At 45.3% G+C, this 144,179-nt stretch overlaps 2 protein-coding genes and 1 long non-coding RNA gene across 4 annotated transcripts; 2 read left to right on the forward strand and 1 right to left on the reverse strand.

The window, feature by feature from the left end:
- Positions 1-385: 385 nt before the first annotated feature.
- Positions 386-1,914, forward strand: LOC140133953 (uncharacterized). Its single transcript, XR_011855988.1, has 4 exons — positions 386-425; positions 552-670; positions 847-1,307; positions 1,718-1,914. It is a non-coding gene; the product is annotated as an uncharacterized lncRNA (long non-coding RNA).
- A 6,106-nt stretch (positions 1,915-8,020) lies between these two features.
- Positions 8,021-8,503, forward strand: LOC140134100 (large ribosomal subunit protein uL11-like). Its single transcript, XM_072154733.1, has one exon. The coding sequence runs from the start codon at positions 8,135-8,137 to the stop codon at positions 8,501-8,503; it is 369 nt and encodes a 122-aa protein (XP_072010834.1). The 5' UTR covers positions 8,021-8,134.
- Positions 8,504-38,696: 30,193 nt separating this feature from the next.
- On the reverse strand, positions 38,697-90,856 carry EMC2 (ER membrane protein complex subunit 2). Of its 2 annotated transcripts, none has more exons than XM_072151325.1 (12): positions 90,718-90,856; positions 86,630-86,672; positions 80,836-80,949; positions 75,109-75,173; positions 68,078-68,163; positions 65,716-65,773; positions 53,999-54,084; positions 53,759-53,818; positions 52,295-52,376; positions 51,708-51,818; positions 50,831-50,935; positions 38,697-39,157 (listed from the first exon to the last, which is right to left on the reverse strand). In XM_072151325.1, the coding sequence occupies exons 2-12, from the start codon at positions 86,667-86,669 to the stop codon at positions 39,071-39,073; spliced, it is 894 nt and encodes a 297-aa protein (XP_072007426.1). In that variant the 5' UTR covers positions 86,670-86,672; positions 90,718-90,856; the 3' UTR covers positions 38,697-39,070. The 2 variants fall into 2 exon arrangements, with proteins under 2 accessions (XP_072007426.1, XP_072007427.1); XM_072151326.1 differs by lacking the exon at positions 90,718-90,856 and adding an exon at positions 90,349-90,427.
- Between the last annotated feature and the right edge of the window lie 53,323 nt (positions 90,857-144,179).

Consider the following 144,179-nt stretch of genomic DNA (forward strand, 5'->3'; position numbering starts at 1 on the left):
GGATTCAAAACGCCATGTGTGGCATCACCCTAAAGTGGAGCCTCCTGTCTCTTACCTCATCAGTCAGAGATTCCTGTCCATAAAATGGCCGCAGTTGGAGGGTCATGTGATCTCTAACTTACGATTGTTCATGGACAGTTAGAGATCACATGACCCACCATCTGCGGCCATTTTATGGTCAGGAATCTCTGGCTGATGAGGTAACAGACAGAAGGCTTCACTTTACATATCAGGAAAGCGGAGCTGAATTATGAATAGATGTGTATTGGTAAATAACCTGATATCCTCCCCTCCCCCACACTTACACACACATTACACAAAATATGTGGTAAAGTGGCCAACCCCTTTAATTTATTACAGTTTATGACAATGTTATTTCTCTTCAGCAGTGGCGGCGATGATGTTCAGCCCAGCTTCTTATCCAGGTAAATACAAGTTATTGTCTATAACATACATCCCTGAGCAGTGGTGATTTTTCTCCATTACTGCCCTGTCACCAGATCATGTGTCTGATGTGTTGGAAGTCATGTTGGTTTTTCTTTTTTCTATAGATTGAGATACCTGTTCTGCTGCTGATAGGGCACCGGAGAGGAAAAATGCATCAAGAGACACTCAGGATGCAGCTGCCCCTCTCCCTGGGACTCGCCACACACTGCTGGCAGGGAGCCAGGTAATGTGAAATAAAATTATATAAAGTACTGAAATGATTCAGAATGATGACGATAGAAATTTTAAAGTCAGCCTCGCACAGGCTACTGTAAATCTGTCACAAGCTAAATATGACATTGCTGGTAACAGGTTCGCTTTCAGAATTAGTTGTTAATCTGTTTCTTGATTTCTCCCCAGTCTAAGTCATCATCCATGAGTGGAGGACCAGACACTGAAAATCTGGAGTCTGGGGGTGGTGGAGGCGCCTGAAACATCATGAGACAAACGAGGCGCCATACAATCAGGGGATGTAGTTTGTCTCACAGGAGGAGGAGGAGGAGACTCCTAACATTTGGTGCAGGAAGCGCCATTTCCATCAGGTGGAGTCATTTGTCTCACTGGGAGGAGGCCCACTTACTACATACAGATGCTGCACCCTCTGGAGGTATCCATCTTACCATATACGAGGAAAGAGTTACCTTTTATGGATAGTACCATGAACCCTGATCTTGAGGAGGAAGCATTTGTACTGCAGGAGCGGTGAGCCCTTAGATCTAGAAGAGGTTCCCCAAGATCATGGAATGTAGACGTCCATCTCATCTTGAAAGACAACATAGTAGCCCCCCTTACAATAGGGCATCTGGGGAGAAGCAATACAGGTACATGTACCAGATTATCTACCACCATCTACTATATTATTATTACAGGTGACTGTCCTAGTCCCTGGAGTCCTGTGGTGACTTCTCTGCAGTCACAGCTTCAGTACAATGCAGAAGTCTCTGTATCTCCTCTGCGAGCATCAGATCCTCTGTTGGTAGGACTTTAGCCTTGAGTCGGTGTAGGACCTTATTTACCATCTGGAAGACCGGGATACGGGGCTGATGGGGTCTTCATTTGAAGACTGACCCTTTAGCCGAGCCTTGTTTGCTGTATTATGGACTATCCCAATGTCCTCCTATTAGCAGAGAGATACAATAGTCACACGTTATAATAGATGTATAGATTATTTGATACAAGAAATGAAAATGTAAAATTATCTCTTAATAATTGTCTAATTTTTACTCATCAGATCAAGACTTTGGAGAGAGAGGATATGAAGAATGGATACGGATGTGATGATCGTGTCCTTTAATGATTTCCTGCTGCCATTTTTGGAGGAAGCGTCTCCACTACTGAACAATCTTATTATTAAAGGGGTTTGCCCATGAACGAACATTCTCAAATTCCAATCCCCTAGTGGTGATTACACAATAAAGATAATTTTTAACCCCTTACTTTGCAATTTTACTAGGTTTTATTGCTATTTAAGCTCCTATCACTCAGTGATGGTTAGTGTAATATTGAGTGTGAGCGGGGACTCTCTAAGCAGACACTTCATGATCCCTCTGTGCTGTGAGATGCTGTGTGCTGACAATGTGCTCAGATTTTTAGGGTCCAGGTTTACCTACACTTTCATTTAGCTTCTAAACATTCACTAGTATCTGACACGTAGAAAAAGAGATGGGACAGATCAGAGATGGGAGATGATGAGATCCATATAACACACAATGACACTCTCCAGCACTGCTAACTCACCTATAACACACACAGAGTAATTTCTGCTATGTACAGCCCCCCCCCCTCCCCTTCCTCGCCTGGATAAAGATCTTATCTGTCTGTAGATTTACAAGCCATGTGTTGTTTGCTGGCAGGAAGTCAGTGTGTGTGTGAGCTCGTCCTGAAATGCAGGGCTGGAGGCTGAGAGGAGCTCAGCTCCTCAGCATCAGACAGGAGAACAATATGTTTGCCGACCCTAAACTCAGAAGATACAGGGTCGGGTCAAGAGGAAACCAAGATTGTAACCACCAGGACAAATAGGGACAGGTTGAAATGCTGTATTTTTGTTAACAACAGAGAATTAGGATAACAAAATAACACATTCTCTATGTGCATTTAAAAAAAAACTTGCCTACGTGGGAATATCCCTTTAACAATAATAATTTTACAACAATTAAATAATTTCTGGTATTTACCATCTTCATGTCTTCTTTCAGGGGTAACAGATACTTGTCAGTAAGGTCCCAGGTATGTCCAAGGGCCCTCAACATTGTAGTTTTCAATAATGGAATGATTTGGGAGACTCAGAGGTGGGATCTGCCCCGGCTCGGCCAGCTGTTAAAATCATGTCTGATTCAGTAAAGCAGTGCAGAGGTTAGCCACAGGGCTTACACCCTTTCCTGTGAGGTAGACAGGTTGTATTTAAAATTTTCTATTATCTGCAGCAGAACAAGGGAACTTTTAGCTCCTGTGCTCCGCTGTTCTCTGTCCATCACACATCACTACTAACAACCCCCCCACCCCCGCCTGTGTGATGGTGAATGCAGCGCAGGCGACGTGCGATGATGCATCAGTCACTGCCGGGTCATGTCACTGAGGTCAACAGGGAGAGCAACAAGGTATTGGGGGTCATTTACTAAGGGCCCGATTCGCGTTTTCCCGACATGTTAACCGAATATTTCCGATTTGCGCCGATTTTCCCTGAATCGCCCCGGGATTTTGGCGCACGTGATCGGTTTGTGGCGCATCGGCGCTGGCATGCACGCGACGGAAATCGGGGGGCGTGGCCGAACGGTAACCCGACGAATTCTGAGAAACCGGCGCATTTAAAAAAAAAAAAATGGTCGCACGGGCCATACTCACATGCACCGCGATGAAGACGATGAACTCCGGGGCACCTCGGCGGACTTCGGCGCAGCAGCGGTACCTGGTGGACATCGGGCGCAGGACCTTCATGAATCACCGGAAGACCCGAACGCTCGTCAGAGAAGCCGCCGCTGGAACGCGAATGGACCGGGTAAGTAAATGTGCCCCATTAACTCCATTGTTTATTGTGGCAGGTTGGGTGCTGGCCTCCCTGACACTGCGGGCCCCATAGCTTGGTTCTGGTACTTTTTATGTATAGGACTTGGTTGTGAGGTTACATTTATGGTATGATCTGGAGTCTGGTAAAAGGGTCTTTATTAGAGATGAGCGAGCACTAAAATGCTTGAGTGCTCGTTACTCGGGTCAAACTTTTCCCGGTGCTCGAGTGCTCGTATCGAATAATGAACCCCATTGAAGTCAATGGGAGACTCGAGCATTTTTCACTGGAAGAACACATTGCAGATGTTTCCATATATCTGCAATGTGTTCTTCACACATATTGCTCTTCATATAATATTGTGAAGAACACCGTTCGGCGCTCGTGTCTTCGGATAAGTTAGCAGATGTTCGGAACATCTGCAATGTGTACTTCACTGTGTTCTTTCTGATGCCCGCTCCAATCCTCCATGCCCGCTCCAGCCCCTGCTCCACTCCTCCATGCCCGCTCCGCTCCTCCATGCACGCTCCAGCCCCCGCTCCGCGATGCCCGCTCCGTGTTGCCCGCTCCGCTCCTTCATGCCCACTCCAGTCCACGCTCCGCTCAACTGCATGCCTGATCCAGCGTCGGCGCGCGAGTCTTCGGCTAAGTTAGCAGATGTTCGGAACATCTGCAATGTGTTCTTCACTTAAATGATCCTGTGTTCACTGTTTTCTTTGTATTCTTCACTGTTCTTCACTGTCTTTTCTTAATTAAATGCTCGATCTCCAGCAGGGGAAATACTCAACCGAGCAACGAGCCGTTCCGAGTACTCTAATACTCGGACGAGTATACTCGCTCATATCTAGTCTTTATATGTCTATATATCAGTTATTATGCTAATTCACATAACACTATGCACAATCTGCTCTGCTCCTTCTGCTCTACAACAATCGGCCTGCAGATAGGACACTACATACAATCTGCTCAGCTCCTCCTGCTCTATAACATGCTGCCTGCAGATAGGACACTATGTACAATCTGCTCTGTTCCTCCTGCTCTATAACATGCTGCCTGTAGATAAGACACTATGTACAATCTGCTCAGCTCCTCCTGCTCTATAACATGCTGCCTGCATATAGGACACTATGTACAATCTGCTCTGTTCCTCCTGCTCTATAACATGCTGCCTGCAGATAGGACACTATGTACAATCTGCTCAGCTCCTCCTGCTCAATAACATGCTGCCCAAAAATAAATAGTCTTACATGGCCATTAATAGCTGACAACTGAACATCTGTAAGAAAACACAACAACACAACAATACATGGAGGTGCAAACTAAATTTAATCAAATTTGTGAAAGGTAATTAAATAAACGGATATTTTTAATTTCCTATGTTTGTTTTAAAATCCTAATTTGATGCTTTCCCCCTCTTCACAGTATCGCTGGGCACAAGGCTCTGTATTTCGCAGTCACTTGGAAAATATACATCATGTCCATCATCTTCAGTAAAACCAAGCAAAATAAATTATTAACATTTTTTCTAGATTATTTCCAAGTCAGGACAACGTCATTGGCTCCTGGTGTGTGGATGAGTTGTAGCGCCCTGCGTCCCATGTGGGTCCGGTCTGCTCTGTGTGTGGAGGGGGTAATGGACCAATCAGTTCATGGAAACACATCCGGGGTCGGAGAACTGGGATTTTAGGACGGAGTTATCTGCAGTGTTTCCAGCATGTTCTCTACGGCCTTCAGAGACATCTGCGAGTCTGTCATGGTGCGGCCTGCAAGCTGGGAACCGGGAAGAGACCAAAATACACAATTACATTACATAGAAACATGGACATTGCGGGGCGTCACCTGACTTCCGGTATGAGCAGACGCATCTGAGAGGAGCTCCGGTGCCGAGCACACTTTACTGCTGCAATCCTGCCGAAATTTAGACCGCAATCATACCCTGGTCACGCTTAAAGGTTTTGCAAGAGTGGAGACCCAAAATGGCGCCGCGGCCTCGTGTGCGCGGCAAGAGCGGGCCGCATCAGAACCTGAGGACTCCTCAGCTACGGAAGATGAGCCAGAACTCTCGCTTAAAGATGTGTCAGCCAAGCTTTTAACAGCTATACAGCAATCCACGGTATCCTTAACTACGAAAATTGAGGAGATTCGGGTGGATGTTGGACTAATCCGACAGGATATGCAAAAGCTGAGAGACCGGGTTAAAGACGCGGAGGAGCATATATCTCAGATGGAAGACGACAACGCTCCGATACCGGCGCAACTGGCCACGCTAGAAAAAGCAGCTGAAATGTGGGCCCAAAAGTCAGACGACTTGAAAAACCGCCTAAGGCGAAATAATATCAGAATACTGGGTCTTCCCGAAAAATCTGAGGGTGCCGACCCCATTGGTTTTATGGAATCGTGGTTCAAAGAAATGGTCCCGAATCTATCTGTTTCACCGTTATACGCTGTGGAAAGGGCACATCGGGTTCCCGCAAAGCCCCCACCGCCAGGAGCTACACCACGACCAATGTTGGTGCGCATACTGTGCAGTAAGGACAGAGATGCTATTCTGGGAGCGGCTAGACGCGCAGCTCGCCTGAGAGTCATCTACGATGATTGAGTGATGTTCTTCAACTCACCTGCAGAAGCTGATGACTGGCTGAATACCAGAAGACGTCCGCCTAGGCCTTGACATTGCCATTTTGATCCTCATCGCCATGAGTCTACGTGCATGGCTTTACCAGGGACGCTTGACTCTTGATGTGCTAAGTATACCTTATGCTACTCACAAGGCTTAATGACTTTCTGTTTAAGTTATTTACCCAGATATTAATCTTTCAATGTGGTTACCTCAAGGATATGAGATATGTCCAATGTTTTTTCTTATAGGTTACTCATGTTACTTATACATATGTGGTTACCTTTCGGCCCGAATAAGGGTTAATTATGTGAATACAGTAATAACCAGCCCAATCCCCTTCGGTTGGTGAGAAAATGCTGATTATTTTTCTATTATTATATGGTCTACATATTTACATTGAGACGAGGTGATGCTCTACCTGGGAGTGATAGCTTATGTTTCCTGAGGCCACCTGTAACACAGGTTACCCCGTACTATTTAGAAGCGGTTAGTTGGAATATAAATCCAGCCGCTTTTAGTTGCTCCATAGGAGCTTTAGTTTCCGTGCTCCTGTTGAGCAGTATTTTTCTATTGTGAACATTTAGGATTTGTATTTTATCTGTGTCTAGCGCAACCATCACTCATAGTATCCCTACACTATGTCACTTAAACTACTCTCCTGGAATGTGAGAGGATTGGGAGATGATAGGAAATGCAATATAGTACTATCATGCATGCACATTCACCGTCCATTATATGCCTACAGGAAACTCACTTAACTCAAGCAACAGTCACGTCACTTCACAGACCCTGAATACAATGGTCCCAACACTCGACACATACCTCACACTCCAGAGGGGTCTCAGTAATGGTTCACTGCGATGGGACCCAGAGGGTAGATTCCTGTTTGTCCAGGCATGGATTAACTGTCGCCAGTTTGTGATCCTTGGCATATATAACCCACCTACTGCCCCCTTGACTGTATTGCATGAAGCTGCCTGTTTCGCTGCACAATTTCCACAAGCTGCCCTGCTCTGTATGGGTGACTTTAATGCCACCTACGATTCCACCCTAGACAGGTTCAGAAGTGACCCCAGGTCAGACCCTGTAGATGTCCATAGCCCGCTCGCCCGTCTGATGATGGAACTTGGGTGGGTTGACTTTTGGAGGTTACTGCACCCACAGCTGAAAGAGTTCACATGCCATACCCCTGGGAGGGATACTCTTTCAAGGATTGACTATGTATGTGGAAATAGTAGCTCTGTTGCATTGCTACATAGTGCTGATCATTTGCCAAGAGGAGTTTCGGACCATACCCCTATTCTAGTTGAGCTTAGGTTCCCAGTAACTCACACTTATACTACCACGTAAAATACATCCATTTTGGTTCTCCCTCCTGCCTGCCACTGATCGAACCCTTGCTTTAATTGAGGAATACTTAGCGAGTAATGATATGGCAGAATCGCACTCCGTATACTGGGATGCACTGAAAATCTATATCAGAGGATGTTTACAATCTGCAATTACCCACATTAAAAGAGCTGCCCGTAGGGAGGAAGAAGAATTAGGGGCGTGTTGCGCCCATTTGGAGGCGATATACACCGGAAATCCCACTGAGGTTAATAAGGAGAATTGGTTATCCACTGGTAGACCATATCTGCATAAATATTCAAACGAGAACTTTGAAGGCCGAAGTGGAGAAGGGTTCCATGTGAACAGCAGTTGAACATGGGTCAGTCGGTCCTGAGAGATAGGCGAGCGCCGTTCCGAAGGGACGGGCGATGGCCTCCGTCGCCCTCGGCCTATCGAAAGGGAGTCGGGTTCAGATCCCCGAACCCGGAGCGGCGGAGACGGGCGCCCGTCACAGGGCGTCCAGTGCGGCGACGCAACCGATCCCGGAGATGCCGGCGGGAGCCCCGAGGAGAGTTCTCTTTCTCTTTACGCTTCCCGCTGGTGAAGGTGCAACTGCCCTCGGTCGTCCCGAATCCGGGTTCATCCGACACCGATACCGGCACTTGTGAAGCGGAGCCCCCTAGTCTGGCACAGACATGCCTCCTAAGTTCGATCCCAACGAAATTAAAGTCGTCTTCCTGAGATGCACTGGTGGGGAGGTGGGAGCCACTTCTGCTCTGGCCCCAAAGATCGGACCTCTGGGTTTGTCTCCCAAGAAAGTTGGTGATGACATTGCCAAGGCGACCGGTGACTGGAAGGGGCTGAGGATCACTGTCAAGCTGACAATCCAGAACAGACAGGCTCAGATTGAGGTTGTGCCATCTGCCTCTGCTCTGATCATCAAGGCCCTCAAGGAGCCTCCCCGTGACAGGAAGAAGCAGAAGAACATTAAACACAAGAGGGACAAGAGAAGATCCTTTTTTGGCCCTGAAATTAATGGCTACAGGAAAGGGCTCTGGACCTGATAGCCTCCCATTGGAAATGTGGGCCCAATATAAGGACGCCCTATTACCATCAATGCTACAGATGCTACAGACCTCCTGGGAGAAGGGGTCCCTCTCAGACTCCTTTTATATGGCTAACATAGTAGTCATACTTAAACCTGATAAAAACCCGCAAGAATGTGGTTCATATAGGCCCATCTCTTTGTTAAATATTGACTATAAACTTTTAACTAAAATACTAGCCTGCCGATTAAATAAAGTCATTACCACATTGATACATACAGATCAAACGGGCTTCATTCCGGGCAGATCCACATCAGATAACTTGCGTAGATCACAAATAATCCTACAGGAAGGGTCAGAGGTGAAAGAAGACTGGGCCCTGGCCTCATTAGATGCGGCCAAGGCCTTTGATTCTGTAGAATGGAACTACTTACAGATGGTACTACAGTCATTTGGGTTCGGACCTAGATTTCGGAAATGGGTCTCTATAATTTATCAAAAACCACAAGCATCAGTGTCAGTTAACGGACTGCTCTCCACCCCATTTACCCTTGAGAGGGGAACCAGGCAGGGCTGCCCACTTTCCCCACTCCTTTTCGCTTTGGCGATAGAACCACTAGACATTAAAATACGAACAGACTCTGTCTATTCTGGAGTGCCACATGGAGCGGGACAGGATCGCCTAGTGCTATATACCGACGATCTACTCCTGTTCATGTCGCACCCGGACGGCTCACTCCCTAGAGCTATAGTCCTAATAAACGAAATGGGTCTTACTCCGGTCTCCAAATTAATTGGAGCAAATCATGCTTAATGTATCTATCTCCGGATAGGGCCAATACTCCTCCAGCAGAGGCTACAGATTTGTTAGCTATGGACAAATTCAAATATCTCGGGATAATATTAACTAAATTTTCCCTAGAGGTCAATGTTTTTCCGCTATTGGGATACTTTAGGGACAAATTTAAAACTTGGTCTTCCCTTCCTTTGTCAGTGGCAGGTAGGATAAATCTTGTTAAGATGGTAGTACTCCCTAAATGCTTATACGTACTCCAACATAATATTTACCCAATTCCCAAACACTTCTTTAAATCCTTAGATTCTATGATAATTACATTTATTTGGAGCTCCTCCAGGTCAAAATTACAACTGGCAAAACTGCAAAGGCCCAGAGACCAGGCCGGTATGGCTCTACCTGATCTTTTCTTATATTACCTGGCAGGCCAACTGAAGTTTCTAAGCCAATTGCTAACACACATACCTCTCTCATATCCTGAGAAGTGGCTTGCTGATCACTTAGGGTTGGTGAGTCCTTGGTCCCTTTTAGCAAGAAGCAACCCAGAGATGAAATTGTTGCCCATACATAAAGTAGCTAAATTCGTTTGGAAAGAAGCCTCCCTAATATCCCCCCATGATAATATTCCCTCTGAAACTCCTCTTTGGCATAACGATAGTCTACCTCAGCTTTCACAACTACAGGAGGGGGATTGGTGGAGCTCTAAAGGTATCTACACCCTAGGGGAGATTTATAAAGATGATGTTTTCTTGTCTTTTGACCAAATGAAAGAACAATTTCAACTTCAGAGGTCACACTTCTATGGATACTTACAATTGAGACATGCGTTACAAGCACAGTTCCCCAATCCCCGTCTTGCTATTTCCTCATACCCTCTCATTGGTGTCATTAGATCACAGGGTCCGGGTGGTATCATCTCCACTATATACTCTTATCTCATAGACAGGAAGGTTAATAGGGTACCTCTCCCAATTATTTCCAAATGGTGGAGTCTAATCCCGGAACTCGATGACGAATTGGTGCAGGAGATCCTAGAGTCTCATTTATATGTTTCACCTGCTATTAATAATAAACTTACGCAATTGTATATTATTCACCAAAACTATTTAACCCCACTACGTCTATTTAAAATGGGACGGTTGACATCTCCCCAGTGCTTAAGATGCTTGCATCTTCCAGCAGATTTCTGGCATATGTATTGGGAATGCCCATGTATAGAGACTTTTTGGATCTCTGTGATTAATTTGTTATCTCAAGTTATAAACAAACCAATTTCTAGGACTCCCCCGATTTGCCTTTTTGGTATTGTTGATGAAGAAGCCTGGACGCACCACGAAATTATCTTTCTACGGGAGACACTGGTTTTAGCCAGGAAGGCTATTGCTTTGAAATGGATGAGTGACTCTACCCCATCTCTTTCTCAATGGATTCAATTAGTGAATCAAATAGTCCCATATGAGAAGGAAATATATAAAAAGCGTGGCTGCCCAACGAAATTTGATAAAGTGTGGCGAAACTGGTGTAAATCCACACTTACATTATACACCCCGGATAATTTGGTCTCTAGTATAAATAGATAGTGTATCTTAACTTTGAGTGGACGTTTAATAATAAAGTGTTTGCTTATTGCGGACAAGTCACTAGAAGCACAGATGGAAATCAACCTGTTAGTTATGTTTATTATGGTACTGTCTGCTGGAACTCATGTTAGAGTTCCTGATTGTTTATTTCTAGAGATGAGCGAACATACTCGTCCGAGCATTAGGGTACTCGAAACTGCTCGTTGCTCGGACGAATACTTCGCCCGCTCGAGAAAATGGCAGCTCCCGCCGTTTTGCTTTTTGGCGGCCAGAAACAGAGCCAATCACAAGCCAGGAGACTCTGCACTCCACCCAGCATGACGTGGTACCCTTACACGTCGATAGCAGTGGTTGGCTGGCCAGATTAGGAGACCCTGGGATAGACTAGCCCCTGCCCGCGCTGCTCGGATCATTCTGTGTCTGGATGCCGCTAGGGAGAGAGCTGCTGCTGGTCAGGGAAAGCGTTAGGGTGTTCTATTAGAATAGTGTTAGGCAGGAGTGATTCTACAAGAACCCAACAGCCCTTCTTAGGGCTACAATAACGTTTTATTTTACTTTTTTTTGGTTTGCTTGTGGCTGGGCTTGCTGCTATTAGTAGTGCAGCTAGTACCATATTGTGAGGAATTTGCAGGGAGACTTGTGTTTAGCTCTTAGTGACACACATATCCACCTCAAACACCGAAGTGGGACAATTTATTAGGGGTTTGATTTGAATTAGGCAGAGTCTGCTGATTTATTTATTTTTACGTTTATTTCTTTTTAGAACTCACAATAATCTGGCAAAGCAGTGTGCTTTCAGTGTAGGCTAGAAAATAGCCATAGGAGAACCCCAACGGCTTACTTAGGCCTACAATAGCGTTATATTTTCCTTTTTTTTTGGTTTGCTTGTGGCTGGGCTTGCTGGCATTAGTAGTGCAGCTAGTACCATATTGTGAGGAATTTGCTGGGAGACTTGTGTTTAGCTCTTAGTGACACACATATCCACCTCAAACACCGAAGTGGGACAATTTATTAGGGGTTTGATTAGAATTAGGCAGAGTCTGCTGATTTATTTATTTTTTACGTTTATTTATCTTATAACTCAAAGTCATCTGGCACAGCACAAAATCCAGTTGTGTGCTGTCAGTGTAGGTTAGAAACTAGCCATAGCAATAGGATAGCATTGTTTTGTTAAAAAAAAAAACACAAAAAACACCAAAAAATTTGAAGTTTACACTTTAATTTTGAAAATGTTTAACCCGAGGGCTAGGGGTAGAGGACGAGGGCGTGGACGTGGGCGTCCAACTAGAGGCCGTGGTCCTGGGCGGGGTGAGACACCACCTGCTGATGAGGGAGCAGGGGAACGCAGCAGAGCTACACTCCCTAGGTTCATCATGTCTAAAGTTACTGGGACTCGTGGTAGAGCACTGTTGAGGCCAGAACAGTGCGAAGAGGTGATGTCGTGTATTGCGGACAATGCTTCTAGCCATTTGTCCACCAGTCAGTCTTCCACGCAGTCCACCCATGTGTCCACCAGTCAGCACTCCTCCAGCTCCTCCACCTCAGCCTCCTTCCCCCCAGTCTGCCCCCTCCCAGCAAAATTTGGCATTTGAACCGGCATACTCTGAGGAACTGTTTTCTGGACCCTTGCCACAGTCACAAACCACTTGTCCGGTTGCTGCTGAGCAATTTTCCGATGCCCAGGTTTTCCACCGGTCGCAGTCTGTGGGTGATGATGACATTATTGACGTAGTGGAAGAAGTGTGTAAAGAGGTGTCGGACGATGAGGAGACACAGTTGTCAGACAGTGGTGAAGTTGTTGTCAGGGCAGGAAGTCCGAGGGGGGAGCAGACTGAGGGATCGGAGGATGATGAGGTGACAGACCCAAGCTGGGATGATAGGCCGGGTGAACACAGTGCTTCTGAGACGGAGGCGAGTCCTATAGCAGAACAGGTTGGAAGAGGCAGTGGTGGGGCCAGACGGAGAGGCAGGGCCAGAGCTGGTGCATCAGCGCCAAATGTTGCCCGTAGTCAAGCTCCCGTGGTGAGGGCTAGATTTTCAGAAGTCTGGAGGTTCTTTAAAGAAACACCGGATGACCGACGGACTGTGGTGTGCAACCTTTGCCAAACCAGGATCAGCAGGGGTTCCACCACTACTAGCTTAACTACCACCAGTATGCGCAGGCATATGAATGCTAAACACCCCACTCAATGGCACCAAGCCCGTTCACCTCCGGCCGGGCACACCACTGCTCCTTCCCCTGTGTCATCTGCTAGTCAGCCCCCTGCCCAGGACCACGGCCCAAACACCTCCCGTGCGAAAACCCCATCTTCGCCTCCACGATCCTCCACAGCATCCACCAGCGTTCAGCTCTCCATACCCCAGACGCTGGAGCGCAAAAGGAAGTATAGCGCAACCCACCCACCCACATGCCCAAGCCCTCAACGTCCACATCTCCAAGTTGCTTAGCCTGGAGATGCTGCCCTATAGGCTGGTAGAGACCGAGCCTTTCGAAACCTCATGGCGGCGGCCGCCCCTCGGTATTCGGTCCCCAGCCGCCACTACTTTTCCCGATGTGCTGTCCCAGCCCTGCACAAGCACGTGTCAGAGAACATCATCCGTGCCCTGACCAACGCCGTTTCTGACAAGGTCCACCTGACCACGGACACGTGGACGAGTGATGCCGGGCAGGGCCACTATATATCGCTGACGGCACATTGAGTTAACTTGGTGGAGACTGGGACCGAGTCTGACCCTGGGGCTGGTCATATACTGCCGACGCCGAGGATTGCGGGGCCTACCTCAGTCCAGGTCTCAAAGGCCTACTATGCCTCCTCCCACCCCTCCTCCACCTCCTCCTCCAAATTACCATCCGTGGGTATGGCGCCATCCGTCGGTAGCTCTAGGCACAGCAGCAGTGCCGTCGCTAAGCGACAGCAGGCGGTGGTCAAACTGCTGAGCCTAGGCGATAAAAGGCACACCGCCCAAGAGCTATTACAGGGCATCACGGCGCAGACTGATCTGTGGCTGGCACCGCTGAACCTGAAGCCAGGCATGGTTGTGTGTGACAACGGCCGTAACCTGGTGGCGGCTCTGCAACTCGGCAGACTGACACATGTGCCATGCCTGGCCCATGTGTTAAATCTCATAGTTCAGCGTTTTCTCAAGACATACCCCAATCTGTCTGATTTGCTCACGAAGGTGCGCCGCATCTGTGCGCATTTCAGGAAGTCCAGCACAGATGCTGCCACTCTCAGGGCAGCGCAGCGCCGCCTCCAACTGCCTGCTCACCGACTGTTGTGCGACGTGCCCACGAGGTGGAATTCAACATTAACCATGTTATCCAGAGTTTACCAGAAGCGCAGAGTGATTGTAGACTACCAGATGTCAACTTCCACCAGAACTGGTAGTCAGGTCAGTCAGCTTCCTCAAGTCTACAATGAGGAGTGGACATGGATGTCTGATATCTGTCAGGTGCTGAGTAACTTTGAGGAGTCAACACAGATGGTCAGTGGCGATGCCGCCATCATCAGCCTCACCATCCCGCTGCTTGGTCTGTTGAAAAACTCTCTGGTCAGCATGAAGTCAGAAGCTTTGCGCTCGTCACAAGATACCGGAGGAGGTGGAGGAGGATGAGGAAGAAGAGGAGGAGAATGTTGGCGAGACAGAAGAGGGGACCATTGTTCAGTCCTTCACTGTTCAGCGTGTATGGGCAGAAGAAGGGGAGTTGGAGGAGTTGGAGGAGGAGGAAATGGACAGTCAGGCCAGTGAGGGGAGTGAATTCTTGCACGTTGGAACTCTGGCGCATATGGCAGATTTCATGCTAGGCTGCCTATCCCGTGACCCTCACGTTCAAAGAATTTATTCCAGCACCGATTACTGGGTATTCACTCTCCTGGACCCACGGTACAAGCAAAATCTTTCCACTCTCATCCCTGGAGAGGAAAGGAGTGTGAGAATGCATGAATACCAGCAGGCCCTGGTGCACAAGCTGAAACAGTATTTCCCTTCTGACAGCGCTAGCGGCAGAGGGCGTACTTCTGCGGGACAAGTAGCGAGGGAGAGTAGGCGAGCAGGCAGCTTGTCCAGCACTGGCAGGGGTACGCTTTACAAGGCCTTTGCCAGTTTTATGTCACCCCAGCAAGACACTGTCACCTGTCCCCAGTCTCGGCAGAGTAGGGCTGATCTTTACAGAAAGATGGTGAGGGAGTACGTAGCTGACCATACCATCGTCCTAAATGATCACACAGCTCCCTACAACTACTGGGTTTCAAAGCTGGACATGTGGCACGAACTGGCGCTGTACGCCTTGGAGGTTCTTGCCTGCCCTGCCGCTAGCGTGTTGTTCGAGCGGGTTTTCAGTGCAGCTGGTGGCATCATCACCGATAAGCGTACACACCTGTCGACTGACAGCGCTGACAGGCTGACGCTTATCAAGATGAATAAAGCCTGGATTTCTGCGGATTTTCATTCTCCACCAGGTGAAAGAAGCTCAACCTGAATAATGTATGCACTCCTCCTCCTCATTGTCCTCCTTCTCCTCCTCTTTGTACACTAAAGCAGAGGAAACTGGCTATTTTTTGCCAGGGCCAACTGGCTCTAGCTATAGCACTCTATGTATTTAATCTTTCTGGAGGGCCACCTACCCGGTCCTCTGTTTTAAGCAATTTTTGGGAGTGCCACATACAGGCACTCAATCTATTTAATTTTTCTGGAGGACCACCTACCTGCTCCTCTGGTTTGAAAACTTTTTTGGACTGCCACATACAGGCACTCAATCTATTTAATTTTTCTGGAGGACCACCTACCTGCTCCTCTGGTTTGAAAACTTTTTTGGACTGCCACATACAGGCACTATCCAAATTAAATTGTCTCCATAGCAGCCTCCACATGTCGTCTTTTTAGCTGGCTCCACACGTTGTCTCCATTGCTACCTTCACACGTCATCGCCATAGCTGCCTCCATACATGGTCTCCTTATCAAACGAACTGTGTCAGGCAGAATTTTGGGTTGTTTTCATGGCTTCCACATCAAACTTGTTAACTTTGTCGCCACCCTGCTGTGTAATCCACAAAATATACTGGCAAACTTTTATCATTTACCGATATTATTTCAGCGCTTCTTGCGCATCTGTTTACATTCCCCTCACCCGCCATAACCCAAACTTATAAGAACGCTACTACACTTGATCTTATACAAAAGGTTCTTAGAAGTGCTGTTTGGGGAGTAGCCGATAGACAGGGGCTTGGATTGGCGAAAGCTCGCCTGGCAGCGGAGCGCCAGCTCCATCCCAAGATCCAACTAACATAGTTTTAACTGCAGCACCTTTAATCTACTACTAGTTCACTGCCTCCATACATGGTCCCCTTATCAAACGAGCTGTGTCAGGCAGAATTTTCAGGTGTTTCACCAGATACATAGTGGATGCCCCATACTGTCGCTCTTAATCATGGAACCATTTCCGAAAAACAATTAAAAATAGAACCACTATGCTATTCCATTATTCCTAGGTGAAATATTCAAATGACCCCGCCTGCTTTGAAAATTATAATTTTTTCAAAGTAAACGCTTCTGGCCCCCAGGCCCATTTTGGGTGGGGAGGAGCCGAGAGACAGGGGCTTGGACAGGCGAAAGCTCGCCTGGCAGCGGACCGCCAGCTCCATCCCACGATTAGGCAGCCTCAGAGGCATCCATGCATGCTGCCCCTGCTGTTTCCTGTCCATTTCGCCTCCACGATCCTCCACAGCGTCCACCAATGTCTCCATGTGCAACTTTCAACTGTCTATACCCCAGATGCTGGAGCACGAGAGGATATGCAGCACATCATCCCCTTATCAAACGAGCTGTGTCAGGCAGAATTTTCAGGTGTTTCACCAGATACATAGAGGAACTCGTCCCATCTGTCACCATGCTGGAGACCTGAAGTTTCAATCATAGAAACAATATGGATGCCCCAGTAGTCACTCTTAATCATGGAAGTCGTCTCCATGGCTGCCTCCCCATGTCGTCCCTTTATCAAACGAGCTGTGTCAGGCTCACTTTACGGGTGTTTCACCAGATACGTTATGGAACTTGATCACTATGTCGCCACCATGCTGTGTTATCGACTAAATATACCGTCAACCTTTTGTTCACATAGGAAATCATTTCACCTCCTTTGGTGAAACCTGAGTCCATTTAGGGTATGTCGCCATGACACTCTCTAGCCTGCCGCTGCTGCCGCTGCCTCTGCATGCCGTCCCCTATAGTGTCAGGGTCAATTATTGGATGTTTTAGATGCTATCTAGCTTCATTCTGTCACTCTGTCATGGCCATGCTGTTGCCCATAATTTTGGCATAATGGTGCGATTAGGCAGCCTCAGAGGCATCCATGCATGCTGCCCCTGCTGTTTCCTGTCCATTTCCGTGGTGTTTCCATCCTTTTCTGAGGTTCCCAGGTGTTTGGCCAAGCTTCCCTGTGCAGAGCCTTGGTCCCCTTGAAAAATGCTCGAGTCTCCCATTGACTTCAATGGGGTTCGTTATTCGAGACGAGCACTTGAGCATCGGGAAAAGTTCGTCTCGAATAACGAGTACCCGAGCATTTTAGTGCTCGCTCATCTCTATTTATTTCCTAATGATAGCACTTGATATATGTATAAAAGTATTTCTTTACCAAGACATAAAGGGGCAGATATACTTACCCGGCCCATTCACGATCCAGCGGCGCGTTCTCTGAACAGGATTCGGGTCCGGACGGGATTTATGATGGTAGTTCCTCCGCCGTCCACCAGGTGGCGCTGCTGCGCTGAAATGCATCTGATCGCGACGCAATACACCGAGCCAGACCAGGTGAAGGTAAGCGCTTCCCAAGCAACACATTTTCGGTTATTAAATGCGGCGGTTTTTCCGAATACGTCGGGTTTTCGTTCGGCCACGCCCCCCGATTTCCGTCGCGTGCATGCCAGCGCCGATGCGCCACAATCCAATCGCGTGCGCCAAAATCCCGAGGCAATTCAGGTACAATCGGCGCAAATCAGAAATATTCGGGTAACACGTCGGGAAACCGCGAATCGGGCCCTTAGTAAATTACCCCCATATTGTTTACCTCGCTTGCATGCGAGATATGTGACATCTGGTTTTATGCATATTTTGCAATAAAACTGTTTAAAAAAAAGAAACATGGACATTGCAGAGAAATTTATAAAAAAAACAATTTTTATAGGTTTTTTAAAATAATGAAAAATATCAAAATTAAGAAATTAAAACTGTTTCATCGTTATGTCTCTAACATATTGGGAAAGGCCCCGGATATGTCTGTTAACTATTTTAATTCCATAAAGTAGCAATTCCAGGACAGCGTTTCCTCAGAACTCTGCTGTGTTACCCCTCCGTTATTCCTCCTGGAAATAGAGTCATGCAGGCAAAAGTGACTGTACCTACTATAAATAGATGGACTGATTTGGCAATTTCTCTGTCCCCAATGGGGCACACAATCTAATCAACCTACCAGTATGTTTTAGGAGTGTGGGAGGAAACTGGAGGACCCGGAGGAGACCCACACAAACACGGAGAGAACATACAAACTCTTTGCAGATGTGGACTCTGGGACTTAAACCCAGGTCCCCAGCGCTGCAAGGCTGTAATGCTAACCACTAAGCCACCGTGCCGTCCTATATATAAAGAGACACATATGATGTTGTCTCACCAGCTTGAAATCAGAATAAAAGTTTCCCATTTACTTACAATAAGGATTATGAAAATTATTTATATTTCCCAAATGGCAGAACAATGACAGAGAGAGACACATTTCATTCGTATTTGCTAACAATTGAACTGTTATGGTTTTGATCTCCTTCCTTAAATAGTTGTTAGGAATCTGGTCCCATTCTTCATGGGTTCTGTAAATTGCATCCAAGAATGAACCAGACTTGCGCAAGCACGCAATTCTCTTGGCCGATTTCTCTATAGCTTCCCATTATAATACACATAGAAACAGTGGGGGATATTTATCATAAACCGGAGTATGATAGCCCCGCAGCTGCGTTGTTGCAGTGAGATACATCAGGAGGCTTCAGCCTTTTGATGTATCGGGCAGGGTGCCGCACAACGTTTATTCCACGCCAGCCGGAGGATAAAAAGATGTAGCTTGCTAGGTATTTTCATTCTGAATTTTTTGACGGACAGGGAGTAAAGTGGCCAGAGGTAGGCAACAACTATACCTCTGTCTGCCACTATTTGTCAATGTATACGCTAAGCGTATACGTCAGGTGCTGCCCTGACATATACGCTCAGCGTATACAAAATAAACGTGGTGTGAACCCAGCCCAAGAAACCCATCAGGTTTTTTTCGTGCATGTTAAAAAAAAAACAGATGACATACGGACATGAAAAAAATGCATGCAGATACAGTAGGGTCTAAACTCATTGGGGCAAGTGTCCTTAGGGGCAGAGGTAGACTAGACTTATTCTGCACCAGATCCATATTAGAGTCTAGTGCTGGGTGATAAATCTGTCCTAGTATAAGACTGTCTGGTCGTACTCTGCACCTCCTATTACTTGGCTTACTTTATGCCAGAAAACTAGGACAAAATTCTGTCGGGTCAGCAGTATTTTTGGCGCACGGACCTTTTTGTCAGAGGCCATGTCCCTTTTGTCAAGCTTGTCGTAGAAGAGCCAGAAAACTGGCTTTATAAATGTGGTGCAGACAGTTTTTTTGTGAAAACTACGACAGAATTCTGTAGTAGACATATTAGATAATCCCCCATTGTTTGTGGACACGCCTATTTGAACGAGCCTTTACCGTACAAGGCTACATTCACACACATGTATGGGGGACGTATATACGGCTGATATACGTCCCCCATACACCTCTATGAGTTCACAACACCGTGCAGGAGCGGTATGGTGCAGCACACGTACGGCACCGTACCGCTCCGTTGCCCGGGAAAAGATAAGACATGTCCTATCTTTTCCCCTGTTACGGCGCCGTGCGCCATGTATCCCTATGGAGAGGGGCGGGGGTGAGCTGCGATCACCTCCTCCTCCTCTCCCCGCGTGAGGGGGTTATGTACAGTAGTATGTGAGGAGGTTATGTACATTAGTATGTGAGGGGGTTATGTACAGTAGTATGTGAGGAGGTTATGTACAGTAGTATGTGAGGGGGTTATGTACAGTAGTATGTGAGGAGGTTATGTACAGTAGTATGTGAGGGGGTTATGTACAGTAGTATGTGAGGGGGTTATGTACAGTAGTATGTGAGGAGGTTATGTACAGTTGTATGTGAGGAGGTTATGTACAGTAGTATGTGAGGGGGTATGTACAGTTGTATGTGAGGGGGTTATGTACAGTAGTATGTGAGGGGGTTATGTACAGTAGTATGTGAGGAGGTTATGTACAGTAGTATGTGAGGGGTTATGTATAGTAGTATGTGAGGGGTTATGTATAGTAGTATGTGAGGAGGTTATGTACAGTAGTATGTGAGGGGGCTATGTACAGTAATATATATGAGAGGGTTATGTACAGTAGTATGTGAGGAAGTTATGTACAGTAGTATGTGAGGGGGCTATGTACAGTAATATATATGAGAGGGTTATGTACATTAGTATGTGAGGGGGTTATGTACAGTAGTATGTGAGGATGTTATGTACAGTAGTATGTGAGGGGGTTATGTACAGTAGTATGTGAGGGGGTTTTGTACAGTAGTATGTGGGGGGGTATGTACAGTAGTATGTGAAGAGGTTATGTACAGTAGTATGTGAGGGGGTTATGTACAGTAGTATGTGAGGAGGTTATGTACAGTAGTATGTGAGGGGCTATGTACAGTAGTATGTGAGGAGGTTATGTACAGTAGTATGTGAGGGGGGTATGTACAGTAGTATGTGAGGGGGTTATGTACAGTAGTATGTGAGGAGGTTATGTACAGTAATATGTGAGGGGTTATGTACAGTAGTATGTGAGGGGTTATGTACAGTAGTATGTGAGGAGGTTATGTACAGTAGTATGTGAGGAAGTTATGTACAGTAGTATGTGAGGGGGGTATGTACAGTAGTATGTGAGGCGGTTATGTACAGTAGTATGTGAGGGGGTTATGTACAGTAGTATGTGAGGGGCTATGTACAGTAGTATGTGAGGAGGTTATGTACAGTAGTATGTGAGGGGGGTATATACAGTAGTATGTGAGGAGGTTATGTACAGTAGTATGTGAGAGGGTTATGTACAGTAGTATGTAAGGGGCTATGTACAGTAGTATGTGAGGAGGTTATGTACAGTAGTATGTGAGGAGGTTATGTACAGGACTGCAGGGATTAACAAACCCAAACCTTAAATTTGGTACTTGCCCCTGTACCTTGATCAACCATCCAACCGTTTGGTACTTGACCTTGTACCTTGATCAACCATCCAACCGTTTGGTACTTGACCTTGTACCTTGATAAACCATCCAACCGTCTGGTACTTGACCTTGTACCTTGATCAACCATCCAACCGTTTGGTACTTGACCTTGTACCTTGATCAACCATCCAACCGTCTGGTACCTGACCTTGTACCTTGATAAACCATCCAACCGTCTGGTACTTGACCTTGTACTTTGATAAACCTTCCATCCGTCTGGTACTTGACCGTGTACCTAGACTAACCACCCAACCGTCTGGTACTTGACCGTGTACCTACACTAACCACCCAACCGTCTGGTACTTGACCGTGTACCTAGACTAACCACCCAACCGTCTGGTACTTGACCGTGTACCTAGACTAACCACCCATCAACAGACCGGGAAACTAAATGTTTGGGTAATGTGGGAAGGCCACAGCGTTTATTAACAACTAAGATAAATAATTAAATAACGTTATAAATTAAAACATTTCCCAACTTGCTAGGCCCGCTTGGCATCTTCAAAATCTTGAGAACCAACTTCGCCCGAAATGGCGGCTGCGTCCCTGCAGCCGGCATGTGGGCATCTTCCAGCGCCTTAGGGCCTGTGTAACTTCCGCCTTCGCTGTGACAACTGTAGGAAAACAGAAGGAAACAGCCAGAACCAAGGAAAGAAGAGCTGAAAAGAAATAATTCTGAGGGCAGGGTGGGAGGGTGACTTCTCGCCTCTTCGGTCCAGGGGGCAGAAGGAAAGAGGCCCCCCCCACGTGCTCTCGGACTTTATAAAACCACCGGGCGGGACCTTACCCGCCCCCAAACACCACCTCCTGTGACCTCACATGGGAGGGGTAAAGGGGCAAGCCCCACCAGCCTACCAGAAGGCTAGAAACCACCCCCTACAGTCCTCAGCCCCTTCGCTAGTTGCTTTGGGGCTTGTTAGACTGCAGGGATTAACAAACCCAAACCTTAAATTTGGTACTTGCCCCTGTACCTTGATCAACCATCCAACCGTTTGGTACTTGACCTTGTACCTTGATCAACCATCCAACCGTTTGGTACTTGACCTTGTACCTTGATAAACCATCCAACCGTCTGGTACTTGACCTTGTACCTTGATCAACCATCCAACCGTTTGGTACTTGACCTTGTACCTTGATCAACCATCCAACCGTCTGGTACCTGACCTTGTACCTTGATAAACCATCCAACCGTCTGGTACTTGACCTTGTACTTTGATAAACCTTCCATCCGTCTGGTACTTGACCGTGTACCTAGACTAACCACCCAACCGTCTGGTACTTGACCGTGTACCTACACTAACCACCCAACCGTCTGGTACTTGACCGTGTACCTAGACTAACCACCCAACCGTCTGGTACTTGACCGTGTACCTAGACTAACCACCCATCAACAGACCGGGAAACTAAATGTTTGGGTAATGTGGGAAGGCCACAGCGTTTATTAACAACTAAGATAAATAATTAAATAACGTTATAAATTAAAACATTTCCCAACTTGCTAGGCCCGCTTGGCATCTTCAAAATCTTGAGAACCAACTTCGCCCGAAATGGCGGCTGCGTCCCTGCAGCCGGCATGTGGGCATCTTCCAGCGCCTTAGGGCCTGTGTAACTTCCGCCACGGAGCAGCCTCCTCCCTCCTACCACCGGCTGCGACCCCCCACACAGACCAAGGCCATGGACATCTCAGCCTGCTCCCGCAGGCCGAGAAGGAAAATATTCTAAAATATTCACCTCAATGGAATTGAGATGGACCCCGTCGCATAATAAGAGATGGTGGTTATCCCCTGCAGATTCTCATGCCTAAACGTCACTCCTCCCAGGGACATCATGTATTGTGATAACCAGGACTTTCCTTGCTCTCTTTATAGCAGCTGTGAATAGGATGCCTGACCTATTAACTACTCGAAGACATACCTGCAAAACCCACAAGACTTCCTGCAAGGGACTAGTTATCCGGGGTGAGATGTGCCTTTTTACGCAACCCAGGATTATCCTTTACCGACTTTAAGTTACTACATTTACCCAAAACCAGGGACCGAGACCGCAAAAGCTCGTAACTAGTTATGGAGAGTTTTGGACACTTCCATCTTTCTCTGCAAGTCCACCGCCCTATTAAAGGAGACGAACGTAACCGCCACCACCTCGTATATAGCGTCATAGACCGAGGGACCTTTGGGAAAAGACAGGTGGTAGATTAATCTGAACTTTCCGGGCTCCTTTTGGGAAGTAAGCCTGGCGGTTCTATAAGGGACCGGCCGTCCTACCCGGGGAAACCTCTTCCCGACCTTCTCCAGTGCTAATACTGGATTGAAAGAAATTAAACTACCACATTAACCAACATAGCGGTGGGCTGGTGGCTATCCTGATGCAGTGGATGGGGTGAGAAGTGCCTTAAGTGCTGCCCAGGATTATCCTACTGACATTAACCCCTTAACGCTGAAGCCACTTTTTACCTTCCTGACACGGGCCATTTTTCCAAATCTGCCCTGTGCCCCTATAAGTGGACATAACTATGAAACGCTTTAAAATATCCAAGTGATTTAAAATTGTTTACTTGTGACCCCTTGTACTTCATGTTAGTTGGTGGAATGTTTGGCATTTATTTTAGAGAAAATCAGATACTTGGTGAAAATTTGGAAAAAATTCTCGATTTTCGGACTTCAAAATGTTCTACTTTGACCACACATCGACATAACCGCAAAACAAACTTAGTAACAAACACTCACCGAATGTTTACTTTATGTCTCCGTGGTTTTTTATACATACTCTGATTTTATAAGATGTTCTGGGGCTTTGAACGTTAGGTGCGATTTTTTACATTTTCATAAAAAACCGCAAAATCCTGAGGGACCTGCTCTGGTTTCAAATCACTAAATAAAGGAAAACCCCATAAATTATCCCATTATAGAAACTACACCCCTCAGTGTATGTGAAACAACTTTTATGAAGTTTGTTAACCCTTTAATTGTTTTACGGGGGTTAAAACAAAATCGGATACAATTATGAAAGTACATATTTTTGGCTAAATTAATGTGTCTTTCAAAAAATGAAGAAATTCTCAGTGGATAAAATACCAAAACGCTCCACAAAATTTGATACCCAAACCCCCCCGCGTATAGCAATCCCCCATATGTGGTGGTGACTGCTGTACGGGCACACGCCAGGGCATCGAAGGGAAGTTGCGCCATTCAGCGCAGATTATGCATTGTCACTTTTTATTGGCTATACAATCTTTATTTTCATTTTTTTTTTTTTTTTTTTTTTTTAGTTTTTAGGCAATTTGGACATATAAGGGCTTATTTATTGCGACAAGCGATGCACTTTACAAATAAAAAATTATTCTGACTGGGATTTGAACCTAGAAACCGCAGTGTCCATAAACAATAATGATGCAGCGACTAAACCAACTGAGCTATAACTTCCGTGCTACATTTTAGTGGGTCATTGGCTTCTTGATGGGATTTTATTAACTCTTGAATGTATGGAGGGCTTATTTTTTACATGTTGAGTTGTCTTTCCAATTGATTCCATTTTGGCGCTCATTTTTTTTTTTTTTTTTTGATCATGTATTAGAACATTTTTGTGAAGAGATTATATGAAAAATTTACATTTTTATCGAGTTTTTCGGGTTTGTTTTTACGGCGTTCAGCAACTGGGTCCAATAATGTTTCTAAGTATTGCCTGTTCAAGTTATTCTACACCTTACACAGTGTAATACAGATGTATTCACTGTGTAAAGCTCAGTGTGTTACGCATGCTCAGTGTTACAGCCGCCTCTTCGGTCCAGGGGGCAGAAGGAAAGAGGCCCCCCCCACGTGCTCTCGGACTTTATAAAACCACCGGGCGGGACCTTACCCGCCCCCAAACACCACCTCCTGTGACCTCACATGGGAGGGGTAAAGGGGCAAGCCCCACCAGCCTACCAGAAGGCTAGAAACCACCCCCTACAGTCCTCAGCCCCTTCGCTAGTTGCTTTGGGGCTTGTTATAATATGTGAGGAGTTTATGTACAGTAGTATGTGAGGAGGTTATGTACAGTAGTATGTGAGGGGGGGTTATGTACAGTAGTATGTGAGGGGGTTATGTACAGTAGTATGTGAGGAGGTTTGTACAGTAGTATGTGAGGTTATGTACAGTAGTATGTGAGGTTATGTACAGTAGTATGTGAGGGGGTATGTACAGTAGTATGTGAGGGGTTATGTACAGTAGTATGTGAGGAGGTTATGTACAGTAGTATGTGAGGGGTTATGTACAGTAGTATGTGAGGGGGTATGTACAGTAGTATGTGAGGAGGTTATGTACAGTAGTATGTGAGGGGGGTATATACAGTAGTATGTGAGGAGGTTATGTACAGTAGTATGTGAGAGGGTTATGTACAGTATTATGTAAGGGGCTATGTACAGTAGTATGTGAGGAGGTTATGTACAGTAGTATGTGAGGAGGTTATGTACAGTAATATGTGAGGAGTTTATGTACAGTAGTATGTGAGGAGGTTATGTACAGTAGTATGTGAGGGGGGGTTATGTACAGTAGTATGTGAGGGGGTTATGTACAGTAGTATGTGAGGAGGTTTGTACAGTAGTATGTGAGGTTATGTACAGTAGTATGTGAGGTTATGTACAGTAGTATGTGAGGGGGTATGTACAGTAGTATGTGAGGGGTTATGTACAGTAGTATGTGAGGAGGTTATGTACAGTAGTATGTGAGGGGTTATGTACAGTAGTATGTGAGGAGGTTATGTACAGTAGTATGTGAGGGGGCTATGTACAGTAGTATGTGAGGGGGTTGTGTACAGTAGTATGTGAGGAGGTTATGTACAGTAGTATGTGAGGAGTTTATGAACAGTAGTATGTGAGGGGGTTATGTACAGTAGTGTTTGAGGGGGTTATGTACAGTAGTATGTGAGGGGGTTATGTACAGTAGTATGTGAGGGGGTTATGTACAGTAGTATGTGAGGGGGTTGTGTACAGAAGTATGTGAGGAGGTTATGTACAGTAGTATGTGAGGAGTTTATGAACAGTAGTATGTGAGGGGGTTATGTACAGTAGTGTGTGAGGGGGTTATGTACAGTAGTATGTGAGGGGGTTATGTACAGTAGTATGTGAGGGGGTTATGTACAGTAGTATGTGAGGAGGTTATGTACAGTAATATGTGAGGGGATTATGTACAGTAGTATGTGAGGGGGTTATGTACAGTAGTATGTGAGGGGGTTATGTACAGTAGTATGTGAGGAGGTTATGTACAGTAGTATGTGAGGAGGTTATGTACAGTAATATGTGAGGGGGTTATGTACAGTAGTATGTGAGGAGGTTATGTACAGTAGTATGTGAGGAGGTTATGTACAGTAGTATGTGAGGAGGTTATTTAAAGTAGTATGTGAGGGGGTTATGTACATTAGTATGTGAGGGGGTTATGTACAGTAGTATGTGAGGGGGTTATGTACAGTAGTATGTGAGGGGGGTATGTACAGTAGCATGTGAGGGGGTTATGTACAGTAGTATGTGAGGGGATTATGTACAGTAGTATGTGAGGCGGTTATGTACAGTAGTATGTGAGGGGGTTATGTACAGTAATATGTGAGGAGGTTATGTACAGTAGTATGTGAGGGGGCTATGTACAGTAGTATGTGAGGGGGCTATGTACAGTAATATGTGAGGAGTTTATGTACAGTAGTATGTGAGGGGGTTATGTACAGTAGTATTTGAGGGGGCTATGTACAGTAGTATGTGAGGAGTTTATGTACAGTAGTATGTGAGGCGGTTATGTACAGTAGTATGTGAGGAGGTTATGTACAGTAGTATGTGAGGGGGCTATGTACAGTAGTATGTGAGAGGGGTATGTACAGTAATATGTGAGGAGTTTATGTACAGTAGTATGTGAGGAGGTTATGTACAGTAGTATGTGAGGGGGGTATGTACAGTAGTATGTAAGGGGCTATGTACAGTAGTATGTGAGGAGGTTATGTACAGTAGTATGTGAGGAGGTTATGTACAGTAATATGTGAGGAGTTTATGTACAGTAGTATGTGAGGAGGTTATGTACAGTAGTATGTGAGGGGGGGTTATGTACAGTAGTATGTGAGGGGGTTATGTACAGTAGTATGTGAGGAGGTTTGTACAGTAGTATGTGAGGTTATGTACAGTAGTATGTGAGGTTATGTACAGTAGTATGTGAGGGGGTATGTACAGTAGTATGTGAGGGGTTATGTACAGTAGTATGTGAGGAGGTTATGTACAGTAGTATGTGAGGGGTTATGTACAGTAGTATGTGAGGAGGTTATGTACAGTAGTATGTGAGGGGGCTATGTACAGTAGTATGTGAGGGGGCTATGTACAGTAGTATGTGAGGAGGTTATGTACAGTAGTATGTGAGGAGGTTATGTACAGTAGTATGTGAGGAGTTTATGAACAGTAGTATGTGAGGGGGTTATGTACAGTAGTGTGTGAGGGGGTTATGTACAGTAGTATGTGAGGGGGTTATGTACAGTAGTATGTGAGGGGGTTGTGTACAGAAGTATGTGAGGAGGTTATGTACAGTAGTATGTGAGGAGTTTATGAACAGTAGTATGTGAGGGGGTTATGTACAGTAGTGTGTGAGGGGGTTATGTACAGTAGTATGTGAGGGGGTTATGTACAGTAGTATGTGAGGAGGTTATGTACAGTAATATGTGAGGGGATTATGTACAGTAGTATGTGGGGGGCTGTGTACAGTAGTATGTGAGGGGGTTATGTACAGTAGTATGTGAGCAGGTTATGTACAGTAGTATGTGAGGAGGTTATGTACAGTAATATGTGAGGGGGTTATGTACAGTAGTATGTGAGGAGGTTATGTACAGTAGTATGTGAGGAGGTTATGTACAGTAGTATGTGAGGAGGTTATTTAAAGTAGTATGTGAGGGGGTTATGTACATTAGTATGTGAGGGGGTTATGTACAGTAGTATGTGAGGGGGTTATGTACAGTAGTATGTGAGGGGGGTATGTACAGTAGTATGTGAGGCGGTTATGTACAGTAGTATGTGAGGGGATTATGTACAGTAGTATGTGAGGCGGTTATGTACAGTAGTATGTGAGGGGGTTATGTACAGTAATATGTGAGGAGGTTATGTACAGTAGTATGTGAGGGGGCTATGTACAGTAGTATGTGAGGGGGCTATGTAATAATAATAATACTTTATTATCCCAGAAGGGCATTTAAAGTGTCACCTCAGCAATACATAAAATTGACAGACAGCACATATATAAAAAAACTCACATAAAAAGAACACATATACAATAAGACAGAGTAAAAACACCAATACACAAGGTAAATAATTAGTTAAATAGATTATAAAAGTAATAAAATGGAACCCATATTTCCAATAATCTTAATTTCTAAAGCATTCCTATGTTACCCCTAATTGCGGTATTTGATAGCTCGAGAGCGGCCGGTATAAACGACTTTTTAAATCTCTCCGACCTGCAGCGCAAGAGAATAAAACGGGAGCTAAAACCACTGACCTGTGCCTGCAGCACGCCATGCATTGGATGGTCTCTATTATTTCTAATTTTTTCCAATTTCCTTAATATCCCGCACTGTACGAGTTTTTCCCATCGATCAAATTGTAAACCCACTATCGAGGAGGCTTTCTTAATTATTTTATTCATCTTTTGACAGTCCCTACTAGAAATGCAGTTGCCCCAAGCCACTAGGGCAAATGCAAATGCGCTCACCATTACCGTATTATAAAAACTGACCAACATAGTCCTCTGGATGTCAAATGCTCTTAGTCTACGTAAAAAGAATAGATTACTATTAGCACGTCTAGAGACCTTATCAATATGCTCATGCCAACTTAATTTATTATCAATGATTACGCCCAAATATTTATAGCTACCAACCTGCTCCACTTCTGTCCCTGCTATAATGAGCGGTTTGGGCATAACGCCCCTTTTCCTTGAAAAATCTATAACCAATTCTTTCGTCTTATTTACATTTAATACGAGACCATTTAAGCTGCACCATTCAGTAAAAGTATTCACTGACTCTCGATATTCACTATCATCCCCCTCTGTGATACAGCCCACCAGTACCGAATCATCCGAGTATTTCTGTAGAAAACAGGCCGGATCATTTTTCCTAAAATCAGAGGTGTATAGAATAAACAAGAAGGGAGCTAACACAGTACCCTGGGGGGCCCCCGTACTGCACACCACCTCATCAGACCATGTGTCACCCAACCTAACCCTCTGTGGTCTGCAGCGCAGATAACTCATCAGCCATTTAATCATAGTCGGTTCTATCTGCATAAGCTGCAGCTTCGATTCTAGCAATGCTGGAATGATCGTATTAAATGCACTGCTAAAGTCAAAAAAAGTCAAACGTACCTCTGTTTTGGGGGATTCTAGATGAGCACATACTCTATGTAACAGATTAATTAATGCATCATCAACTCCCAGCCCACGCCGATATGCATATTGTAGTGGGTCTACAAAATCCTTCACTACACTGGATAAATGCCGCATAACCAGTCTTTCTAAGATTTTCATGACCACCGGGGTCAGCGCTATTGGTCTATAATCGTTTAATGTTTTCGGTCGAGGAACTTTATTCACATGTACAGTAATATGTGAGGAGTTTATGTACAGTAGTATGTGAGGAGGTTATGTACAGTAATATGTGAGGAGTTTATGTACAGTAGTATGTGAGGGGGTTATGTACAGTAGTATTTGAGGGGGCTATGTACAGTAGTATGTGAGGAGTTTATGTACAGTAGTATGTGAGGAGTTTATGTACAGTAGTATGTGAGGCGGTTATGTACAGTAGTATGTGAGGGGGGTATATACAGTAGTATGTGAGGAGGCTATGTACAGTAGTATGTGAGGAGGTTATGTACAGTAGTATGTGAGGAGGTTATGTACAGTAGTATGTGAGGGGGCTATGTACAGTAGTATGTGAGGGGGTTATGTACAGTAGTATGTGAGGGGGTTATGTACAGTAGTATGTGAGGGGGGTATATACAGTAGTATGTGAGGAGGTTATGTACAGTAGTATGTGAGGGGGGTTATGTACAGTAGTATGTGAGGCGGTTATGTACAGTAGTATGTGAGGAGGTTACGTACAGTAGTATGTGAGGGGGCTATGTACAGTAGTATGTGAGGAGGTTACGTACAGTAATATGTGAGGAGTTTATGTACAGTAGTATGTGAGGAGGTTATGTACAGTAGTATGTGAGGGGGGTATGTACAGTAGTATGTGAGGGGGTTATGTACAGTAGTATGTGAGGGGGGTTATGTACAGTAGTATGTGAGGGGGTTATGTACAGTAGTATGTGAGGAGGTTATGTACAGTAGTATGTGAGGCGGTTATGTACAGTAGTATGTGAGGGGGGTATGTACAGTAGTATGTGAGGGGTTATGTACAGTAGTATGTGAGGGGGTTATGTACAGTAATATGTGAGGGGGTTATGTACAGTAGTATGTGAGGGGTTATGTACAGTAGTATGTGAGGGGGTTATGTACAGTAGTATGTGAGGGGGTATGTACAGTAGTATGTGAGGGGGGTATGTACAGTAGTATGTGAGGAGGTTATGTACAGTAGTATGTGAGGGGGTTATGTACAGTAGTATGTGAGGAGGTTATGTACAGTAGTATGTGAGGGGGGTATGTACAGTAGTATGTGAGGGGGGTATGTACAGTAGTATGTGAGGGGGTTATGTACAGTAGTATGTGAGGGGGTTATGTACAGTAGTATGTGAGGGGGGTTATGTACAGTAGTATGTGAGGAGGTTATGTACAGTAGTATGTGAGGGGGTTATGTACAGTAGTATGTGAGGAGGTTATGTACAGTAATATGTGAGGGGGTTATGTACAGTAGTATGTGAGGAGGCTATGTACAGTAGTATGTGAGGGGGTTATGTACAGTAGTATGTGAGGGGGGTTATGTACAGTAGTATGTGAGGAGGTTATGTACAGTAGTATGTAAGGGGGTTATGTACAGTAGTATGTGAGGAGGTTATATACAGTAGTATGTGAGGAGGTTATGTACAGTAATATGTGAGGGGGGTATGTACAGTAGTATGTGAGGAGGTTATATACAGTAGTATGTGAGGAGGTTATGTACAGTAATATGTGAGGGGGTTATGTACAGTAGTATGTGAGGGGGGTATGTACAGTAGTATGTGAGGGGGGTATGTACAGTAATATGTGAGGGGGGTATGTACAGTAGTGGGCGCTAATGAAAATTTGCAACATATGCACTGGGATCTTTTACGACCCTAACAATGCTGCTGCATAATGTATTAACACAGGAATGTCTTTATACTGAGGAAAACACCTGCCTAGAATAATTCCTATCCCTTATATAAGGGTTTGGACCCTGTGGATAATGATTTATAATTTATATAGCTGATATTGAATAACATGGACGCTATCATTCCAAATAGAATGTCAGAACCTGGAGACGTCATTATGAATATCAGCACATAGTGACATCATGGCAGACAGTGATATAAGCAGCCGCCGACCTGACAGAGACTTGAGGGTTTTTAGTTGGAGTTGGTTTGTAAGTATAATCCTACATTTTCTCCTTTTTATGTCTCCAATTTCTTTTCCAAGTTTTCTATATGTGACGTTTCTTATGGTTTTTAGGCGTTTATTTTGTGAGATAATTTGAGCTGAAGTCAGAGAGGAGTAAGAGAGGAGTAAGAGAAGAGGTTTTGGAGTGGGTTCACCCCGTCCACAATATGGAGGTTCCCATGTTACTGGATAAGGTAAGTCTGAATTTACCATCTAATAAAAATGCTAGCTAAAAATAGGTAATAATGTAATAAAAGATATGATGTGTATATAAGCTGAGCCCTGGCGCAGGTCCCTGTATGTTTTGCGCATATACTATTCATGGGAAACCCTTTTACATTGGATTATTAGCAGGTGACTTATTATTTTCTTACACTTCCAGATTGCTATGTATCTAGAGATCTCAGAACCGCAGAAGGGTCAATACTTCCTGGTAAGTGATCTCTTATATAACCATGTAGTGTACATCACACATCTATATACTCTATATACTCCGCTTACACATATACTATACATCATACATCTATATACTCTGCTTAGTCTCTTATATAACCATGTAGTGTACATCACACATCTATATACTCTGCTTAGTCTCTTATATAACCATGTAGTGTACATCACACATCTATATACTCTGCTTACACATATACTATACATCATACATCTATATACTCTGCTTAGTCTCTTATATAACCATGTAGTGTACATCACACATCGATATACTCTGCTTAGTCTCTCATATAACCATATATTGTACATCATATATCTATATACTCTATATACTCCGCTTACACATATACTGTATCTCATACATCTATATACACTGCTTAGTCTCTCATATAACCATATACTGTACATCATACATCTAGATACTCCGCTTACTCTCTGTGTTTCCTATTGCAGTGGGATGAGACCCTTGGATTTAGTAAGTTCCAGGTAAGTGATCTCTTATATAACCACATACTATACATCATATATCTATATACTCTGCTTACCTATAAACTGTACATCATACATCTATATACTCTGCTTCGCTCTTATATAACTATATACTGCAGATCAAATATCTATATACTCCCCTTACTCTCTGTGATATAACCATTTACTGTACATCATACATCTATATACTCCCCTTACTCTCTGTGATATAACCATTTATTGTACATCATACATCTATATACTCCCCTTACTCTGTGATATAACCATATACTGTACATCATACATCTATATACTCCCCTTACTCTGTGATATAACCATATACTGTACATCATACATCTATATACTCCCCTTACTCTGTGATATAACCATATACTGTACATCATACATCTATATACTCCCCTTACTCTGTGATATAACCATATACTGTACATCATACATCTATATACTCCCCTTACTCTGTGATATAACCATATACTGTACATCATACATCTATATACTCCCCTTACTCTGTGATATAACCATATACTGTACATCATACATCTATATACTCCCCTTACTCTCTGTGTTTCCTATTGCAGAAGGATGAGCCCAATGGACCTGGTGAGTTCTGATTCTATAATAACTTTGTGCCGTCCCGTTGGAGCTGGTTCTGGTTTTGCCCCATTGATACAAATGATAAAATGCGGCCACATGAAGAGATCGGAGGACACTGATCGCTGTCATCCAACACAACGCAGGATTATATTTGTGTTATTCTCATTTCTCAATCCACTTTTACATTTTTTTTTTCAGATGCTGAATCACAGCCCATGTGAGTAAATAATGATACGACATGTGATGGACCAGGTCTTATCAGTGATATATCACTATTATATTATTATATCTATAATGGATTTTTTTCTTATAGAATTAAGGCACCCGCCATGTGTGAGGCGCACCTTCCTCAGCTGGAGACCAGGGAGTAAGTAGAACAAGAAGCAGCAGCAAGAGCTGAAATCATACAGCTGCAGTGTATGGCTGTGTATAACACCGCTGTCATCTCTGTACTTATATCCTGTATAATATTGTATCCCCACTAAGAGTAGATGTGTCTTGTATCTTGTGTCCTCACTGTCTTCTATCTTCTATCCCTACAGCGAGGATGATGATGAGCGCATACACCTGATGTAAGTAATATACTGAATGAAGACATAGACTTAAAGGGGTTGGCCACTTTACCTTGTGTTTTTGGTAATCTCTGTGTAAGGCTATATTCACACGGCCGTAGGGGAGAAGTATATACGGTGATATATGTCGCATATACCTCCCCCATAGGGCGGCAATGGGCGTGGGGCGCCATGCGGGAGCGGTGCGGCAATGTACCGTTCCGTAGTTGTGAAAAGATAGGACACGTCCTATGTTTTCTCAGCATACGGCGCCGTGTGCCATATATCCCTATGGAGAGGGGCGGGGGTGAGCAGCGCTCTACGGTACTACGGTCCACACGTGTGTCTGAATGTAGCCTAAGTGTGGGGGGGGGGGGGCAGGATATTAGTTAATTTACCAATATACATCTATTGATAGTTCTGCTCCGCTTTCTTGTTATGTAAGGGTGATGCCACACATGGCGTTTTGAACCCGTTTTTGGTCCGTTTTTAAGCAGTCCGTCCAAAAACGCATGCGATTTTTGCAACCGCATCCGTTTTTTGACAGGTTTTACCAATTATCTTAATTAAAACGCATGCGTTTTTTAACAGACGGCTTACAAACGGACCAAAAACAGCTTCAAAACGCCATGTGTGGCATCACCCTAAAGTGAAGCCTCCTGTCTCTTACCTCATCAGCCAGAGATTCCTGTCCATAAAATGGCCGCAGATGGAGGGTCATGCGATCTCTAACTTACGATTGCTCATGGACAGTTAGAGATCACATGACCCTCCATCTGCGGCCATTTTATGGTCAGGAATCTCTGGCGGATGAGGTAACAGACAGGAGGCTTCACGGAGCTGAATTATGAATAGATGTATATTGGTAAATTACCTGATATCCTCCCCTCCCCCCCACTTACACACACATTACACAAAATATGAGGTAAAGTGGCCAACCCTTTTAATATGTTGCAGTATATGACAATGTAATTTCTCTTCAACAGCGGCGGCAATGATGTGCAGCCCGGCTTCTTATCCAGGTAAATACAAGTTATTGCTTGTAACGTAAATCCCTGAGCAGTGGTGATTTTTTCCATTACTGTCCTGTCACCAGATCATGTGTCTGACGTGTTAGAAGTCATGCTGGTTTTTCTCTTTTCTTTAGATTGAGATACCTGTTCTGCTGCTGATAGGGCGCCGGAGAGGAAAAATGCATGAAGAGACACTCAGGATGCAGCTGCCCCTCTCCCCGGGACTCGCCACACACTGCTGGCAGGGAGCCAGGTAATGTAAAATAGAATTATATAAAGTACTGAAACGATTCCGAATGCTGACAATAGAATTTTTAAAATCAGCCTCACATAGGCTGCTGGAAATCTGTCACAAGCGAAAAATTACAATCTGTTTCGTGCTTTCTCCTCAGTCATCATCCAGAAGTGGAGGACCAGACACTGAACATCTGGAGTCTGGGGGTGGTGGAGGCGCCTGAAACATCATGAGACAAACGAGGCGCCATACAATCAGGGGATGTAGTTTGTCTCACAGGAGGAGGAGGAGCAGACTCCTAACATTTGGTGCAGGAGGGGCCATTTCCATCAGGTGGAGTCATCAGGAGGAGGCCCACTTACTACATACAGATGCCTGCACCCTCTGGAGGTATCCCTCTTATCATATAAGAGCCCTTAGATCTGGAAGAGGTTCCCCAAGATCATGGAATGTAGACGTCCATCTCATCTCGAAAGACAACATAGTAGACCCCCCTTATAATATGGCATCTGAGGAGGACAGACACCTAACATTTGCAGTCTGGAGGTGGACAAGGCGTCAGGTGGACTCATTTGTCTCGCGGGGAGGAGGAGGAGGCCCACTTACTACATACAGATGCCTGCACCCTCTGGAGGTATCCATCTTACCATATAAGAGGAAAGAGTTACCTTTTATGGATAGTACCATGAACCCTGATCTTGAGGAGGAAGCATCCGAACTGCAGGAGCGGTGAGCCCTTAGATCTGGAAGAGGTTCCCCAAGATCATGGAATGTAGACGTCCATCTCATCTCGAAAGACAACATAGTAGCCCCCCTTACAATATGGCATCTGAGGAGGAGCAATACAGGTACATGTACCAGATTATCTGCCACCATCTGCTATATTATTATATATTATATTGTACTTCGCAGGTGACTGTCCCTGGAGTCCTTTGGTGACTTCTCTTCTGTACCTCCTCTGCAAGCATCAAATTCTCGGTTGGTAGGACTTAAAGAGGTCATACCGCTTCAGCAAATTAATGTTATTGTTTGTAAGATGAAAAATAATACAGAAAGTATATTGGAAAACTGTATTAATTCCTCGTGGGTTTCTAGATCTCTGCTTGCTGTCATTCTATAGAAAGCTTCTATGTTTACTTCCAGTAGACAGAAATCTGACCATGGTCACACAGGTGCGCGGCTCATTAGTATCAGAGAGTAATCAGAGCCGTGTGATATAACGTGCACCTGTGTGACCATGGACAGATTTCTGTCTACTGGAAGTAAATATAGAAGCTTTCTATACAATGACAGCAAGCAGAGATCTAGAAAACCACAAGGAATTGATACAGAAAGTATATTGGAAAATTGCATAACTTTTCATTATTCAAACAATATCAATTACTTGTTGAAGTGGGAAACACCCCTTTAAGCCTTGAGTCAGTGTAGGACGTTATTTACCATCTGGAAGACCCGGATATGGGGCTGGTGGGGTCTTCATGTGAAGACTGACTCTTGGTGCTTAGCCTTGCTGTATCATGGACCATCCCAATGTCCTCCTATTAGCAGAGAGATACAATAGTCACACGTTATAATAGATGTATAGATTATTTTATACAAGAAATGAAAATGTCAAATTACATTTTAATAATTGTAAAATTTTTACTCATCAGACCAAGACTTTGGAGAGAGAGGATATGAAGAATGGATAAGGATGTGATGATCGTGTCCTTTAATGATTTCCTGCTGCCATTTTTGGAGGAAGTTTCTCCACTACTGAACAATCTTATTATTAAAGGGGTTTGCCCATTGATGTTTACACAATAAAGATAATTTTTAACCCCTTACTTTCTCATTTTACTCAGTTTTATTGCTGTTTTAGCTCCTATCACTCAGTGATGGTCAGTGTAAGATTCCAGAGTGTGAGCGGGGACTCTCTAAGCAGACACTTCATGATCCCGCTGTGCTGTGAGATGCTGTGTGCTGACAATGTGCTCAGATTTTTAGGGTCCAGGTTTATCTACACTTTCATTTAGCTTCTAAACATTCACTAGTATCTGTAGAAAAAGCATTCTATATCTATAGAAAAAGAGATGAGACAGATCAGAGATGGGAGATGATGAGATCCATATAACCCTCTATGACACTCTCCAGCACTGCTAACTCACCTATAACACACACACAGTAATTTCTGCTATGTACCCCCCCTCCCCCTCACCTGGATAAAGATCTTATCTGTCTGTAGATTTACAAGCCATGTGTTGTTTGCTGGCAGGAAGTCAGTGTGTGTGTGAGCTCGTCCTGAAATGCAGGGGTGGGGGCTGGAGGCTGAGAGGAGCTCAGCTCCTCAGCATCAGACAGGAGAACAATATGTTTGCCGACCCTAAACTCAGAAGATACAGGGTCGGGTCAAGAGGAAACCAAGATTGTAACCACCAGGACAAATAGGGACAGGTTGAAATGCTGTATATTTGTTAATAATAGAGAATTAGGATAACAAAATAACACATTCTCTAAGTGCATTTAAAAAAAACTTGCCTACGTGGGAATATCCCTTTAACAATTGTAATTTTCCAACAATTAAATCTTATCATTTATGGTATTTACCATCTTCAGGTCTTCTTTCAGGGATAACTACTGACTTACACCCTTGCCTGTTGCAGCAGAACAAGGGAACTTTTAGCTCCTGTGCTCCACTGTTCTCCGTCCATCACACACATCACCACACCCACCCCCCCACCCCTGCCTGTGTGATGGTGGATGCAGCGCAGGCGACGTGCGATGATGCATCGGTCAGTGCCGGGTCGTGTCACTGAGATCAATGTGCACAAGGCACAGGGAGAGCAACAAGGTATTAACTCCATTGTTTATTGTGGCAGGTTGGGTGCTGGCCTCCATGACACTGGGGGCCCCCATTTGGTTCTGGTACTTTATATGTATAGGACTTGGTTGTGAGGTTACGTTTATGGTATGATCTGGAGTCTGGTGCTGTATTTATTGTTAATACAGTTAATACAACATTTTGTATTAATGAGTTGGTAAAAGGGTCTTTATATGTCTATATATGAATTAATATGCTAATTCACATAACAACACTATGCACAATCTGCTCAGCTCCTTCTGCTCTATAACATGCTGCCGGCAGATAGGACACTATGCACAATCTGCTCAGCTCCTTCTGCTCTATAACATGCTGCCGGCAGATAGGACACTATGCACAATCTGCTCAGCTCCTTCTGCTCTATAACATGCTGCCGGCAGATAGGACACTATGCACAATCTGCTCAGCTCCTTCTGCTCTATAACATGCTGCCGGCAGATAGGACACTATGGACAATCTGCTCAGCTCCTTCTGCTCTATAACATGCTGCCGGCAGATAGGACACTATGTACAATCTGCTCTGCTCCTTCTGCTCTACAACAAGCTGCCGGCAGATAGGACACTATATACAATCTGCTCAGCTCCTCCTGCTCTATAACATGCTGCCTGCAGATAGGACACTATGTACAATCTGCTCAGTTCCTCCTGCTCTATAACACACTGCTCAAAAATAAATAGTTTTTCATGGCCATTAATAGCTGACAACTGAACATCTGTAGGAAAACACAACAACACAACAATACATGGAGGTGCAAATTAAATTTAATCAAATTTGTGAAAGGTAATTAAATAAATGGATATTTTTAATTTCCTATGTTTGTTTTAAAATCCTAATTTGATGCTTTCCCCCTCTTCACAGTATCGCTGGGCACAAGGCTCTGTATTTCGCAGTCACTTGGAAAATATACATCATGTCCATCATCTTCAGTAAAACCAGGCAAAATAAATTATTAACATTTTTTCTAGATTATTTCCAAGTCGGGACAACGTCATCGTCTCCTGGTGTGTGGATGGGTTGTAGCGCCCTGCGTCCCATGTGGGTCCGGTCTGCTCTGTGTGGGGGGGAATGGACCGATCAGTTCATGGAAACACATCCGGGGTCGGAGAACTGGGATTTTAGGACGGAGTTATCTGCAGTGTTTCCAGCATGTTCTCTACGGCCTTCAGAGACATCTGCGAGTCTGTCATGGTGCGGCCTGCAAGCTGAGAACCGGGAAGAGACCAAAATACACAATTACATTACATAGAAACATGGACATTGCAGAGAAATATATACCAAAAAATATAACAATATATCAAAATTAAGAAATATGAAAACTGTTTCGGCATTATGTTTCTGTAACATATTGGGAAAGGCCCCGGATAAGTCTGTTTATTAAATATTTTAATTCCATAAAGTAGCAATTCCAGGACAGCGTTTCCTCAGAACTTTGTTGTGTTGCCCCTCCGTTATTCCTCCTGGAAACAGAGTCATGCAGGCAAAAGTGACTGTACCTACTATAAATAGAGAGAGAGATAGGCAGATACAGTCAGTCATGACCAAACAATACCCTTTGACCATTCTGATGCCAAAACAGAATTGTATATTTTTTGATGGACAGGACGTATAGTGGTCGGATGGATGCAACTACTATACCTCCGTCTGCCACTGTTTGTCAATGTATAAGCTAAGCATATACGGCGGGTGCTTTCCTGACATATACGCTTAAGAATTTTTTTTTTGTGGAGGTAAAAAAAAAAAAAAAACGGCAAAAATGTATGCCGATACAATACGGACTAAACTCCGACACATTGGGGCAGGTCTCCTAAGGTTAGACGGAGCAGAGTCAGATTAGACTTATTCTGCAGCAGATTTATACAAGTGTCCGCTGCTGGGTAATAAATCATAGTATAAGACTGTCTGGTCATACTCTGCACCTCCTAGGAACTAGGGCAAAATTCTGTCGGGTCAGCAGTATTTTTGGCGCACAGGCCACGCCCTTTTGTCAAGCTAGAAAACTGTCTAAAACCCTTTATAAATGTGGTGCAGACAGTTTTTTAGTTGTCGGAGATTTAATACCCCTGCAGATACGCTTTTGGATGTATCGCAGCACAGCGCCGTAGATTGAGTTCTGGCCGCGCTTGGGATTGCATTTTGGACACTTTTTTTTCTTGAATAGGGCGGAGCTTTATAGAGGTCATGTGACACGTGGAGGTGACATCACAGCTCTATTGATCTGATAATGATCACCGATCCTAAGGTGGTTTATGAGTCCATTTAATCCCTCAATATTTATCAAAGGGCATTTGCATGCGTATGTGACGCACAGCATTTCCAAAGTGTTATACGGTAAAGGCAAACTACAACATAATTCTGTCATAGACAGGTTAATTAATCTCCCCCATTGTTTGTGGACACGCCCATTTGAACGAGCCTTTACCGTATAACACTTTGGAAATGCTGTGCGTCACATACGCATGCAAATGCCCTTTGATAAATATTGAGGGATTAAATGGACTCATAAACCACCTTAGGATCGGTGATCATCATCAGATCAATAGAGCTGTGATGTCACCTCCACGTGTCACATGACCTCTATAAAGCTCCGCCCTATTCAAGAAAAAAAGTGTCCAAAATGCAATCCCAAACGTGGCCAGAACTCAATCTACGGCGCTGTGCTGCGATACATCCAAAAGCGTATCTGCAGGGGTATTAAATCTCCGACAATATGAGACTATTATAAGGATATGTGATCAATAAATAAACCACGGAATACCCCGTTGACCTGGCATCAACCCACGCGGAAGCGGACCCCCTGGTGCGATCGGAGCCCTCCCATGTGCAGCTAAGTAGCACATCCTCGATTTCCAGTTAACGAATGTAAACATAGATGTCATATATAAAATTCTGGAATCTGATTGGCTGCTCTTTATTTAAAAAACTGCCAACCTTGGGAACGGAAAAAAAAAAACCCCAGAGCCTTCCTCAGGATCACCCGGGGGGAGAAGACGTGAGGAAAGATTAACGTTCCAGCCTCCCATTAAACTGAAGGTTTCATTTCCACTCCGGAGCAGTAAGTCAGGAAGAAATGAAGGTCCGGCCAATTATATCCCCCCATAATGACCGCGCCGGGCGCTTCTGTTACGTGACTTAAGCCCTTTGAACGCCAAGGGCTTCCCGCTGCTTTCAAAATGAGTTTTCTAACAGGGCGGACAACCTCCATCACTCATCGGCCGGGTGACACCGCACATGTGAAGCGGGGAGAACGCTGGGGGGGGGGGGGGGGGGGGGACGGATTTGCAAAAACTATATTTTCTCCCCAAAATTCTATTTTCTAATGTGAAAGTTTTAACACTTTATAAATCTTCTATATATCGGTTTATTTTCCGAGGAGCTGTACATTACGGCTGTGATTTACGTGCCATAAATAAGCCCCCCTTTACGTTCATGTAGTAAAGTCTCTGTTATGATGTGTGTGGAAGGATTATGTGATCACCGAGGAGGAGGAGCGGGGGAGGGGGAGTCGCCGTTAACCTGTTGCTGACCTCTCTCTCCGCGACCCGATCAATCACCGGCTGGGAACAGCTTTCCCCCCTTTTATTACCCGCGCGTGGCCTGATAAGGTAAGGGCCGCTGATGTATTCGCCGTCACTTCATAATCTGGAAATTCGGACGAGCATCTGCTAGGACCTATATCCTGGTTACACCACGCAGCGCACTTTATTATACTACAGGTATTTGTTTCCTTCTTGGCCGCGTCGCACGTCTCGTTTTATTGTATCGCCGGATTCGGTTTTTTGGGCCTGGCAACGCTTTAGGTCTTCTTTTTGTAATTGAAGTGCAGGCGTCTGATACAGGACTACAGGATTCTGCCTAATACCTGGCTGTAAATCACATACTACACAACAAAACTTATTCAATGCCATGAAAGTACAGTATTTACAGACAGCACAAAATCACAGGTAGGAGCCTAAAACATACCTGACCCAGCAGAGCGGTCCAGCGTCTGTACGTAAGGAAGGACACGGTCGCTGGTAATTGTGTGACATGTATTCTTCAGCTTTGTCATCTTTATTTATAGCTTTGCATTTCTTTCTGTATTGGTTAGGTGAGACCTAGCTGCTGTGACTCACTGCCCCACCCTCACCTCCCTTCTCCATAGACTTCTATGTAGCTTCTGGGTGAAATCAGTCCTGCAGCGTGTGTAGATGAGGAGTAAGGCAATATCTGGTTATCATGTGACTTGTAATGTTGAATCCTAGCTGCTGTGCCCCTACCTCTCTTCTCCATAGACTAATATGTAGCTTTTGTGTGAAAACAGTCATGTAGTGTGTGTAGATGAGGAGTAACGCAATATCTTGTTATCACGTGACTTGTAATCTACAGACCTAGCTGCTATGACTCACTGCAACCCCTCTCCATAGACTTCTATGTAGCTTCTGTATGAAATCAGACATCAAGTGTGTGTATATGAGGAGTAACGCTATATCTGGTTATCATGTTACTTGTAATTTTCAACTCTGTAATCTGTATCAATTGCTCTGAATTTCTCTCTGTGATGCTTGGTGGAGATCTCGCTGCTGTGACTCACTGCTTCCCCCCTCCTCTCTGCATAGACTTCTAAGTAGCTTCTGTATGAAATCAGACATCCAGTGTGTGTAGATGAGGAGTAAAGCTAGTTCTGTTCATTATGTGACTTGTGTTATCTTCATTTTCAAGCGGCTCTCATCTCTGTCATCTCTATAGTCAAGATGGGAAAGACCTAACTACTGTGACTTGTTCCTACAACACGGAGGGGCTCAGGTAACACCCGCCAGGAGCGGGTTATTAGCATAATTTTAAAAGTTACTTTTAGAAGGGAGGAGGCCACGTATAACATATATAAGAAGATTGCCACAGTCCCGGTGCCTGGATCTAAGAGTAATGTCCCTGGTTTATCAGGATGGATTGGGATGGTAGATTTCCATAAATTAAGCCTTTAAAACAGGTGTGACCTCGGTACCATTGGGGACACGCACACTTGGCAAAGTATGCTTGTCTTTTCACTAAGAAGTGGGGTGTGGGGCTGACTCCTCTGGTGGCCACTTATTTTGGGGAGGTCTGATTGCCATCGGGGAAGAGTATGGTGTCTGTCACGTACCCAGAACAATAGGCACGGCACAGGAGAGATTGTATATCGCCAGTATCCGCTCTATCAGATGTGTCTGCCCTGAACGCTCTAGGTGTAATGCACCTTCCCTATTCCCATAGCTGGCGGCCGAGATAAAAGGCTTTGTCCTGTGACACGGGTTTCCACCCTGCCTGCTGATAAACCTGGGCTGAAGGAGAACAGAACGTCTTTTATTCTGACGTCCCCCGTCTATTCCCAGGCAGACAGGAATGGTCCTAATCTGCAGCTACGGGAGGTTCAATTCCTTCCAGAAGCGGCTTTGATACAAAAAGCGGCGGTAATGCTTGGGAATCTTTTGATAAAATCGCTGAGACGTTTGAAGAAATTAAGTCACGTTTCTAAAGTACTGAAAAAAGCTAAATGCTAAAAATATGTAGTAGACTCAAAAAGAAAACGTACTAAATTGGGCCAAGTTATACTGCTATGAGCGAGGACCATCATCCCTGAGGGGTTGTGATACGTTTCGTCACCACCCCCCTACCCATCGCTTGCTTGTCCTGACCCTTCATTCATATAATGAGAACGGGACCTTCCATCTTGTGTACTGTGGGGGGGGGGGGGGGACTTCTAACGATGAGGTTCTCAGCAACCGTAAATATGGGATGACAATAAAACAAGGGACAACCCCTTTTAATAGCTACATAAATGAGGTCCTGGGGCTTCTGTCTCACCCAATTCCATTTCCATGGCTGCAACGTTACAAAAATCAGATTGTAAAGTTATATGCAACTCAGCTGATGTGGGTCCATTGCAGAGTCATGCATATTAAAAGAAGTAGAAGAGTAGAAGTCCATGAAGGCTGCTGTGATTTCATGTGATCAGATGTAAGCATGGTGAGCAGTTTGCTAATGTTAGGAGGCTACATGCTCACATGAGATGCTGAAAAGAGGCATGGGATGCCAGGGAACATAGTATAAGGTTGATTTATGTGGATGTAAGGGAAACTATTTTTAGCTAAAAAAAAGGCTGTCAGTTAGTTAATAGGATTTATACGAACCTATTACTAGCTGTACATGTGAAAATGTGGTGACGGGTTCCCTTTAAAGTATAACACCAATTTCTAAGTGATTTACACCACATTGTTATATAGGATTCCCCCTTTTCAAGGCAATGGGGACCGATTCGCGTTTTCCCGACGTGTTACCCGAATATTTCCGATTTTCGCCGATTTCCGTTGAATTGCCCCGTATCGGCGCTGGCATGCACGCGACGGAAATGGGGGGGGGTGTGGCCGAACGAAAACCAGACGGATTCGGAAAGACCGCCGCATTTAAAAAAAAAGTGTCACGGGACTCGCACTTACCTGCACTCAGTCCGGCTTAGTGAAGATCAGTGCATTCCGGGGAATTTCAGCCCATCAGCGCCACCTGGTGGATGTCGGAGGAACTACCTTATCGAATCGCTGGAAGCCCCGAATCCACCGCAGAGAACGCGCCGTCGGATCGCGAATGGACCGGGTAAGTAAATCTGCCCCAATCAGTCTTTTTTCCCCATATTTATTTATTTTTTTAAATCAAATCTTTTTTTATTGGTTTTTTAAAACATTTTATACATAACCACAACTTCCCACTTTCCCTTCCCACCCTCTGACACAGATACCCTCCCCCCAACCCATACCCTTCCGGTGCAATTGCATAGTAATAATGGCATTACAGGAGTTCAGTGAAAAATGGATACACAGCTAATAAATATACAGCATTTAGCAATTACAAAATATCATATTATTAACAGTACACATGTTCTACATGAATGCTGATAGGGGATGACGCCTCAAGTGTATCGAGGGGAGTCCCGGCGAATCCAGCCAGGGGCCTCAAATGCGTTCGAATTTTGTATTTGCTTTACGTTTACAATACACAGTCTTTTCCAACCTTATAATGTTGTTCAGTTTTTTAACATATGCCTCCAGCCTTGGTGCACGGGGACGAAGCCAATGCATAGCGATAAGCTTCCTTGCTTGATACAGCATTCTACTGATACCTACAGTTACTCCATCCTCCAAGTCATCCTGTCCCAACAGACCTAGCAGGCAAACTACCGGGGATGCCGTCAGTGTCACTCCATACACTTTAGTAATCAGCCTTAATACTTCTCTCCAAAATCTTTTGAGTTTTCTACAATCCCACAGCATATGAAGTATGTGGGCGCCCTCCATACCGCATCTGGGACACAAGTCCACTTCACGCAGACCAACCCTGCATAGCCAGTGAGGAGTACGGTATACCCTGTGTAATAAATACAATTGAGAGAGCCGGTGAGCCTCACATAGAGATAATGAGGGAACGATGGAAAGTGCCTCAGTCCACTGATCATCTGTCAAAGGTCCTACATCTTCTTCCCATTTTTCCCTGATGGTAAGGGGACTCTGTGTATGTTGGGCCTCCAACAGCGTACTATACACCCTAGATATATATCCTTTTGTGCCATCTGCAACCAGTATATCCTCAGTCAGCTCATGCGTTACTATATGTATGGTCTCAACCCTATTTTGAGTTTCTAAGGCATGCCTTAGCTGTAGGTACTGATAAAAGGAATCGTGTGTAAGATGAAATTCCTCCCTCAATTGATCAAAACTTTTGAGAACACCCTCCAGGTACAGCTGATGTATCCCGTGTATACCTTTAATCTCCCACCTCTGAAAGCCCTCTAGTTGTGCTACTTCTTGTAGATCAGGGTTTTGCCACAGTGGTGTGAACCGCGTAAAACCATTCATTCCGAGTATACTCTTAATTTTCTGCCATAGTTTACGTATCAGTGTCACAGTGTATAAACGGTCAGGTGGTCTACCCTGTGCTCCCAGTTCTAGCAAGTATAACGGAGGTCTACCACAGCCATGGTATCTCAGTAGTTTTTCAGAGGAGGATCTAGCATTTGTTAGACTCCAACCTTTCAGGTGTTGAAGTTGCGCCGCTAAGAAGTACAACCACGGATTTGGGACCGCTAACCCCCTTGGTCTTTAGCTCTTTGTAGGGTTTCTAAACGAATCCTGGCCGATTTCTTACCCCAAATAAGCGTTCTGAATAATCTTTGTATTTTATTAAAGATTCCAGTTGGAATCCACACAGGGGAGTTGTGGAGAGCATATAGAAATTGAGGCATAAGCACCATTTTACATAAATTAGTCCGTCCTATTGCAGATAGGGGGAGGCGACACCACGTATCTACCTTGGATGTCGCTCTCACAAGCAAAGGGTCTATATTAAGTGTTACATATTCTGACACCCTAGGCGAGATCCAGATGCCTAGGTATTTAAAAGTAACGACCGATTGGATTTGGTGCAAATCTAGGTTGGGTGGGATGGGATCTAATGGCATCAGTACCGACTTGTGCCAATTTATTGTTAGACCAGAGTAGCGGCCAAAATCATTCAACAGAGCCATGATTGGGCCCAGAGAGCGCTCCACGTCTCCTACAAACAGCAGCATATCATCTGCGTACAGGGCGATGCGTTCCTCCAGTGTTCCATAGCTAAATCCCTGTATGTCTGGAGAAGACCTTACAAGGCAGGCTAAGGGCTCTATAGCCAGGGCAAATAGGAATGGGGATAATGGGCACCCCTGTCTAGTACCCCTGTGAAGTGCAAAAGACTCAGACAAAAGCCCATTTGCCCTTATTTGTGCTCTGGGTGAGCCATATAGCATCTGTACCCATTTAATATACTTGGGTCCGAATCCCATTTTCCTCATGATCGCCCATAAGAAAGGCCATTCAACACTGTCAAATGCCTTGGCGGCATCCAGCGATAAAATTGCTCTGCTCCCTTCTCCCTCTTGCTGTAACTGTAGGTTTAAAAATAATCTCCTAAGATTAATAGATGTTGACTTGCCCGGCATAAAACCAGTCTGATCTCCATGAATCAGTGCCAGTATTACCCTGACCAACCTGTTTGCCAGTACTTTAGCTATCAACTTCACATCATTACACAACAGTGATATTGGTCTATATGCATCTGGTAACAACAGGTCTTTGCCAGGCTTTGGTATAACCACAATGATGGCATCGCTCATGGAGCCAGGTAATTCACCTATTCTTTCGGCAATTTTAATTACCTCTAGTAATTCTGGTAGTAGTAATGAGCTATAGTTTTTAAAGACCTCACCCGGATGCCATCTGCCCCTGGAGCTTTTTCATTCTGCACTGTTTTAAGGGCCTCCTCTAATTCTTCCAGATTAATCGGGGCCTCTAACATCTGTCTCTGTTCTCTGGAGAGAGTGGGCATATTGATTGGCTCCAAAAAGTTCTCGATATCTTCTGGTCTATCCCTAAGTCTAGAGGAGTAGGTGTCTTCATAGAATCCCCGGAAGACCTCTAGAATATCCTGATCTGAATTAACTATTTCCCCACTTATAGAAGTCAGTGAACGCACCCTGTTAGACTCTTTCTGTGCTCTTATTACCGAGGCTAATAGCTTGCCCGTACCTTCCCCTCCTTCAAAGTATTTCTGTTGGACGAAAAACTTCTTAGCCTCAGCTGTTGCCATTACGTGAGACTTAAGAAGGTCCTGGGCTTCTATCCAGTCTGCCTTAGCTGCCTCCGTTCCAGTGTCTACAAAGCATCGCTCAGTGTCTTGTACCCTCGTTTGTAGCACCTGTGTATATGCCTTCTGTTTGGAATTGTGAGCAATAATGCCTTTATTAAAGCAGTCTCTGATGAATGATTTTAGTGTGTCCCATACTATCAGTCTGGAGGTGGTGCCAGCGTTAAATCTTAGAAATTCCTTTATTTCCCCAGGTATCCTATCTGTCGGTCGCAGGATCGGTATCCAGAAGGGGTTAAGCTTCCAGAGGCGCTGTCCCCCCCCAGTGTCTGCAGCCATTTTAAGCGTAACCAACACTGGGGAATGGTCAGACACACTTCTAGGAGCGTATTCCACCCCTGCCACCATGTTCAGCATTCTATCGTTCCCAATTGCCAGATCAATGCGAGACAAGGAGCTGTGGGAGCTCGAATAACATGAATACCTTCGTGTCGTGGGGAATTTATGCCTCCAAATATCCATCAGTCCCACCTCAGCCAGAACCTTAGCCAAGGAAGTGTCAGGACTATTAGCAGGGATGTTACTTTCCCCATATTTATAGCATTTTATTATTTGCACAAGTGTCATACCTATTCCTGTCTTTGCCCTAAAGCTGAGTCATATACCCATGCTGCTTTGAGTTCTAGTAAGAATTCTACAAGTAAATCCAATGAGCTCTGCTCTACTTGCAGGAGATATATAAATATATATATATATATATATATATATATATATATATATATATATATATATATATATATATATATTAGTGAGTAGCCTGGCATCTTTCAAGAAGTAGACACCAGCAGTAAAACAGATGAATCGATAAACCTATTCTATGTGAGCTCTAAAGGTAACAGCTTCCCTGCTGCGTAGATAGTGTCTGGAAAAACAGGAGCTGGCGGAGGGGTGAAGAATCTATGATACAGCTTGATGTGGAGGGAGAAGAAAGTTCTGCAGATACACGGAGCAACATCACACGATCTGCCACTCATCCTTATTAAGTAGGGAGCAGCAGAGCCCCCCGACTCATCTGTGAAACTGTACTGCAATCAGCACAGAGGGAGGGGATAATAATACCCCTGCTATAAGGGGTTTCTGTTAAACTGAGGAAGAAAGTAAAAAACAGCTGGATATGAATAGGCATAGTTGTTCTACATATCTAGAGCTAACAATGGGTGTCAGTACTGGTCGTCTACTATTAGTACAAGTCATGAATATCAGATTAGTAAGGGGTCCGTCTCCCTACAACCACGGATCGCTTGCTTAAAGGGGTCACAGCTCTTAGACACTGCAGTCACCTCATTTCAATGCACAGTGCTGTACATTGTGTAGTGGCTATGTATGGTACTACACATAGCTCTGTCCCACTCCTTTCAGCACCATGTGTGGCTATTTCATAACAGTTGCCTTTGTTCCTGGTTTACAATATAGAGGAGCAGGTTCACTGCTCGGCACCTTCACCCTTTCCGAAATCTCACCAATGGTGGTGGCAGACGTCAGACCCCCAGCAATTAATAGGATAGACCGTCAGGTCAAATGTTTTGTGGTCAACATAAATGTCAGTAAAAAAAAAAAGAAAAAAAAAAAAAAAGTGTTGATACTAATAAGATCCAAACATTGGATTAAAAAAAGACATATTTATACAAAAAATATTTACATTACAAGCGGCAAATCCGAGATTCTAATAAATTCAGGCTGCCGGGACTTAGTTGTACTTGGACGTGCTGTTTCTCTAGGAATACTTCTATATGGAGATGTCAAACATGGTTTCCATCACGGGCGTCCAACAAGCTGACGGGTAATTAGTCTGTCTACACTAATCACCAGGAGCGACCTCTGCTGCATCTACAATTATCAGCGAGGCTCGGGGTGTATTAAAATTCAATAAAGGCTCCGAAAAAATAACGTAGGTCTGGAAAAATAGAAGAGTGCGGGATCTCATTAATGCGCTTTCTAAGCAACAGTATACGGCCGCTCACAGCCAACACCTCCCGAAATGAGAAACCGCTTACCAGGAATTTAAAGCAGCGAGCGACTTCTCGTACAAGACTTCCCGGAATGAGCTAATTATCACGGCAGTCAGACTGAAAGACGTGTTAAAGGGGGTTTTCCGACAGTTCAAAATTAGGCATCAAGGTTATGGCCTAAAGGGAACCTGTCAAGACTATTTGGGACACTAAACCACCCATATGCCCTTATGGACCAGTGGTTTAAAGGTGTTGCCCGAGAGTAATAAAAAAAATTGTGAGGTGTCCGGGTGGGGGCTACACAAATAAACTTGTACTCACCTCGTCTGCCGCTCCGGTCCCTTGGTGCCGTGTCACTGTTTGTTTACAGGTGCATGGTTAACAGGCTCCACTCCAAGAACTTCCAGGTGGCCAGGTACGCCCACCCGTCACCATGTCCTGGGCCCGGCCACCTATACGTAGCCGCAGGACACCCGGAGCGCAGGATGAGGAAAGTACACATTTATTTCTTTGTGCAACTTCCCGGCCCACACCCTCTCCCGGAGACCTCACATTTTCTTCTTACTCTCGGGCAACCCCTTTAATGTCCCAAAACCCCTTATATGATCTCTGTCCTTGGCCACATTTCCAATGAAGCTGATGCAGTACACTTCACCTACATTGTAAATGCGCCAGAACTGCAGCTGCGCCAAAGATGAAATTGTTGCTTTATTAAATTGAAAAATGCATTTATGTTGCAGGATTTTGTCTGGATTTTGAGCGCTCTTATGGTCTCCTCACACTGCTGTGCTCTTTCATCTCTCCATTCAAACTGCTTCTGTCTGCTGTAACATCTAACTGGAAGCCTGCTACTGCTTATACTCAGATTAGAGGCATCTTAGACATCAGTGTCAAAACAAGTGTTCCAAGTTTAGCTACAATCCTGGAATATAAATGCATTCCTCGCAGTCCTGCTGCTACTAACTACACACACACACACAAAGGTATGGTAACACAGTTCTCCAGGGACAACACCTATCACCGGCTACAGCTTTTTATGGTCAGAACTGCTGTTAGTTTCCCTTCTGTACCATGCATGTAAGATATAAGTTATGGTCCCGGTGTACTCCATCTATTGAACCCCTAAGATGCCGCAGCACCAAAGACGTTATACAGCCGATGCATATGTCAGCCACTGCCAGGGTCTCACAGTGATCACATGGGCACGGCCTCAGATCATGAATGAAGTGGGTTATGTACCTGGTACGCTTTCTTTATTTGGTTGGCAGCCCATGTAGCAAACTTCACATTGTCCTTCTTCATCTTGGCGCTGGCTTTGGGATTAGACGCAATGTGGATCGATGACTAAAAGTAAAACGAGACAAGAGATGGGGAAGGTGGTAAATATCTGACATATGATAAAGACTGTATCGGTGACAGACGTAGACCCGTTCTACTGTTCAATCCTCTCGTGTCACCAATAACTTGACTATAAGAACTGCTGACATGCACTGGCGTCCTGGTGTACGTGCTGGCGTCCTGGTGTACGCGCTAACAAGAGGAACTTGGAATAACAATTCTACTAAACAACTCTAATAAATTGAGGTTTACCGCAGTTGAGTTTTTGTAAAGTACTGATCCGGAAGACTGGATTCTTGCCAATTGCCAAGATTTCACATTAATGTCCAAATTGAGTTAAAGTCTTCAAGGGGTTCGAACATGCGCTCAGTTTTGTCGCTTGCAGGTTTCTCCATTACTACTCATGGTCATGTGATGCAAAAAAAAGTAGCATCACAGGATCATGTGACCAGGAGACAGGAAGCTGTTCACTCCTCCCGGTGTCACATGACAGCAAGGAGCTAGTTACATAGTTACATTGTAACTGTCCGCCCCTTATGTGACCCGTATAGAAGGCGTGAATATTCAAAAGGGCGGGGCTTCACTTGAGGTCTGATTATACTTGTCTCTCCCGGAGGAGATAGTTACCAACCTCTTTCTGGATCTGAGCTTTTAGGGGGGGGGTCAACAATAGGCACCGTACTACAGCATGCACAGAGCAGGACGCAGACGGCTTTGTGAAGAGGTGATAGAAGAAAGAAGATGAGCACTGGTTCATAGGCGACGCCTAATAACTTACTATATAAAGGCCAAACAAAGCTCTCATGTTGTGGTTGTTTAGCTTCAGAGCCTGGGAAAAATATTTTCTAGCCAGTTCAAGGTTTTCCAGACCACCCTGAGTGTATTTCACCTGCAAAAATAATAGTAAAAAATAAAATCAGTATTACAAGAGAGATAGAAACACCTAAATGACACATGTAGTAAACTTAGATGTCAAGTCAATGGGAAAAAAATGAAAGAAATCAGAGTTTTTTCCCCTTACTTACTGGATAGGGATGAAGATTTGTGTGTGTGGGGGGGGGGGGGGTCCACCTACCGTGGTGCCCCAGAGAAAGTGGGAACCATATGTCCCTGTGAGTGGCCCTGGACTGCACAGGACCTTCAGATTCAAAGGATAGATCAGGTCTTTAATAAGAAACCCTCTTTAAGTTGTCCCTACACACTGGATAAGGGGTATAGTGTGATCAGTGGGTACATACTCCCTATCCCATGAATCCCCATGAGTAATTGCAAAAGGGAAACCTGTATCATATTCATCTATTTTTCTATTGCATATTATTTGATGCCCCCACGCCACAGGATCATAGTTACCACAACAATACTCACCTCAGCAAACTGCTGGTAGTAGAAGTGGTTGTGGGGGTTTGTCAGAATGAGCTCCTCCAGACAAAACGCAGCCTTTGCATAGCTATAGGAAAACACAAGACAACATTAAAAAGTGGAAGCTCCTCTCACAGTTATTTACAATAACCAGACGGGTTCCCGTCACACACTCAGCCTCCCTGACTGTATACTTATGGTACGGAGAATATAGATTAGGAGGAGCCCACAGATCAGCCTCCCTGACTGTATACTTATGGTACGGAGAATATAGATAGTGAGCTCACAGCTCATCCTCCCTGACTGTATACTTATGGTACGGAGAATATAGATTAGGAGGAGCCCACAGATCAGCCTCCCTGACTGTATACTTATGGTACGGAGAATATAGATTAGGAGGAGCCCACAGATCGGCCTCCATGACTGTATACTTATGGTATGGAGAATATAGATAAGGAGCTCACAGATCAGCCTCCTTGACTCTATACTTATGGTATGGAGAATATAGATAAGGAGCTCTCTAAATAATCATTTAAAGCATCATGTGAAAGGTAGCAAAATATCAAGGAATAGAAAGGGAAACTTCATCAATCAAGATGGAGTCATTTTTATGTTCCCAGGGAGGCAAAACAAAGTGTATAAATAAGAGATGTTCATAGTGTGATAGAAAGGCAGGTGAGAGGGACTGGTGGTCATATTTATCCTATCAGCTACCATGGAAGGGGTGCTGTATTCCCAAAGAGGTGAACAGAACGGTGGCCGAACACAAGGGCATTACTATACTAACAATGGGCTGAGTGTACCGTACACAGGGGCTACCTATCCCTCATCCTGTGGATAGGAGATACTTGTCTTTAAAGGAAACCTACCATCAAAATCAAGCACTTACAGATCCAGTGACAATGACTGTGGTAATCTCTTAATATTTGTTATCAATATCCTCCTTCCCTCTAAAAATCAACGGTTAAAATTATTCCAATGAGACGGATGGGGAGCGTTACCAGGGCCCCTCCGTACACAGTCTCACAAACCCTGTTTACCCGGCACTTCCCCCTCCGTCTGCTGTAATCTCCTAAACAGGTACAGGGGAAGTGCTCCGGTACAGTGTAACAGCCTGTGATGTTACAGCACGGAGGGGCTCTGGTAACGCCTCAAGAGCCTGTGTGGCTCATTAGCATTTTAAAAGCTGGTTTTAAGAGAAAGGAGGTGGATAACAACTATAAGAAGATTACCAGCATCACGGTGGATGGAACGAGGAGTACCTGGTTTATCACGCTGGATGGTAGATTTCCTTTAAATTTCATAGAACTTCCAGGGCAGTTAAAGTACATTACTCTACTTCCCAGGAGGACTACTGTAGTGTACGCAGGACCCCAATCTTGTGGATAGGGGATTAGTGTCTTTAATACAAATACCTCTTTAAAATTAAGGTCTAATAGCCTTTACAATCATCCTCTCGCCGCGACTTACTCAAGTTCATTGATATAAAGTTCCGCCAGCTCGTGCCAAGCTTCCTGGTCACCTACAAATCTGCAACAAGAAGGTCAGACGCTTGGGTTATATGGGGAGGGTGGGAAAGAAAGTTTGGAAACAAAAAAAGAAAAGGAGGGGGGGGGGGCACTAAATCAAATGCAAATTCCATTTTAATTAAAAAAAAAAAACCCTATATAGCAGAAGCACAACAACAAAATCCCCTTGTACGACACTCACTGTTCCAGATACTCATTCAGCTCTCGGATTGCCTCTGCGTTTCTCCCCTGGGCTTTGCGGATGGCAATCTTCCTCTTTCTTGTCGCCTATAGGGAGACATTAAGAAAGGATTAGGCTCCCCGGTAGAGAAGGCAATTTAACTGTGTAAATTATTATCTCAATGCCAGAGGAATTCCAGTGTTTGGCGGTAGTATATATACACACGCTATGCTGATCCACAGACACAATGCATGACGTATGCACGCCTATTCAGGGCCGCAGCACGCATCGCTTCATCCAAAGAGGTGCCCCGTCACCATGTAGTAATTACATAGCCCCGGGAGGGGGGGGGGGGGGGAGGCTAATCCTGCCATCCCATTCACCGACGGATCTCCCCTTCCTGTCACCGCAATAATCTCCACAAGGGGGATAAAGGAAATGGAAGGGGCTTGTATTAGCTCTAAGCCAAGGCATGGACATAATAAGCGGAGAATTTAGAGCCAGCTGACCCCTTTCACTGCCCGGGCAATGCCATATCAATAGACCCAAAAAGTTAGGATTTCAGATACAACGAATAATAATGAAAAACTTCATTTCTATCGCGCCATCATATTCTGCAGCGCTGCACAGATCGTGGGGGACATATACAGACACAATAAGACATTACAGAGTAATAACAGGGTCATAGGGAACAATAGGAACTAGGGCCCTGCTCACAAGAGCTTACAATTTATTAGGGGGGGGGGGGGGACATATGAGGTGCTTATACAATGGTCAATAAGAATATATAAGAACTATATATTGCATGAGACAGCCATAAATGTGTATACAGAGTCCAAGGTGCTGCACAGTTTATAGATCTCTGGTGCTTGCTGGGTAACATGGACAGGAGGGGGACAAATTGAGGGGGGGGCAAATGGGGGAGGATTATTTTAACGAGAGTTCAAGTTTCATGCATTTACAGAGTGTGATAGGCCTTTTAGGACACGTTTGAAGCTTTGGTAGTTGGATATTGGTCTGACAGTCAAAGGTAGAGCATTCCAGAGAATAGATGCAGCTCCGGAGAAGTCCTGGAGATGGAGTGGGAGGTTCAAATTCAAGAGAATAATCTTAGATCAGTGGAATATGGGAGAGCATAGGTTGGACTGAGAGAAGGGCAGAAAGGTAGGGAGGTGCAGCAACTTTGTGGATGAGGGGGATTAGTTTGAATTGAATACAGAAGGTGATAGGCGACCAGTTTGTAAACTTAGGGCCTCGGAGCAGTGACCAGCACAGACTGGACTGGGGGCCTGAGCGCAGTGACCGGCACAGATTGGGCTGGGGGCCTGAGCGCAGTGACCGGCACAGACTGGGCTGGGGGCCTGAGCGCAGTGACCGGCACAGACTGGGCTGGGGGCCTGAGCGCAGTGACCGGCACAGACTGGACTGGGGGCCTGAGCGCAGTGACCGGCACAGACTGGGCTGGGGGCCTGAGCGCAGTGACCGGCACAGACTGGGCTGGGGGCCTGAGCGCAGTGACCGGCACAGACTGGGCTGGGGGCCTGAGCGCAGTGACCGGCACAGACTGGGCTGGGGGCCTGAGCGCAGTGACCGGCACAGACTGGGCTGGGGGCCTGAGCGCAGTGACCGGCACAGACTGGGCTGGGGGCCTGAGCGCAGTGACCGGCACAGACTGGGCTGGGGGCCTGAGCGCAGTGACCGGCACAGACTGGGCTGGGGGCCTGAGCGCAGTGACCGGCACAGACTGGGCTGGGGGCCTGAGCGCAGTGACCGGCACAGACTGGGCTGGGGGCCTGAGCGCAGTGACCGGCACAGACTGGGCTGGGGGCCTGAGCGCAGTGACCGGCACAGACTGGGCTGGGGGCCTGAGCGCAGTGACCGGCACAGACTGGGCTGGGGGCCTGAGCGCAGTGACCGGCACAGACTGGACTGGGGGCCTGAGCGCAGTGACTGGCACAGACTGGACTGGGGGCCTGAGCGCAGTGACTGGCACAGACTGGACTGGGGGCCTGAGCGCAGTGACCGGCACAGTCTGGAAGCATCCATGTAGTGTCCGGATTGAAATACAAGTCTGGCTGATTAATTAATTAAGAATAGATTGTAGAGGACACAGTTTAGTGAGTGGATGACCCATTAGTAGGGAGTTAAAGTAATGGAGATTAAAGGGAAAATTAGGGTCAAGCATGTCAAGCATGACCCTAAGATAACAGGGCAGCTTCCGTTCTTCTTTCTTCTCCCTGTGCCCCATCTTTGCTAAAATTAATGAAAAGAGTGACTGACCTTTTATCCTGACAGGCTGTTACACTGTGCAGCGGCACTCCCCCCAAACCCTCCCCCCCCCCCCCCCCCCCGCAATTGTGATATTACAGGAGGCAGAAGGAGGGGGAACCGTTTCAGGGAGCAGGAGGAAGGGCTGGGCAGCATAACAGCCTGTGAAGCTGTGGCATAGAGGGGCTCTAGTAACACACATAGGAGCCCTTTAGGCGCATTAGCATCTTTTCACAAGTTGATTGTAGAAGCCGTGGGTAACAAATATAAGAAGATTACCACAGTCCTGCAGTAAAGTGTCCGGGAATAGGAGATGTATAAATAGCCGGGGATGTCAGTAGCCTATACAAATTGGATTGGAGCGTGTTTTCCTATTTTTTTTTTTCTTTGCACGGCTGCAAACATCTCGGCCATGTGGATCCAACTTAGTGAAATACCAGAGGATACAAAGCCCCATTCCAGCGACTGGCCGTGCAGGCGGGATATAATTGGTGGTGCGGTTTAGTGATTTTTCCAGTAATGTATCAGGATCCCGGATGATTTACTGGGCTTGTCAGGAGAACTGGACCGGGAGGTTTTGAGGACAGTCCAGTAACACATTATGTGGGGATTGTTCTGCCAGAATTGCGCTGTCTGCCCGGACGCCTGCAGCTCAATGGTTAAGGAAAAGTTGAGCCGATCATTTATCTTAATTTGCCGCTTAACAAAGCAGACAAAGAGGCAAATAAAGTACAAATAAATCTTGATCCTGACATCATGGGGATTACACGCATAGCAGGGCCCAGACCGTCTGATGCTGCAGAGCCGAGTTCGTCACTTGCGTTAGCATATTTACAGACGATGGTGACAAGTTACGGTAGTGCAGGGACAGAAGGGTCAATATCTAGTTAAATCAGTTGTAAGTTTTATGCAAATTAGCTTCTCCGATGCTTTGGAGGTGTGGTCATAACCACAGTGCATACACGTCGGATAGCAGTTTGAGGCAGCAAGGAAAGATGTATCTTGCTGCAGAAGAATCCTCCCTCTGCCAGTATATCGACCTGTCTAAAGATAATTTCCAATAAATGTAGCCATGCTGCACTGTAGAAACAAAATAGTTTTGCTTGGATACGACCACCACTGCACTCTCCCAGTAGTTGTGAGGCATGTGCTATCGAGGTGCCTGACCAACTGGATTCAGCGTTCATTACCACAGGACGGACGTGGGGCATACAGTAACTTCCGGCCATTTCATTTGCAAAGCCTGTTTCTTTGCGCAATCACTCCAGCAACGGGGGTCGCATCCAAGGACAAAAACAAGCTTGTTTCTAAGAGACCATATGATGGCATTTATGGGCAACTTATCTTCACACAAGTACATTTTTTAAACTAAATACTATCCAATTAAAGAAAGGTTTCTATATGACAGATGTGAATACACAGAAGAGAATACCCATTTAATAGAAATCTACCATCAAAATCAACCTTGAACCCCAGAAGCCTTCAGGCTCATTGATATAATTTTAAAAGTTGATTTTAGAAGTAAGGAGGCCATGGATAACACATATAAGAAGATACCACAGTCACGGTGCCTGGATCTATGAGTAATGTCCCTGGTTTATCATGATGGATTTTGATGGTAGATTTCCTTTAAAAGGTTCTGCAGGGGCTACATTCCGGCATGAAAAATTCAGACTAAGTAGCTTGACAGAGATTGTAACCCAAACATACTTACACACTAGCATGTACTCCCTGAAACAGGATCCATTCTTCATTTAGCTTATTCTTTGTGGAAAGGGGCTTCAAAAAATATGCATTTGACCCTCAGGGGCTCCTGTGTACGCCACAAGAGCCCCTTCTGGCTCCGTTGGATGTCACCATCTCACAGGGGAATGTAGGGATGAGGTGGGCATTAGTGTTGAAGGAAGGCGTGAATAATTAGCAGCCGACGGAGCAAGAAGGAGCTTCTGTGACGTACACAGGAGCCCCTGAGGCTCCTTTGCATAGCTTTAAAATTCATTTTTTTTCACACAAAATAAGACCTGAACAGCTCAATGAAGAACTGATCCGGTTTCAGGAGGCACAGCGTGTAAGCATGCTTAGGCTAAGTCCACTAAATTCATGTGGTTGATTTCCTTTAAGAGAAGGCCCCATACACCCGGACATCTGCCCCCTACAGCCTTATACCGATGATCATATAGGTGTGTGTACAGTCCAACCTTCAGTCCAGTGAGGGAGGGATCTATGAGGAGTGTGAATACTACAGTATTATCCTTTGAGTAGCCACATTGGCTAATGCTATCCAGGCTCGGGGGAGAGCACTTCTCCGCACATTCGGGGCTCTCCTGAGATTTATTACAAGTGATTGACGCCTCAGGATCAATAACGAGTTCCCGTAAGCGCTGGATTATTGGCTGCGAGGCCTGGTGTGATTTCATGTGCAGGACTTCCAAGAGTAACAATCGCTCATCCTAAATTACGGTAAAGAGGGGATACATTTCTACCGCTTACATACACGCCAATTAGCTTATCCTAACGAAGCATTAGCCGCTAATGAGGCCACGGGCACAATCGTTAATACCATCACTTATCCCAAGGTCGTCGATCCTGACATGGAAACGCAGACACATTATAGATGTGGTTTATGTACGTTGTTATTCTACAACTGCTGGAGTCACTGAATAGAACACTGGATCCGCAGTAAAGACTGACACATCCACAGGCAGAGCAGTGAGAAGGCAGAATGCAGAGGGATCATTGGGATTCTAGGGATTATTTTATCCATTTCATGGATCTAAATCCGGCTGCTCTGGGATAGGACCACTAACAGCGAGTGGATTCTGCAGCCCGATGTGCTGGTTCTGAACCATTATCCATCATACGCCTCAGAATTTCTGGGGGCTAGAGAAGTCCCTCTGAATCCCATATAGGGGCCCATAAAAGTAACTGTAATTAGGAGATTAAAAAAAAAGTCAATATGGAATTCCCCTTTAAAGGGATTTGGTCACTAGCTTTTACCCCATTAAACTAGCAGCCCCCTCAGGAACGGGATGAAATGTCCTTTGAAGAAATACCTCTTTTATGTTATAGCTCACCCATTTACCTATTTTAAAAAACCCTCCTCCAAAGACATATGACAATGTCCAGAGAAGAGTCATTTTTACATGAGATGAGTCACTTTTTGAGACTAGAGGATCAATTCAGGTTATTTTGTGGTTCTGTGATCTACAGAACGGGAGATACAGGCAGGTAAAGACAAAGGTGAGGGATTGGATTTATTTATTTGTATCTCACATTTCCAATCAAGTCTTTAAAGCAGAACTGTAAAGTTACTGATGAAAAATAGCGTTAGCACAGTTGGAGAGAGACTGTGACAACAATTCCAACAATACCAGTAACGTTCTGCTGGCTTCTTCCTATATATCTATCATTCCTTCTTATACATCATATTCAGCTATTCCTGAAGTGGGCGGGACTTCCTGGTTGTGACATCAGCTCAGGGCACTGAGGCCCGAGCACTGAGGGCATTCATACGAATCAAGACAGCATGTTTGTAATAGGCCGACCTGAAGAATGAGATGAGTCACATGTTGTGACATCACTCAAGGTCCTCATTTGGCAAATGTGGAGCAGCCAGCGGGGCAAGGTAAATTAGAGAATTGCTTATTTTTGCTTAGTGGAGAGTTAGGCAAAAGTTCTTATGCTTTACAGTTATACTATATCTGCCTGTATCTACAGTTTTACAGATCACAGAACCACAAGACTGATGTGATAAGGAAGATCATGATGATTCTTATAATTAAATGCGACAAAAGCAGCATGTTTCTAGGTGCTACAGAACCAAAGATTGCAACCACATCGGCAACCACAGAACTTGACTCATCTCAGTCAAAATATGACTCTTCTCTGCTCATTTGAATATGACTGTGAAGGATATTTTTTTTTTTTTATTGGTAAACGGGTGAGAAATCACATAAAAGAGGGAATATAGCAAGAACATTTCATCCCCTGAGGTATATTTTAGTAACAGATTTGCGCAAACACATGCCGACTACAGTAGGTGTTTATTACATATTTTACTATGTTATCCTATTACCAAGCACAAGTCAGGCTGTGGGTAGAGACAAGCGGGGGGTACATTCGGGCACAGTAAAGATCTCCAGTGACATGGTTGGCACTGCCCGATCTTGCTATTGCGATTTTTGGCAGCTTTTTATTGAACCATTTCAATCAGACAGTATTCACACTGGGTACATTATTCTGCAGACAATACCCGATTCAGCATCCCTTTAATTCAGTTTACGACACAAGTCTCTGTAGGATGGTCAGAATCCATCCCCGGGCCGCTAAATAGTAACGTTGTGATAAATTATCAGGTATCGGGATTGTTTATATGTCATCTACCTGCTAATTATTTCCATATGGATATGTGGCTGCAGTGGGGGAGAGGGGGGGGGGGGGGGAGGGGAGGTTTTTGGATTGGAAGCGCAGCGTTTGCAGAGTTTATCTTGGCCTCCAGAACAGACTATCACTTTTTCTTGTGTGTGCTGACACATGGAGTTGCTTAGATGATGGTAGAAAGTCAAATACAGCCAGACAGTGCACTCTGGATAAATAATACCGACACTCACTTCATTAAGTAGAAGCTAATCAAAGAGCTATTATAGATATTCAATGTATTTAAGGGGAACCCGTCACCACCTTTTACCTCCACCTCAGGTAGGGGAAGCATGCAGAAAGTTTGGAAAGTGAGAACCATTTTAGACAGCCTTATGTGGGGCTCTATAGCACCCACAACCATAGTTCTTGCATCATTATAAAGATGAGAATCTCATCTTTTAAAATATATATGGATTGCGTTCTACACAAACTCAGATAAAAGGCAGTCAGGAATAATAATTTTAATTTGCAGCTCACATTCCCCACTTACTGGGCTATTACTGCACACCTCGTTCTACAGCAATCAGAACCACATGAGACTTTCATCTTTAACTCGTCAGCTGGTGTGGGTTCCGAGTTTACAGTGTTGCTGAGGTTTCTCCTGCCCCAGCGCTAATTGCAAGGGTAGAACTGGGTCAACCACAGACCCTAGGGAGAAAGTAGAAGCAGTTTATAACCGCTTCTGCCTTTTCCTTTCTTCACTGCATAGAGCTGAAGTAGCGCTATGCAGTGCATAGCGGAGGCGACACTGCAACAGCTTTATAGAGTTAGTGGTCACGTGATCGCCATGTCTGAAAGGGTTAAGCAGAGCTGCTAGGTCTGACCAGGCAAAGAGTTTGTATGTTCTCTCCGTGTTTGTGTGGGTTTCCTCCGGGTCCTCTGGTTTCCTCCCACACTCTAAAATATACTGGTTGGTTGATTAGATTGTGAGCCCAATGGGACAGGGACTGATTGGGAAAGCTTTGTGCAGCGCTGCGTAATCTGTGTGCGCTATATAAAGAATTATTATTATTACTACATGATCCCCTATGGAAGACCCAATTACAGGCAGTCCCCGGGTTACATACAAGATAGGGTCTGGAGGTTTGTTCTTAAGTTGAATTTGTATGTAAGTCGAAACTGTATATTTTATAATGGAAGTTCTAGACAATTTTTTTCTTTTGCCCCAGTGACAATTTGAGTTTCAAAATTTTTGGTGTAATTGGACCAAGAATTATCAATAAAGCTTCATTACAGACGCCTTACAGCTGATCATTGCAGTCTGGTACTATAGTAAAGCATCCAGAGAGGTCACCAGAGGTCACAGTGGGCAGAGAGGTCCGTCTGTAACTATGGGTTGTCTGTAAGTCGGGTGTCCTTAAGTAGGGGACCGCCTGTATAGTGAAACATTTGTAAGAAAGAAAAAAAAATGAAAAAAAATGTCTCATGAGGGACATATAAAGTAAAAAAAAAACCACACAAAAAATATTTAGAAATAAAACATTCATATGTCCCAATTTTTTATTTTTATAAATTTCCCTGTTACACTTTAAAAACCATCGCCATAGTCATTCCATTCCCCCCCCCCCCCCGAGACTATATATATTGAATATCAAAATGACCCTCACACACTAGGGAATTCATTTCTAATTGTCATATTGAGCTTATTTGTAAGCTGAAAAAAATCTATACTATACATTACAAAAAAAAAAATTCCATCTTTAAAAAAAAAAAAAAAATCAAAACCTATGACATTTTAATATTTGTAAGTATCCCTATATGTCACGAAAAAAATTGAAAAAAATGTGTTCATGTTATGGCCCTTAGACCAATAAAAATATGAAAATTTACTTAAAAGGATGCCCTGGTCATTAAAGCCTGGTCAAAAAGGGGTTAAGACGACACCATAAAACATTGTTTCTTGTAGGTACTATAAAGCTAAAGATGGGGGCATATGTGAAGCTCCCTCTCCAGCCTCCTAGCGAGACTCATTTCAGCCAAAAAGTGACTCGTCCCAAGACATGCGACAACGAGCAGAGATCTATTTTAGAGGTAAACAGGGGAGATTTCACATAAAAGAGGGAATTCTAAAAAGTACATTTCATCCCCCTACCAGAGAGGGGGGGGGGGGGAGAGGGTGTTAGTTCAATGGGGTAAAACCTACTGACAGGTTCTCTTTAAGAAAAGTAATTCTCCAAAATAAGTCAGCGAGAAATTGTTATACTGTACAGAGTTGTGCTAGGGGCTCCTTTTAGAGCTATGGAATTTTTTTTCAAGATAAAAAAGATATTTTTTTGTAATGTAGGAGGATTTCATGCTGATCAAACTTAATGAAGCATAAAAATGGGCTGACTTATTTAGAGCTTCAAGGATCAACTTTTTTTTTTTTTTGCACTGTTGCCTTCCAAGTTTGGTAAAGTTTTGTTATGGGACTATTACTCTGTAATGTCTTACTTTATTTTATTTGTATATGTTATTGATTATTATTAGGACAAATAAGAAATCATTTTTAAAAATGCCCTTTTTGTTTTTCCATTCCATTGTAGTTCATGTAGGGCTTGGTTCTTATAGTATTAGCAGTAGTTTTTTCCTTACAGGCAGTCCCCGGGTTACATACAAGATAGAGTCCGGAGGTTTGTTCTTAAGTTGAATTTGTATGCAAGTAGAAACTGTATATTTTATAATTGTAGATCCAGACAAAAAAATTTTTTGCCCCAGTGACAATTGGAGTTTAAACATGTTTTGCTGTAATGAGACCAAGGATTATCAGTAAAGCTTCATTACAGACACCTTACATCTGATCATTGCAGCCTGGGACTATAGTAAAGCATTCAGAAAGCTTCACCAGAGGTCAGAGGGGTCTGTCTGTAACTATGGGTTGTCTGTAAGTCGGGTGTCCTTAAGTAGGGGACTGCCTGTATATAATTTAAATTAAAATTTGTTTTAACATTTTTTTTTGTTAAGGGGTTGGAGGTGGTGGGTGGGGGAGTTGAGGTTTAAAACAGCACCACCACCATAAGACATATTAGAGAATTTCCAATCACCCCTAATGTGATTCCAGTAGTTATCATACAGTAAAACACTCAGTAATATCCTATGCAGGTGAATTGCAGATATAGATCCAAATCCTGCCTTTTTTTATCTGCCTTTATGTACAGTTCTGTAACTCACAGCACCGCAAACCTGTAATCTGAAAGAGGAGATTCCTATCTTTAATATGACACCAGGAGCATGTTTCTAGTTGCTACAGAACCAAAAATAGGGGCACCTGAAATGACACTCCCCTCAGCCTCTAAACGCGACTCATCTCAGCTCATTTTCACGTTGGAGGGGATTTATTTATAGGTAAATGGGTGAGAGGTCACATAAAAGAGGGGATTCTAGAAAGGACATGTCATGGTATTTTAATGGGATGAAATCTTCGTCAGGAGGAGGGGAAAAGGTTTGGATATTTTTGTATTTTCACTTATACCATTGATTGATGCAAAGTTTGCTGAAAAGTTAGTGACCATTTATAGGGGTTGTTTCCAATTAGCTTAGTATAACCCAACACATCCATAGTATTAGGAGGAGCAGCAGGACGCGTGCTTGATCTGCCGATCCACAGAATAGTACAAAACAGGACCCTCATTTTACCATTAGCTCAGGGTCCTTTCCAGTGATAGTTGGGAGTCCCAGTAGTTAAACCCCCAGTGATGGTCTCATTGTTCCCTATCCTGTGGGTAGAGGATAACATGCAATCTTGGTTCTACCCCATTTTAAGAGTTATTAATGGGCATCTACCACCAGGATGAAGGACTGTATGCAAATGAGCCTGAGAGGCTCCATAGGTGTTAATGGAGCTTGGCGCCCCTCAGGCTCATTTGCATACATTCTAGTGGTAGATGCCCTTTAAGGCAGTGCTGACACATAACTTACAGAAGGAAGTAAATGAATAAAGAGAACCCGTCACCAGGTTTTACCCCGCTAAACTTCTAGCCCCCACAGGTAGCATTTCCTCTTTTATGTGAAATCTCATCCATTTACCTATAAATCTCCCCCAAAGTCAGGCAAATGTGACTCTTCTGGACCCAATTTCATAAAACAGGAGTCAAATTTAGTGGTTGCTGGGGGGGGTGGGGGGGTGGGTGGAAGGTGTCACTTCAGAAGCCCTCATCTTCTGTTCTATGTCATCTAGAAACATGCTTTATTATGCTTTTTTTGTGACCCCGGCTTATAGCTTTGTGAGTTAGCGAACCAGAGATACCGGCAGCTAAAGACATAGTTGTAAATGTGAGTTGCAGCTAAATATCCAGGTCCTGCCTATTGTTTATCTGCCTGTATATCTGGTGCTGTAGATCAGTCAGATGGCATCTGAAAGGAGAGATTCGTAGCTTTAAAATGACACAAGAAGCGTGTTGCTACGTACTATAGAACCAAAGATAGGGGCTTCTTAATTGACACTGCCTCTGCGACCGCTAAACTTGACTCCTCTCAAGTGTAAATGAGGCAAGAAGAGTCATATTTGACCAACTCCCGAGGGGGAGATTCTTTAAATAAACGTGTGAAATTTCACAAATAGGAGGGACAGTAGAAAGTACATTTTAGTCTCTACCTGAAGGGGCTATTAGTTTAAAACCTAGGATAAAACCTGGTGACAGGTTCCCTTTAAGACGGGTTTGTTTCCTGACAGCGATCACTGATGACTTCTTTCATTCTGGGAGGTCTGAATAAATGAAGTCATTGTGTAATGTAAATCTTAATATTAAATTCACGTTACCCTAAACCCCCCACCCCTCACACAATGATCTATTTACAGCCCTCGACCCTCAGCATTTTCAATTACAACCATAAAATTTTGCCAAAGCCATTATATTATTAATTTCTCCTGATTTTTTTTTCCCCCTCCCGGTATTTAGAGCGCAAGCAAAACAATACGTCCAAGTTAATAAAAAAAAAAAAAAAATTAAAAGAAATATATTTCCCAGTAGGAGAGCGAGAATGATTTGGAGCAATATTTTGCTAAGCCAAGACTGTGTGCGCTCCGCCGGCTTCTCTCAAATTACCTACAACACTCACAATATTTGACTTACTGTGTTGGTTGGATCTTCTTGTAATATCCTGTCATAGATCTGGAGAGCGTCGTCGTACCTGCTCCAAAAAGGAAAGTGAAAACCGCTTATGGAAAATGAAAATCCAGAAAACGTACATAGAAAGAAACAACCCAAAAACACCGGCATTCAGCTCCCCAGGAGCCACTCGTGTTACCATTTACATGGGGGGCCGGGGGGATGTGCTTCTTGTAAGGTGCCCGACACATGGACTACGTGCTCATAAAATAAATGAAGCCGGTTTTTCAGCTGAAAATCTATTAATGACCACAGGGTAGGCCGTTCATGGAGTGTCTGGGATCCTAATGGTTCTAAGTGGTGTAAAAATGGAGAACTTTACTTAATTTGGTCTGGGACAGCACAGAGCTTCCCCCCACACCCGATTTCTGCTGTGCCCCCTCATTAAAAGGGTTTCCTATTATACTTATAGGGTTTTCCCATGAAATAAGATCCGACTTGCTGATCAGTAAGAGGTCTCAGGGATGAGACCCCCACTGAGCAGGAGAACAGGGGGTCCGATATATCCCTGTTGGACCCCTTGTTGCTCTCGGAGAAGAGTGGGGCAGCCGGTCACACATTATTGGGTCGCCCCGGTCGTCTCTATGGAGCTGACAGAAAAAGCCAAGCGCCGTACTCGGCAATCTCCATCAGCTCTATAGCCATAAACAGGGCAGACTGGCTGCTCCGCTCATCTCAATTAAGGGTCTGACAGGGGGGAAAACATCGGACCCCCCGTTTTGGTGATCTAAGGGGGCAAGTTGGACCCTAACCGGTAAAAAGGACCTAACACGTTTGGTGGGAAAACTCCTTTAAGACAAGTTTAGTACAAGACCCTATTATGGTCACTTATGCTGTTAAAGTTTTCTGTTTGTCATTAGGAGCTGCGAGTCACATGAACCTTAGGCAGCAGGACTCAGGACTTCCTGCGACTTCCCATGTCCTGCTGCCTTACAGAGGATGGAGGAGGCTGTGCAGTCAATGCTGTATGAGCATCTCCTCTGTCATTACCACTCCTATATGAGTTGTTGGAGGGGCTTGCCATAGACATCTGATTTCCCCCCCCAACCACTGATACAGAAGAGGTCATGATCAATCCCCCGGACACCAGCAGGGTCTTCACAGGATCTCACAGCTGCCATTGTTACAGGGCGAGTGTAATATGGGTGACCTTATCAGGGTTGTATAATCAGTTTGCTTTAAGTGGCCAACCCTTTTAATTCGGTGCTCATCTTTTCAAAACATCCCACTCCCCCTCCCCAAAAAAAGGCAGCAGTAAACTTTTATTATTCGTAGGGTTTTTTTTACATTTTTAAAGGATAAAGGGAAAAATTTCACTAACTTCCTACCGCATTAAGATAAACAAGTCACTGGGTGAGAAATTGTTTCTATACAGATGGCAGAAGACCTGAGCACATGACCATATTGGGAGCTGTGATCAGCCCTCTCCCCTCCGGATAGAGGTCCATCACACACCACTCCATGACTAGTGGCAAATTATAAAGCACACAGTCATGTGAATGTAGCCTTAATCACATTGGGACATAGTAGATTCTGGGTGTGTAAATTAAAGTCCACTTTTATAATCAGTTTTTTTTTTTATAATCACCCCTTAGTTATCAAGCTGATTCAGCAGTGCAGCCTCTTCATGGTTCTATCAGTTAATTTAAAGGGAATACCCCATGAAAGGACCATTTTTTTCTTAGAGGGTTTGGCCATTTTTAAATGGCCATTAGACATGACTGCATGTATATGTTACCTGCACCTTCGCTAGCTTCAGCCTATCCCTGTCTTTACCAATCTGCCCTCTGTGTACATTCCCAGCTTCCTCTCTCTCTCACTGCTCCAGCCAGTCCTCATGGCGTCTCCCACTGTCTCTTTAATTTTACTGTCTGTTCTCACTGACAGAAAGAGGGGAGGAGAAGCAGGATTAGTCAATCTCCTGCTGCAGCTCCTCCTATTCATCAGAACTCAGACATGTAAACAAAGAATCACGGTGAGTCTGTACACGGCACAAAAGTAAGTAGTAGGACTGCTGAATCACTTGATGAACACAAGGCAGTAGAGGCATATGGGCAACTTATGCAAGAGTGGCTAAACCCTTTAAGTTTTTTTTGTTGTTGTTTACTGGCAGCTACAGGAGGCTACTGAATAAAATAGCTTGTAATGTTAATAGAACAGAGCCTCCCCCCTCCCTTTTTGGCAAAAGTGTTGCAGTTATTGCAAAAAGAAAAGTAGTATCAGTTAATACATTTCAGGAGACGATCCAAATACATAGAAGCAATGAAAAGAAGAAGAAAAAAACAAGAGCCAACATGTGTAACATACATGGTATCGATTAGGTTACCTTTCCATGGCCTCGAATCTCATGCCAGTGAGTTTCTTCACCCTGTGGCTGCCAGGAAACTGCCTCCGTAGTTCTTGCAGACAAGACTTCAAAACAAGAGAGCGGGAGCCAATCAGTGATGAGCATTAAAAACAGGCTTCTCCTTCCAGAGCCCAACTAACTCTTATTATGATAAAGGCGTTAAAAAAAAAAAAAACTATCAAAAAAGGGGCGGGCCCTTCACATCTTCATGAAAATCAGAGGTTATCAGTTATGTAAATGGGAAAATAAGGGAGTCTTGGATTTTGAAAGGAAGGGAGTAGAAAACGGAAACCCAAAAAAAGGAAAAGGGTTGAGTCTACCACCTCCCCATGCTGGCAACATGTTGTGGTGAAATGCACTGCAAGGTTTTCCAAATTACCTGCATTTTTTCTGTCCCTTATGCCATTTTAAGAAATTCCTATTCTAATCCGTATGCTAATGAGGCAGTTGGTGCACCAGGGTGTGTCCCTGGCACTATTTTTCCTGCCTAGACCATCCCCTCTCTGCCAGGTAAATAGAAAATTTGTCTTGTGAGAAGCATGGGGCGACACTAGAAGAAGAGGGCAGTTATATAGGCAGAGATAGAAAGGCTCTGGATGTGGAGGACACGCTTGGGTACACCAACTGCCTCATTAGCATCCAGATTAAACTAGGAATATCTTGGAAATTGTATAATGGACAAAAATAATAAAGATATGTAAATCACTATACATTTCTCTCTGCCAGCAGATTATAACACTTGTGGGTGGACTCTCAGATCTATAAATCTATTGTACGTTAGCTTTCCAACTGGCAAAGCTCGGTAGAAAGCTACTTCTATAAATTATATAATGCCAATATGAATCGGTCCAGTCCATCAGACACTGCAAGATTTTGGAAACGGCCATGACACTACTATACGGAGCAGCAGGAGGAGTCTTCTGGTAGCAGACTATAGGATGTGTGCCTCCTGTCACTTGGGCTGCTGCATTTCAGTTGACAATCGAGATTCCCTGAAAACATTCTGCATTTGTAACAACTTGGAAACGTTCTAAATATTTTTTAAGTTAAACAAATCTGGGACATTCTTGGCCCGAGAATAGAAAAAGCAGTGTACGATGATGAATAAAATATCATAAATATGCACGACACAACCACGGCGCGGCATATGCTGCAGGAGCGGGGAACACGTGCGGCGACGGTAGACTGGAGACCGATGTGTAGTGACAAAATCTCCACCGTCGCTCCATCTCCACAGAGTAAACACGGAGCGAGGCGAAAAATAGCAAAAATATGTTTCTGCTGGCAGCACTTCAGATGCAGGAAAAAAACATTCATTCAACATCGGAGTCATTGTCAACTGTGCTTATATATATAATATAACATGAATGTCAGGGGGATTGCAGGACTCCAGCAGAAATATAGATTATCTATCCAAAATATAGGTCCCAAACAGAGGTCGCACTAACATTTTTCCAGAAGGGTAAAAATACTCCTCTCACCATTTTTGAGGAGTATTTTTACCCGAGGAGGAGTATGAAAATTTCGGTAGCACACTGCGCACACAGCACACACTACACTCACACACTGCGCACACACTACACTCACACACTGCGCACACAGCACACACTACACTCACACACTGCGCACACAGCACACACTACACTCACACACTGCGCACACAGCACACACTACACTCACACACTGCGCACACAGCACACACTACACTCACACACTGCGCACACAGCACACACTACACTCACACACTGCGCACACAGCACACACTACACTCACACACTGCGCACACAGCACACACTACACTCACACACTGCGCACACAGCACACACTACACTCACACACTGCGCACACAGCACACACACTACACACACACTACACACACTACACTCACACACTGCGCACACAGCACACACTACACTCACACACTGCGCACACAGCACACACTACACTCACACACTGCGCACACAGCACACACTACACTCACACACTGCGCACACAGCACACACTACACTCACACACTGCGCACACAGCACACACTACACTCACACACTGCGCACACAGCACACACTACACTCACACACTGCGCACACAGCACACACTACACTCACACACTGCGCACACAGCACACACTACACTCACACACTGCGCACACAGCACACACTACACTCACACACTGCGCACACAGCACACACTACACTCACACACTGCGCACACAGCACACACTACACTCACACACTGCGCACACAGCACACACTACACTCACACACTGCGCACACAGCACACACTACACTCACACACTGCGCACACAGCACACACTACACTCACACACTGCGCACACAGCACACACTACACTCACACACTGCGCACACAGCACACACTACACTCACACACTGCGCACACAGCACACACTACACTCACACACTACACACAGCACACACTACACTCACACACTGCGCACACACTACACTCACACACTGCGCACACAGCACACACTACACACAGCACACACTACACTCACACACTGCGCACACAGCACACACTACACTCACACACTGCGCACACACTACACTCACACACTGCGCACACACTACACTCACACACACTACACTCACACACTGCGCACACTACACTCACACACTGCGCACACTACACTCACACACTGCGCACACAGCACACACTACACTCACACACTGCACTCACACACTGCGCACACACAGCACACACTACACTCACACACTGCACTCACACACACAGCACACACTACACTCACACACTGCGCACACAGCACACACTACACTCACACACTGCGCACACAGCACACACTACACTCACACACTGCGCACACAGCACACACTACACTCACACACTGCGCACACAGCACACACTACACTCACACACTGCGCACACAGCACACACTACACTCACACACTGCGCACACAGCACACACTACACTCACACACTGCGCACACAGCACACACTACACTCACACACTGCGCACACACTACACTCACACACTGCGCACACAGCACACACTACACTCACACACTGCGCACACAGCACACACTACACTCACACACTGCGCACACAGCACACACTACACTCACACACTGCGCACACAGCACACACTACACTCACACACTGCGCACACAGCACACACTACACTCACACACTGCGCACACAGCACACACTACACACACACTGCGCACACAGCACACACTACACTCACACACTGCGCACACAGCACACACTACACTCACACACTGCGCACACAGCACACACACTACACACACTACACTCACACACTGCGCACACAGCACACACACTACACACACTACACTCACACACTACACACTGCGCACACTACACTCACACACTGCGCACACAGCACACACTACACTCACACACTGCGCACACAGCACACACTACACTCACACACTGCGCACACAGCACACACTACACTCACACACTGCGCACACAGCACACACTACACTCACACACTGCGCACACTACACTCACACACTGCGCACACAGCACACACTACACTCACACACTGCGCACACAGCACACACTACACTCACACACTGCGCACACAGCACACACTACACTCACACACTGCGCACACAGCACACACTACACTCACACACTGCGCACACAGCACACACTACACTCACACACTGCGCACACAGCACACACTACACTCACACACTGCGCACACAGCACACACTACACTCACACACTACACACAGCACACACTACACTCACACACTACACACAGCACACACTACACTCACACACTGCGCACACACTACACTCACACACTGCGCACACAGCACACACTACACACAGCACACACTACACTCACACACTGCGCACACAGCACACACTACACTCACACACTGCGCACACACTACACTCACACACTGCGCACACACTACACTCACACACTGCGCACACAGCACACACTACACTCACACACTGCGCACACAGCACACAGCACACACTACACACAGCACACAGCACACACTACACTCGCACACTACACTCACACACTACACTCACACACTGCGCACACTACACTCACACACACTACACTCACACACTGCGCACACTACACTCACACACTGCGCACACTACACTCACACACTGCGCACACTACACTCACACACTGCGCACACTACACTCACACACTGCGCACACTACACTCACACACTGCGCACACAGCACACACTACACTCACACACTGCACTCACACACTGCGCACACACAGCACACACTACACTCACACACTGCACTCACACACACAGCACACACTACACTCACACACTGCGCACACAGCACACACTACACTCACACACTGCGCACACAGCACACTACACTCACACACTGCGCACACAGCACACACAGAACATTACACTCACACTGCACACACAGAACATTACACTCACACTGCACACACAGAACATTACACTCACACTGCACACACAGAACATTACACTCACACTGCACACACAGAACATTACACTCACACTGCACACACAGAACATTACACTCACACTGCACACACAGAACATTACACTCACACTGCACACACAGAACATTACACTCACACTGCACACACAGAACATTACACTCACACTGCACACACAGAACATTACACTCACACTGCACACACAGAACATTACACTCACACTGCACACACAGAACATTACACTCACACTGCACACACAGAACATTACACTACACTGCACACACAGAACATTACACTACACTGCACACACAGAACATTACACTACACTGCACACACAGAACATTACACTACACTGCACACACAGAACATTACACTACACTGCACACACAGAACATTACACTACACTGCACACACAGAACATTACACTCACACTGCACACACAGAACATTACACTCACACTGCACACACAGAACATTACACTCACACTGCACACACAGAACATTACACTCACACTGCACACACAGAACATTACACTCACACTGCACACACAGAACATTACACTCACACTGCACACACAGAACATTACACTCACACTGCACACACAGAACATTACACTCACACTGCACACACAGAACATTACACTCACACTGCACACACAGAACATTACACTACACTGCACACACAGAACATTACACTACACTGCACACACAGAACATTACACTACACTGCACACACAGAACATTACACTACACTGCACACACAGAACATTACACTACACTGCACACACAGAACATTACACTACACTGCACACACAGAACATTACACTACACTGCACACACAGAACATTACACTACACTGCACACACAGAACATTACACTACACTGCACACACAGAACATTACACTACACTGCACACACAGAACATTACACTACACTGCACACACAGAACATTACACTACACTGCACACACAGAACACTACACTACACTGCACACACAGAACACTACACTACACTGCACACACAGAACACTACACTACACTGCACACACAGAACACTACACCTACAATCACACACAGAACATTACACTACACTGCACACACAGAACACTACACCTACAATCACACAGAACACTACACTACACTGCACACACAGAACACTACACTACACTGCACACACAGAACACTACACTACACTGCACACACAGAACACTACACTACACTGCACACACAGAACATTACACTACACTGCACACACAGAACATTACACTACACTGCACACACAGAACACTACACCTACAATCACACAGAACACTACACTACACTGCACACACAGAACACTACACTACACTGCACACACAGAACACTACACTACACTGCACACACAGAACACTACACTACACTGCACACACAGAACATTACACTACACTGCACACACAGAACATTACACTACACTGCACACACAGAACATTACACTACACTGCACACACAGAACATTACACTGCACACACAGAACACTACACTACACTGCACACACAGAACACTACACTACACTGCACACACAGAACATTACACTACACTGCACACACAGAACATTACACCTACAATCACACACAGAACATTACACTACACTGCACACACAGAACACTACACCTACAATCACACAGAACACTACACTACACTGCACACACAGAACACTACACTACACTGCACACACAGAACACTACACTACACTGCACACACAGAACACTACACCTACAATCACACACTCACCCGTCCGGATCTGCGGGCAGGTAGAGATGGAGCAGGACAGGGAGCAGCAGCCCCGCTGTCCACAGGTATCGCGGGGCCTGCGCTCTCGCTCCGGAGCGCTGCTGACACAGATCACTGTGTCAAGTGTCGCGTTGAGCGGTCCGGCGCGCGCTGTGATCGCGCGACATTTACCTCTTTTGCAGCGCGCGCCGAGCCGCTCAGCCTGCGCGCTGCAAGGAATAATTGCCAAGCGTAACTTTACGCATGGCAATTATTTTGGGGGGTAATGGCGCCTCATCACGCGTCTATGACGCGTGGTGAGGCGTTAATGCGACCTCTGGTCCCAAATACGATATTAGAGGGGGATCTACCCCCACAGGTCATATGTCCTCATCAGCTGATAAATAGGGAATGTAACAGGAAGCACATAGCGCCGTGCTCTGTGTAGTGGCCGAACTGAGTCACTGCAGCTTAATTCTTATTTAGATGAATGGGAGTTGATCTGCAGTAAAGTGTTCTGACCACTACAAAGAGGATGGCGCCGTCCGTTCACTATTCCACTCTCCGATGTCCACGATGTGACAATGAGGACCTATTCAACAAATATATTTATCAATATTTTGCATATTTTGATGATATAAAAAACCCTTTTAACACAAATCTTAGAAAGCTTCACCAAGGGCTTGAACCCTCTTCAATAACTAAACACTTTTATATATTGTCCAGGACAATGGCAAATAAAGTTATCAAAATAGTGTGATAAAAGCGCAAGTAAACGTAAAACCCTCCATTACTTACCATTGCGATGTCATCACGACCACAATCCAGGGCGGCCACCATCACCTGCTCATGTACAATCCAGACTGTATAGAAAAGAAGAGCAAGAAAGACAATCAGTCCACAAGATCCTAAAATACATCTCATGGGGGAGGGCAGTCTACAAACCAAATCTACCCATCAAAACAAAAAAAATTATTGAGCTGCACCAGTGGGAGTTGGGTGCATAGTTTTTCGACAAAGAATATACAAAGAAAAAGGGCAGCACACGAGGACATAATTTTAAAAAAAGTGCTACATATCAGTCTCTAGATCACCAACCGACAATATTTTATCGCTACGCATCTCTCTCTCTCTATCCGGCCGGCGCTACGCAACTCTCTCTCTATCCGGCCGGCGCTACGCATCTCTCTCTCTATCCGGCCGGCGCTACGCATCTCTCTCTCTATCCGGCCGGCGCTACGCAACTCTCTCTCTCTATCCGGCCGGCTGCCGCTACGCATCTCTCTCTATCCGGCCCGCCGGCGCTACGCATCTCTCTCTCTATCCGGCCCGCCGGCGCTACGCATCTCTCTCTCTATCCGGCCCGCCGGCGCTACGCATCTCTCTCTCTCTATCCGGCCCGCCGGCGCTACGCATCTCTCTCTCTCTATCCGGCCCGCCGGCGCTACGCATCTCTCTCTCTATCCGGCCCGCCGGCGCTACGCATCTCTCTCTCTCTATCCGGCCCGCCGGCGCTACGCATCTCTCTCTCTATCCGGCCCGCCGGCGCTACGCATCTCTCTCTCTATCCGGCCCGCCGGCGCTACGCATCTCTCTCTCTATCCGGCCCGCCGGCGCTACGCATCTCTCTCTCTATCCGGCCCGCCGGCGCTACGCATCTCTCTCTCTATCCGGCCCGCCGGCGCTACGCATCTCTCTCTCTATCCGGCCCGCCGGCGCTACGCATCTCTCTCTCTATCCGGCCCGCCGGCGCTACGCATCTCTCTCTCTATCCGGCCCGCCGGCGCTACGCATCTCTCTCTCTATCCGGCCCGCCGGCGCTACGCATCTCTCTCTCTATCCGGCCCGCCGGCGCTACGCATCTCTCTCTCTATCCGGCCCGCTGGCGCTACGCATCTCTCTCTCTATCCGTCCCGCCGGGGCTACGCATCTCTCTCTATCCGGCCCGCCGGCGCTACGCATCTCTTTCTCTATCCGGCCCGCCGGCGCTACGCATCTCTTTCTCTATCCGGCCCGCTGGCGCTACGCATCTCTCTCTCTATCCGTCCCGCCGGGGCTACGCATCTCTCTCTATCCGGCCCGCCGGCGCTACGCATCTCTTTCTCTATCCGGCCCGCCGGCGCTACGCATCTCTTTCTCTATCCGGCCCGCCGGCGCTACGCATCTCTCTCTATCCGGCCCGCCGGCGCTACGCATCTCTCTCTATCCGGCCGGCGCTACGCATCTCTCTCTATCCGCCCGGCGCTACGCATCTCTTTCTCTATCCGGCCCGCCGGCGCTACGCATCTCTTTCTCTATCCGGCCCGCCGGCGCTACGCATCTCTCTCTATCCGGCCCGCCGGCGCTACGCATCTCTCTCTATCCGCCCGGCGCTACGCATCTCTCTCTATCCGCCCGGCGCTACGCATTTCTCTCTATCCGTCCGGCCGGAGATTGTGGAGATTAAGCGGTCATATCATAGGCCTAGGGAGGCGTTATGGACCTAAAGGACTTCTTTATCCGGTCTTGGCATATATTTATAGGGCAGGGCCTCTAATGCGTATGATACCATACAGGAGGCCAAACTACGAGAACGCAGCAAAGGAGACCTTTGTGTTCTGCCGACTGTCATGAACCCATGGAAAAGTAAAAGTAATGGTAGAAAAGGAAAAATAAGGTCATAATCAAAGTCACATAAAAACAGTAAGGTTTAGGCAAAAAGGAAATCAAGCCCAAGATCAAGTGGGATCTACGGTGTTAGTGTAAGTTAGGAAAGTATGCAGCCCGGGCGGGCGCGAGGGCCTTATCTGCCATTCACATCTATGTATATATTCAGGAATGACGACGATCGCAGAGAAAAACAAGAAGTCCACGCTGCCTTCAAAAGCCTAACCCCAAATGAAAGAGAACGTCTGTTCAGCCATTAAAGGAACACTAAACATAGAAAACGTAACAAATATATCCCAGCAAATACTCCCTCAATCTTCTCCTTTTCTTTGATCCTACTTTTTCTCATATTACAGGTTAGAATAAAATATATAAACCAAAAATCTGTCCTTGTCTGACTGTAAGACAACTGGCTGCAGCAGGAGCCTCCCCCTGTGCTCTATATGCAAGAGGGCAAACGTATCCATAAACCCTGTATTCGTAAAACCCAATACACACATTGTTTACACATAGATATACAATACACAAATACACACATACACTATATAGAAACTATACTTATACCAATATACAAAATATTCATTTACAACACACATTTAAGAAATACAAATCATGCACACACTATATACACAGCATACACCTATTATACGCATCATATACACACACACGCACACTATGTAGACACCAAACCTACACACATACAATACACTGTTCAAACACACTATATACAAACCATACATACACACTATACATACACACTGTATACATAGACACCATACACACTCACTAAATAAATTCCATTCAAAAATATAAGAAATTAACATAACACACTAAATAAACACCATACATACACAATACATAGACACCATACATGCATTGTAAAATACACATAACATATACATAGACACATAATAGAAATATACATCATATAAATCAACCAGTATGTATCCTGCTAATGCTTGTGAGTGGAGAGTCATGTATTTCTGTGAGCAGGGTAGGGGGAGGGGGGGGGACATCCTAGCAGCTCAGAGACCACTGACAGATAGGAAAAACTGCTAAATAATAAGAGGTAAACGTCCTATTGCCAGAAGTACGTGACAACTTACTGCTACAGAGATGCAAAGTTTGGTATAAGGTGATGGAGGTGCATCTATCTATCTATCTATCTATACTCACGGACATATTGAAAGCCAAGACCTGAAAAAAAACCTGCATCCACCAACCAGATTTTGATGTAGAAATTATAATTTTCAATAGAGTTGTAAAGTAAGCAAAGCGACAAAAATATAAATAAATTATGTTCTGCCAAAGTTCACACCCTGGAAAGATAATTGAGCTTTTACTATTGGAGCTGTGCTTAATATAGTGTAGAGGTAGCACATAATAGAGCTGTGCCAGAGTGGCTCGGATTTCCTATACGTTAGGTGACCATTTCCTGGAACATGTTATTCTTGGAAGGCGTGCGGCCCACAGGAGACCTCATTATCAGCAGGAGGCAAGCCTGACCAGACCAAGCACGGGGTACCCGAGCGCGAGATGGAATATATAACAACTGCTGACCCACCGAGCGATGACAGCACCGCCAGCCAATACCAGGTCCATCTGCACACGTTTCACAGCAGGACGGCCTGGGGTCCCGATCACTGTGTGCACCAGACCTCTAGAAGATGTCCATATAGTGACAATATTGACAATGTTACAGATTTAAACTTCCCCCAATAGTTCTTCTGCTCCTCACTATAGAGGCTGCAGATCCACAGCTCTGCAAGAAATTAGCTTTAGTCTAAACTGTGATTCCTGGGTATGGACGCTTTACCCCTTACACCAGAATCTGGACTATCCTGCAGGGAATCTCCAGGTTGCGACCAAAGAAGCAACTGCTAAAAAGAACAGGGCAAATAATTCCAGGACACAGTAACAAATCATCAAGCAGAAAACAGTCGAACAGCCCGAGGTCAGGGCAGAGTGACTCTGTAACAATAGTAGACAAGCCGAGGTCAGGTCAGTGTTCGGGCAAATTGTAAATAGGTGGTAGGTCATGATGAGAAGCATCATGACCTTAAAAGGGGCTATCCTCACGTACAACAGAAGCACCTACCACCGTATCCATCTTAATAGGTACATCTATGATGGTAGGTTTCCTTTAAAGGGGATTTAATGAACCTCATGGTTAAGGTCTGAGGGAAAATGGCGCGACTGTGGTTTTCTCTATTTCCCTGCGTTTGGTATTCTTCATCTGTTTCCTAGTACATAGAATATTAAAGAAGCGCTTCAGTCACAGCTTATTCATTCAATTACACCTTGTGCAGGGCCCGGAGGGAGGAGCAGGACTCCAGGTACTAGGGATACAATGACAATGAGTCCTGCTCCTCCCTCCAGGCCCCGCACCATGGATTATTCCATGAATTAGCTCTGACTGGAGAGTTCCTTTAAATGCTGCTGCTACATTTTGTCTTGCAGAACACAACCCCTCATGCAGCTCTCTACATGGGGATTGAAAAATCTTTGTTGCTTTACAAAAAGCGCCCGGTTCTTTAGGGGTTTTCTAATTGTTGGTATTTATACACATATCCACAAGATGTGGGTAGACTCTATCTATTGTCTTTAAAGGGAGCCACCATACAAAGCTGCAGACAGTGTTGAGCATTGTCCACAGAGAGAAGCGTAATCACATCTTTGTTTGTGTTGTTAGTAGCAGCAGGACTGTGAAAAACGGATTCATAATCCAGGATTTTAGATTCTCTGTAAGCATTGGCGGAACCTCCCAATACGGCTGTGCTATTAACTCTATGCAGACAGTGCTTGGTACTGTTCCGGAAAGCTGTGCAACAATTCTGTGTGTTAGTAGCAGCAGGGCTGTGAAAAACTGATTCATATTCCAGGATTTTAGATTCTCTGTAAGCATTGGGGGAATCTCCTCACACTGTTGTGTTATTAACTCTATGCAGACAGTGTTGAGTATTGTCCACAGAGAGCTGTGTAAGAGTTCTGTGGGTGGTTAGTAGCAGCAGGACAGTAGCTACTTTAGATGCAGTTCACATATATCCATCGTGTCCAGCCAGTTCTCTTACGCCTTTCAGTCTCAACTGAAGAACATTTTGCTATCCAGCGTTCACAGGCTCACACACTATACATTATCCTACCATCATCAACACTCGCCAGTCAACATTTGTCCGGCACAACCGCGTGAACTACGTGAGACAACTGGACCCTGGAGAACACAGACACTTGTAGACACTATGTCCTTCCTGATAAGAACATCTAAAGAAATTAAAAATATGAGTCTAGATGGAAGGAGGGGGGAATATTATAACCCATTATAGTAAGTTGTACATTGTCTATCCTGAGAGAGACGCCTGGGGGAGATCGACTAAAGGGCCTGTAGTGAAATCTTATCCCTTTACAGGTCGCACAATGAGCCCCCTCTTGCCCTGCTGCAGCACCTGGCGACTTATAATACCAGGTAGTCCCGTTCTGGGTCATCTGGAGACTCCTTGATGTGACCCATGCAGAAGGCAGGGGCCTCATTTCTGGGTTCACTGCCCTCCAATAGCCGGGGTCTGAATATTTACATTGGTCCTCAAATACTCCAACAATAAAAGAGCAGATTTTCAGTATAAAAAAAAAAAATTAGCAAATTTCATCCCATTTTGAAAGCATTTGGACAGATCAGCAGCCGTACCAGGTAATGAGAAACACACGTTTTATGACCGCACGTAAAGCTCCGGGCTGCTCACAACTGCGTTCCTATATAAACTTCTCTTGACACCAATCGAAAAAAAAAAAAAAAAAGAGTCCCCTGTGGGATATTACGGCTGAACAGGTGTTCCCAGCGCCGGCAATCATCGCAACGCGCTGCGACCGATGGAGGAAACTTACTATCGTCTCCGAGTTTGGCCGCGTGCTCGTTTATCAGCTCCTCGCCCACTCCGATGATCTGCTCGCTGTTCCTGTAGTTTTCCTCCCGCCAGGTTTTCATCTTGTCTCGCATCTCTGCGAAAGAAAAGGCAAATGGTGAGGACATTACAAAAACCTCGTCTCAGGATCCATCATATTGATCCGCCTCCCTGACGAACAAACCCTGAAAGGAAAGCTACCATCAAAATCCAGGGACATTACTCATAGATCCAGGCACCATGATTGTGATAATCTTCTTATAGTTGTTATACATGGCCTCCTTCCTTCTAAAATCAACTTGTAAATTTATGCTAACGAGCCAATAGGGCCCCAAGGGAGAGAGGGGCGTTACCAGACCCCCTCTGTGCTGTAGTTTCACACTTAAAAATGAGTGTGAAGGTACAAAGACATATAAGAACGGGCGGGTGTTATCATGAAAGGTCCACAGCACCGAGTATCACTATGAAACATTACACAGCCGGAGAGAAGGATTTTCCATGTGCAGACTACAATATAACATCTAACCACCCCCACACTTGCCAGCAGCGAGCTCAGATCTCCCATAAAGCTGTCAGTGTTTTTAAGCTAAAATTTTTAAAAAACCCAACCCAAACCACCCTTGGGTAATGTCTCGTCCGAGGCAGGCAGGAAAACAACAAGCGCTTGGCCGTGGGGATCCCAGGACGCCATGAATATCACTAGCGGAGGCCAAAGACACAGAAAATAAAAGTCTCAATAAATTGGCGCCGGCCGCACTCCCCACACCATGTGAACTATCACCGGACGGGGCTGTGCTATCGCGCACACGTTTGTCACCCAAATGTGGAATTAGTAATTCTGGTAAATCCGGAATAAACGAAAGACAGAAGGATTATTTCTCGGAGGAATGGCGCATAGCTTTCTGACACCTTGTATTAGCCAGTGCGCTGCGCGATGTGATGAAACATCTGCACTGGACAGGAAAGCCGAGGTGTGAGAAAGTCATAGGCGGCTCGCTAGACTAACACCCAAAAAGATCTCATCCACGGGAAATTCAAGGCGAAGGTGGCAAATCCATATAGCTGTATGTATTACAGTATCTCAGTAATAGCTCGTCTATCACCATCAAACCACCCCACAAAAAAAAATAGTGGCTACATTTTGGTCCGGGACATTGTACAACTGTATCTATAAGCCAAATTGCCTATAAGTGAATTTGGTAATAAAAACTTGCTCCAATTTCCTGAACCTAGAATCACTGGACTGAACGGACCTGCAGAGTTCAGTCCAGGAAATCACACAAGCGCACCGGAAGAATTGCTGGGACTGATATTGCAACCAGGCTTAAAGGAAAATCTACCATAAAATCCATCCTGATAAACCAGGGACATTACTCATAGACCCAGGCACCGGGACTGTGCTAATCTTATTATATCCGTTACCCATGGTCTCCTTCCTTCTAAAATCTACTTTTATAATTATGTTAATGAGCCAGAAGTGCTCTGGGGGTGTTGCCAGAGCCCTTCAGTGCTGTAGCTTCATATGCTGTTACAATGAGCAGAGCAGGCCTCCCCCTGCCACTGTGTCTCCTGCTGCTAGATTACACAGGCATATGGAGGAGCGAGAGTCACAAGCTCATTGTAACAGCCTCTGAATCTGCAGGGCTCTGATAATGCCCCCAGAACCCTTCATGCTCATTAGCACTGCTTCCATTAGGAGGCAGTAGCCCATGGATAACAAATATAAGAAGGTTACCACAGTCAGGGTGCCTGGGTTTACCACAGTAAGTGTCCCTAGTTTATCATGATGGATTTTGATTTTTGATGGTAGATTTTCTTTAAAGGGACAACTAAAGGGAGTATAGCTACACCATTTTGTGTTGGGTTTAACATGTCAAATAAGACATTGACAGAAAGGATTCAGGCCAAAAGACCATTAGAGAAAAAAACAAATCGAGGCTTTTGACTCATAACACCATATAAAGCAAATCTAGTCCACTATGACCATCTCCTAGGCACCCCAATACTCAGACATGTTCAAATTACCAATGTAATAAATAAAGCTACAGAAATAGGACCACCACAAAGACAAAAAGACACAAAAGGAAGGGAGTCAATGGGAAAGAAAGACGACTATGAACTGTCCCAAACTCATTCTGCATCAAGCACCGACCTCCCCCCCCCCCCAGCAGGGTGAGATTTCTGTAGCTGCTATAAGATAATGGGCAGGATGTACGGAGCACTCACACCCGAGTTTACTCTCCTATCCCCCTGTAGTCACTGGAATGAACCCTGGTCCGGCCATTTGCCGTAACTGTGGGACCCAAGTCTAATGTTCCTTGTTGTCTGGGTGCAAGTCCTCAATAAATTTAGAAAGTCCCTAAATACCATATTCTGTAATGAAACTACTCGAAAACTATGCTAATTTAGGTCACTGTAGTCATATGGGAGGTTCTGGACCTGCCCAGCTGACAGTAGAAAGCGGTAAATGACATTGAATTAGAGGGAAGTTGCAATTCTTTCTTTACAACCATGTCAGAAGCAGTGGAATAATATCTACTAACGGATAAGGGTGAAGGTGGAAAAGGCTCCCCTTTAAGTTGTTCATTATACGACCAGTGTGAAGCTGGCTTAAAGGGAACCCGTCACCACTATTTTCAGAAATACAGGTAGTGGCAGGTTCCTATAGAGCCCTAGTAACTATCTGACACACTGCTTGTAGCTAAAAATTGTTCCCCTCAGATCCCCATAAAATCAGAGTTATAATCTTGCCTGGTATCTATGCAGCTTCCATGGACTTCTACTCCTCTCCATGCAGCCTGCTGTGATTTCATGTGATAAAATATGCTGTGATTTCATGACATATATGCTTTGTGTACAGTTCCTAATGCAACAAAAGCTATAGGACCTGCGATGATGTCACCCTGGTCACATGACATTATAGCAGCATACAGAGATAGGGATGGGGAGGAGCTGCTGGATTCAGCCTGAGGAGGCCACGCCCACCTGGACTCCATGTAGCCATGCTTAGTTACCAGATAAAACTATAAAGTTGAATATATGGGAATCTCAGGGGCATAATTTTTAGCTACAAGCAGGGTGTCAGATAGTTACTAGAGCTCTATAGGAACCTGTTACTACCTGTATTTGTGAAAATAGTGGTGACGGGTTCCCTTTAAATATATTAGTGATTACATGTATGTATACTGTAATTGCTATAGAGTTTACCATATATTTTTGGACAGACGGGTACGAGTCGTTAGCTAAGCACCAGTTTAGATAGGATCTGTCTTATTCCAAGTTCTCACCACCACTTGTGGTGTCTGTTATGGAATTAAATAGAATAGAGAGTTATAATAAAAGAAGTTCCTCAGGGACTACTTTTTAGGACACATCTACCATCAGTAAACTGATTGTAATTGTCCTATAAACTGTAACTAAACATTTGAAGCCATTATCAGGCTCCTTTATCTCTCAGTGGATACAGGACAGAAAGATGGTTTACACAAACTGCTCAAATAAGGAAGAAAGGAAGGGGAAATAGAAGACAAAGGAACAGATTTCTCTAATAAATTACATTACAAAGTTTACTATTATCATCTGCATTAGTCCTTTGTGCAAGTTTGTTAAAAGTTTAGCAAATGTTTTCTATCTGGGCATTGCTGCTCTGGCTTATAGCTGAGGCACTACTTCACCTGACATGACCCTGCACGGAGTCCTAGGTACGCCTGTATCATATAGGAGATGTTCTACATTCCCCAGACTGGCTGCAGAGCAGACATGACCATGTTAATTGCAGCAAGTACTCAGGAGCTTTGCTCAAGCAGATTTTCTTTCAAAGGGAAGTGCTGCTGATGTTCCACGCAGAAAATTTAGTGCTCCCAGACTTCCTTTTGGACACTGCTCCTTCACGTCAGATGTTTAGCCTGGCTCCTGGCTTGTTTTATCTGGTTATGAATATTCCATCTCTTTTGTGGAAACAAAAAAATCTGCTTTACTTTTCTCTGGTCTTTTTCGGCTGTAATTAAAGGCTCAGGGATTTTTTTGGAGGATGAATAAAAGTTTATTGGTTGTGATGTTTATGGTGACAGCTTAATACAGATCACCTGTTACTGGCCCGCGTTGTGTACACGCGTGCATCCCGGCAGATGGTCTGCCGATACAAAGGTGCCCCTGTTCTGTCCGCTCATATATTGTAATACTAGCATGTGCTTTGTAATCAAAAATGCAAGAAGAACATTCCCTGAAAAGTCCTGCATGCTCTTCTTTCAAGGTTTACAGATATATAGATATCCCGCATTATCATGTTGCATGTTATAGGATAATGCAGGAAAAATAAAGTTTGAACTTAAAGGAACCCTACAATTAAAACCAGGAATGATTGACCAGGGACACTTATATCATCTTCTTACATTTGCTATCTATGTCCTCCTTCCTTCTATTATCAACTCTAAATATTATGATAATAAGTCTGAAGGGCACTGGGCGCTCATGCTACAGCTTCACAAGCTGTTAGACTGTGCAAGAGCACTTCCTCTGCTCCCACTGTGTGAGATTACAGCAGGCAGAGGGAAATAGAAGTGCTGCATAAGCAGCCTGTGAAGCTACATAATGTAGGGGCTCTCGTAATGTTCTCCAGAGCCCTTCAAGCTCCTTAGCATAACTTTAAAACTTGATGTTAGAAGGAAGGAGGCCACGGATGACAAATATAAGAGGATTACCGCAGTCATGGAGTCTGGATCTATGATAAGTGTCTGTGGATTATCATGATGGATTTTAAGGTAGATATTATTTAAGTTTCAGATCAAAGAGAGTGGAAGGGTCTGACACACATAGACCCCGTTCAATCTCTATGGTTATGATGATGTTGAGTGCTCCTCCATCGCTCATTTGGCCTCCACTTTGGTGCAAAGCATCAATCATGATGGGCAACAAAGGAGCAGAACAGAACCCCCTTACTATAATGCGATCCATCCATTGTAATATATGACGATACCAGCAGAACTCCATCATTCCCTTACTAATCAGTGTTTATAGGATATGTCAGCCTCTGTTCCTACTCATGGTGGAAGATCCACTAATCAGATACGTGTTCCCTAAGTGCAGACATGCTATGTTGTTTTAGGGCAGTGGTGGCGAACCTATGGCACGGGTGCCAGAGGCGGCACTCTGAGCCCTTTCTGTGGGCACCCGGGCCATCGTCCCAGCACACCAGACAGGACTCAAAAAAAATCTTAAAGTGATACTGACTTTGCTACTTGGGACTGTAGGAAGAGGGAGAATGAGTAACTTGGCCGCTAAAAGGTCCACCATCACTGTTTTAGGGAATTACCCTGGTAACATTGCAGGTATAATAGGGTAACTTTCTGAACAGAAAAAAAAAGTTTACTACTATAAATATTACACTCATCACAAATGGATATCCCATAACCCTGACCCATCACTGAAACTCCTCTGCCCTCCCCCCATCCTGTGAGTTGCAGACGGTACTGTAATAGAGAGGTATAGGACGCTGGTACGGCCTAAAGTGGTGATGTCATCGGAGGGGCAGCGTCAGAGGCGGAAACCTGCTGCCAGCGCTTTTAGGAGGCGAGTTTGGGTTATACATGTATAGGGAGGTTAATGTTATCTACACTCAGGACATAGGTCATAGGAAGAAGACACAATTTAGATGCCACAGTAAGTGTACAAACACAATTACATTTATACTCACCTTTCTCCCTATGTTTGGAAACTATTAGAACAATCATGAAATGCAATCATTTACAAGGGGACAGAATAAAGCAGCCATGGCTTACCTTCCCAGGTCACATCGTACATGTCTGAAACCTTTGCCATTCTCTGTAAAAATAAAAATTATAAAATGTAATTTGTAACACAACACTGCACCCTGTGTTCCCCCTCTATCCGTCTCCTCTATACTGCCTTGTCCCCCCTCTGTCCGTCCATCTACTCTGTACCTCCTTGTGCCCCCTCTGTCTCCTCTGTACCTCCTTGTGCCCCCCTGTCTCCTCTGTACCTCCTTGTGCCCCCTGTCTCCTCTGTACCTCCTTGTGCCCCCCTGTCTCCTCTGTACCTCCTTGTGCCCCCTGTCTCCTCTGTACCTCCTTGTGCCCCCTGTCTCCTCTGTACCTCCTTGTGCCCCCTGTCTCCTCTGTACCTCCTTGTGCCCCCTGTCTCCTCTGTACCTCCTTGTGCCCCCTGTCTCCTCTGTACCTCCTTGTGCCCCCTGTCTCCTCTGTACCTCCTTGTGCCCCCCTGTCTCCTCTGTACCTCCTTGTGCCCCCCTGTCTCCTCTGTACCTCCTTGTGCCCCCCTGTCTCCTCTGTACCTCCTTGTGCCCCCCTGTCTCTTCTGTACCTCCTTGTGCCCCCCTGTCTCCTCTGTACCTCCTTGTGCCCCCCTGTCTCCTCTGTACCTCCTTGTGCCCCCTCTGTTTATCTTCTCTGTACCTCCTTGTGCCCCCTCTGTTTGTCTCTTCTGTACCTCCTTGTGCCCCCTCTGTTTGTCTCTTCTGTACCTCCTTGTGCCCCCCTGTCTCCTCTGTACCTCCTTGTGCCCCCTCTGTTTGTCTCCTCTGTACCTCCTTGCGACCCCTCTGTTTGTCTCCTCTGTACCTCCTTGTGCCCCCTCTGTTTGTCTCCTCTGTACCTCCTTGTGCCCCCCTGTCTCCTCTGTGCCTCCTTGTGCCCCCCTGTCTCCTCTGTGCCCCCCTGTCTCCTCTGTGCCTCCTTGTGCCCCCCTGTCTCCTCTGTACCTCCTTGTGCCCCCCTCTCCTCTGTACCTCCTTGTGCCCCCCTCTCCTCTGTACCTCCTTGTGCCCCCCTGTCTCCTCTGTGCCTCCTTGTGCCCCCCTGTCTTCTCTGTGCCTCCTTGTGCCCCCCTGTCTCCTCTGTGACTCCCTGTCTCCTCTGTGCCTCCTTGTGCCCCCCTGTCTCCTCTGTACCTCCTTGTGCCCCCGTCTCCTCTGTACCTCCTTGTGCCCCCTCTGTTTGTCTCCTCTGTAACTCCTTGTGCCCCCTCTGTTTGTCTCCTCTGTACCTCCTTGTGCCCCCCTGTCTCCTCTGTAACTCCTTGTGCCCCCTCTGTTTGTCTCCTCTGTAACTCCTTGTGCCCCCTCTGTTTGTCTCCTCTGTACCTCCTTGTGCCCCCACTGTTTGTCTCCTCTGTACCTCCTTGTGCCCCCAGTTTGTCTCCTTTGTACCTCCTTGTGCCCCCTCTGTTTTTCTCTTCTGTACCTCCTTGTGCCCCCTCTGTTTGTCTCTTCTGTACCTCCTTGTGCCCCCTCTGTTTGTCTCTTCTGTACCTCCTTGTGCCCCCCTGTCTCCTCTGTACCTCCTTGTGCCCCCTCTGTTTGTCTCCTCTGTACCTCCTTGCGACCCCTCTGTTTGTCTCCTCTGTACCTCCTTGTGCCCCCTCTGTTTGTCTCCTCTGTACCTCCTTGTGCCCCCCTGTCTCCTCTGTGCCTCCTTGTGCCCCCCTGTCTCCTCTGTGCCTCCTTGTGCCCCCCTGTCTCCTCTGTGCCTCCTTGTGCCCCCCTGTCTCCTCTGTGCCTCCTTGTGCCCCCCTGTCTCCTCTGTACCTCCTTGTGCCCCCCTCTCCTCTGTACCTCCTTGTGCCCCCCTGTCTCCTCTGTGCCTCCTTGTGCCCCCCTGTCTTCTCTGTGCCTCCTTGTGCCCCCCTGTCTCCTCTGTGCCTCCCTGTCTCCTCTGTGCCTCCTTGTGCCCCCCTGTCTCCTCTGTACCTCCTTGTGCCCCCCTGTCTCCTCTGTACCTCCTTGTGCCCCCTCTGTTTGTCTCCTCTGTACCTCCTTGTGCCCCCCTGTCTCCTCTGTAACTCCTTGTGCCCCCTCTGTTTGTCTCCTCTGTAACTCCTTGTGCCCCCTCTGTTTGTCTCCTCTGTACCTCCTTGTGCCCCCACTGTTTGTCTCCTCTGTACCTCCTTGTGCCCCCTGTTTGTCTCCTTTGTACCTCCTTGTGCCCCCTCTGTTTGTCTCTTCTGTACCTCCTTGTGCCCCCTCTGTTTGTCTCTTCTGTACCTCCTTGTGCCCCCCTGTCTCCTCTGTACCTCCTTGTGCCCCCTCTGTTTGTCTCCTCTGTACCTCCTTGCGACCCCTCTGTTTGTCTCCTCTGTACCTCCTTGTGCCCCCCTGTCTCCTCTGTGCCTCCTTGTGCCCCCTCTGTTTGTCTCCTCTGTACCTCCTTGCGACCCCTCTGTTTGTCTCCTCTGTGCCTCCTTGTGCCCCCCTGTCTCCTCTGTGCCTCCTTGTGCCCCCCTGTCTCCTCTGTGCCTCCTTGTGCCCCCCTGTCTCCTCTGTGCCTCCTTGTGCCCCCCTCTCCTCTGTACCTCCTTGTGCCCCCCTGTCTCCTCTGTGCCTCCTTGTGCCCCCCTGTCTTCTCTGTGCCTCCTTGTGCCCCCCTGTCTCCTCTGTGCCTCCCTGTCTCCTCTGTGCCTCCTTGTGCCCCCCTGTCTCCTCTGTACCTCCTTGTGCCCCCCTGTCTCCTCTGTAACTCCTTGTGCCCCCTCTGTTTGTCTCCTCTGTACCTCCTTGTGCCCCCCTGTCTCCTCTGTAACTCCTTGTGCCCCCTCTGTTTGTCTCCTCTGTAACTCCTTGTGCCCCCTCTGTTTGTCTCCTCTGTACCTCCTTGTGCCCCCACTGTTTGTCTCCTCTGTACCTCCTTGTGCCCCCTGTTTGTCTCCTTTGTACCTCCTTGTGCCCCCTCTGTTTGTCTCTTCTGTACCTCCTTGTGCCCCCTCTGTTTGTCTCTTCTGTACCTCCTTGTGCCCCCTCTGTTTGTCTCATCTGTACCTCCTTGTGCCCCCTCTGTTTGTCTCCTCTGTAACTCCTTGTGCCCCCTCTGTAACTCCTTGTGCCCCCTCTGTTTGTCTCCTCTGTACCTCCTTGTGCCCCCTCTGTTTGTCTCCTCTGTACCTCCTTGTGCCCCCTGTTTGTCTCCTCTGTACCTCCTTGTGCCCCCTCTGTTTGTCTCCTCTGTACCTCCTTGTGCCCCCTCTGTTTGTCTCCTCTGTACCTCCTTGTGCCCCCTCTGTTTGTCTCTTCTGTACCTCCTTGCGCCCCCTCTGTTTGTCTCCTCTGTACCTCCTTGTGCCCCCTCTGTCTCCTCTGTAACTCCTTGTGCCCCCTCTGTTTGTCTCCTCTGTACCTCTCCTCTGTACCTCCTTGTGCCCCCTGTTTGTCTCTTCTGTACCTCCTTGCGCCCCCTCTGTTTGTCTCCTCTGTACCTCTCCTCTGTACCTCCTTGTGCCCCCTGTTTGTCTCCTCTGTACCTCCTTGTGCCGCCTCTGTATGTCTCCTCTGTACCTCCTTGTGCCCCCTCTGTCTCCTCTGTAACTCCTTGTGCCCCCTCTGTCTCCTCTGTAACTCCTTGTGCCCCCTCTGTTTATCTCCTCTCCGTATCCTTGTGCCCCCTCCGTATCTCCATATGTCTGAGATTATATAAAGACGTTTCACAAATCTGATGTCATTTCACACTGGATATACATGGCTCCCACTAACCCTATTGCTATTTCTCAGCTATTCCAGAAAACCCCACTGAGGTGAATGGAGAACAAATGAATTTTCCCATATAACTGGCATAAACAGGTGGAAGGGACCTGCTACGAGGATCTACTCTCCTCTACAAAACAACCAATCAGGTCATGTAATTCATATTCCAACCCGGAAGAAAGAAACGTAAGACTAAATCTGATTGGCAAAACCTGAACAGAACCGCTATGGGGGCTTCACAGCTTTATTACTACAGACATAAGCAAACACGATGACACCGGGGTGATAGGCGGCCGCTGTATGTGACCCCGCCCTGCACACCCGATATAACGTACATACACGGTGCATATAACTCTATCATTACCGGTCTGTACTTACTACGAGCCGCACGGGGATGATTGGTGGAAGTTGAAGCCGGGACGTGACGTTTGACGTCACTGGTTCTCATTCTCGGCGACGGAAGCACGTAGTGTGCGTGTTACGTCACCGCAGCTGGAGAGGGCGGGGTCAAGGGGAGGCGGGAAGAGAGAAGTGTAATCATTACAGCCGCTGGCTGCTACCATGGTTACGGCGCAGCCTCACTATAACCCTATGGGGCTCCGGTATAGAGATGTGAGAAGACGCTATGGGGCTCCCGTTATAGAGATGTGAGGAGACGCTATGGGGCTCCGGTATAGAGATGTGAGGAGACGCTATGGGGCTCCGGTATAGAGATGTGAGGAGACGCTATGGGGCTCCGGTATAGAGATGTGAGGAGACGCTATGGGGCTCCGGTATAGAGATGTGAGGAGACGCTATGGAGCTCCGGTATAGAGATGTGAGGAGACGCTATGGAGCTCCGGTATATGGTATAGAGATGTGAGGAGACGCTATGGAGCTCCGGTATATGGTATAGAGATGTGAGGAGACGCTATGGAGCTCCGGTATAGAGATGTGAGGAGACGCTATGGAGCTCCGGTATAGAGATGTGAGCAGACGCTATGGAGCTCCCGGTATAGAGATGTGAGGAGACGCTATGGGGCTCCCGTTATAGAGATGTGAGGAGACGCTATGGAGCTCCGGTATAGAGATGTGAGGAGACGCTATGGAGCTCCGGTATAGAGATGTGAGGAGACGCTATGGAGCTCCGGTATAGGGATGTGAGGAGACGCTATGGAGCTCCGGTATAGAGATGTGAGGAGACGCTATGGAGCTCCCGGTATAGAGATGTGAGGAGACGCTATGGAGCTCCGGTATATGGTATAGAGATGTGAGGAGACGCTATGGGGCTCCGGTATAGAGATGTGAGGAGACGCTATGGAGCTCCGGTATAGAGATGTGAGGAGACGCTATGGAGCTCCGGTATAGAGATGTGAGGAGACGCTATGGGGCTCTGGTATAGAGATGTGAGGAGACGCTATGGGGCTCCCGGTATAGAGATGTGAGGAGACGCTATGGGGCTCCCGGTATAGAGATGTGAGGAGACGCTATGGAGCTCCGGTATAGAGATGTGAGGAGACGCTATGGGGCTCCCGGTATAGAGATGTGAGGAGACCCTATGGAGCTCCGGTATAGAGATGTGAGGAGACGCTATGGAGCTCCCGGTATAGGGATGTGAGGAGACCCTATGGAGCTCCGGTATAGGGATGTGAGGAGACGCTATGGAGCTCCCGGTATAGGGATGTGAGGAGACGCTATGGTATAGAGATGTGAGGAGACGCTATGGAGCTCCGGTATAGAGATGTGAGGAGACGCTATGGGGCTCCCGGTATAGAGATGTGAGGAGACGCTATGGGGCTCCGGTATAGATATGTGAGGAGACGCTATGGGGCTCCGGTATAGAGATGTGAGGAGACGCTATGGGGCTCCGGTATAGAGATGTGAGGAGACGCTATGGTATAGAGATGTGAGGAGACGCTATGGAGCTCCGGTATAGAGATGTGAGGAGACGCTATGGAGCTCCGGTATAGAGATGTGAGGAGACGCTATGGAGCTCCCGGTATAGAGATGTGAGGAGACGCTATGGGGCTCCCGGTATAGAGATGTGAGGAGACGCTATGGGGCTCCCGGTATAGAGATGTGAGGAGACGCTATGGAGCTCCGGTATAGAGATGTGAGGAGACGCTATGGAGCTCCGGTATAGAGATGTGAGGAGACGCTATGGAGCTCCGGTATAGAGATGTGAGGAGACGCTATGGAGCTCCGGTATAGAGATGTGAGGAGACGCTATGGAGCTCCGGTATAGAGATGTGAGGAGACGCTATGGAGCTCCGGTATAGAGATGTGAGGAGACGCTATGGGGCTCCGGTATAGAGATGTGAGGAGACGCTATGGAGCTCCCGGTATAGAGATGTGAGGAGACGCTATGGAGCTCCGGTATAGAGATGTGAGGAGACGCTATGGAGCTCCGGTATAGAGATGTGAGGAGACGCTATGGAGCTCCGGTATAGAGATGTGAGGAGACGCTATGGGGCTCCCGTTATAGAGATGTGAAGAGACGCTATGGGGCTCCGGTATAGAGGTGTGAGGAGACGCTATGGGGCTCCCGTTATAGAGATGTGAGGAGACGCTATGGGGCTCCGGTATAGAGATGTGAGGAGACGCTATGGAGCTCCGGTATAGAGATGTGAGGAGACGCTATGGAGCTCCGGTATAGAGATGTGAGGAGACGCTATGGAGCTCCCGGTATAGAGATGTGAGGAGACGCTATGGAGCTCCGGTATAGAGATGTGAGGAGACGCTATGGAGCTCCGGTATATGGTATAGAGATGTGAGGAGACGCTATGGGGCTCCCGTTATAGAGATGTGAGGAGACGCTATGGGGCTCCGGTATAGAGGTGTGAGGAGACGCTATGGGGCTCCCGTTATAGAGATGTGAGGAGACGCTATGGGGCTCCGGTATAGAGATGTGAGGAGACGCTATGGGGCTCCGGTATAGAGATGTGAGGAGACGCTATGGAGCTCCGGTATAGAGATGTGAGGAGACGCTATGGGGCTCCGGTATAGAGATGTGAGGAGACGCTATGGGGCTCCGGTATAGAGATGTGAGGAGACGCTATGGAGCTCCGGTATAGAGATGTGAGGAGACGCTATGGAGCTCCGGTATAGAGATGTGAGGAGACGCTATGGAGCTCCGGTATAGAGATGTGAGGAGACGCTATGGAGCTCCGGTATAGAGATGTGAGGAGACGCTATGGAGCTCCGGTATAGAGATGTGAGGAGACGCTATGGGGCTCCGGTATATGGTATAGAGATGTGAGGAGACGCTATGGGGCTCCGGTATATGGTATAGAGATGTGAGGAGACGCTATGGGGCTCCGGTATAGAGATGTGAGGAGACGCTATGGGGCTCCGGTATAGAGATGTGAGGAGACGCTATGGGGCTCCGGTATAGAGATGTGAGGAGACGCTATGGGGCTCCGGTATAGAGATGTGAGGAGACGCTATGGAGCTCCGGTATAGAGATGTGAGGAGACGCTATGGAGCTCCGGTATAGAGATGTGAGGAGACGCTATGGAGCTCCGGTATAGAGATGTGAGGAGACGCTATGGGGCTCCGGTATATGGTATAGAGATGTGAGGAGACGCTATGGAGCTCCGGTATATGGTATAGAGATGTGAGGAGACGCTATGGAGCTCCCGGTATAGAGATGTGAGGAGACGCTATGGAGCTCCGGTATAGAGATGTGAGGAGACGCTATGGGGCTCCGGTATAGAGATGTGAGGAGACGCTATGGGGCTCCGGTATAGAGATGTGAGGAGACGCTATGGGGCTCCGGTATAGAGATGTGAGGAGACGCTATGGGGCTCCGGTATAGAGATGTGAGGAGACGCTATGGAGCTCCGGTATAGAGATGTGAGGAGACGCTATGGAGCTCCGGTATAGAGATGTGAGGAGATGCTATGGAGCTCCGGTATAGAGATGTGAGGAGACGCTATGGGGCTCCCGTTATAGAGATGTGAGGAGACGCTATGGGGCTCCGGTATAGAGATGTGAGGAGACGCTATGGGGCTCCGGTATAGAGATGTGAGGAGACGCTATGGAGCTCCCGGTATAGAGATGTGAGGAGACGCTATGGAGCTCCGGTATAGAGATGTGAGGAGACGCTATGGAGCTCCGGTATAGAGATGTGAGGAGACGCTATGGAGCTCCGGTATAGAGATGTGAGGAGACGCTATGGAGCTCCGGTATAGAGATGTGAGGAGATGCTATGAGCTCCGGTATAGAGATGTGAGGAGACGCTATGGGGCTCCCGGTATAGAGATGTGAGGAGACGCTATGGGGCTCCGGTATAGAGATGTGAGCAGACGCTATGGAGCTCCCGGTATAGAGATGTGAGGAGACGCTATGGAGCTCCCGGTATAGAGATGTGAGGAGACGCTATGGAGCTCCGGTATAGAGATGTGAGGAGACGCTATGGAGCTCCCGGTATAGAGATGTGAGGAGACGCTATGGAGCTCCCGGTATAGAGATGTGAGGAGACGCTATGGAGCTCCGGTATAGAGATGTGAGGAGACGCTATGGAGCTCCCGGTATAGAGATGTGAGGAGACGCTATGGAGCTCCAGTATAGGGATGTGAGGAGACGCTATGGAGCTCCCGGTATAGAGATGTGAGGAGACGCTATGGAGCTCCCGGTATAGAGATGTGAGGAGACGCTATGGAGCTCCAGTATAGGGATGTGAGGAGACGCTATGGAGCTCCCGGTATAGAGATGTGAGGAGACGCTATGGAGCTCCGGTATAGAGATGTGAGGAGACGCTATGGAGCTCCGGTATAGAGATGTGAGGAGATGCTATGGAGCTCCCGGTATAGTGATGTGAGGAGACGCTATGGAGCGCCGGTATAGAGATGTGAGGAGACGCTATGGAGCTCCCGGTATAGAGATGTGAGGAGACGCTATGGGGCTCCGGTATAGAGATGTGAGGAGACGCTATGGAGCTCCGGTATAGAGATGTGAGGAGACGCTATGAATCCTCCCTTTGAAGACGAAATCTTTATATAGTATCGTCATATTCTGCAGGATAGCTTCTATAACAGTATCTAGGGCTTGCAAAATAATAATAATGAAGTGAGGAATACACAGTGGAGAATAGTGAAAATTGAGTTTAACTTTCATGTTGTGGGGCAATGTGATTGTTCTTCTGGAAAATGGGTTTTAAGAGCACATTTGAAGCTCTGGTAGTTGGGTTTTGGTCTGATTGTCCGCGGTAGAGCATTCCAGAGAATCGGTGCAGCTCCGGAGAAGTCCTGGCGATGCGAGAGAGAGGTTTGAATTAGAGAATAGAATAATCTTAGATCATCTTATGGGGTCATACTGACTGCCATCATCCTGAAGGGGTTAATACCTAACACTATAGGACAGTGAGCTTTACCATTTTTTGCTTATTCCTGCAGCAGAAGTCTTTCAACATAAGCAGTGTCAGAATAAAGTGAACAGATTTTAGATTTATTTACCCATTAAACATGTTGGTTAGACATCGCTGCATATGAAAGGCCATAAACCCCTGCACTGCCTGGGATAAGAGTGCGACCAGCCACGTATATATCACATATGTTACTGGTTACTGTTACTGGATCTGGAGATCCCCTTGTTTGCCAAGCCATAGTAGGAGAAAACTACAATCAAACAACTAACCTACCTGGACCTGCTCTGCACTGATGAGAGGCAAGAACCCCCAAACTGTCCTCAGATAGATGTCTACTCTATACGGATAAGATTCTGGTTCTGGATTGTCAGTCATCTGGCGGCCATGTACTTCTACATTATACCTGAGGCAAAGGATCACTGCCCTCATCCTCTGTCTAGGTAGAGTGGCTTATTTACAGGTCATCAACTGTAGGCAAATAAATGTTATTGTTTGTATAATTAAAAATTGCACAGGTGCACGGCTTGATATATTCCTGGTCATGTCATGTCACACAGATGCATGGCTTGATATATTCCTGGTCATGTCACACAGATGCATGGCTTGTCATAACACAGCTCTGATTACTCACTGTGATATCACGAGTTGTGCACCTGTGTGACATCACATGAAAATGGTCAGATTTTTATGCACCATCAAAATCTTTCCTGATAAACCCATGACACTTAAAGGGGTATTCTCGTCTGGGCACTCGCATTCAGTTTCATTAATTTGCCATATATAAACATTTCTTCAATTGGAAGTTATTAAAAAAAAATGTTCATGTGTGAAGATAATTTCTCATAAATGTAGTCATGTTGTCCCTTAGAAACGAGATGGTGTCCTTGGATACGACCACCTTGCACAAAGAAACAAAAGGTTTTTTGTATATGAAATGTTCGGGAGTTACTGTATGTCCCACAGCCGTCCTGTGGTAATGATTGCTGAACCCTGGTGGTCCGGCAGGACTCTATAGCGCATGTCTGGCCACCGCTGCCAGAGTGTGAGGTGGTTGTATCCGAGGAAGCTATCTGGTTTCTAAGGGACAACATGACTACATTTATGAGAAATTATCTTCACACAGGAACATTTTTTTTATTAACATCCAATTAAAGAAATGTTTACATATGGCAAATGAATTTAATTAAATGTAAATGCCCAGATGGGAAAACCTCTTTAATCGTAGGTCCAGGCACCATGACTGTGATAATCTTCTTATATTTGATATCCACTGGCTACTGCCTCCTTCCCTCTAAAATCAACTTTTAAAATTATGCGTATGAGCCAGAAGTGATCTTGGGAGCATTACCAGAGCCCCTATGTGCTGTATCTTCACAGGCTGTGGTTAACCCCTACTTGTGATGTGATAAGTCATGATTATGGCACTTTACAAAGAGGGAAGACCCTGCATAGTGACCAAAATGTGTTGTGATAAAAAAAAAAAAAATATGTGAAAATTCTCAAACATATTGGGTATCCACATGAGCATAAAAACTTATACTTAAAATATCCACCAATAAGCAGTTAGAAAATTGACTATGTGTGTATTTATTTTTGTTTTAACCCCCTAAAATAAAATAAAAGTATAATATTTGCATGTTCCCATAACAACACTAAAACAGAGGTCACATAGAGTGAAGCATGGTATAGAAAACATCACCCATAGGGCCTCGTTCTCACTGCCCATAGCAGCCAACCACAGCTTACCATAAATATATATACTCGAGTATAAGCCGAGGCCCCTAATTTTACCACCAAAAACTGGGAAAACCCACTGACTCAAGTATAAGCCGAGGGTGGGAAATGCATTGGTCAACCCTTAGTAATGCATATACAGCCAGCCCCCAGTTTACCCAGCAGTTAAAAAATATAAACGTACATACTCGCCTTCAGGTGGTCCTGATGTTCGTCGCGGCTCCTCTTCGCGATGCTTCTTTCCCTGCAGCTTCTCTTCTGTCTGCTCTACCAGCCGGCAGAGATGCGACCATGCCCTCTGCCGCCTTGCGCATACTATGATACGGCCGCTGATGACGTCATAGTATGCGCCGGCCGGCAGAGCACATGGCCGCGTCTCTGCTGGCTGGTACAGTAGACAGAAGAGGAGCCGCAGGGACCGGAGCATCGCGGATAAGACAGAAGAGGAGCCACGGGGACCGGAGCATCACGGAGAAGACAGAAGAGGAGCCACGGGGACCGGAGCATCAGGGAGAAGACAGAAGAGGAGCCATGGGGACCGGAGCATCACGGAGAAGACAGAAGAGGAGCCACGGGGACCGGAGCATCACGGAGAAGACAGAAGAGGAGCCACGGGGACCGGAGCATCACGGAGAAGACAGAAGAGGAGCCGCAGGGACCGGAGCATCACGGAGAAGACAGAAGAGGAGCCACGGGGACCGGAGCATCACGGAGAAGACAGAAGAGGAGCCACGGGGACCGGAGCATCAGGGAGAAGACAGAAGAGGAGCCATGGGGACCGGAGCATCACGGAGGAGACAGAAGAGGAGCCACGGGGACCGGAGCATCACGGAGAAGACAGAAGAGGAGCCACGGGGACCGGAGCATCAGGGAGAAGACAGAAGAGGAGCCATGGGGACCGGAGCATCACGGAGAAGACAGAAGAGGAGCCACGGGGACCGGAGCATCAGGGAGAAGACAGAAGAGGAGCCACGGGGACCGGAGCATCACGCAGAAGACAGAAGAGGAGCCACGGGGACCGGAGCATCACGGAGAAGACAGAAGAGGAGCTGCACCGATCATCGGGGACGCCGGAAGGTGAGTACTTAAGATTCTCTTTTAATAGACTCGTTTATAACTTAAGGTGAGGTTTTTGAGCACATTTTTAATATAGTATAAACGGTAGCTTTCATTTTACCAGAGCACTTTCAGAAATAAATGCTGAGCTCTGATTGGTTGCTACGGGCAATGTGACGCAATTGCTAGATTTTCCGGTTGCAGACAGAGTCATATGTGAGCTCCCGTTACGTCTGATGTATGATATCTGAAGTGAATGGACCTCTTTATATGAATCTTTTTTTTTTTTTACCCTTCATTAAATTTCCATTCATTTAATCCTAAATCTGAATGCAGATCATTAGTCTGCAGTGTGAATAGTGCACAATAAAGCTTGGTGCAGTAAAGAGGCTGAATTATTGGCGGGGTAATTGACTTAAAATCTGATATATATTACTCTATATGTCTATTCTTCCTCACTCTGTGAAGCCATCTCCTTTCAATTACTTTCATATACAGAGGTTTTTTGTTTTTTTTTGAAACAACACAATATTTAGGTCTTTCTCCTATCAAATGACCGCACATTGCAGCCGCAATAAATTAAATTAGGACTTTGATGATAGCAAACATCATAATGCATCTTTGTTTGGCAAAGCCGGCCTAATAAAAATCGACGATCTTCTCACAGATATCACATGTCTTGCAGATGCTGTGATTAGAGAAGACAGATATAAGGATTTTATCCGATGCCAAACGCACAACGCATCAGAAAAGCGAGAAAAACACTGAACCAGCAGTAAAGGAATATGATATGGGTCAACAAGGGAGCGGTCTAATGCTCGTATACTGCAAAAATAATGTATGGAAAAATCTGCACCCGCCAAAGATCCCCCAAATATAGCACTTTTTTGTTATTTTGAAAAGCGATTTGTTCTGATCTCCTCTCCCTATATCTCCAGCCTATACACATTTGTACATTTTCTCAGTAGATATAGGGAAACTATTCAATACAGGACCCCTCTGATGGTTGATGAGCTCACTAAATTAATAATAATTCCTTTATTTATATAGCGCACACAGATTCCGCAGCGCTGCACAGAGCTTGTCACATCAGTCCCTGTCCCCAATGGGGCTCACAATCTAATCGACCTACCAGTATGTTTTGGAGTGTGGGAGGTAACCGGAGGAAACCCACGCAAACACGGAGAGAACATACAAACTCTTTGCAGAAAACAACTCAACAGACAAACGATCAGGCATATGAAATCCAACATGCCCTTTAAGATCCTCTAATATCTCACAAATCTTCTCCGCCACATTATGGACAAATTCAATGACATCTGGGCTCCTAGGGACACCTACAACGCCGAATCTTCCTTGTTTTTCTTATAGTGCTACTTTGTGTGATCTTTGTAATTTTTTTTTTTTTTTTGCCACCTACTATTGTATTGGACAATTTCTTCTTGTATCGTATATTCCTTGTACAATTTGTTTTTATTTTATTTTTTTTTTTATTTAAAAAATTTAAATATAAAGATATAAAATATTTTTAAAAAATCTGACATGCCCCACCCTAAACTACTATATACCGTATATACTCGAGTATAAGCCGACCCGAGTATAAGCAGAAACCCCTAATTTCAACACAAAAAACTGTGAAAACCTATTGACTCGAGTATAAGCCGAGGGTGGGAAAAGCATTGGTTACAGCCTCCCAGTATATAGTCTGCCAGGCCCTGTAGCATGCAGCCTGCCCAGTCCCTGTAGTAGGAAAAAAAATAACACTGTACTCATCTTTCCGACGTCCCCCATAGGTCCTCTTCTGTCTCAGACTGTCCCAGACAGAAGAGGACCTACAGGTGATGTCAGAAAGGTGAGTTTTGACTTTATTTTTTTAGTTGACTCGAGTATAAGCCGAGTTAGGGTTTTTGAGCACAAATTTTGTATTGAAAAACTAGGCTTATACTCGAGTATATAAGGTATGTATTATTAGATGGTCTGCAAACATTCAGTCAACAATTATTATCTATAGTCTTCAAGGGGTGGGACATTTATCTTAATTAATAATTCCTTTACCTACATAGTGCACACAGATTACGCAGCGCTGCACAAAGCTTCCCAAATCAGACCCTGTCCCCATGGGGCTCACAATCTAAACAACCTACCTGTATGTTCTTGGAGTGTGGGAGGAAACCAGAGGACCCAGAGGAAACCCAAGCAAACACGAAGAGAACATACAGACTCTTTGCAGATGTTGACCTGAATGGGACTTGAACCCTGGTTCCCAGCGCTACAAGGCTGTAGTGCTATCCTCTAACCCAACTGTTGTAAATTAATTGGGCAACATATTACCAGATGACATGTATTTTTGCTTACAACATCTTTATCCTTTATGGGTTACTGCATCATCTAAGTAATTTGGACTGAGCCGCGATACAGGGCACAGCCATTCACAAAGGTTTAGGACCATGTCTGGCTGAGAATAATGAATTGCTGTGCACGCCATACTGACATACAAGTAGCTATTAGATAATTGGCAGAAGTTACACCTGTCCCAACAACTATAGATGAAGGGAGTATATATGTATATAGACCTCAAGCTATCTCTTCTATAAGAAGGTGCTGGTGGTCCAGGAAAAGGTAAGCGCAGTGAAAGACGCGTCACCTATACTAACATGGACATGCATGTACTGCAGAACAAGTCCAAAATAATATATGCTAATGTTCTTACTGTATTAAGTAGAAATCAGAGTCCTGTTAAAGCTGGGGAACCAATGTCCAATGTCTGAAGAGTAATATGATGCATGTAGAGCGGAGGAGCCCCGACCGGTGGCTCGACTCCTATACACTCTGTTTAAGGGCTTGCCAAAAGTAACGTCCCTTAGGCTGCAGAAAGCTGCACAGTACACTCACAGGCTGAGGGAGGGGGGAGCGGGAGGCGTGATTCTGCACAGCATAACAGCCTGGAAAGCTACAGCATGTAGGGGCTCCGGTAACACCCCCAGAGCACTTCTGGCTCATAAGCATAATTTTAAAAGTTGAGACCATGCGACATAGAATAAGTGATGTCAATAGGTCTTGCTGAGGCCACTGATGGCCTTTAAGATAAGCAATTAAGTCAGAGAGAGTCACACAGACAAACTGGCTCTGGAAGAGTTAACAATCCATGATATGAATAAATACAGTAGCACACGATAAGATGGCATAAAAATGACAGCAGTATTTCTTAATCAAATTCATTATTTTTTCAGCTTAGAGAATAACACGAGAATGTTTCCTGGATGCCATTTGCGCTAATGCAATTACGGAGGTAAAATAAACACAGATGCTACATGGCACAATCGAGGTCTTTATCCGGAGCTGTCCTCTTTGTGGGTGACGTTGACTCAAGTGGACAGTGCACTTTTCACTCCTTCTTGGAAATAGATATACTGAGGTCTGAACCAAATAACACGGAACCAGACGTACACGTGCGGAATAAAATGGCTTCTGTAAGGGCTCCTTTCATGTACGCTTCAGTAAGCGGCGAGCTATACATTCTGAGAGATGAAATATAGGATCAGATGTTACTGGTAACCAAAACAGTCCCTTAACCACCAAAAAATAAGCAAACTCTTTACCTCCCCATGAAACATCCCCGAAGAGCCAGAATACAATGAAGGGTCTAATAGCGAGTAGCAAAGTTGACCTGCTCTCTCTGGATTGTTGACGTCAGGCTTTCTTGCACGTCGCCTCCATCATCATGAAGTTTTCGCGCTAAACTCAAGTGGAAACAGAGCTCATCTTCCTGAAATAACAAACACCATCAGGCGAAAAACTCAAACTGAACCTCAAGAGAAGAAGATTATTTTAAAAAAAACCAGCCAATGGGATCAACAAAAGCTGAAGGGATCGACAAAAGGGGGGTCCCCTGGTTTCTAACCTTTAAATATGACCGGTCATGCTAATTTGGGATCCTAAACCAATAATAGATCCATATGGACCTGTGGTTTAGGGACCCAAATCAGCATGTATCAGGTCTCTACATGGCCCCATGTAAAAAAAACACATTTATACTTACCTACATGCGAGTCCAATGTGGTACATTGCAGTGTACTACTCCGGCTTCACTCGCAGCAGAGCTTATAGCGCCCACGTAGGAACCTCATAGAGGGCGATTTGGGGTGTTAAACCACCGGTCCATAAGGACTTTCAGGTCTGATTCACCCCGACAGGTTCTTTTTAAACCCAATATACAGTTAGGTCCATAAATAGACAACATAGGCAAGATAAAGAGACATTTTTCTAATATTGGTACATTACAGCAACAAATTTTGAAGAAAGCAGTTCAGATACAGATGAAGTTCAGACTTTTTAGCTTATTTCATTGGATTGAACAAAATGATTCCATAAAAATGTGAGGAGCTAAAGCATTTTTAAAGGGAACCTGTCACCAGAGGGTTATTTTTATCAGGGGACAGATTGCTATAGACAAAGTACTGCATATGCCAAATATGTTTTAAAAAAATGTCTGTGCATAAGCCAAATCCCAGAGGGTAACATTTCAAAGGACAACTTCCATCTGCTCTATAATATATTTGCTGCTCTCTTGGTCCCTCCTGGCTCCTGCCCCTTCCCCCCCTACATCCTCTCCTTGCAGTGAGGTGCTGGAGGGAGACATTGGGGCAGATTTACTTACCCGGTCCATTCGCGATCCAGCGGTGCGTTCTCTGCTCTGGATTCGGGTCCGGCCGGGATCTATGAAGGCAGTTCTTCCGCCGTCCACCAGGTGGCGCTGCTGCGCTGAAAGTCATCTCATCGCGCCGGAATGCACCACCTCAGACCAGGTGAAGGTAAGCGCTCCCCAAGCGACACTTTTTCGGTTTTTAAATGCGGCGGTTTTTCCGAATCCGTCGGGTTTTCGTTCGGCCACGCCCCCGATTTCCGTCGCGCGCATGCCGGCGCCGATGCGCCACAATCCGATCGCGTGCGCCACAATCCCGGGCCAATTCAGGTACAATCGGCGCAAGTCGGAAATATTCGGGTAACACGTCCGGAAAACGCGAATCGGGCCCTTAGTAAATGACCCCCATTGTTTGCAGTGATTTGACACGTCATTGGGGGCAGGAGTGACCAGCAGAGCAGTAAATATATTATAAAGCAGACGAAAGTTGTTTCAGTCTCTGGGACTCGGCTGAGGCATCTGGCAGGGAGCCAGGTAAAGTTTCACATACTTTATTTCAAACACAAACATTTTTTTAAAAACATTTTTGGCATATACAGTTCTTTGTCTATAGCAACCTGTCCCCTTATTTAAATAGCACTAGCACTCTGGTAACAGATTCCCTTCAAACCCAATCCCTTCATTTCAGGGGCTCAAAAGTCATGGGACGAATGAAATAGCTGTAAATAAAATGCAAATTTCTAATACTCGGTTGGAAAACCTGTGTTGGCAATAACTGCCGGAGGTCTTGAACTCAAGGACATCACCAGACATCGCTGGGTTTCCTCCTATGGTCTTTATGGCAACGTTTTTCAGTTGTTGTTTGTTTGTGGCCTTTGTTTAAAGTTTCGTTTTTAAAAAGTAAAATGCGGCTCAATTGGGTTAAAGGAATCCTACCACTTGGGATAGGGCTTATAAGCAGCACATGCCGTGCACCAGCTCAGGTTATGTTTTTAAACTGTTTGAAAGTGTTTTTAACAGTTTATTAATGTTTATATCCTTACGAGCTTCCCCGCACCGAGGTCCGTGCTCGGCGCACCATGCGGGCGACCGTGCGTGCTTCTGAATAGGAACTGGTAGCGCACATGGTACGCTGAGCATGGACCTCGGTGCGGGGAAGCTAGTAAGGATATAAATATTAATAAACTGTTAAAACACTTTAAAACAGTTTAAAAACATAACGGAGATAAGCGCCGGCAGCAGCTCACCCTAAGATGGTGCACGGCATGTGCTGCTTATAAGCCCTATCCCAAGTGGTAGGTTTCCTTTAAGATCAGGGACTTCCTTGGCCATTCAAGAATATTCCACTTTTTTAATGAACTCCTGGGTTGCTTTGGCTTTATGTTTTGGGTCATTGTGCATCTGTATTATGAAACGGTAACCAATCATTTTTGCTGGATTTGGGCACACAATATGGGGGACATTTATCATAGCCAGCACTCCATGCACACAGCGCCCCACCCACCCGCTACGACGGATACATCATGAGGCTTCGGCCCACTCCGCCGCCAGCTAAATCCCCTTCACACTCCATCCACATGGCGTGGAGGTGGCATAGTCACCAAAACAATAGCAATGTCTTGCTCTGTGCCACTATTTTACTGCTTCTACACCAGTTTTCTAACATAGAAGCACCGATAAATCTCCCTCTATGTATCTGAATAACTCAGAATTCATCTGGCTGCTCCTGTCCTGTGTCACGTCATCAATAAACTCTAGTGACAGGGACACTGGCAGCCATCACACTCCCTCCACCGTGTGCATACACATGATGTGCTACGCTTTGGGTCACAACCTTTACCGCGCCTTCTCCGTAAATCATTTTGGTAGAAGTTGCTCTTGGTTTCATCTGTCCAAAGAATGTTCTTCCAGAACCGTCACGACTTTTTGTCAAATCAAGCCTATTTATTCTTGAGTCCTATGAGTGGTTGGCACCGTGCAGTGAACCCTCTGTATATACGTTCATACAACCTTCTCATTAAGCCTGATTTGGCTACTGATACCTCTTGGAGAGTGTTGCTTACCTGGCTGGCTGTTGTGAAGTGGTTTCTCTTCACCATGGAAATTATTCTGCCATCATCCACCACTGTTGTCTTCCGTCGACATCCAGGTCTTTTTGCATTGATTCACCAGTGCTTTCTATCTTTCTCACGATGTAACAAACTGATTTCGCCATTCCTAATAGTATAGAAATATCTCAGGTATTTTTTTCTGTTTTCGAAACTTAAAGGGAACCTGTCATCAGAAATTGACCTAATAAACCACTACCGGTATGTTGTCAAGCAGCTTCACAACCCTCCAGATCATGTTTCTTTCATGGCCCATGGTGGTGGTATCATCAAGAAAATCAACTTTGAAGTGAGTTGTAAATTGGTTGTATACAGTCAAGGAGGCGGATATTTTAACACCGAAGTCAAGCTCTCCCTGCCTCAGAAAGCCCCTTTACTGTAATTGATGTTCTTGCATCCAGAAACATCACTAACCAGATCTCCTGGAGTCCGATGTATGATGTCAGTCACAGAGGAGGAGACATTCAGAGTTCGTCACCTTGACTTCAATGTTAAACTCTCCGCCTCCTTGACTTCATACAACCAATTTACTTCTCACTTCAAAGTTGATTTTGTGGATGATGCCATCACACTGGTCCATGAAAGAAACAAAAACTAGACGGTGTTACAATGCTTCACAATTTACTGGTAGTGTTTTTTTAGGCCAGTTACTGATGACAGGTTCTCTTTAAAGGAAATCCATCATCAAAATCCATCATGATAAACTAGGGGCACTTACTGATAGATCCAGGCACCGTGACTGTGGGAATCTTCTTATATTTGTTATCCTTGGTCTCCTTCCTTCTAAAATCGACTTTTTAAATTATAATCATGAGCCAGAAGGGCTCTGGGGGTCTGTGCTCTGGCTTCTCAGGCTGTCACACTGTGCTTTAGCACTTACCCCTCTTCTAGCGTCTGCTCCTCCCTGCTGCTTTGAGATTAGAGCAAGAAGAGGGAGGGGGAAATGCCGAGGGAGCAGGGGGGAAGCAGGCTAGGTTAAGATTCTGTAAGTTTGTTCTTAAGTTGAATTTGTATGTAAGTCAGAACAGGTATATTTTTATAATTGTTTTTTAGTTCGAGTGACAATTTCAAAATTTTGTGATGTAATGGGAACAAGGATTATCAAAAAAGCTTCATTACAGACTCCTTACAGCTGATCATTACAGCCTGGGACAAAATTAACATCTAGAGAGCTTCACCGGAGGTCACAGTGGGCAGAGGGGTCCATTTGTAAGTAGGGGTCCTTAAACCGGAGACCATCTGTACTTATAATAGAAAGTTTCTAATAAGGTAGTAGAGCAAATACAGTAATATGTCTATAAAGTTTGAGTTTCCCTTTATTCTATTTTGTAGGGGATATCCAAATACTTAGAACCCATGAGAACCGAACGTATCATATCTGGACACTGAATCAAATTAATAAAGAACATTTGTCTTATGTTATCAGCCTCATAACAATTCTATTAGGTCTTGGCATATATTACACACCATCCAGAGATAGTGCACATCTTCCATCAGGAATCATGTAATATCCATCTTATCACTTCTCACACACAACATTTTCACTGTATGTTTACAGGATCTAGTGTCCTATTCACACGCCTCATCTGTTCACCTCTGACCCCAAGGAGGGATAGAAAAGCCAGAAAAATCCATAAGAAAGAATGGATAAATGAGCTGTGGATTGTTTACCATGAGAACCGAGACCCACCCAAACCTAGGGATAATAAAAGTGAAGATATACATAACTATAAGTCCATCAATATTAAAGAGAATGTATCAGCAGCACATGACATATTGCTTTGATCAAGGATTTATTAACTTTTTCTTTTTGTTACTATCCATAAAAAATACATTTTGAAATATTTCATTTTCTTGAGACATTGGGGGTCATTTACTAAGGGCCCGAATCGTTTTTTTTTTCGTCGGGTTTCCCAAATATTACGATTTGCACCGTTTTTCCCTGAATTGCCCCCGGATTTTGGCGCACACGATCGGATTGTGGCGCATCCGCGCAGTGATGCATGCAACGGAAAATCAGGGGCGTGGCCATCGGAAAACCAGAATTTTTTTCAAAAAAAAGTGTTTGACACGTGCTTACCTGCACCCAGGATAGGATCGTGAATTCCGGCGAACTTCAGCGCAGCAGCGCCACCTGGTGGATATCGGGCGCACTACCTTAGTGAATCCCGGGCGGGCCCGAATCCTCCTCTGAGAACGCGCCGCTGGATCGCGAAGGACCAGGAAAGTAAATGTGCCACATTGTCCCACATTTATCAAAACTAGTGCAGTCTGTACTATGTGCAGTTGCCTGTGTAGTGTGCAGGGGGCGCCAGATTCATCAAAACTGGTGCAGAGTCTTCATTAATCGGGTGCCCCCTGTACTGTTCCGGAAGTTTTTTGGTGCACTTTGTTCATGCTGCAGGGTTGTGGCGCACGTCAGTAATAAATGTGGTACGAACTCTGACTAATCACAAACACGCCTACCATCGCGGATATACCTACTAAGGTAGATCCACTGGTAGGTTCATACTGAATCCTTCTTCCCAATAGTATTTTTTTCTTAATAATCAAACAAGTATAATTTGATAAAAAGCTTACCAGTTTCTCTTCAGCACTTTTATACACACTAGGCAGTAATCATCAAAAAATATTTTTTTTAAAAAGACTTCAGCTTGATATCTAGATATTGATATACCTTACATATTCAAATATAAGACAAGGCACCTAATTTTAACACAAAAAAACTGGAAAAACATATTGACTCAAGTATACGCCTAAGGTGAATGCATTGGTCACAGCTTCCACCCAGTATATAGTTAGTCAGCCCCTTGCCCCCCAGTTTAAAGCCATCCAGCCCCAGTACATAGCCAGCCTCCAGTATATAGCCAGCCAGCCCCTATTATATAGCCATCAGCCCCCAGTATATAGCCAGCCGTTAGTATATAACCTTACAGCCCCCAATATATAGCCAGACTGCCCCCAGTATATAGCCATCAGCCCCCAGTATATAGCCAGCGCTTAGTATATAGTCTACCAGCCCCCAATATATGGCCAGCCAGCCCCCTAGTATTCAGCCAACCTACCCACCAGTATATAGCCAGCCCCCCCCAGTATATAGCCAGCCCCCCAGTATATAGCCAGCCCATGCTCCACAGTATATAGCCACACAGCCCATGCCCCAAGTATATAGCCAGCCATCTCACATCCCCCAGTTTATAGTCAGCCCCCTGCCCTCCAGTATATAGCCAGCCCATGCCCCAAGAATATAACTAGCCAGCACATGTCCTCCAGTATATAGCCACCCCCCTTCTCCCAGTTTATAGTTAGCCTCCTGTTCCCAGTATATAGCCACCCAGCATAAGTCCCCCAGTATATAGCCAGGTCCCAGTATGCCTAGCACAAAAATAAAACCTGAATACTCACCTTTCCGACACCCCCCGCAGGTCTTCTTCTTCACTGCTGTTGGCAGTCAGTCACTGTTCCTTGCTGGCCGTGCACACACCGCGCCGGCTGACATCATAGTGTGTGCGACGCCATCAAGCAGGCGGCTGATTTCATAGGGTGTGCATGGCCAGCAAGGAACAGTGACTGGGCGATGACAGCAATGAAGAAGACCTGTGGGGGGGGGGGGGTGCTTGAGTATTAAGTTTTATTTTTTTAGTGTACTCGAGTATAAGTCTACACTTCTAATACACCTTTGAGGGCATTCGACGAGGTTGCGCGAGAGAGATGTCAATGTGAATTCGAGACAATAGCAATGAACAATGCCATCCACTACACACACCAAGACACCAGCCCCAAAGCTCTATCATTGATCACTGCTGCTGGACGCATCTTAGAGGTTTCAATTCAATTATGTAACAAACAGTTGTGAAATTGTTGGTTCCTTTTTAAAGAGTGTTCTTTGCCCTCTCCCGATTCCTTCCCGCTTTGGGATCTATGATATGTGTGTTGCATATTTTATGTAATTTTGAATGTCTGCCTGAGAGCTGTACTCTACAAAGCAATTTCCCATGGGATAAATAAAGTTGTATTGTATTGTATACTGTGCTGAGGCATCATGGGACTGATAGTAAATCACAGAAAGAGGTAAATCTTAAAGGAAATCTACCATCGGAATCCATCATGATAAACCATGGACACTTACTCATAGATCCAGGCACCGGGACTGTGGTAATCTTATATTTGTTACCCATGAACTTCTTTCTTCTAAAATCAACTTTTATAATCATGCTAATGAGGCAGAAGAGCTCTGGGTACATTATCAGAAGTCCCTCCCCCCATTCTGCAGCTTTACAGGCTGTTACACTGCTCCCTCAGCAGTTCCCCCTCTTTCTCCCAGCTGTAATCTCACACAGTAGAAGGGGGAAGTGGTCCTACACAGTGTAACAGCCTGTGAAGTTACAACATGGAATGGCTTTGGTAATGCCCCCAGAGAACTTCTGGATCATTAACATAATTATAGAAGGGAGGAGACCATGGATAACAAATATAAGACGATTCCCACAGTCCCGGTGCCTGGATCTATGAGTAAGTGTCCCTGGTTTATTATGATGGATTTTAAATACAGATTTCCTTTAAGATCAAGGTGATGTCTTGCCAGAGCAGATATCAGGTGACTTCAGATGTGTAAGGATAGGAAAAAAATCCTTTACTGCTTCTTTAAGAGGCAAAAGGAATTTTTACTATGCAAATCTCTTATTGGAATATTCTGTATTCTGGCTCTTTATGCAAGATTATTTTTTTTTATACTGATGATTCAAGTGATTTTTTAAATGTTGTTATTAAGTTATGTTTTTTCAGTCTTTAATGTAAGCAAAAATAATGGATGTATTACATTATATTGACAGAGTAAAATTGAACTGAGACACACTTTCCTTTCCCTGGTATGTCCAAAGAATGCCGACTGTCAACATCTTAATGGCCAAAAACCATTTCTTAGGCAAAAATTCCTTTTCATTTCCTTTCTCGAGATTCTTTCGAGCCAGTTAGCTTATTTTAGAAATTAGCCGTGGTGCCACCTTCTTTGTTCTGCTGCAGGAGAACCGCAGATCTGTAAGATTGATTATTGACTTTCAAAGACTATATTATTAAGACATCTCTATTAAGACTCTGCATGTTGTTGGTATGGTTGGCCTGGCTAATGGACACTAAGTGTAAAGGGAATATTATCACTGGCACGCGGAAACAATTTTATTTTAACAGAATTATTTTTAGATATTTCGAAAGATTTCGGTTCTTCGTTACGAGTCAGCCAATTTTTCTATTCAGCCTCACGTGTATTGATAGTATTTCTAAAATATCACACTTAAATTTGCCGACTATTCACAAGACCGCTGTGGTCACTTATTGGCCTCAGTATCAGGTGCGTAGCAGCAGCTATTGGGCCTGCAGTGTCAGGGGGCCCCAGCATGCGTTCTGACACACTAAAGAATGGAAGATGTGCACCATTCTATACATAATGGGGCTCATTTACTAAGGGTCCACGGAACGCTTTTTCATTGGGTTTCCCAGCAAATTCCGTTTTGCTCCGCATCGCGCGGGGGATTGTGTTGCACGATCGGATTTTGGCTCATCGGCGCCGGCTTGCACGCGACAGAAATCGGGGGGCGTGCCGTCGGATAACCCGACGGATTCGGATAAGGCACAAGCTTTTACATTTCGAATTGTGTCGCAAGACACGCACTTACAAGCACCGGGAAGAAGAAGGTGAACTCCGGCAGACCTGAGCGAGGAAGCGATAGATGTAGGAACTCGGGCGCATCGGACCGTCCGAATCGGGGATCGTGACTGGACCAGGTAAGTAAATTTGCCCCATTATGATGAACATTGTACAGTATATTGGGGCACATTTACTAAGGTCCTTGTGCCAGTCTTCTGTTGGACATTGCATGCTCTTTTTAGTGAAAATTGCTTGCACAGGTATTTAAGAAGGGTCCGTGCCACATTTGATTTAACATGCAAAGTCCGTCAGAATTGTGCTGAATCTCCCCCCCCCCCACCCCCCAAAAAAATGGTGCACTCTGTCGAGGCAGTTCAGGAGGCACCAGATTCATGAAGAACATCCACCACAAATCCTGAATCAGGCGCCCCCCTAACTCTACACAGGACACTGCACATAGTACACACTGCACTGTTCTCAGTAAATGTGCCCCAATATGTATATAACAGTGTACATTGTACAACATAATGGGGCACATTTACTTACCCCGTCCCCGGAGTTCACTGAAAGTGCTGTGTCTGACGATAATGCCCTGTGCCGCGATTCACTAAGATTGTGCACCCGATGTGTGTCGCTTCCCAGCTCAGGTCCGACAGAGTTCACCATATTTTTAGGGGTGCACCTAAGTGCTTGGGCTTGCGACACAATTTGAAAGTTAAATCCCGCACTCAATACGAATCAGTTGGATCGTCCGACGGCACACCCCCTAAATTGTGTCGCAAACGCACCTGCTACTTAAATACCTGTGCAAGCCTTTTTCCCATTGAAAATAGGGCACAGTCCAAAAAAAGTGTGTCTCAAAGTAACGGAAAACTTTAGTAAATGTGAAAGCCGGAACAGCTGTGCCAAATTTCAATCACGTGCAACACAATCCCAGTGCAAACCCCTGTTAAAGACCTGTAAAAGCTGATCAAATCCCGAAAACCGTGAACAGTCCGATGATCCGTGACCCTTAGTAAATAAAGTAACCCAATATGTATAACAGGTCACATCCTCCATAGTACACAGCATGAAAAATATCAGGGGAGGGGACAGCAGACAAAACTAGGGACCACTCATGTCTACTTCCTGCCATATACTTCCCCCATGTGGTCAGCAGCTACTGGGACAGATCTGTGTAAGTGTATACATGTATATATCGGTGTATAAATGTATATATCAGTGTATACATGTGTGGACATAAGGGGCCACATTTCAGGTGTGGTCAAATCTCCTCCTATGTTTCACTCTGTAATAGATCAGTCCTATCCACACTCAGACATGGCGATGTTTTATCACTCAGTGGCATCTATAGCTGACCCGAAACTTTTACATAGCTACCAGCCAATACAGTGGATTTACATCAGGCTTAGCTTAGCTGAACATACAAGGGATCTGGATCGGGGGATAGGTATCCTGGTCCTCTACACAGCTGGAAGTTATATCTCTTGGAAAGAAACATGAGAAATTTTGAAATTCGACATGTGCTCCCCTTCCCTCTTCCAACATCTGCCAAAAGGAGGGAGTTTGTACACCAATGTACACATAAGATGATGTCAAGCTTGCCAAACTTCGCAGGTTTGTACAGTATTTTATGACATGTATGGCAGTTTTAGGCCTCATTCACATAGCCACATGCTCGCCCAGGGGTGTAGCATGCGGCCAAGGAGGAGGGAGTTTGTACACCAATGTACACATAAGATGATGTCAAGCTTGCCAAACTTCGCAGGTTTGTACAGTATTTTATGACATGTATGGCAGTTTTAGGCCTCATTCACATAGCCACATGCTCACCCAGGGGTGTAGCATGCGGCCAAGGGAGAGAAGGGGAGTGAGTGCTCTTCACCACTCCCCTCTCCATTAAAACCCAAGCAGTCCAGCTCAGTCACGGTGACGTACCTATGGGGGCCATTATCTAGTCACAAATTGTGCAACCAAATCATGTGCCCCCATATGGTCATGTGAATGGGGCCTTTTGTAGGAATACAGAAAACATACTCACCCCGCACCGGCTCCTGGGTCACTTCTGATATTTGGAAAGTGGAAGTAACTTCCAAGTGGTCACCCATTGGATGAAGCAGGTCTATTTCCCCCCCCTCACGATTCCCCCCCAAAGGAATCAAATTCATGGATCCACGTCAATATTATCTTCTTTCAGAAGATGATTTTGGATACATTCCCCTTCGGTGACACTAAATCTTTGATCTCGTATTTTTGTAGAGTTCCTTTTACTCATTTTGTAGGTCTAGTAAGGACTGATTATTACTTTTCTCATCTTCTCAGCCTATGTAAACGTTCACAATGCCAAGCCTCATCATCAGCACGGATCTTCTGTTTTCCTCCTTGTAATAAATACTCGTTGGCTTCGCCGGGTGTCTCATTAAATACTTGCAAGAATTTCCACTACATACTTGTTGAAATTTACATAATTGTCCTTCCAAAAAGGGTGTACTCAAGCTGTGTTCATGACTCTGTGAACCCAGAACTTTTCCAGGACTGATGAAAACCATACATGATGATCCTTTCCTGCCAGCCCTACATGACCAATGAAGTTGTACGTCGGCTTTCATGATGTATCTGCTTGATTCCTTCTTTGTTCTCTACAACATTAATATATCTCCTCTGTGCACTGTTAAAAAGTTTATTGAAGCTGGAGCTCAAATTCTGCTACTTTTGCTCTTTTTAGTTAATGGTATAAGTTTTGGAGAAATATTTTGTCATAACTCCGAATAAACCTTAACCATATGTGTCAATTTTCCTATTTGAAATACATGGCAAAGGGCATTGGGAATGGGCCAGTTGGGGCCATAAGGTCCATCAATCGTCTTTCAATTGTGATGTAATGATGGGTCAGTGTTATCTATATACAGGTCATTGTACAGGAAGGGGGAGGAGATAAGCTGTGACATCATCTATTGTCAGTAGTGATGTGATGATGGGTCAGTGTTATCTATATAGAGGACATTGTACAGGGAGGGGGAGGAGATAAGCTGTGACATCATCTATTGTCAGTAGTGATGTAATGATGGGTCAGTAATATCTATATAGAGGTCGTTGTACAGGGAGGGGGAGGAGATAATCTGTGACATCATCTATTGTCAGTAGTGATGTAATGATGAGTCAGTGATATCTATATACAGGTCATTGTACAGGGAGGAGGAGGAGATAAGCTGTGACATCATCTATTGTCAGTAGTGATGTAATGATAGGTCAGTGTTATCTATATAGAGGTCATTGTACAGGGAGGAGGAGATAAGCTGTGACATCATCTATTGTCAGTAGTGATGTAATGATGGGTCAGTGTTATCTATATAGAGGTCATTGTACAGGGAGGGGGAGGAGATAAGCTGTGACATCATCTATTGTCAGAAGTGATGTAATGATGGGTCAGTGTTATCTATATAGAGGTCATTGTACAGGGAGGAGGAAGAGATAAGCTGTGACATCATCTATTGTCAGCAGTGATGTAATGAAGGGTCAGTGTTATCTATATAGAGGTCATTGTACAGGGAGGAGGAGGAGATAAGCTGTGACATCATCTATTGTCAGTAGTGATGTAATGATGGGTCAGTGTTATCTATATAGAGGTCATTGTACAGGAAGTAGGAGGAGATAACCTGTGACATCATCTATTGTAAGTAGTGATGTAATGATGGGTCAGTGTTATCTATATAGAGGTCATTGTACAGGGAGCAGGAGGAGATAAGCTGTGACATCATCTATTGTCAGTAGTGATGTAATGATGGGTCAGTGTTATCTATATAGAGGTCATTGTACAGGGAGGGGGAGGAGATAAGCTGTGACATCATCTATTGTCAGTAGTGATGTAATGATGGGTCAGTGTTATCTATATAGAGGTCATTGTACAGGGAGGGGGAGGAGATAAGCTGTGACATCATCTATTGTCAGTAGTGATGTAATGATGGGTCAGTGAAATCTATATAGAGGTCATTGTACAGGGAGGGGGAGGAGATAAACTGTGACATCATCTATTGTCAGTAGTGATGTAATGATGGGTCAGTGTTATCTATATAGAGGTCATTGTAAAGGAGGGGAGGAGATAAGCTGTGACATCATCTATTGTCAGTAGTGATGTAATGATGGGTCAGTGTTATCTATATAGAGGTCATTGCACAGGGAGGGGAGGAGATAAGCTGTGACATCATCTATTGTCAGTAGTGATGTAATGATGGGTCAGTGTTATCTATATAGAGGTCATTGTACCGGGAGGAGGAGGAGATAAGCTGTGATATCATCTATTGTCAGTAGTGATGTAATGATGGGTCAGTGTTATCTATATAGAGGACATTGTACAGGGAGGGGGAGGAGATAAGCTGTGACATGATCTATTGTCAGTAGTGATGTAATGATGGGTCAGTGTTATCTATATAGAGGACATTGTACAGGGGGGGAGGAGATAAGCTGTGACATCATCTATTGTCAGTAGTGATGTAATGATGGGTCAGTGTTATCTATATAGAGGTCATTGTACCGGGAGGAGGAGGAGATAAGCTGTGACATCATCTATTGTCAGTAGTGATGTAATGATGGGTCAGCGTTATCTATATAGAGGTCATTGTACAGGGAGGGGGAGGAGATAAGCTGTGACATCATCTATTGTCAGTAGTGATGTAATGATGGGTCAGTGTTATTTATATAGAGGTCATTGTACAGGGAGGAGGAGGAGATAAGCTGTGACATCATCTTTTCTCAGTAGTGATGTAATGATGGGTCAATGTTATCTTTATAGAGGTCATTGTACAGGGAGGGAGAGGAGATAAGCTGTGACATCATCTACTGTCAGTAGTGATGTAATGATGGGTCAGTGTTATCTATATAGAGGTCATGGTACAGGGAGGGGGAGGAGATAAGCTGTGACATCATCTATTGTCAGTAGTGATGTAATGATGGGTCAGTGTTATCTATATAGAGGTCATTGTACAGGGAGGGGGAGGAGATAAGCTGTGACATCATCTATTGTCAGTAGTGATGTAATGATGGGTCAATGTTATCCTTATAGAGGTCATTGTACAGGGAGGGGAGGAGATAAGCTGTGACATCATCTATTGTCAGTAGTGATGTAATGATGGGTCGATGTTATCTTTATAGAGGTCATTGTACAGGGAGGGGAGGAGATAAGCTGTGACATCATCTGTTGTCAGTAGTGATGTAATGATGGGTCAATGTTATCTTTATAGAGGTCATTGTACAGGGAGGGGGAGGAGATAAGCTGTGACATCATCTATTGTCAGTAGTGATGTAATGATGGGTCAGTGTTATCTATATAGAGGTCATGGTACAGGGAGGGGGAGGAGATAAGCTGTGACATCATCTATTGTCAGTAGTGATGTAATGATGGGTCAGTGTTATCTATATAGAGGTCATTGTACAGGGAGGGGGAGGAGATAAGCTGTGACATCATCTATTGTCAGTAGTGATGTAATGATGGGTCAGTCTTATCTATATAGAGGTCATTGTACAGGGAGGAGGAGGAGGAGATAAGCTGTGACATCATCTATTGTCAGTAGTGATGTAATGATGGGTCAGTGTTATCTATATAGAGGTCATTGTACAGGGAGGAGGGGGAGGAGATAAGCTGTGACATCATCTATTGTCAGTAGTGATGTAATGATGGGTCAGTGTTATCTATATAGAGGTCATTGTACAGGGAGGGGGAGGAGATAAGCTGTGACATCATCTATTGTCAGTAGTGATGTAATGATGGGTCAATGTTATCTATATAGAGGTCATTGTACAGGGAGGAGGAGATAAGCTGTGACATCATCTATTGTCAGTAGTGATGTGATGATGGGTCAGTGTTATCTATATAGAGGACATTGTACAGGGAGGGGGAGGAGATAAGCTATGACATCATCTATTGTCAGTAGTGATGTAATGATGGGTCAGTGTTATCTATAAAGAGGTCATTGTACAGGGAGGAGGGGGAGGAGATAAGCTGTGACATCATCTATTGTCAGTAGTGATGTAATGATGGGTCAGTGTTATCTATATAGAGGTCATTGTACAGGGAGGGGGAGGAGATAAGCTGTGACATCATCTATTGTCAGTAGTGATGTAATGATGGGTCAGTGTTATCTATATAGAGGTCATTGTACAGGGAGGAGGAGGAGATAAGCTGTGACATCATCTATTGTCAGTAGTGATGTGATGATGGGTCAGTGTTATCTATATAGAGGACATTGTACAGGGAGGAGGGGGAGGAGATAAGCTGTGACATCATCTATTGTCAGTAGTGATGTAATGATGGGTCAGTGTTATCTATATAGAGGTCATTGTACAGGGAAGGGGAGGAGATAAGCTGTGACATCATCTATTGTCAGTAGTGATGTAATGATGGGTCAGTGTTATCTATATAGAGGACATTGTACAGGGAGGGGAGGAGATAAGTTGTGACATCATCTATTGTCAGTAGTGATGTAATGATGGGTCAGTGTTATCTATATAGAGGTCATTGTACAGGGAGGGGGAGGAGATAAGCTGTGACATCATCTAATGTCAGTAGTGATGTAATGATGGGTCAGTGTTATCTATATAGAGGTCATTGTACAGGGAGGGGGAGGAGATAAGCTGTGACATCATGTCCTCTGAGTAGTGATGTAATGATGGTGAGTTCTTCTCTTAGTTTTTGTTCTCCTTGTGATGTAAAGGAAGTATCTGTTATATAGAAAACCCCTACAGAACATACAAGTCTCTGCAAGTCCCAAAACAATTTCCTGACTGGGATCAATAATAATAATAATAATCAATAATGTTTTATTGTATTGTATTATCAAGCCTAGTGGCCAGAATGGAAATTGCAGGGTAAAGTATAGTAGAGGATATAGAGCAGGGGTCCCCAAACTTTTTACATAGGGGGCCGTTCACTCTCCCCCTCAGACCGTTGGAGGGCCGGACTAAAGTTTAAAAATAAATAGCGGTACATGTGATCGCATCCATAATACACTGGCACCCCCCCTCAATTAATTATTTAATATACTGCACCCACTTGTGAACTATTTTATATATTGGCCCAATTAATTAATTAATTGGGCCAATTGATTATTAAATATACTACTGCCCCTCTCCATTAATTATTGAATATGCCTCCCCCCCATTAATTACTAGACTTCCCCTCATAATTAATTATTTCCTATGCTGCCCCCCACCATTAATTGTTTCCTATGCTACCCCCACCATTAATTATTTCCTATGCTGCCCCCCACCATTAATTATTTCCTAAACTGCCCCTCATAATTAATTATTTCCTAAGCTGCCCCTCATAATTAATTATTTCCTATGCTGCCCCTCATAATTAATTATTTCCTATGCTGCCCCTCATAATTAATTATTTCCTATGCTGCCCCTCATAATTAATTATTTCCTATGCTGCCCCTCATAATTAATTATTTCTTATTCTGCCCCTCATAACTAACTATTGGCCCCAGGCCACCACAATCTTGTTACTGCCCTTTTTGATAAAAAAATAAAAACCCTGTACTCACCTAAATCTTCTATCTTGTTGCCACGTCCGGGGAGGAAGGGGTGCGCGGCCGCGTGATGACGTCATCGCGCGGCCGCGCAGCCTAGTTCATGGAGCGATGTGCGCCGGGGTTGTCTTCCAGCCACATCGCTCCAGTAATAGTGCTCGAGCGGCCGCACCAAGCACTATACAGTGGCGGGCAGGAGCTTCCTGTCCGGACGGAGGCTCCTGCCCGACTGTGAACGCCGTAGAGGCCCGGCAAGCCGCATGTGGCCCGCGGGCCGTAGTTTGGGGAACACTGATATAGAGAATAGTGACATGGACATTAGAAAAAAAATCAATGAGATTAACATATAAAAGATTTCCTTGTGACAATTTCCCTTTAGATTTAGCTGTTTTGGTCTTTTGTTATTGGAAACATAAAATACTAATGTAAAACATAAAGGTAAACAAGGGGCCGTGATTAGTCCACCCCCATACAATAGGTGGTGCTCTCTTCCAGTCTACATAGTTTATTTGCTGTCGCAGTTTGACCACCGCTGACTTAGTATCAGTTTCCTTGGGCTTTGCTGTAATACACACTCGTTGTAGGGGGAAAGTAAAACAGTTTTCCATTTCTTTCCCTAAATAAACCAGGGGGTTATCCAGAGACATGAAAATGTTTTCCCCCCGCTCTTCAGATCATGTTATGCCTATGAATCTTTTCATAATCTGGGCGCAGACGTCGTCTGGCAGAACCACGCGTGTTCATATCCGAGATGAAAATGTTTACAGGAATTGGAATGGATGAAGGCTGCCAGTAAATAGCCATCAAAGTATCAATGACCAAATTCACCGCACACCTCAGGTCATAAGCGCAATGAGCTTAGCGTTCTCAGCCTATTACTTTACTAGATGTTTACAAATTAGAGGGATCGCCACAAAAGCCTCCATTGTGTATGGACTGGCAAACCCTCCCAGCGATAAGCGCCGCTCGGCTACATGGGAAGTCAAATATGAAGCACACATACAGATGTGGCCGAGCTGGATTTCTCGTTTTAACTATTTATTCGAGCTCAATGGTCCTATGGTAGTGCAAGAATATACAGGCGGTCCCCTACTTAAGAACGCCGGATTACAGACGACCCCTAGTTACAAACGGACCTCTGGATGTTGGTAATTTCCTGTACTTTAGCCTTAGGCTACAATAATCATCTGTAACTGGTGTCTGCAATTAAAGGGAAACTACCACCACGATTCTACCTATAAAGGTAGATCGGGTGGTAGGTGGATGTAAGGGACGTGAGGAGAGCTCTTTTTAGAGCTAATCCTCACGTCCCCGCTAACTTTTAATAAACTTTATTCCCCTAACATGTAAATTTAGTTATGCGGCTACTGGGGCGTGGAATAGCCGGGCACGAGGCTACACAGCGCGGCTACTCCACGCCCCAGTAGCCACGTTACTCCTCCTACCCTGTGTGTTCGGTGCGCAGCTCCTCGTAGCTGCGCGCCCTCGCCCGACATGCTGGCGTTCTGCGCATGCGCAGAACGCAGCTGAGCAGCCACAGCTCCGAGGCCGGAGCTACTGCGCATGCGCAGAACTCCGGCTGGTCGGATGCCGCGCGCTGAACACACAGGGTAGGAGGAGTAACGTGGCTACTGGGGCGTGGAGTAGCCGCGCTGTGTAGCCTCGTGCCCGGCTACTCCACGCCCCAGTAGCCGCATAACTAAATTTACATGTTAGGGGAATAAAGTTTATTAAAAGTTAGCGGGGACGTGAGGATTAGCTCTAAAAAGAGCTCTCCTCACGTCCCTTACATCCACCTACCACCCGATCTACCTTTATAGGTAGAATCGTGGTGGTAGGTGCCCTTTAAGTTTTACTGTAAATCCTGGTTCTTACGACAACCCAACATTTTTAAAATCCAATTGTCAAAGAGACCAAAAAAGTTCTAGCTGGGAATACAATGATAAAATATACAGTTCTGACTTACATACAAATTCAACTTGAGGTGCTGGTGGTAATGGCACCTGTAGCCATAGTGGTGGAGGTGCTGGTGGTAGTGGCACCTGTAGCCATGGTGGTGGAGGTGCTGGTGGTAGTGGCACCTGTAGCCATGGTGGTGGAGGTGCTGGTGGTAGTCGTACCTGTAGCCATGGTGGTGGATGTGCTGGTGGTAGTGGCACCTGTAGCCATGGTGGTGGAGGAGCTGGTGGTAGTGGCATCTGTAGCCATGGTGGTGGAGGAACTGGTTGTAGTGGCAACTGTAGCCATGGTGGTGGAGGAGCTGGTGGTAGTGGCACCTGTAGCCATGGTGGTGGAGGAGCTGGTGGTAGTGGCATCTGTAGCCATGGTGGTGGAGGTGCTGGTGGTAGTCGCACCTGTAGCCATGGGGGTGGAGGTGCTGGTGTTAGTGGCACCTGCAGCCATGGTGGTGGAGGAGCTGGTGGTAGTGGCACCTGTAGCCGTGGTGGTGGAGGAGCTGGTGGTAGTGGCATCTGTATCCATGGTGGTGGAGGAGCTGGTGGTAGTGGCACCTGTAGCCATTGTGGTGGAGGTGCTGGTGGTAGTGGCACCTGTAGCCATGGTGGTGGAGGTGCTGGTGGTAGTGGCACCTGTAGCCGTGGTGGTGGAGGTGCTGGTGGTAGTGGCACCTGTAGCCATGGTGGTGGAGGAGCTGGTGGTAGTGGCACCTGTAGCCGTGGTGGTGGAGGAGCTGGTGGTAGTGGCATCTATAGCCATGGTGGTGGAGGTGCTGGTGGTAGTTGTAACTGTAGACATGGTGGTGGATGTGCTGGTGGCAGTGGCACCTGTAGCCATTGTGGTGGAGGAGCTGGTGGTAGTCGTAACTGTAGTCATGGTGGTGGATGTGCTGATGGTAGTCGTAACTGTAGCCACAGTGGTGGAGGAGCTAGTGGTAGTGGCACCTGAAGCCATAGTGGTGGATGTGCTGGTGGTAGTGGCACCTGTAGCCATAGTGGTGGATGTGCTGGTGGTAGTGGCACCTGTAGCCATGGTGGTGGATGTGCTGGTGGTAGTGGCACCTGTAGCCATATTGGTGGATGTGCTGGTGGTAGTGGCACCTGTAGCCATGGTGGTGGAGGAGCTGGTGGTAGTGGTACCTGTAGCCATGGTGGTGGATGTGCTGGTGGTAGTGGCACCTGTAGCCATATTGGTGGATGTGCTGGTGGTAGTGGCACCTGTAGCCATGGAGGTGGAGGAGCTGGTGGTAGTGGCATCTGTAGCCATGGTGGTGGATGTGCTGGTGGTAGTGGCACCTGTAGCCATGGTGGTGGAGGTGCTGGTGGTAGTGGCACCTGTAGCCATGGTGGTGGAGGTGCTGGTGGTAGTGGCACCTGTAGCCATGGTGGTGGAGGTGCTGGTGGTAGTCGTACCTGTAGCCATAGTGGTGGATGTGCTGGTGGTAGTGGCACCTGTAGCCATATTGGTGGATGTGCTGGTGGTAGTGGCACCTGTAGCCATGGTGGTGTAGGAGCTGGTGGTAGTCGTAACTGTAGTCATGGTGGCGGAGGTGCTGTTGGTAGTCGTAACTGTAGTCATGGTGGCGGAGGTGCTGGTGGTAGTCGTAACTGTAGTCATGGTGGTGGATGTGCTGGTGGTAGCCGTAACTGTAGCCACGGTGGTGGAGGAGCTGGTGGCAGTCGCACCTGAAGCCATAGTGGTGGATGTGCTGGTGGTAGTGGCACCTGTAGCCATGGTGGTGGAGGAGCTGGTGGTAGTGGCACCTGTAGCCATAGTGGTGGAGGTGCTGGTGGTAGTGGCACCTGTAGCCATGGTGGTGGAGGAGCTGGTGGCAGTGGCACCTGTAGCCACGGTGGTGGAGGAGCTGGTGGCAGTGGCACCTGTAGCCATAGTGGTGGAGGAGCTGGTGGTAGTCGTAACTGTAGTCTTGGTGGTGGAGGTGCTTATTTATAGTTTTATTATTTATGTATGTGGATAGTGCTATAGTTTACATAATATATGTACAGTATATATATAATTAAAATATAGTACTAAGTACTTAATAGTACTTATTATAGTAACATTCTATTTCATATATATTATTGTATAATTTATTAAAAGTAGTACACATTTTTTACACACATATATACATATACACTTATATACATATTGTTATACATGATTTGCTCTGTATATGTACTTTTCTGAGGCAGCCAGATGTTTCATGTTACAGTCAGCAGCTAAACAAGTTCACGTGAAAAGAATATCTGGAGTAATGTGTTTCATTTTGGTTATTTATAGCTTTGTATGACTGTCTTTCTTTCTTTCTTCCTTTCTTTCTTGCTTCTTTTTTTTTTTCGTATTTCAACAATATTAAAGAAATTACACCAGGTTTTATCTGATCCGGCAGCCAAAAAAGATTCACAGAATGCAAAACATGTTAAATGCAACATTGTGGCACCAAATACAAACAATTTACAAATGTAAACGATTTTTTTCCTGGAGAAAGCTGAAGACGTGTTGATTTTCGCGGCACTTTTTACTCCGTCGCACACGTGTAGGATGCGGGATCATTTTTTGAAGTGATGTCATGGATAAGGATGACCTGAGACGGACACAGAAGTCGCGTTAGCCCCGTCCTGTCATCCCGGCACATGTGCGGAGCAGATGGCTTGGAGGAAAGTTGCTTTTCTCTTTTTTATCTGGAGGTTACGGCGCTATACTTTACACTTTATTACAATTCTCCGCAGCAGAAATGCCCGATTAATACTTACTGATGACAGTCCTGGGTGATCTTGAGTGGCTCAGCTGAGATAAGGGATGAGAATATTTCTAAATGAATAGTTTACTCTATACTCCAACGGAATGAGCTGAAAGAGACTAAATAGAGACATTGGGGCAGATTTACTTACCCGGGCCATTTGCAATCCATTGGCGGGTTCTCCAACGCTGATTTGTGTCTTCCGGCGATTCACTAAGGTCGTGCGCCTAATGTCCACCACGTGTTGCTGCTGCGCTGAAGCCCGTCGGAGTTCACCAAGCTAGGCTGGGTGCAGGTAAGTGCGTGTCAAGCAACACATTTTTTAAAAAAGAAATACGGCGTTTTTTATTAATCCGACGGGTTTTCCGACGGCCACGCCCCCGATTTCCGTTGCGTGCATGCCGGCGCAGATGCGCCACAATCCAATCGCGTGCGCCAAAAATTCGCCGCAAAACGGTAATTTTCAGCCAACCCGATCAGGTTGCAGCAGAAGAGTACATTTACCCCAAAAGTCAGATACAATTTGGAGTTACATCTAGAAGGACAGTGACTCCCAAGTACCTTCTTCTATTTATGATTATTAAGAGGGGTCGTCCACTTTCAACAAATAATTGATATTGTTTTGTGTAATGAAAAGTTATACAATTTTGCAATATACATTCGGTATCTGTTCCTCACGATTTTCTAGATCTCTGCTTGCTGTCATCCTATAAGAAGCTTCATTGTTTACTTCCTCTGGATACGGCCCTGGTCATGTGATGTCACACAGGTGCATGGCTCCTTATATCCCTGGTCATGTGATGTCACACAGGTGCATGGCTCCTTATATCCCTGGTCATGTGATGTCACACAGATGCAAGACCCATTATATCCCAAGTGCTGTGATGTCACACAGGTGTGCGGCTTGTTATATGCCCAGTCATGTGATGTCACACAGGTGCACAGTCTGTTATATCCTTAATCATGTGATGTCACACAGGTGCACAGTCTGTTATATCCTTAATCATGTGATGTCACACAGGTGCAGGGCTTGTTAGATAACAGATTAATCAGAGCTGTGTAACATAACGAGCCGTGCACCTGTTTGAAATCACATGACCAGGGATATAACGAGTCGCACACCTTTGTGACATCACACAACCAGGTATATAATGAGCTGTGCATCTGTGTGACATCACATGACCAGGGATATAACAAGCCATGCACCTGTGTGACATCACATGACCAGGGATACCCGGAGCTGTGCACCTGTGTGACATCACATGACCAGGGATATAAAGGGCCGTGCACCTGTGTGACATCACATGACCAGGGATATAACGGGCCGTGCACCTGTGTGACATCACATGATCAGGGACCAATTCTTATGCAAGTTTTCCTCAGAGCTTAGTCTAGCATATTCATTTCTCCTCCACAGTCGCACCTACAGCATGAGGGACAGGGATGAGGGAGTAGCTTTTTTCTCTTCGTCAAGTGACACGCAGCCAGTGTCTCTCTCAAGTCCCTCATTCCTCCCTTCCACAAGAATTCTCTTCAGCGAGTCACACACAGCCAGACTCTGAGTGTATTTTTTGGCAAATAATTGGAAAGCACGGGGTGAACATTGCCACTCAAAACATAGGGGCACATTTACTTACCTGTCCCGTCGCAATCCCCGCTGTGTGAGGATTCGGGTCTTCCGAGATTCACTAAGATCATGCGTCCAATTTCCTGCATGTACCGGTTCCCCCGCTGAGGTCCGCCGGAGTTCACCTTCTTCTTCCCGGTGCATGTGAGTGCTGATCCTGCGACACAATTTGCTTTTTAAATTGTACGGTTTGTCCGAATCCGTCGGGTTGTCCGACGTCCACGCCCCCCCCATTTCTGTCGGATGCAAGCCTGCGCCAATGCGCCATAATCCGATCAAGTGCGACAAAAACAATTCAGCGCAAAACTAAAAAAAAAAAACACGAAACCTGACAAAAATGCGCTGTTCGGACCCTTAGTAAATGGGCCCCCTAGTCTATGACACTCCCAAAGTCACTGGAGGCGGCTGTGCAAAATTTCATGATTGTGAACGCGATGGTGTGGATACCGTTACTGGACATACACTCAGCTTTATTTATCAGATTATTATATTACCGCTACCAGTGGATTTCCTAGTTAGCCATAAACCCCCTTTAATTCTTGATGCAATATGTACCGTATATACTCGAGTATAAGCCGACCCGAGTATAAGCCGAGACCCCTAATTGCAACACAAAAAACTGGGAAAACCTATCGACTCGAGTATAAGCCGAGGGTGGGAAATGCATTGGTTACAGCCTCCCAGTATATAGTCTGCCAGCCCCTGTAGCATACAGCCTACCCAACCCCTGTAGCATACAGCCTACCCAGCCCCTGTAGAAGGAAAAAAAATAACACTGTACTCATCTTTCCAACGTCCCCCATAGGTCCTCTTCTGTCTCAGACAGAAGAGGACCTATGGGTGACGTCAGAAAGGTGAGTTTTGTCTTTATGTTTTTAGTTGACTCGAGTATAAGCCGAGTTAGGGTTTTTGAGCACAAATTTTGTGCTGAAAAACTAGGCTTATACTCGAGTTTATAAGGTAAATTAAAACTGCTCCCGTGCCGACGCGTCACTTTCATATCTACAACCTTCAATCCAATTTGCAGCACAGGGTTACGTGTCTCAGCCGTCCTCACCTCGGGAAACATACAAATGTGCGCTGCAGATGTTACAGGTATTCCATTTTTAGCAAAGCAATAAGTCCTGAGCAGCCTAGGTAAGTACTTACAGATGTGCAACCTATCAGGATCACCTTCATTTAAGAGACTCCATGAAAAGCTACTGCTACAGATGCTCACCCCTGATTGATTTATCGACTCGCTGAAAAGTCCTACAAAATCTACTGCATGTGACTCCATATAACGTCTCGTCATACTCAATCCTTTTTCCCCGAGTCTCGTGAATTGATCACCTGATGAGGAAAAAAAAAAAGAAAATTAACAGGTGGGAAACATTATACCTATTCCCCTATCACCTTATTATGAACAATCCTTATGGCCAGCGTCCCGATCCTGCTGTCTTATGGCCACATATGACCGGCTCATGTTTCATTGCTCATATGTAGAAACTAATAAAGTTTCTGGATTTTGACATATATAAGCTGTGTGTCGTAAACTTAATTTCAGTCATTTTTAATGGCTTGACGGTCCCTGACCAGTGTGTGTCCTGACTATATTACATTATTATTACTTTTTATTTATGGCACCGTTTACAAGAAATGGGGTTTCATGGTTCAGTGATCACCTGCGATAAAGGATGTTTATGCCTAGAAATAAAAATAAATTGGATAATATATGGACTGGTAAATCCTCAGCCAACATGAACATGCTATAATTTGCATTTGTGAAAGTGTTTAGGCTCACGTTATACCTTTACCGTCATAGAAAAGTGTAAAGAAATGAATAGGGGACGTATTGGGAAGAGGTTATCAGAATAGTGGGAAAGAGACCTCATCACTTGGCCAAATTCTGCCTCCAACGAGACATCAACCGATAGGACGTAGTTCACTTGGCCGCATCAATGACTGGCTAGATTGGTCATGCGCAGTGGTGGGGGACTCAGCGGGTAAGTCCTCCTATGTTGTTTTAACCCGTTCCTAACCGTTCTGGTCAGATAAACTCACAAATTGATCTGAACATTTATGTATATGATAAGAATCCACATATAAGACAAGAGGGTGCGCGTGTAGGTGGCTCATTAGACTAAATTCTAAGAAGACCTGAGCCAGTGACTCCCTAGTACTTCCTCCATCCTCTACAGCCATCAGAGTTAGGGTCAGAAACACCCCACAAACCCCAAACAGTACTTTACTGACTATTTTCCAAGTGTATTTTTTTGTGTTTTAGAGAGGGAACATGAACCAGTTGTCTACTTTCGCCAAGGATAGGTAATGGAAACAGGCATCTAGAAATGGAGTTTCGCATGGGAATCGCGCATTTTCGTCAGATTTCACGAATATTTCCGATTTGCGCAAGTTGCCCCGGGATTTTGGCTCACGCGATCAGATTGTGGCACATTGGTGCCAGCTTTCACGCAACAGAAATCGGGGGGACGTGGTCATCGGAAAACCCTAAGGATTCGGAAAAACCACAGAATTTAAAAAAAAATTGTGAGCCAGTTAAAGTTTCACACACTTTGGGGCACATTTACTAAGGGTCTGAACACCACCCTTGCGTTGGGTTTCGTGATTATTTCCGCTTTGCGCCGAATTGCCACAGGTTTTTGGCGCACGCGAACGGATTGTGGCGTATTGGCACCGGCTTGTAGAAATCGGGAGGGGGGGGGGGGGGCGTGGGTGTCGGACAACCAGACGGATTCATACAAACCGTGGAAATTTAAAAGCGTAATTGTGTTGCAAGATAGATCAAGCACTCACATCCACCAGGAAGAAGCAGGTGAACTCCGGCGGACCTCGGCGTAGAAGCAACGGATGCAGGAACTCGGGCGCATGATCTTAGAGAATCGTGGTAGACCAGAATCCTCATCGGACAACGCACCGCGGGATCGCAACAGGACCGAGTAGGTAAATCTGCCCCTTTGTTTCAAACACCATATAACAATACCCTCTGGTGACAGGTTCCCTTTTAGTAAGAAATTTTTTTTTTGGTTTTCTACTCTTACTCCATCCATAACATGCTTCAAATTTTGGGTGCAAATAAGTCATCTTGCCACCATGAATTTTTTTTTCAGTTCTAGCTGTGCTCGTGCACATTATGGGGCACATTTACTTACCTGTCCTGATGCGTTCCCCACCTTGTCCGACCGGAATACACTCTCCTGCGATTCACTATGATAGTGCGCCCGATATTGTGCATGTGTCACTGCTGCGCCGGAGTTCACCTTCTTCTTCCTGGTGCATGTAAGTGCTTGATCTTGCGACACAATTTGAAAGTTAAATCCAGCGCTCAGTCCGAATCCGTCGGATCGTCCGTCGGAACAATCCGACTTATCCCCCCACCCCGATTTATGTCGCATGGAAGCCAGCGCGGCCGCGCCACAATACAATCGCGTGCGAAACAATCCCCTGTAAGTATGTGTCACAGCGTCACAAATCCTGAAAACGTCAGAAAACCGACCAAAGTGAGACCCTTAGTAAATGAGCCCCTATGTGTAAGAAAAAAATTTTAAATAAGTTGTCGATGGTATCAATGATGGACATATCTGTTTATTCTGACCTGGAAAATGTATTGGAACATGATTGGAATAAGAAACTGGATCCCTAGGAGATAACTTTTTCACCAGAGTTTCTAAAAATGAATTCTCATAAATTACACCTCTATATAAAAGCCAAAACCTTGTCCTCAAATTTTTCTTCCTTTGGTGAGAAAACCAAAATATATTGGACGCCCAGACTTCAGAAAGATTGGAGACGATTGATGATTTGCTCTGACACACATGTGGAATCCACCAAAAGTGTTATATATGGCCAGATAACAGAGCAAAGGTGATTGTTATACATGTAATAAAGTAGATTTGGGATGCTACATCCAAGCAGAGCTTGGAGAGAGAAGTCATGCAAGGAGAACAAGCACAAAATATTTCAAGAATTGAAAAATTTAAGAAAAACCTGTCATCTCCTCTGACTTTTTACATTTTAGTTAATTCTATCAGATCTGGATCATCCACTCTGAAAATACACTGTGCTTTTTCTTGGTTATTATAGGTTTATATGAATACATTGACTACTGGGCGTTACCACTCCCTTTTGACTAAGTGGGGCAAATTTACTTACCCGGCCCATTCGCGATCCAGCGGCGCGTTCTCTGCTCTGGATTCGGGTCCGGCCGGGATTCATGAAGGCAGTTCCTCCGCCGTCCACCAGGTGGCGCTGCTGCGCTGAAAATCATCTCCACGCGCCGGAATGCACCACCTCGGACCAGGTGAAGGTAAGCGGTCCCCAAGCGACACTTTTTCGGTTTTTAAATGCGGCGGTTTTTCCGAATACGTCGGGTTTTCGTTCGGCCACGCCCCCCGATTTCCGTCGCGCGCATGCCGGCGCCGATGCGCCACAATCCGATCGCGTGCGACACAATCCCGGGGCAATTCAGGTACAATCGGCGCAAATCGGAAATATTCGGGTAACACGTCGGGAAAACGCGATTCGGGCCCTTAGTAAATGACCCCCAGTGTGTCCTAATAAAGTCTGATTGGACAATTTGAAAGGGTGGTAACACCCACATGTCCATTTGTTTTTAAAAATTCTATATATTTAAAGGAAATCTACCATTTGTTTTTATGCATTGTGAACCAAACATACCTTGAGAATGCTGTAGCTACACTGATGCAGGGACATATCTTGTTTAATCTCTAATCGGAGTGGTTTTGCTCAAAAAACAACTAGAAAATTCAGGACCTTGGGAAAGCTGGGTTGTATGCTGCCTGCTGATTATATTTAAAGGAAATCTACCATTTGTTTTTATGCATTGTGAACCAAACATACCTTGAGAATGCTGTAGTTACACTGATGCAGGGACATATCTTGTTTAATCCCTAATCGGAGTGGTTTTGCTCAAAAAACAACTAGAAAATTCAGGACCTTGGGAAAGCTTGGTTGTATGCTGCCTGCTGATTATAAACACATTACATGGAGCTTCCTGAACTGTCCAGTCAGGACGAATCAACCTGAGCTGGATGTAACAATAGGAAAGAAAACAAAACTGCCTTCTTGTAAATGAAAAAAAATCATCATGTTGCTAGCCACAAAATTTTGTGGGAAAACTGCTTAACTTTTTATTGTAAAAAAAAAGAAGTCCCTACTGCTGTTCCATTTTGGGTGTTTTTTGGGTCCTGAGGGTCTCTGTACTTTCTGTGTTAGAATGGAAGTGGTTGGGGATCAGTTAGCTGACAATGACTTTTATTATTTTAAAACATTCTTTTACAATACCCCCCCCCCCCCCCGTTCTCAGTGTTTCTCTGGATTTTAATAATAATTAGTAGTTTATATGGACATCCACAATTCTAAGTAGCAGAGTAGCAATTTTTGAAGTTCTTAAGTTCTTGGAGTTATCTGCAACCCCTATACACCCTACAGCTATGCCCCTTATGAAGGTAGGATGGGTTATTTTCATGGGTGCTCCTGCGACCCACCTCCGGGGTCGCAGGTGCATCTGTGCCCTCTCCACTGCTCCGGTCTCCACCACCTAGGGCGCACGCCGACTTCCTGAGATTTAAAGGGCTAGCGGGCCAATAATTGGCGCTGGCCGGCCACCAGTTCTATTTAAATTCCCTTGCAGTGTCCCCTGCCGGATCTTCGTGCCTTGTGCCATAGAGAAAGCTTTGTCTCATGCCCTTTGCTGTTATTGTGATTTCCCGTTGTGACCCCGGTTCTGTCCCTGACTCTGATCCCCTGCTGCCCGTCCTGACCTCCTGCCTGTCCCCGACTACGATTTTGCTCAACATCTGTGCACCTCGCCTTGGCCGTCACCGCGGACAAAGTCGCACCTGTGGAACGACCTGGTGGAACCATGCCGCAGCGAGTCCAAAACCGGGTGCCACTTAGACTCCGGTCCCAGGTGTCGGCTTACGTCATCGTCCGCGACGGTCCGGTGGGTCCACTACCCCAGAAGCTTGACAGTTATATTTGTTTTAATATACATGTATTTATATGTATTTGATATTATTATTATGTTATTTTTTTAGACTTTTTGTGAAGTAATTATAAGAAAAAGCCTCCAAAAACAAATAAAAATCACCGCCAGCCATGAAAACTCGAGGTCAAGACTGGCAAATGAGAAGACATAAACGCCTCACATACTGAAGAAATCCCAGCTAGAACAGTAAGAAGGCAGGAAATCAAGCCGCCATTTTCTGGCGCGGTGTGTATGGGTACATGAGAGGCGAAGGGACGGAAACAAATCAGAGAAAATGAATGCAGCATAAAACTTTGCAGTCCGGCTTAGAAATACAACCTTACTAAGCTGGTTTTGTAAATCCAAGAATGTTCTTTTATGAAATCTAAATATATCACATCTGTTTTCGGCTTAGCTAGAGCCCAAGTCTGGGAAAGGGCTGTGCCCCGGGAGAGAACAATCATAGGGAAGTGATACGAGATAACCTGGGAGTGGGTTTTATCACCAGCTACAGATAATTGTGAGTGGAGCATGGAAGAGCCGAAGATTGGGAGTGGAAAAAATATCGATTTTTTTTTTTATCTAATATTTTTATGTGGGAAATAACTTGTCTTAACATTTTTTATTTATGTTTTATTAATAGGTTCACATTTCTGTGAGCATTTTCTTTTTTATGTTCTTGATTTTTGTGGTCTTATCATTGCAGAGCTCCAAATTTATAATATAGTATTCTGGCAACCAGAAGCCTCCATAAGCGAGGGAATAGACGTCAATTGTAGTCATAAGCTCCCTCTAGTGGTGGCTACACAATGGTGGGTAGTTAACATTCAGGGTTGCAATGGTACAATACTGTGGCAGATGGTGGCAGTATAGTAATGATGGCCTGTCTCGAACCTGTTTGTTTAGTTGCAAAGATCATTACTTTTCAAATATAGAGATGAGCCCACCCGAAGTTTGTGTTCGAGGTTTGGTCGAGAGACACGGACTGGTGCCTAATCCAACAAATTGGATACTTGTTGGATACTATATACTAGCCATGGTTATGATTGACCAGGGGGATAATTGTAGTCTTAGCCATCTATAGCAAGGGCTAGTTACTAGGGGTGTTAATTTACCGGATTGGCTGCTCGCCCACCAATTCGGTAATATGTCTAGGTCGCTTGGCTGAACCCTGAATGCAACCGTTGGGTCCCCTCATCTCTAATCACAAGATCTAAAAACAGAGTAGATACTTTGTTTCTTACCCCTTGGTGCCCACCTGCTGTAATTGGGGGTGGAGGGGGTTGAGAGGCATCATAACAGCTTTAGGGCAACATGTTGTGTTGGGGACCTGGGTTAAAGTCCCATTCAGATCAACATCTGCAAAGAATTTTTATGTTCTATCCGTTTTTGCATGGATTTCCTCCAGCTCCTCCAGTTTCCTCCCATACTCCAAAACATACTGGTAGGTTGATTAGATTGTGAGCCCCATTGGGGACAGGGACTGATTTGGCAAGCGCTGTGCAGCGATTTTCCATTGCGACACAACGGACAACGTCGATTCTGTGGAGCGACCTGGTGGTACCACGCCGCAGCAAGTTCAACCTACTTTGCGGCGGGCTCTGTTGAAAACTGGGTACCACTTAGACTCTGGTTCCAGGTGTCGACTTACATCATCGTCCGCGGTGGTCCAGTGGGTCCACTACCCCTGGTGCCTGAAACACCTTCTATACAACAAGGAACAGCAAAATGATTGGTGCACTGAGTGGAACCTGCACCCTTATCACAACCCCTTAATATCAGACAAAGCAAAAGTTATTGTGGAAGGTGACCTTTACGACATAGTGGGGCTTATTTACTAAGGGCTTGCGGCCGTATTTTCATCGGGTTTTCCAACGATTTCAGGGATCGCGCCGGGGATTGTGCTGCAGGCGATTGGATTTTGGCACATCGGCACCGGGTTTCATGCGACACAAATCAGGGGGCGGACCATCGGACGATCCGACGGATTCGGACTACGCGCAGGATTTAACATTTAAATTGTGTCGCAATACAATGCACTCACATGCACCGGGAAGAAGAAGGTGAACTCCGGCGGATCTCAGCGGGAAAGCGACCCATACAGGATCTCGGGCACTCGATCTTGGTGAATCGCACCAGACTTCATCTTTGTCGGACAGACAGGACCGAGTAAGTAAATGTGCCCCAATATCTTTTCTTAGAGCTGCTTAATTTTAATACTAAGAGGTGTCCATGGAACATATTTTATGTGTATGAACCAAGGTTATCAGGGATCTTCACAAGAACGAAGACCTTAGTATAAAATAAAAGATAAAAATTCCTAATTTTAACAAATGTTCTTTTTGAAGGTGAAACGATTTGACGGTAAAAGCTGCTTCAATGCTTTTTAATCATGGCCCATTGTCCAAGCCAAAGCCGGAATCACTGAGAACCTGCAACGGTTTGTGCAAGAATTCTGGGAGGAATATTATAATAACCTTATCTGGCTAATTGGGAAAGAATGACACTTTTTGTTCAGAAATATTTCATTTGGCGATAGGCTTAAAGGCACACTGAAGCAATTTTCTCGTTTTTGTATAAGGCATTAAAAAATACAAAGGGCATTTATGTGACTTAAGCTGCTCAGAAGGAAACTGACTGCGTCGATCCAAGCTCCAGTTATAGAACATATACAAGAAGAGGAAATATAAATAATTCTGTCATTTTTTTGGAGGATACAATTCCGACTTGTCAGCCAATACAGTTATCGGAGAATTCTCTTGTTTTCTAGTGGATACAAGGAAGAAACATGATTTCTGTATCCCCCACCATCCTAATAATTCCAAGGTTTTACAACATTGCACAATAAATACACTTTTTATTTGTCTTCCAAGGTTTTCACCGTTTTATCAGGATAGGGGCGTGTCCCGGGGTTTGTATTTACTCTGGGGTCTGAATTTATTTTCCAATTTGATGTGAGTTTAAAGGGGTTGTCCGAGTTTAAAAAAAAAATATATATATGTGGCCGGGAGGGGGGTGACTAAAACAATAAAGCTGTACTTACCTCCGGTGCCCTCCGGTATCCAGCGCTGCTGTCGCTCCGGTCCGGGCGCCATGTAAACAAACATGGCCGCCAGAGCAGCGCTGGATTCAGCTTCCGGCCGGCCGTGGCAGGGCACGCCTATCCGTCCCTATACACAGCATTGTGTATGGGGGCCGGAAGGTTGTCGGGTCCGGCCGGAACTGAGTCCAGCGCTGCTCCGGCGGCCATGTTTGTTTACATGATGCCCGAACCGGAGCGACAGCAGCGCTGGATACCGGAGGGCACCGGAGGTAAGAACAGCTTTATTGTTTTAGTCACCCCCCTCCCGGCCACATATATTTAATTTTTTTTTTAAACTCGGACAACCCCTTTAAGTATTTATACTGGGCTCTGTATTTTATTGAGATGCTCTTATGGAGAATATATCCTGATGACTTGTCCAGAATCGAAATTATAATTTTTTTTAAACATTATTTTAGGAATATAATTATAGTAAAGTATAGCCTGGGGTCTTAGGTTCTATATTTATTCCGGCATCTGTATTTTCAGAGCTGTGACAAAATTTATAACAGGAATTTTAATTTTGAATGAATGAGAGGAATTATTAGTAATCTAGAAAAAGATTTGTCTTTAACGTTAGTGTCAGCATCATCCTTGGTCCGTGGTGTGCAACTGAGAAGGCGCTGATTTTATCTCTGTGTCTTGCTTCTACTCCTGCTGTGTGAACATGGGGTTTTCTTGAAATACTGGGGAACTTTCGGCGTTTTTTCCAAAGTTTTCGGGATTTGCGCCGTTGGGACAGGTATTTAACTGAGGATTGTGTCGCATGCGACCGAATTGTGGCTGCGGCTACAATGTGACAGAAATGGGGGGGCTGATTCGAACTAAGAGCGGGATTTAAGTTTCAAATTGTGTCAGAAGACAATGCACTTACATGCACCAGGAAGAAGCAGGTGAACTCCGTCAGACCTGAGCGGGGAAGCGACACATGCAGGATATCGAGCGCACAATCTTAATGAATCGCGGTACAGTGTATTATCGTCGGAACAATGCACTTCGGGTGAACTCCTCGGACAGGTAAATGTGCCCCACTGTTTTGACCAACACCAAATGTGGTGGAATTGGGAAAAAAACCCATTTGCGTCACTTTCTTGTGGGCTCGGTTTTCGCGACTTTCACCGTGCACTCCAAATAACACCTGCACTTTTTTCTTTGCTTTGGTACGATCACGGTGATACCAAATTTCTACAGGTTTTATTGTGTTTTAATACATTTTCAAAAATTAAAAGATTGGGGCAGATTTACTTACCCGGTCCTGACGCGATCCAGCGGCGCGTTCTCTGTGGAGGATTCAGGTCTTCTGGCGATTCACTAAGGTAGTTCCCCCGATGTCCACCAGGTGTCGCTGCTGGGCTGAAGTCCGTCGGAGTTTACGATCCGTTGCTGGGTGCAGGTAAGCGCGTCAAACGACGGCGTTTTTTTCGGAATCCGTCGGGATTTCTGACGGCCACGGCCCCGATTTCCGTTGTGTGCATGCCAGCGTCAATGTGCCACAATCCGATCGTGTTTGCGCCAAAAACCTGGCGCAATTCAGGGAAAATCGGCACAAAACAGTAATATTCGGGTAACGCGATAGAAAAAACGTGATTCGGGCCCTTAGTAAATGACCCCCATTGTGTACGAAAAAGAAATAAAAAATTTGTCATCTTCTGACGCTAAAAACTTTTTCATACTTCGGTGTACGGAACTGTGTGTGGTGTCATTTTTTGTGAAATGAGCCAACGTTTTTTGAGGAATGTGCAATATTTTGATCACTTTTTATTACAGGTGTAAAAGCCGCGTATCGGACATTTGGTCGCTATTTTCCATTAAATTGTTCACCACCACCAATAACCACAGTGGTTAATATTTTGATAGATCAGCATTTAGAGACGCGGCGATACCTATTGTGTTCATGATTTTTACTGTTTATTATCTTTTATATCAGTTCTAGGGAAAGGGGGGGTGATTTAAACTTTTATGTTTTTTACATTTTTAATTATTTTTTAAACAGTTTTGAAACTTTTTTTTACTATTTTGTAGACCCTCTAGGGAACATTAACCATAGATGGACTGATTGTTCCTACCATATACTGTAATACTAATACTAATGTAATACTATATGACATTTTTGCACAGCATTCATTGCAATGAGCCACTGGCCAGTTTTTACGACTTTCACTCTTCGCTCCAAATAACACCTCTACTTTATTCTTTGGTTCCGTACGATCGCGGTGATACCAAATTTATACAGGTTTTATTGTGCTTTAATACATTTTCAAAAATTAAACGAATGTGTACAAAAATGAAAAAAAAAACTTTTTCATCTTCTGAAGCTAATAACTTTTTCATACTTTGGCGCACGGAGCTGTTTGAGGTGTCATTTTTTGCGAAATGAGCCGACGTTTTCATTGCTACCATTTTGAGGTCTGTGCAACATTTTGATCATTTTTTATTTCATTTTTTATGTGATGTAAAAAGGTGTAAAAGTCGCATTTCGGACATTTGGGCGCCATTTCCCGTCTCGGAGGTCACCGCCGCCCGTAACCGTTTTTATATTTTGATAGATCGGGCATTTTGGGATGCGGCGATACCTAATATGTTTGTGATTTTTACTGCTTATTATGTTTTATATCAGTTCTAGGGAAGGGGGTTGATTTGAATTTTTTAAATTTTATTAATTTTTTTTTATTTTTTAAACTTTTTTTTTTCTTTTTTTTCCCACTATTTCTTAGACCATCTAGGCTACATTAACCCTAGATGGTCAGATCGCTCCTACCATATACTGCAATACTTCTGTATTGCAATATATGGCATTTTTGCACCACATTCATTACAATGAGCCACTGGCTCATTGTAACGAATCTGCAGAAGCCATGTAGCCTCGTGTCAAAAGAAGACCCGAGGCTACCATGGCAACTGATCGCCGCCCCCCGATGACGTTCGGGGGCGCGGCGATCGTAATAAAGATGGCGAGGCTTAAGAGGGTTAATAGCCGCGATCAGTACAAGCACCGACCGTGATTATTAGCGGTGGGGGTTTTCTGCAAAATGCAAAAACCCCCACCTTTGTATGAAGAGGACTCAGCCCGTGAGCCCTCTTCATACACTCCTTATACCTCTGCGCCGTAGAGCTACGGCGCAGAGCGTTAAGGGGTTAACCTGTGATGATTGACGGTTTCCAACTCCTCACCTGCTCTCTCTGCTGTTTGAATCTCTGTCCCAATCTCTGGTAGGAGGTCGAGACAGACAGCACGAGATGGAAGTCAATAACTGAATCGGGGTCACAACAGGATATTACAATAACAGCGCAGGGCATAGGAATTAAGCTTTCTCTAAGGCATAAGGCACGTAGATCAGGCAGGGTGTGCAGGGAGAGGCTGGTTTATAAGTGATTCTGGGAAATGGCACGACCGATGGACCGGAGACAGGAGCGGAGATAGCTAAGTTCGAGCTGCGGAGCACTGGGGCACAGAGAGGGGCATGGCTGAGCCGAGACATGGGTCACCCGTGACAACTTGTTTTATCTCTTTGCATTGTTTTGTCCTTGTGTCGTGTTTGGCACTTTGGCCAAGGAGGGATTGTCGTCTAGTTGTCCAACACCACCTGGGGTACATGAGGCAAGCAGGTAGGGCCTTTGGTGGGTTCAGTGTTGGGAGCTCACTGTCGTGTTCCTGAATCTGGTGCCCTCATTACACCGCCCTATATAAGTCTAACGTGTGAAGTTTCGTCAAACCACCTATATCTATAGATAAAGGATAAAATTAATGTAAAAGTTAGTAAAAAGACATAGTAAATTAAGTTTTTAGTGACATGATGTGGTGCTTTGCTAAGCCAAGTAATTTTTTGAGATATAGTTGGTATTTTTCTTCTCTTTTATTCTTATAGGAAAGATTCAATGGCCGATAATTATAATTCTTTATAGAAACTGAGCTCATGCCTCTGAATTAATAAGAAACGTTCTTTTTTTTTCTATGCCCTTCTGGAATTATTATTTCATACTATTGATTTACGTCTCAGGAAATTAATGAGAATATTAAAAGAATCAGAATTACACAGAATCTGGCAAAACATGAATGACATCACTAAACAGACATCAGCTCATTTTTTCCAGACAAAACATACTAAACAATGTAACCATAAAATATAAAGGACAAACCAATATAAAACCACATTTAACTATTCAAATGACAAGTCAACTCCCTATTTCAAGGTTGAATACACATCCCGCCCTTTACTAGGAAAAGTCGGTAACTTCAGTCTATATTTCGGGATTGTAAAAATTTTTGTGCTCCAATAACTGAGCTGCTTTCTAAAAGACCCATGACATCCTTCTCTGCTAGACTCTGGTTCAGTCTATTGGCTGTGTTGGTAACGGTGCCGATTGTCCAGTCCAAGAACTCTGCTCCATCAGACGTCTGGTTTATTGGACTATACAAGACCCAGTCTGAAGACATACAGTTTGGCTGGTTTCTCAGTCAGTCTTAGTCCTGTGCCAGCTAGTGTGTCCTACAACTTTGTGCAATTAGATTGGGTTGGGTCTGTGGTTGGCCCGACACAGCAGATTCTTGGCTCCCTTTGAAGTAAATTTAAAGGGGTATTCCCACGAAGACAAAATTCTTAAATATACAGGCGGTCCCCGGGTTATGTACAAGATAGATTCTGTAGGTTTGTTCTTAAGTTGAATTTGTATGTAAGTCAGAACTGTATATTTTATAATTGTAGCCCCAGCCAAATTTTTTTTTGTTTCTGTGACAAGTGAATGTTAAAAATGTTGGGTTGTCTTCAGAACCAGGATTAACAATAAAGATTCATTGCAGACACCTGTGATACAGCTGATTATTGTAGCCTAAGGCTAAAGTACAGTAAATTACCAACATCAAGAGGTCCGTTTGTAACTAGGGGTCGTCTGTAAGTCGGGTGTTCTTAAGTAGGGGACTGTCTGTACTCAGAATAACAAAAAAACACATTCTCTAATTCACTGTTATTAACAAAAATGCAGCATTTCACAGATATGATTCCAACCTGTCTCTATCAGTCCTGGTGTTTATATTTTGGTTTTCCCCGGATCTGAGCCTAAACGCCTGACTACAGTTGGACAAAGTGCTTTAGCTTCTCTGGTATTATGGAAGAAGGGGAAGGGATAGGAGGCTGAGAGCACTGCAGACACAGGCACTTCTTTTCAGCAACTCTACAGACAAGATAAGCTCTTGATCTGAGAGGAGGGGGGGCATAGCAGTGCTGATTGTGTGTTTTATTGATTAGGTGAGGCAGCAGAGCCTCAATACGTCAATATGTCTTATATCCACCTCATGATCTGTCTCATCTCTTTTTCTATGTGTCAGATACTAGTACAATGTTCAGATGCTAAATAAAAGCTTAGATAAACCTGTACCCTTATACTCTAAGCACATTGTCAGCACACAGCATCTGCATTGCATAGAGGAATCATGAAGTTTCTGCTTAGAGAGTTCCCGTCCACACTCTGGAATCTTACACTGACCATCACTGAGTGATAGAGTAAAATTGTAAAGTAATGGGTTATATATGATCTTTATTGTGTAAACATCACTAAGGGAGTAAAATTTGAGAACTTTCATTCATGGGCAAATCCCTTTAAGCCCAGCCTTCATGAACACTACCCAGAGAATTTTGCTCTATGAACTACCTTGTGCTTTATTTCAACAGATGGTCACATGATGACATTTCGTGTGGATAAGCTATCAATAAAATCAATAATCATACCCAACCCTTTTAGCAGGACACATTTTTCAGATCTCAAGGCCATAAGAAATGTAAAATGTAGTCAATACCTGGCACAACCCATGCACAATGCTGTTTCCAATAGCCTTCATTGAATAACGTCGGATTGATTCGAAATATATTGCTGCTACCAAGATGCCTTCCATCTTATCTGTACACAGGGATATCCCAACTCTGAGCTTGAGATGGGTGGAGCCAGGCTGTCTTCTCCAGTCCAGGACCACCCATCTGACAGCTGAGAGCCTTATTAACATAGTTTATCGTAGTCCAGTATACAAGATGCTGTCAGATGGGTGGTGCTTGGCCGGAGTAGAGCTACCATAATAATGAGGTCGGTTGCCCGGGCACAGTATGTGCTAGAAATTAAATTCCAACAACACCAGAATCAGTGTGACCATTATTGAAGAATGAAAAGACTTGCAGTTGACTAAGTTAGTGATTGAATGTTTTAAATAATGGTTTCACTAAGAGATTGTCAAGACAGGGAAGAAGTGCGAGCCCTATGCTTCCCACAACCTCTATCCCTGCCTACTTACCACCTCTGCACTAAGCCGCAGGAATGAACTGGGCAATAGTCCTTACCCTGGGTTTGTGCACAGACAAGAAAAATAGACAGACAAATACTCAGGCAAAGAGAATCCAAACCAAGATGGCGTGGAGGTACAAAATCATATGGCAGCAGAATAGTAAGGATACAAGCAAAGGGTCAAAATCAAAGCAAAAACACAATAGAGTATACAGATAACTAGGGTGTTTTGCACAATCAGGAGAACTTCAAACTGCAAAACTAGAGCCCGCAGAAGTTCTGACACATCTAATCTAGAAAAATAGCTAATTGCCACAATATGGTTCAATATGAATTACCATGAATGTCTGAGGCCCAGAGGAATGTAGGATCTGGAAACCTCTCCCCTAGTCATGGGAATTGAGCAAATGTCATTGTCAAGTGCCCTTTAGAATACTGGTGTCTTCAGAGGTGGCAGAGGTACCCCTATAAGTGTTTGGGTGTGACTGCTCTGTAGCCCTATGACTAGCCCATGGTGCCTCATGTCTATATACAGAGCCCCTAAGGTCTGGTTTTGGCTACAACATAAATGTCAAATTTCTGGTGACCACTTCTAGGTAGCACTTTTCCGTTTCCGTTTTCCAGGCTCATTTTTCCATTTTTATTTGCTTTATACGACTCTCGTTGACCTTTTGCACGTTTTTATTATGCAAAACGTTAACTCTTTCAAGGCTAAGAATGAAGACCATAACTATAATACAATTCTCATCAGAAAGTGAAGTTTTTCGTTACTTAATACAATATCAAAATCGCAGCCGTAATTGGAATCACGTGGGAACAATGGTGCGGCCACTCCTCGCTCGCAAAATCGGATGACAACCTGCGTTTTTTATTGTTTCTGGCAGATGGAATATAATTAATTTCAGAGGCGACAGGCTACGCCCCGGAGGCATGATCTAAGACACTTTACATGCCATGGTTTGTGCTATATAAACATGTTTTTGGGAAATTTTTATTATTTTTTTTTCTCCGACTTGTCTTCACCCATGTCTAATTGCGCACTTTGTAAAGCTCTTATTACAGAAAGTGCGTAATGAACACATCGTCCAACTAGCTCATGTTTCTTTGGCATAGCACCGTATTAAGGGAAACAGAAATTGGTGTTAATCTCAGGAATTATGAAGAGATTTTTTGTTTAATGCCACAACCAACATCAGATTTGTGACCAATCAATACTCCGTGACCACAAAATCCAGGACAAAGTCACTTTGTTATAGAAGTGATGGCTTATCGCATATACTGGGCATTTGCGGGGAATATATACGACAGTGATTAGCACCTTATATAAAAGGCTTCCATTTCGTCTGAAGGGAAGGTGCCAAAAATGTTGTGGCTCCAGAAAGTAGGATTCCTGCAAAGTGTTTGCCTTCTAGTGACAATGATGTAATAATCAGCAGGTCACTTATCCAATAACACAAAAAAACTTTTTGGATTCGCCATTCCCAGCCAGTCTGGACAAACTTAAACCAACATTTAGGGATATGTTGCACTGAGGTGGATAGTTTCCTCCAGCAAAATTTATTCTGGTCGCCCTCTATACAGCTACATACAAATAGTAACAGACCCATTTGTAAAGTCTTGAAACTGTGCAGACATGTATTTGTGTGGATAGTATGCACAGCCCTGGTCTCTGGCTGTCATGTGGGTCCTGTGAGTATCCTGCTGCCTATCCTTTGTCTCTTCTCCCTTGTTTTTCTGCTACTCACTAATTTGTCCGTTGCTGTTATGGGCGTCCTATCAATATCCTTCTGCCTAGCCCTTGTCTCTGACTGTTTCTGCTACGAGTATCCTGTCAGTATCCTGCTGCCCAGCCCTTACCTCTGACTGTTTCTGTTATGGGGTTGCAACATCCCCCACTGGGGCCTATCCTTTTCTTGGTGGCCTGACTTGTACGGCCTTGGGCACGCTAGTGTCACGGTGCTTGGTATGGGGACCGGAGGGCTGTCCTACAGCCTGGCAGGTCTCCAGCAGGTGGTGTGTGCAAGAAATATGGAGGGAGAGGCTGATGCAATGACTCTCCCTGGGGCAACCACTGAGTGTCTGTAAGATAGGTCACTGGGTAATGGATGGGGAAGCTTGTGGTGGTAGACAGCTGTATCCAGGGATCTGACGGAGGCAACGTTGTGGAAATCAACTTACAGTTTTTTATTCAACAGCAGGCAACGGCAAACCAGATGGGGACCTCCGCTCTGGGGCTTAAGTCTCCTAACTTGTCCTCAGGTATTCTAACAGATTTACTCCCTATTAGTCGGTCTAGAGAGCAGCTCTGCAGGAAGTTGCACACTGGACCTGCTTTTCTATCTACTGACTGGAATCCAAGACCATGTGCTCCCACCCAGAAGGAGTTTATATACTCCCTGGGTTAGGAGGTAGAAGTCCTCCACTCAGCTTCCAGCTTGCTTTACAAGAACATCATTGGACAAAAACATCTCACAGAGTTAACTCTTGCATTACCATGCAGTGGCTACAGCTGCAATCACTAAGTTCTCCTAGAAGTAGCCTCTGGATTAGTTGATCAGGCTTACCAGATAGTGATAGATAGAGGGCGCTATTTGCAACAACCACCTTGCCTATACATTGGAAGGGGTGTTGCAGGGTCCTGTAAACATCCTGCTTCCCAGCCCTTGCTCCTGACTGTATATGTTATGGGGTCCTGTCAGTATCCTGCTGCCTTGCCCTTGTCCTTGACTGTTTTTGTTATAAGGGTCCTGTCAGTATCCTAGGGCCCAGCTCTTACCTCTGACTGTTGCTGTAATGGGGGTCCTGTCAGTATCCTGCTGCCCAGCCATCTCCCATGACTATCTTTAAGGGTGTCCTATCAGTATCCTGCTGCCCAGCCCTCGCCTGTGACCCTGTCAGTATCCTGTTGCCTTGCACTTGCCTGGTTATGATTACAGGGCCATACCACTAGTCTGCTGACTGGCTCTTGCATTGGACTAGGGCCCGTCTACACGTGTGAGCCATGCTACCGGCTAAAGCTACATTATTATAAAATCTTATGTATATACTAAGCCTATACTCCAGGAAAGCTCTGGCACATACACTGAGAATATCCACAGACATATGTTGGCAGGTGGGGAATCCTTTTTGCCTCCATCAGACAGAACAGACGGAGGCAACGTAGTGCAAAATAACTCACGGTTCTTTATCAGAACAACTGCAGGCAATGGCCAAAACGATCTTGGAACAGATTCCGTATTACTGGAGATTCCGGATTACTGGAGTGGTCATGGAGAGTGATCCTCAGGAATTGGGTCACCAGCCTGGTAGCAGATGTAGGCTGGGATGGATCTGTGTCCAGTTGTGGACAGAATCTACAGCTGCTGATTACGTAATAACCCAGTGTAAGAACTTACTAGAAGGTTCATGACTCCTTCAGACAACTCCTAACGCTGGTCGCAACTACACCTCTGTCCATGTATTGGCAGGGGTGTTGCAGATACATCTTAGCCCTCTTATTGTAAGGGTAAGTCGAAAATCCTCCTGACGTATGTTTAGAACAGGGGCACGAAACATGATGTGAATAAAGCCTAAGGGCCCATGCACACAACTGTATTGGGGACGGTGATCTGGGCGAACAAATTACAGGCAGATACCGGTACCCATAGAGGTCTATCACACCTGGTCACTGTGTGGTGAGCACACTGGGGGAGATTTATCCAATGTGTTTGAGAGCAGAACAGTTCTAGTTGCTCATGGCAACCAGTCAGAGCTCAGCTTTCATTTCCCCACAGCTGTTTATGAAATTAAAGCTGAGCTCTGATTGGTTTCCATGGGCAACTACAACAGTTTTACCTCAGACACTTCTGATAAATCTCCCCCAGTGACTGAGCTGGGCAGTCGGGATACTCAGCTTTCTATGGAGAGGGGAGGGTCGAGCAGCGCTTCCCCTTCTTCTCCCCCTGGTCATGCAGATGAGGCCCGCTTCACCTTGGTTCCGGCCCAGTTGATGGACACAGGTCCTAAGAGCAGATGCTGCAAGATAATTGGCGACTATAAACCCCAAATCTACATCAATAAGGCGCATGTCAGTGATAGAGGATAGTGTCTGGCCTTTGTCTGGTATCCAACCCCCTCCTGTCC

This window comes from Engystomops pustulosus, chromosome 5 (genome assembly GCF_040894005.1).
Source record: "Engystomops pustulosus chromosome 5, aEngPut4.maternal, whole genome shotgun sequence".
NCBI classification, from domain to species: domain Eukaryota; kingdom Metazoa; phylum Chordata; class Amphibia; order Anura; family Leptodactylidae; genus Engystomops; species Engystomops pustulosus.

What these genes read in the sequence shown, in the direction of transcription:
- EMC2 (XM_072151325.1), bottom strand. Translation starts at nt 86,669, where the DNA reads ATGGCAAAGGTTTCAGACATGTACGATGTGACCTGGGAAG. An exon ending in AGATTCGAGGCCATGGAAAG is followed by an intron (nt 65,774 to 68,077) that starts GTAACCTAATCG and finishes TTTTTGGAGCAG; the next exon opens with GTACGACGACGCTCTCCAGA. An exon ending in AAATAAAGAAAGCGTACCAG is followed by an intron (nt 39,158 to 50,830) that starts GTACATAACCCA and finishes CCCGGTTCTCAG; the next exon opens with CTTGCAGGCCGCACCATGAC.
- LOC140134100 (XM_072154733.1), top strand. Translation starts at nt 8,135, where the DNA reads ATGCCTCCTAAGTTCGATCCCAACGAAATTAAAGTCGTCTTCCTGAGA.